The 141,217-nt window shown below is 48.2% G+C and overlaps 3 protein-coding genes across 3 annotated transcripts; 1 reads left to right on the forward strand and 2 right to left on the reverse strand.

The window, feature by feature from the left end:
* Positions 1-10,364: 10,364 nt before the first annotated feature.
* Positions 10,365-47,459, forward strand: ZDHHC9 (zinc finger DHHC-type palmitoyltransferase 9). Its single transcript, XM_051968145.1, has 10 exons — positions 10,365-10,633; positions 12,785-13,096; positions 34,956-35,116; positions 36,862-37,020; positions 39,692-39,829; positions 40,511-40,555; positions 41,452-41,558; positions 42,865-42,968; positions 44,704-44,800; positions 45,906-47,459. Exons 2-10 carry the CDS (start codon positions 12,930-12,932, stop codon positions 46,044-46,046), a joined length of 1,119 nt encoding a protein of 372 aa, XP_051824105.1. The 5' UTR covers positions 10,365-10,633; positions 12,785-12,929; the 3' UTR covers positions 46,047-47,459.
* An 8,921-nt stretch (positions 47,460-56,380) lies between these two features.
* On the reverse strand, positions 56,381-74,770 carry SASH3 (SAM and SH3 domain containing 3). The gene is made up of 8 exons (XM_051968198.1): positions 74,568-74,770; positions 64,574-64,669; positions 62,524-62,670; positions 60,545-60,686; positions 59,940-60,106; positions 59,377-59,589; positions 57,987-58,137; positions 56,381-57,673 (listed from the first exon to the last, which is right to left on the reverse strand). Exons 1-8 carry the CDS (start codon positions 74,622-74,624, stop codon positions 57,462-57,464), a joined length of 1,185 nt encoding a protein of 394 aa, XP_051824158.1. The 5' UTR covers positions 74,625-74,770; the 3' UTR covers positions 56,381-57,461.
* Positions 74,771-85,854: 11,084 nt separating this feature from the next.
* Positions 85,855-129,856, reverse strand: XPNPEP2 (X-prolyl aminopeptidase 2). The gene is made up of 21 exons (XM_051968136.1): positions 129,620-129,856; positions 127,441-127,514; positions 125,474-125,584; positions 123,430-123,493; positions 122,233-122,337; positions 121,674-121,760; positions 116,241-116,387; positions 111,359-111,460; positions 108,558-108,639; positions 106,750-106,945; positions 105,910-105,999; positions 105,393-105,502; positions 103,709-103,786; positions 99,828-99,899; positions 95,858-95,918; positions 91,813-91,882; positions 90,940-91,044; positions 90,160-90,219; positions 87,926-88,002; positions 86,974-87,063; positions 85,855-86,379 (listed from the first exon to the last, which is right to left on the reverse strand). The coding sequence occupies exons 1-21, from the start codon at positions 129,657-129,659 to the stop codon at positions 86,176-86,178; spliced, it is 2,025 nt and encodes a 674-aa protein (XP_051824096.1). The 5' UTR covers positions 129,660-129,856; the 3' UTR covers positions 85,855-86,175.
* Positions 129,857-141,217: the final 11,361 nt, after the last annotated feature.

Here is a 141,217-nt window from a genome sequence, read left to right on the forward strand (position 1 = left end):
CAGAGAAATGGATTTCCCCTTACTTGAATATCTGGTTCATATTCGGAGTCAAACAAATTGCTAGTGTATCCTTCACACTTAATTTTGGAAACACATAAGCTACATTAAAACCGGGCCTATTTAGAGCTCCGTACAGGGTTGCTTTGAGAGACAGATGCTGTAATTTTATGCGGTACATGATGTTCCAGCAGATTTGCCCCACTCTCAAGCAAATTGACCTTAGGTGGTAGCTGTTGGCTTAATTAATTCATTCGTTTGGTTGGCCTTTTACAGCTATGATTGCCGTTCTGGACAGGGCCATTGGGAGATGATTGCTAGTGCTATCTTTGCTTTCCCCAAACTCCATTACCCCAGTAGGCAGGGCATCAGGTATTTGTCCAAAGCCTGATGGGTAGACTAATCCATTTATAACCGAAGAAAAGACAGCAGTAACACTGGCAGGGTGAGAAAGGCCATTCAGAAAACTAAGCAAACAGTGAACAGGCACAGTGATTGAATAAGTAAGTATTTACTCTGCTGCCAAGTGAAGAGGGAGGTGCAGTTTGGTGAAGACCATGGCGTGTTTACATAGGGTGGGATCAGTGGGCATTTGTTCACCCTCCCAATTTAGGAAATGCTTCGTGGAGGGTGGAGCTTCCCAAGACTCTGCCCTGTGTGATTGATGGAAGGGAGACCCTTCCCTAATCCCGTAAAGGCCGCCTAACATGAAGTCTTGTTTTCAAGAAGTGCTGGAGTTGAAGCAGGATGAGTAGAAAAGGGGTATTGAATGGGATTGCTGAGAAAGAAGGGAACCATGGTGGGGAACCAGAGGGGTGGAGTCGGACCCTCTGGGGACCTGGAGCTGCAAGGAATCTTAGAGACCTTAAAATGCCATGAGATTTTTAGTCGTGATCATTTGAAAAAAAAATTAGATAGCTATATTTCAAAATAATTCTAATTCCCTGTGTTTCACTTTATATATTTAAAGACATCATTCTGAGAAGAGATCCTCAGTCTTCGGATCGCCAAGGAGGTACACGACACATAAAAGTGTAAAGAACCTCTGATTTTACTCCCTCCGTAAAGCGGGGCTTCTTAAACTTTTTCTACTCGTGACTCATTTCACCCAAGAACCTTTTACTCGACCCCGAGTAAATGTTTACCCCATTGTAAACATCCCCTCATTTTAGGTAACAGACCCAGAGAAATGACTTGTCCAAGATCACACAGGGAGTAATTAGCAGAGCCCAGATTCAAACCTGGGTCTTCTCCAATTAAGTCAATAAGCATTAAGTGCCTAATATATGCCAGGCATTAAACCCCACACTGGGAATACAAAGAAAGGCAAAAGCAGACATGCAAACAACTAGGTAAGAACAAGCTATATATAGAATAAATCATCTCAAGAGGAAGGCAGCAGAATTCATGGGGATCCAAGAAGATGGGATTTTTGCCGAGACACCGAGGAAGCTGGGAAATGGATGGAGGTGGGAAGGGAGAGAACTCCGGGTGCGGGAGAAAGCCGGTGAAAATGTGGAACAACCGGTATAGCACCGAAGCAGTGGGACGTCAGTACAGGGCAAGGCCAGGAAGGAACAGTCAAGTGGAAATCCCAAGCATTTCTCTTTCAAAGTTCCCCCTATGTCTATTTGTAGAGGTTATCCCACAATTTTGCCGTGCTCTTTCCCCCTCTCACTCCTATCCCCAAAGTTGTAGCAAGCCCCCCCAGGCCTCTCTAGTTTGGAGACTTGGCTTTTTTGTTGCTGGCAATCCTTGGGGCCGACCCTGCTCCCTTCTTTTTTCATTTTTTAGTTTGGTTTTGTGAGGCAATTGGGGTGAAGTGACTTGCCCAGGGTCACACAGCTAGTAAGTTTTAAGCATCTGAGACCAGATTTGAACTCAGGTCCTCCTGACTCTGTGGCCCGTACTCTATCCATTGCACCATCTAGTGCCCACTTTATTTATTTATTTATTTATTTATTTATTTTATTCTGAACTTAAGAAAAAAGCATTTTCATCATGTAGCAGAATAGAAAAAATGATTGCACATGAAATTGCAAATCTCTTGTTTATAACTTGCTATTCTTTTTAAATCGATATTAAAGTTATTATGTAACTTTTTTCTTTCCCCCGCCCACCCGTGCACATGCCCCCTTCTTCCTGCTTCCTACTCTTATCCTGCTCTCCTCCGGAGACCACTGGAATCTTGTATACCTACAATGCAATTCCCCGTGCTTGTCTGTCTGCTCCTAAAAACGGAGATGGGAAACCAATCAGCCCTCCCCCTCCAAGCGAGCCCCTGGCCCATTTTATTGAGCAACCCAGTTTTGGAGACGCTTTGACCCCAATTGAACACCATTTTGACCGTGAGGAGTGTTGGAGAGCTGTCCGGCCTGACCTCTGATCTGAAGACAGGGCCGTTATCAATCCAGTCCTTCTATCACTATGGCTTAGAGGCCATTATACTTGAGATCTGGTGGCCCTGCTCATGACTTGCCCTTTCGCACCTGTCTTTCTACCCCCAGATGTCCCCTGTTAGCTTAAACCTCCCTTTGAGGACGGTTTTTACCTGTATGGTAAAAACAGGCCTTTCCCTGTAGGGAGGCATTAGGGTTGCCGAGATGTAGCACTCAAATTTGGGATTCTGTGAAACTCTGCGAGTTCTGCTGACTGAGTAATCCTCCTTTCCTAGGCCAGGGGTTACTCCTGCCTATTGTTCTGGCTCTTCTTCCTCTTTTTTGGGAAGCAATGAGAATTGTGACTTGCCCAGGGTCACGGAGCTAGTAAGGCTGGATTTGAACTCAGTCTTCCTGATTCCAGGACCAGCCCTGCCATCCCCTTCTCAAGCCCTATCCTCATCTAGGCCAGTTCTGTCCCTCTTCCACCCTGTATGCCCTTCTGAACTTTGTTCTCTTCCCGCCAAATCCCCTCGTGCCCTCTCTCATCTCCTTCACTCTAAAGGGACCTGGATTTCTACTAAGGGCACCACGTCTGTCACGTCATGGAAAACCATTCTTCCCATTCCCTGTGACAACCCAAAAGGAAGGAGTGAGCTCAGGCCGATCTCTCGGCGCCACTTCTAGCCCTTTTGCCTCCACAACAGCCTTGTCCTTGGTTAAGAAACGCTCCTTTGATTTGAACTGAATTACTGAATGATGGAGAATGCAAGAAAACACATTCCGACACAACATAGCAACCCATGTCTTGGAGAAAACCAGATATTGGAGAGGGGAGGGAAACAGATGTGCTGAAGAGTGCCCGCTGGCTGGCTGTGAGAAAGGGGAGCCAGACAGAGAGGAGAGACAGAGAGAGACACACAGAGACAGAGACAGGAGGGAGACAGAGAGAGACACAGAGACACACGAAAGCAGAGAGAGACAGAGACAGAAAGGAGAGGGAGCCAGGGAGAGAGAGAGACAGAGACACTGACAGGAGAGAGAGAGAAAGAGAGAGAGAGAGAGAGAGAGAGGTGGGGAAAGAGACAGAGACAGACAGAAATAGAGACAAAGACAGAGAGAGGAAGAGACAGAAACAGAGAGGGAGAGACACAGACAGAGAGATAGAAAGAGGAGAGAGACTAGAGGCAGAGACAAAGAGAAAGGAGAGACAGAGACACACACAGAGATAGAGAGAGACAGAGACAGAAAGGAGAGACAAAGACAGAGGGAGAACATACACACACAGACAGAAAGGCAAGACAGAGACACACAAAGAGCAAGAGACAGAAAGGAGAGATACAGAGAGAAAGAAGAGAAAAGGAGAGAGAGAAAGTAAAGATAATCCCTTGTTCTTGTGTAGCATTTTACATATTGTTAAAAGTTTCCTTTTTTAAAAATAGATATTTTTGTTTTTTGTTTCAACATCATCTAGTTTTCTTCTATAGCCTTTCTCCTCCCCCTCCCAGAGGCAACCCTTATAACAACAAATTTTTAAAAATAGAAAAAGAGGGAGAAGAAAATATTCAGCAAAATTGATCCGTGTTCTGAACCCCACTCCCCCGCCATCATCTGCAACGTTCCATACTCCTGGATCCACCACCTCTGTAAAGAAATGGGAGGAGGGGCCAGCTATCTTTTCACATTTCTTGTTACCAAATTTGTCTTTTATAATTTGGCAACATTCAGTTTTGATTGTAGGGATGTTTGTTCTTTCCATTTATGGTGTAGTCATCATTAAGTTTATTGTTTTCCTGGCTTTGCTCGATTCATTTTTTTGAAAGAATTTTCAATCAAGAGCTCAAAGGGAAATCTAGCCCAACCTGCTTATTTTAGAGATTAGGGGCCGGGGGCCCCAACAGATGCATGATTTGCTGAAGATCACAGCTTAACTTGAAGAGCTAGGAATCATGGGAGGTTCTTTGAATCCCCACAGGTCACGGATCTATATTTGTGTGTGGCTAAGGGGTGTGCCTTCTGTCGAGTTTGTGTCCGGTGGTATATGGCGTAGGTGACACAGTCTGGGGAAGGCCCCTTGGATGAAGGGAGCCCAGCTGTGACCTGCATGGCAGCCCTAGTGGTCAGTCTCTTAGACTCTTGGTTTCTACCAACTGATCCCTAGAGGTAGTGAGTAACTCGTTGAATGATTCCAGAAGCGAGGAGACGGAACAGAGGCGATAAGATAAACGTCAACTAGTGAGGAGCAGGGCTCCGAGAAACCGGCTCCAGATTCCTCCTCTGTTGCTTGGATTCCCGTGAGGCCGCGATGGCCGGGCTGTAGCGGATTGCTTTTAGAAGAAACGATTCCCTTCATTTGACATCATAGTATAATTTCTGGTGATATTCTGTTACTTCCCTTCTTCCTGGTCACAGCATCAAGGTCTTTCTCAGTCAATCTTACAGTTGTTAAAAAAACAACAACAACAACAACAACCAAACCAAAACCCAGTTCACTTTGAGGAAAAAATACCGGGCCGGTGATCACGCCAGTAATCTGGCACTACTTGAGTGTGGTAGTTTCCTTCTCTCTAAGGCCTCCTCTTGGGCACTGCCCTCAGAACCCCCAAGAAAACCAGTCTCGTGCGACATTCCAGTCGCACCTCATTTTTCAGCTGGGCTCTTTCCAAAACTCCAATCAACTCCCTGAGGGTGAATATTTCTGGAGATGAAGGGGATGAAAGTGTGCCAAAGACTCTGAAATATATGTGTGTGCGCACACATATAATATAGAAATAATTTTATGATTGTGTCAAAGGATGTGATTATGAAGAAGGAAATGCTGCTCCATGCTTGCCAATTTAAATTTTATGTCATTTGAGTTGAGTGCTGGGCACAAATACTGAATGATGGGAATATACTAAGCCCGTGCGGCTGCATACAGAATTTCAGAAGGGAACGTGGTCCAGAGACAGGCAGGTACCAAAAGAAGAGGAGCCTCGCCCTTTTAGTCTAGGACCCCCTGGGTTCTCCTATGGACCAGATTTCTTCCTTAATAGCTTGTCTAAAGATGAGAGACTTTTCTTGAACACTAGGGGAGAGGGGCGAGCATTTTTCCTTTTCCCCTGCTTCTCTATGATCTTAGTGCCATGCCACAGTTCTCTTTTATTGTCCTGACTCACTTTCCCTAATTATCCTGATCCAGTCCTGCCTCGGTTTCCCTAAGTGTTCTGCCTCAGTTTGTGATTGTCTGCTCGGTCCTGCAAAACCTCCCTCCCTCTTTATCAGAATATTTGATAAGGATAAAAGATCTTATGTTTTAGAATATCAGAATGCCTCTCCCCCTCTCCAGTGCCTCCCCCTGATTATGTCATCTCATCTCCGGAAGCTCACCACCCTGTCAGAGTCCCGTTCCGCTCTCAGCACCCTAACTCCGCCCCTGCCTCAGTCTACCCCCTGAGTCCGAGCCATGTGTCTATAGATCATCGAGAACTCACATTGTTTGCCAGATTCTTGGAGACCATAGTCTCATTCAGCCCTGGGACCAAACCATGGATCCATTTGGTCCTAGTACATCTCTCCCTTTTAAAGAAATTATTAAACACTCTCTAATCTCTATCTTGCCTCGGTTTCTCCGGCATTACACTAGGAGCTGAATTTTGTAAGCATCTATCGAGTGCCTACCATTTGCGGAGGATCCAATCGGATTGCTCATGAGGCACGTAGAAAATTTCCCGGGGTAGGGTGAGGGAGCGCAGCTTACATGTAGCCATCATTATTGTTGTAGTTGCTGGTGGTCCTTCATTATCGAAGAGGAGCCATGTGGACAGGAGGGTGATGTCTTGATTTGCAAGTGAATTGGATTTCAGGGAGGCAGGGCTGGGCCATGTCATGGGCCTCCCCCTCTCGCTCTCCTCCAGTTATCGGAGTCCAATGGCAAGACACAGGTCAAGATGCCTGGCAATGGTCCAGGATGCAGGGGGAGACCTTGGCCTTTTAAATTAAGGTCTTTCCCAGGTCTCAATTCGCCTGAGGCAACCATTCAGTAATTAAACGCTAGGTTAGAACTGAGACAAAAGATGGCCTAGTTTGCCTGGAAACAATCTGGGAGGGGAAGACCCTTGGAGTTTCAGGCCAGAACAGAAAACAATTGCTATTTTGCACTTACTCAGAGCCATCAAAACCCAAACAATGGGCAACAGTGGCTTGGGCTGGGACCTATTATTGGCCAATCTGTGAAAGCCAGAGTGATTTGGGTTTAAAGGCGTAGTCAAGTAGCTCTATTTGAATCACAATGGGCTTTTTCAAAGTCTATTTTTTTCCCAGCTATATTTCAAGGAGTGATCAATGAAAAATCAGACAAAAGAATTCATTGTCCCAGGTTTTTGGAAAAAAAGGAATGATAGGAAAAATAAATAGGGAAAACCAATCTAGCCCTCAAATCCCCAAATGCCTTGCAAAGTATAAGGGAATCAAAAATTAGATTCTTTGGACAGAGCACCCACATGGAAGGGTATGGCTGCACATGTGGATAGAACAACAGAAAGGGGAGGAGAAGGAAAAAGAAGAAGGAAAAGGAGAAAGAAGGAGAAGAGGAAGGAGGAGGAGGAGGAGGAGAAGGGGAAATAAGAATAATTATTATAGCAGCACTGGTCAATTCAAAGTGGCCAGTTGGGCCCCGGGGGGAGGGGGCAGCTACTACTACTCAACAACGGTTCATCCTTGGTTCAGTGAATTAGATTTGAGGCAAGGGTTATGCAAAGTCATCAGCTTCACTCTCTCCTCAGAGTCATCAGAGAACAGTGGCAAGATATGAATCTAGATGACTGGCCATGGCCCCATATCTTAGCCACACACAATTATAGATCCGTGACCTGGTGATGTGGTTTAGATTATAGGGACCGTCTGAAGGGACCCCTTCATTTTACAGAGATCCAGAGAAGTTGTGGAGTGTCCGAGGGGTCATCCAGGTAGGAAATAGAAGAGCTGGAATTTTCACCAAGATCCTTGGACCTCCAGTTGAGTGTTTCTCCCCCATCTCCCCCACACCATTGCATTCACCAACTCCAATTTGTTCGACTTGTCTCCAGTTAATGGGTAGCCTTCTTGTTTTCGGAGTTTTTGCTACCACAAAACAAATTCTCCCATGAATATTTTGGTATATGGGAGACCTGTCTGCTAAAAAGATTTCTTTGATCTCCTTGGGGATTCATGTTCAGTAGCAGAACCAAAAGATCAAAGGCTAGCAACTTTTTTCAAAGCCCAGATTATTTTCCCCAAGAGTAAGACCAATTATATAGCTCCATCAGTAGCGTAGTCGTGCTTTTGTCTTCCTGTAGTCCCTCCAACACTGATTACTTTAGTCATTTTGCCAATTTGATTTGCAGGAGATGAAACCTCCAAATGGTTTTATTTCCTATATCTTGTTATTAGAGATTTGAAGCATTTTTAACATGGTTGTTGATAGCATGTCTTTCTTCCTTTGAAAAATTGTCATATTTTTTGATCTCTTATCTATCCACAGGCCAGGGCGTTTCGGGAAGGCTTCTTAAAGGATGTGACTTTTAAGGTGGACTCTAGAAATTTGGAAGAAATTCCTGGTGGGGGGGACTAGGGAGACAAAGGCATTCCGACTGTTGGGAAGGACCTGGGCTGCATGTAATAAGAGAAGCAGGGCTTTTACCTGAGACTTCTGGGTAGAACTGCCCTGGAGAATAGTAGGGTGGGGCCTGAGGGAAATCTGTTCTCCCATCCGGCCAAAGGGCTGTTGTATCTTCCACTAGAAAGTGAGATCTGTCTCCTTAAATAATACTGATCGCAGAAAGGATAAACAGATGATTATACTCTGTAGGAGTTCCAAGAGGCATCAGATGTCAGTCATCTAGCATGTATTCCGCACCTACTATGTGTTAGGCACCGAGCTAAGGGCTGGAGAGAACAAAGAAAGGCCAAAAAACCAGCTCCTGGTCTCTAGTTTTGTGAAGTCTAATGGAGGAGACAATACACAGACAACTACCTAGGCTATGGGCAGGACCAGTTGGGGGTCATCTCAGAAGAAAGGCACCAAGCTTCGAGAGGGCTGGGAAAGGCTTCTGGCAGAAGGTGGGACTTTGGCAGAGACCTTCCTTCAGGAAGCCACGGAGTCCGGGAAGCAGGGATGAAGATGCAAAGCTTTCCAGGCTTGGGGGACAGCCCAGGAAACTCTTGCTTCCTAAATGCCGAGCTTCTCCTTCTATAAAATAGGTCAGACCATCTTTTCACAGGAGACAGAACTATCTCATGAGTTCTTTGTCTTTTGGAAATTTCTGAATGAAAGCTGTCATGAAGGAAGCAGATATAATTATCCTTATATGGCTCTTTGTCATCCCAGCTGAGATGAAAATACTAGAAAGAAGAAAAAGGCAGTGTGGTTCAGCAGTAAGGGCCTTGGGCTTGGAGTCAGAAGCCAGAGAGACCCGAGTTCAAGTAATGACCCTGCCTGGTCTGACTGACCTTAGACAAGACACATCTCTCTTTCAGCCTCACTTTCCTCTAGAATCAAACTGGGGAATTGGACTAGTGGGATTCTAAGTTTTCCTCAAGCTCTATCGGTGAAATAATTCTCACACTTGTATGTGGTCCCCAGAGCAGCATGATAGACTTCCTCAACTTGACCATTTATGAAGTGTCCAGATCTGCTCCCACTGCTTGGGGGTGGGGGTGGGGGTGGGCTACAATCCAATGAGGGAGGAAAAGAAAAAGACATAACTGCGATACACACTATTTCATGGTCAGTAGGTTAGACATCTGCCCGACTGTATCATAGGAACATAGGGCATTCTTTTCACAGTTCCTCACCCCCCTCACCCCCCAAGCGTTGGGAGCACAGGTATTCTAGTTTCCTCATAGTGGGGGTGGGGCCGGGGTGGAAGAACTGGATTTCAGACTGTCTCATCCCTTCTCCTTTGGGGATTTCTTGATGTTCAATGCTTTATACAAGTGGCAGAAGGTGGGGTGCCTTTGAGCATCGTGCTGAAGAATCTTTCCGGCTAAACTTTGATTTTGATTACCTGCCCTTAAGCTTATACCCTCTGAAAAACTTAGCTGGGAGCCTTGGCTTCGGCGGTGGTGATCATGCCCATACTGTACTGTGGACTCTTCCCTTGGGTGTCTTTCGGCAAGCTTTAGCTATATTTAGAGAGGGGGAGGGCAGGTTGGAGAATGGGAAGCAGAGCCCAAGTCCCATCGACACATAGGATCGAAGAAGTAGAACTGGGAAGGACTTGTGAGGTCGTTTAGTCTGATATGTTAAAGACGAGGAAACCGGGCAAATGACTGGATCAAGGTCACACCGGCAGTGATCGGACGAACCGGGATCTTTCCGGGTCCTCTCTGTTCTTTCCACCGCACCACGGCGCTTTCCAAGTCCCTCCATTTTTCAGATACCAAAATTGGCGGATGAGGAGTGACTCGTTTAATGTCATGCAGCCAGTGGGAAGGAGCATGGACGTTAGGGCTGGGACCTCTAACTTCAGATTCGGGGCTGTTTTCTGCTGTTCTCTGGGGGCGCCTCAAGGTTGAGGGAGCCTCGCTTGAGAAAGGGCTCGAGATGATTTCCTTATGTTTTGGAAAGTGAAATTCCTGGGTATCATTTTCCAAACAAGGAGGCCTAGAAGTAGGGAGCAGGGAGGGGTAGAGGCCCAAAGGGGGGGGGGGGGGAGAGCTGGTCTTCAACGCTCCATTCGCTGCTGACCGAGGGGCTTCCGCGTACTTGGTGGTCCCGGTCCCAGCTTGTCCATCGCCAGCGGCCCCCCCACACCGCGTGGGTTCCGTGACAAAGTGGCACTTCACGCCCATTGGCACTAGGACCCGAAGGGCAAACTGGCACTGGGATGGGGAAGGGGGCGGGGGGAGCGAGGAGGGGAGGAGGAGGCGCCGTCGAGTGGCATGCCTATTAACTAATAGGAATCCGGGGCAGGGGGGCGGGGGCGTAGGCGCCCGGAGGGGCCCGGCCAATGGCAGGCGGGCAGCCGCTGGAGCAGCCGGCTGACGTGCGGAGCTTTCCATTCCTCCAGCGGTGGACTGCTGCCGCAGCTGGCCGTGGCTCCCGACGGCAAAGGTCCATCCCCCCCCTCCCCCCCGGCCCCCTCCCGGAGGAGGAGGAGGCGGAGGCGGAGGCGGCGGCAGCCCGGGGCTCGGGGCGGGGCGGAGGAGCCACCACCTATCCCTCTGCCTGCTGCCGAGATCGTTCGCTCCCTTCCGGAGGAGGACGCCACCTTTCCCACCGCAGTCCCGGTCGCCAGGTAAGCAGGGGGTCGCGTCTGCCGTGGCAGCTCCCCGCGGTGCGCCTCCTTTTCGCTCCCCCCCACCCCCCACCCCCGGAGGACCGGCCGGTCGGCCGGCCGGCTTGGGACCCGCCTGTCCCGGATGCTCGGCGGCGGCTCCGCGGAGCCCGGGAGCCGGACTCGATGGGGGGCTGTGGCGGTGGCCGTGGCCGTGACCGTGGCTGTGGCGGCACGTGGCGGTGCGTCCCGGGGCGCGCGGCTGTGTGTGTGTTGTGTGTGTTGTGTGTGTGTGCGTGCGCGCGTGTGTATATATATACGGATGTATATGGGAGTGCGTGTGTCCGCACGCCAGCCGGCTGGCAGGGGGGAGCGGGTGGGGGGTCGGGGGGCCGGGGGAGGGCTGCGCGGGCTTCGTGGTGCGCGCGCGCGCGCAGTTCGGGGGGCGTCCCCTCCTCGCCTCGCCTCGCACTCGAGGGGGCGCTCCGGCGGGTGGGGGTGCTGGGTGCGGGCGGAGGGCGGAGGGCGCTCGCGCCTGAGGCTGCTGGGCCTCGGGGCGGTCGGCCGCTGTCCGCTGTCCATTTCTTATCCGGCTTCGGAGCTTTGTTCTGCTCGACGCCACTGGGCAGCCGCCTGCTTCTCCGTGGTGCCCGGGGCCCCGGGGCCTCCGCCCGGCGGGGCCCGGGACCGCGTAGCCCGCGCGCCCCTCCTGCTCCCCTGGCCCCTCGGGCAGCGTCCCTTCGACCATGGCCTGGAGCTGTGAGCGCCTGCTGGAGCGGGGCCAGCCCCGCGGCGGCAGCGGAGGAGGAGGACGAGGAGGAGGAGGAGGAGGAGGAGGAGGAGGAGGAGGAGGCCGCCTCCTGTGGGTTGTTTCTCCTCGGCAGCCCTCACGCCCGCCCTCCTTCCCTGGCTCCTTCTTTAGCTCCTTCCCCGGTTCCCTCCCCGGCTCCCTCCCTCTCTTCCCAGCATGTGGCGGGGGTGGCGGCGGCGGCTGCGATGCTCCGTACCTCGGAGGAGCGGGGCTGGGGAGGGAGAGGGTGGTGATGGGGGAGGGGGAGGTTCACATCGGGAGCGCGCTTAGGGCCCAGGGAATGGAGATGGGCCACTCCCGACTGTCCCACATAGCACCTTGCCCATTTCGTGGCTGCTGCTGCTGCTGCTGCTGCTGCTGCTGCTGCCATCTTTGCTCCTTCCTACCTCCAAGCCCTCCCCCACCCTCTCTCTCCCACCTTAGTGAGTCAGTGCCCTCTACCTAGTGGTCCCCCATCTTCAGGAATGTGGTTTCATTCAGCTGCCATAAAGGCTGGACGAGCTAGCAAGACTCGTAGTTTCCGGGACCCGGAGAGAGCTCAGCCAGTGTTTGGTTAGGGCAAATCTGGTTTGTGCAAATACATTGTGTGTGCATCATGTGGCCGTGGCCAGAAATTCCTATCCATGCCAGAGGGTGACTTATCCCCTCAAGTGAGTCATGTTTGGTAGTAAATAGAAAGAAGGTGAAAGAACGGGGACTTGGGCCCTTGAAGGACAAACTCTAGGGTTGTTTTCCCCAGGCTTTGGGTAGATGGTTATAAAACCGGATAGTCGGCTGCAGAGAAGCACCTGGGAGGCAGAAAACCCATTACTTTACAACTCGGTTCTTCCTTGCGTGAGTGGGCCAAGTCATTTAACCTCTAGGTCTCCCAGTTTGGTCGTCTGAGATAAAGCTCCCCATTTTCTAGTCTCACTGGGGCGCAGAGGGAGGAGGCAGAAGAAGAATTCCTTCTGAGAGCGAATTTTCCAAAGTGTTTTCACATGGGTTGTCAATTGAGCCTAACTGCTGTGGGGTCGGTACCAGAAGGATCATCCTGGTCTTCATTTTGAAGAGCAGGAAAACAATCCTCAGGGAAGTTGCTGGGAAATTTGGACTGGGGCCCTTTGACTCCAAAGCTAGCTTTCTACTAATTCCATGCTTGTAAGGCACTTCCCTCCCTCCCCCACCCCACCCCACCCCACCTCTCCCCTCCCCTCCCCCAAATGAACTACATAAAACCCTTACCCTTGTGCTATCTCAGCAGATACAGAATAGGGATAAAACACTCCCGTCTCTCCCCCTCACTTGGAAGCGCTGCCTCCCGGAAAAGGATACTCTTATTATCTCATTTTTATGTTTTTTTGTTTCACTTTTTTTCCTAGGGTTGAAAGTCAGATTTTTGATGATGTCTGGCTTGACAGAAGCAGCAGCCACCGGTGCCACCAGAGCTGTGGTTCTGAACCTGGACTTGACCCAAATCCCATTTCTCCTGTGACTGAAGGCAAGCTTAGGAGGTGTATTGCAGCCATGTCTGTGATGGTGGTGAGGAAGAAGGTGACTCGAAAATGGGAGAAGCTCCCAGGCAGGAACACCTTCTGCTGCGATGGACGCGTTATGATGGCCCGGCAGAAGGGAATCTTCTACTTGACCCTCTTCCTCATTCTGGGGACCTGCACGCTGTTCTTTGCTTTTGAGTGAGTTCCCCTTAGGGCAGACTTGCCTAATTCTAACTCAGTGGAGGGGTTTTCTGCTTTCTGGGGGCTTCACCATAGAGAATTGCTATGGATGATTCCCTTGGGTTTTTGGCCCTTGGAGGAGCCATGGCAATGGGGGGAGGGAAAAGAGGGGAGGGTCTTGTTTTCTACTGCCTTTTTTGGTTTAAAAAAAAAATACTAAGATACCAACTCCCTTAGTACCAGATCTGGGTTTACCCTAGCACCTAAGTGAAATGTATCCTTTGACTTGGGCAATTGTTTCTTTGTTAAGCAGTTCATTCCTTGTCCTTTGGTCCCTTTCCCAGATATCTCTTGGCCTCCTGGTGGCATTTTTGCCTCCCCACCCCAAGTTCTAAATCTTCTTTCCTGCTTGTTCCTTTTTCTCTGCCCCTCTACAAAACACCAACCCTTTTCTCCCCCCACCCCACCCCATATCCTTTCTCTATCCTTACCTTTAAGTCCCAATTTAAGTTCCAACCCTCCTCCTCCCCCAAATACTTTCTCTATCCTTACCTTTAAGTAAGTTCCAACTTAAATCCCAATCCTTCTCTCGTTCCTCCCCCCCCCAATACCCTTTCCCTATCCTTCACTTTAAGTCCCAACTTGAGTCCCAATCCTTTTCTTCTTACCTTCCAAAATACCCTTTCCCTATCCTTGGCTTTAAGTAAGTCCCAATCCTCCTCTTCTCCCCCCCAAATACCCTTTCCCTAATCTTGGCTTTAAGTAAGTCCCAATCCTCCTCTTCTCCCCCCCAAATACCCTTTCCCTATCCTTAGCTTTAAGTCCCATATCTTTTAAGTCTCAATTTGCTGTCAAGTTTGAAAAGCTTGCAAGTGTAGACTAAAATGCAGAAAGTCATTAATGGGTGACTGCGGGTTAATGTTATCAGGATGTTTGCACTGGAGTAGAAGAAGCCTTTATTAAGGACCTACTAAGTACCAGGCATTGTGCTAATTGTTTTAATCCTCATAGCAATCTTGGTTGTTAACTTTTCATTTTAACAGGGTAAAAATCCTTAACAGAAGTAATCCATAAGGACCCTTGGCAATCAGGAAGGGAAGATGTTTTTGGGACAGGGAATTTTACTAATTCCTTTTTCCAGAAGCACCCACCTCTTCCATCTATATCTGAGACCATAGAGGAGATTTTCCCCCTCATTTAGGCAATAGTGGGTACTGGACTCCTTCAGCATGGTAGCTTATGTGATATAGCTGGGGCATCATGGACCTGTCTTACTCTTGGTATGACTGCCGAGGCATTTGAGGGCCTACAAGAGCCTTTGGCTGTAGGCGTGATGTCCAGGATGGGAGCCAGCTATGGCCACAGTGATGTTTTGGACTCATTTTTGCAGATAATTAAAACTGGTGTTCTCTTGGGTTCATTTTCTGGGTCTACATCTTCCAAAACTGGTTTCCCTCAGCACATTTGCAGGGACACTCGATGTTTGAGTCTGAGGCTTGTTTTTGTCAGTGCCGAACATGAGCCCGAGGAACAGTATTGGATGAATCGGAGCTCCTTTCTAACTGAACTGGATGGGTGAAATCTTTGAGCCCTTTGTTAAAGGTTCCTTTGCTGCTGCTGCTCGGAGGAACTGTTGAAAGTACTTGGGAAAATAGCCTCTCAGGTAACAAGATTGCAGCCAGCTCCAACTGAGTTTAGTGCAGAAATATATATACTCAAATTTTCTTTTTCTTCATCCCTTGTTGTTGCTTTTTCTGTCTCTGGTTCTGTTTATTCCGTCTCTACCTTGTCTCACTATGTTACGACAGAGTGGAACTCTTCTGGATCCATCGAATTACCAGCTGGTGTGTGTGTGTGTGTGTGTGTGTGTGTGTGTGTACATTTCCTGTATTAAATGTTATGGTTAGAGCCATTTATGGAGGCTGTTTTCAGCCCCTGAATAAGCTGATAGTCCTTAGCCTCTTGAATCTCTGGTTTGATTGGTCAAGAGAACTAGTAACCAGGAGTTCCAGCCCGAGCTTCTCAGCTTGACAGACTTTGGCCTATGTTGCGGAGCACCTTCCTATTTGGTTCCCAAAGGCCTTTGGGCAGGGCTACAGCATATAATTAGCAAAGTTATTCTTTGACTGAGGCGGGTTGAGTAGAGTCCTTTGGTTCATGGAGATGACATTCTTTCCCCACCCCTTATCTCTTGGGATTAGGGCCCAGGTATGAAGATTAGGCTTGTGCAGAAACTCTTCTGAGTTCCAGCTGGCTATGTCAATATTTTTCTTTTGGAGAGGAGGTTAATACCTGAGGGGAAGGAAGTAAACACAGCAGCTGAGAAGGAGAATGGGGAAGTTAGGGTTCCAACAGGCAGAAGTCAAGCCTAGAGCCCTTCCTTAGGCTTTTATGTAGTCTGGGAGGGCAGTGGGGAGAGAAGTGAGGTCTCTTCTCCCCTTGGGTTGGCCACGCTTGTAACCCGTGAGCGGCTTCCACAGGACAGCTTCCGTAGTCGTTTATAAAACTTTCTTCACAACAGTCCTGTGAAGTAGGTAGAATAGAACTTCTCATTTTGTGTATTGGAAAAACAGTCTCAGGAGGGAAATATTGGATCTCCGTTTAGATCATTACTCTCTTACTAGCTGTATGATCTTGGACTTTGGGCAAGGTAGTCTCAGTTCCCTCCCATATAGAATTCAGAGATAGGTGATCTCTGAGATCCCTCCCAGCTCTACGACTCATCTCTGGGCACAGTGGTCAGGAACAGAACCAGGACTTGAATCCAAGATTTCTCACTCTGACTCCTTGTCGACCTCTTTCTTTGGTACCCTTTAATCGCCGATCTTTCATTTTCTGTGTTCTCTATAGAGTTCCTCTCCTGTCCCTGCCCCTTCAGATTCTGATGGCGATGGGGTTTAGAGAACAGACTGTTGCTTCCTTAGCGTGATAGAATTCTAGAACCGGACAGGACACTGCAATAGCCTGGTTTTCCCACCTTCAGGCAGGTGAACATGTTTAAACTATATCAGATAGTTGCCAGTTCTTATCTTCAGATTGTCTGGAAACAGGGACTCGGCATTCTGTGTGATAGTCCGTTTTTACCTCTTGGTTTTATGGAGTCGAAGTTTAACAATAGTCCTCTGTCTTTGGTGGCTGTTGAAGGGTGACTGTAAATGGCTTGAGTGACACTATCCTAGCTGTGTGTCAGTCCAAATGGACAAGACCACCCCACGTGGCTCCTCGGCTTTACCATTCACTGCCACGAAAAGGGGCAGCTTCAAAAGCGGTTCTGGATTTTTCTGAGAACGGATCCTGAAATTTCTGATGGACAGCTTGAATATGTCCTCTGTTCTTTCTGCCTGGAGAACTCTCAGGGTGTGTGGAAGAAAGTCTCCCCAACAGTCTTTTAAATTTAAAGGTGAAAAGCTTAGTAATGTTTAAAAGAAGGGGATTATCAAGTCTATTTGGGGGATGAACTGCTTGTGAATGTGTATTGTGTATACAATTCTAGTTTTGAATCCATAAGAACCTTCTCTTGTTTCTCTCTGCCCAGACTAGATTTGGTGTTAATGTGCTATAAAGAACACATGACCCCAGCCCAGATCTCAAAATCTGAGTTGGAAGGGACTTTACGATACTAATCTATGTCTGAAAAAGAATCTCCCCATGATTTCTTTAATAAGTAATTCAGCCTTCATTGAAAGACCCCAATAAGAGGGAAGATACTACTTCAGCCCAGTTCAACTGGTTGCCTGTGAGCTGTCCAGCTCCTGAGTCATCATACTTAGGTACATTCAACCTTGGGCTGGCCTTGAAGATTGTCTGGTGAGCTCCCTTCTTTTGGAAATGGACCCATAGAGGGAAAGGGACTCTCATTCAAGGTCATCTACTGAGTCAGAACACAAACTGAGTTTTGAACTCGGGTCTTCTAACTCCAAATTCAATGTTCTTCCTATTCCATAATTCCCTTCTCTTAGGAGATCATAGGATGTTAGATCATGAGATGTTAGAGGACTTGGCCAAGATCACGCTGCTGGCATAGCTGAGAATAGAACCCAAATCTGATGCCAATTTCTACTATGTGAATATCTAGTCCTTGGGAAAAGAGCTGTCATGTTGTTGACTTTGAGATTAGACAGTTGGGAAACAAAAAACAAAAAGATTAAAAAATTGGGAACCTGAAAACTCCACAGGCAGTAGAGGCCACATGTCCTCCCTCAAACTGAAGCATTTGGCTGCTGTTAAGCATGGCTTTGCCCATGTGGTGGCAGAACCACACAGCAGCTGACATTGGGCATCGCCCGGATGAAGCACCCTGACCGGCGGTATTATGGGGGGACCTTTGAGCCCCACTAAGCATGTCTCTCAGGAAGTTGGTGAGTTGTAGTCTTAGAAAGCTCTCAGTGCTCAGCTCAGTGTTGACTTGTGTCTCACTGAGGTAGAGTGAGACACACTCCCTTTTTCCAAATCGTCATCCAGCTCCCATCCCGGTTGCCTCATCCAACCCTTTGGGAGCTATCCACTCTGTGGTGAGAACACCTTCCTCTGAGCTTATTTAACTTACGTTGCTGAGGCTTGTTTTGTCAAGGCCATCTTTTAAAGTGAAGGGAATATGTCTATTGGCATTGCTAGTCTCCTACCAAGGAAATCTGGGTCCCTTGAAGCGTTTCTTTTCTTCTTTTTCCTCTTCCTCCTTCATTTCAACCCCTTCCCCCCACTGAGAAGGCAAGTAATATATCAATTATACATATGAAATCATGCAGAACATTTTCACATTAGTTATATTACAAATACAAAAATAAAGTGAGAAAATTAGATTTCAATTTGCAATCACAGTTTATCAGTTCTCCTTCTCGAAGTGGATAGCATTTTTTCATCACAGCCTTTGGAATTGTCTTTGGTCGGGATACTGATTAGAATAGCCAAATCATTCACAGTTAATCATCATTGCAACATTGCCGTTCTTGTGTGCAGTGATCTCCGGCTTCTCCTCCATTCACTTTGCATCAGTCTTGATGCAAGACCTTGCATAGGTCTTGCCATGTTTTTTTTTCAGAACCCTCCCCCCCCCTCATTATTTCTTTTATCACAATAGTCTTCCATCACAATCACGGCAACTTGTTCAGCCATTCCCCAGTCAATGACCATCTCTTGGATTTCCAATTTTTTGCCACCACAAAAAGAGCAGCTGTAAATATTTTTCCTTTTCTTTGGATTTAGTACAGACCTAATAGTGGTATTGCTGGGTCAAAAAGCAGTGCAGTTTTAGAGCCCTTTGGGTATAGTTCCAAATTATTTTACAAATGGTTAGACCAGTTCGCCGCTCCACCAACAGGTCATTAGTGTCCCTGTTTTTCCCTCATCGCCTTAAGCATTTATCATTTCTGATAGGTGTGAGGTGAGTTTAAATTTTCCTTTCTCTAGGCAATAGTGATTTAGAGCTGTGATTTTCCGCCCCCCACTTGAAAACAGCCTGTTTGTTTAGATCTTCTAATAATATATCAGTTGGGGAATGGATCTAATTTTTTGTAAATTTGATTCAGTTTTATATTCAGTATGTATTTCAGAAATGAGGCCTTCATCAGGGAAACTTGCTGTAAAAATTTTTTGATATTATTTCATTGTTTATGGTACCTTTTTAGTATAATGCAGTTTCTCTGGTTATCCTTTTTAATTAGTTTTCTTTTTACTTTTGCTTTGTTTGAGATGATTAATGCTACCCTTGCTTTTTTTTTTTAAACTTTAGCTAAATCCAGCTCTTCATTTTAACACTGTGTGTCCTTCTGTTTCAAGTTTGTCTCTTGTAAACAACATATTGCTAGATTTTTGTTTCTAATCCATTTTGCTATCTGCTTGTTTTATGAGTGAGCTCATCTCATTCACGTTGACAGTTATGATTATTAATTGTATTTTTCCATATTCCATTTTCTTCTGTTTCTTCTTTCTCAAATGATTTTATACTTTCCCTCTTCAAAAATCTATTTTTCTTCTATCCACCTTAATCTATCCTTCCTTTTATCATCATTTCCCTACCCCCTTGTCTTTTCTCTTATCTTTTCCTTTTCTATTTTCCAACTGGGTAATTATATTTCTATACACAACTGAGTGTGTGTGTGTGTGTGTGTGTATTCTTCCCTCTTTGAACCAATTGTGTTGAGCATTCGCCTGACTCCCTCATTTCTCTCTCCATTGTAAAAGCTCTTCCTTGCACACCTCTTTTATAGGAGAAAAAATTTCTCCTTTTTACCTCTTCTCCTTTTCCACCCCTTCATTTTTTGGCCACCATTCCAACATAATCAACTCACATCCATATTCTCTATGTAGACTTTTTCTAACTGCCCTAATAGTGATAAAGTTCTTTGGAGTTACATGTATCATCTTCTCATTATAGGAATGGAAACATTTTAACTTTCTTGAGACCCTTGTGATTACTCTTTCACATTTACCTTTCTGTGCTTCTTTTGAGTCTTATGTTTGTCAGTTTTTCTATTCAATTATGGTCTTTTCATCAGGAATGCTTGAAAGTTCTTTATTTCATTAAATATCCATTTCCCCCCTGAAAGATTATACTCAGCTTTGCTAGATAGGTTATTCTTGGTTTGTAATCTTAGCTCCTTTGACTTCTAGGAATATCATATTCCAACCTCCTTTTAACATGGAAAAACTGCTAAATCTTGTGTGATCTGGCTGTGGCCAGATCTCTACAAAGATCTCTACAATATTTGAATTGTTTCTTTTTGTCTGCTTTGAAGTATTTTCTCTTTGACATGGGAGATCTAGAATTTGGCTGTAGTATTCCTGGGAGTTTTCATTTTGGGATCTCTTTTGGGAGGTGATTGGTGAATTCTTTCAATTTCTGTTTTACCCTCTGGATCTAAGATATTGAGGCAGTTTTCCTTAATTTGATAGACTGTTGAGGCTCTTTTTTTGATCATGACTTTCAATAATTCTTAAATTACCTGCTTGATCTATTTTCCAAGTCTGTTGGTTTTCCAACAGAGATATTTCACATTTTCTTGTTATATTTTCATTCTTTTGGCTTTGTTTTATTGTTTCTTGAAGTCTCGTGGTGTCATTAGCTTTTACTTGCCCAGTTATAATTTTTAAGGAATTCATTTCTTCAGTGAGCTTTTGTGCTTCTTTGTCTATTTTGCCAGTTCTGTTTTTAAGGAGTTGGTTTATTCAATGAACTGTTGTACTACTTTTATTAGCATTAGGTCAATTCTGTTTTTTAAGGTATTTTCTCATTATAGGTTTTTATTTATAAGATATATGCATGGGTAATTTTTCAGCATTGACAGTTGCAAAACCTTTTGTTCCAATTTTTCCCCTCCTTCCCCTCACCCCTTCTCCCAGATGGCAGGTTGACCAATACATGTTAAATACGTTAAAGTATAAATTAAATACAATATAAGTATACATGTCTATACAGCGATTTTGCTGTACAAAAAGAATTGTTTTTTGAAATAGTGTACAATTAGCCTGTGAAGGAAATCAAAAATGCAGGCGGGCAAAAATAGAGGGATTGGGGATTCTATGTAGTGGTTCATAGTCATCTCCCAGATTTCTTTCACTGGGTGTAGCTGGTTCAGTTCATTCCTGCTCTATTGGAACTGATTTGGTTCATCTCATTGTTGAAGAGGGCCACGTCCATCAGAATTGGTCATCATATAGTATTGATGTTGAAATATATAATGATCTCCTGGTCCTGCTCATTTCACTCAGCATCAGTTCCTGTGAGTCTCTCCAGGCCTTTCTGACATCATTTAAGGTATTTTCTTCAGTAATTTTTGTGCCTCTTAGCAAGTCAATTTTCTTTTCATAATTTGCTTACATCATTTTCATTTGTTTTCTCAAGTTTTTCTCTATTATTCTTATCCCTCTCTTTAAGTCTCCTAGGAGTTCTTGTTGGGTTTGTGTCCAACCAGCATTTTTTGAAACTTTATTTGTAGCTGTTTATCTGTTGTTGTCTTTTTCGGAATTTGTCATGGTCTTCTGCTACTCCAGTAGCTTTTTATGGTCAAATTCTTTGTTTGCTCATTTTTCTAGCCGATTTCTTGACTTTAAACTTTATCTTAAAACTGGATTCTGCTCTCCTGGGGGTGGGAGGGACTGTGCTAAGCTTCAGGCTTTCATGCCACTGCTTTCGGAGCTAGTTCTAAGGGTCTGCAAGTTTTTGATGGGGCTTCCAAGATGATGTGATCCTCAGAGAAGTACGGTCACTGTTTTCCTGTTCTGAGCTCTGGTCTTTATTTAGGAAGTCCCTGGTGCCCTGCAGCCATAGGTGGTAGTGCTTCTCTTTGCCACGAAACTACCACCAGTGCCATTAATCTCCTGTGACAGATCCCCAGCATTCCTCTCTGCTCTGCAAGTATGAGCCAGAACTGTATATGGGAAATAGGATTGTCAGTGCCAGCTGTACTCAGTGCCATCAGAGGGTCCCCTGTGATCTCTTTCTGATCATTTGTTTGACCACTTTTACCACTTCTGGGCTGGGAGCTCCTGAAGCTGTTGCTGCAGCCACTGTTGCCGCTGCGTGTGTGGGCTCTGGACAGGCCTCTGTCCCTGTCACAAATAAATTTTCCCTCATTCCTACTTCCTAAAATTTTCTTAGATTGGAAAAATATTTCACCCTGACCTTTTGTTGCCTCTGTTACTCCAAAATTTGACTTCAGAGATTATTTTCAAGCTGTTTGGAAGGGAATGTTCAGCTGAGTTGCCTCTAATCTGTCATCTTGGCTCCACCTCCTCATCTATTCATTTAGGCAGTGGGGAGAAAGCTGGCCTTTGGAATCTATCTGGAAATATTGTTAGTGAAGGAATAATCGTGGGTCTAGCAGGCAGCTGGCACCCCCATGGGCACTGCTAGTTCTCCGTAGGACTGGTTTGATGAGGATGACTTGGAGTAGTCAAGCAGTAATTCATTATTCCTCTGATTAACCTTGACTAACAGTGGTGGTCCGTCACGACAGATGGACACATGCTTATTCGACCAAACTCAGGTTGCCGAGTCCGAGGAGACACAACTGAGCTCTGATATATTTCAAGGAGTTGTGCTTTCCTCTGTATGAGAATTCCGTCACGTACCTCCAATCAGAACCCTTCTCCCTCTGCGTAGATGATCTTCAGTAATTGTTGGGGCCCAAACTGTCCATCAGTCCAGTCCTCTGGGAATGAGTCTCTCTCTCTCTCTCTCTCTCTGCACCTGGGTAGGCCCGTCTCCAGGCAGCAGATACAGCCAGCCTATCCTTTGTCAGTGTAGATCTGGACCCTTTGTAGCTTAAGAGGAACACTCTGAACTTTTTTTTTTTAAAGTAGCATCTTGAAGAGCTCACAGTGAGGGAGCAAGGTGGGGAGGGGGGAGAATACATCAGTGGAGGGGACCTTGAAATAGCTGAACTAACAAGAAGAGAAACCTGAGGTCTCTGAAGGCCACTTGTTCTCACCGAATGCAAGTGGTGACGTGGAAGGACTGAACGGCTTTAGTAGTGATAAAAATAAGTTACTCCAAGATCTCAAACTTGTGGTCTGTTCAAATTTAGGGTTTAGCCGGTCTAAGCTTGTATAATAAAGATATACTAAGGGACAACCTGAAGCCAGCACGTTAGGACCAACTGTCCTTCCCCAATAGTTCTATACCCTGTTAATAGGACTGTCATCTGGATTTTTAAAGTATTTTTAGCTTGTCCTACCTGAGGGGCACATCGGCTCCTAATTCCTATACGCTCTGCCCTGTGTAAAATGCATTTTCCATAATTTTGAGAGTTTCTAACACGATGAGTAAGATGTTGCTTCTAGTCTCCAAAATAAGAAAGAGCTTTCTAACGGTTAAGCTGTACAACAGCTGAGTGGGCTGCCTCAGGAAGGTCTGTGTTCCACCTCCTTCCCGGGAAATACCTCCAGTGTCTAGCTTTTTTAACTTGCGTATAGTAGAAACTTAATAGATGTTTATTTGCTTCAACTGGAAGTATCCAAACAATGGATTTCAGGGATGCTAAAACATCTCGATGATGAGCAAAGCTTCTTAAACTGGGGGTTTGAACCCCCTCTGGGGGGTCTTGTAACTGAACGTGGGGGGCTTGAAAGGATGATTTATTTGGTCATATTAAATGGTCTATTTGTAGATCTATTTTATATAGCCATATCCCTGGGGTGTCAAGTATACATTTCTCTGGTGAAAAGGGCTCTCAAGTGGAAAAAGTTGAAGGTCTGCTTTAGAGGAAGACCTTCCTCAATTGGATGGTGCCTTCTAAGGTTCTTTATGGCTCTTCTTAAGTGCAGAGAGACTTGATTTTTGTGTAAGTCTGTCACAATGAAGAGAAACGCTGGGCTCCCCACCCCCGCCCTTTCCCATCCTGCTAAGATGTTTAACCAATGTGGGGTAGTAGTGGCTGCTTGCATTTCTCACGTGAGGTACTGGGATGATAGTCCAGGGATTTCAAAGATGCCGACGTTCCTAACCGTCTTCGAGAGCGAAGGAAGCCTCTCGTGCCTTTCTGTCCTTGGCAAGGGCCCAGTCAAAGCATTTGGGGCAGAGGGCTGCTTGACTTAGTCAATAGAGAGTTCCTGGAATCTAGAACGTGGCTTGAGGCTACAGTGTGGATCGCCAAGTATGAACTCAGCTTTTTGGTGGATCCAGATGTGCAGGAAGTGACTTAAAAACCTCCATATGCACTGTATTTGTGGGCCTTATGAAACACTGGTCAGCAAGTATTGAAACGGTCTGAAATCGTATCGAACCAACTGCCGGATTCTGTGATTTAGACAGAAATAGAGGACTCTGGATATTAACAGTCAAAAGGACTGATATCGAGTGTATGGAAAAACTCGTAGAAACTTGTTTTTTCCTCCCCATAGTTTTATTTCCAGGGATTTTCTTTTTAAACCCATACTTTAGTTTGGGCGGGAACAATATATATAAATGGAAAAAATAAAGGTCATAGAAGGGAGAGGTAATGGTGGGTCAGAGAATACAGAATCTCAGAGCTGCTAACTGAACAGTAATCCCTTCTACATCATCACTGAGAAGTGGATAACCAACCTCCATTTAAAGATCTGTCAGTGAGGGGAGACTTTGTGCTGTTCTGAGGTGGCCTTTGGCGAGGAAGATTCCTGCCCATATAAATCTAGCAAAGCTGGGGGGGAGGGGGGAGAATTCATTCTTTGGGGTTCTTCAATGCTTCCATTTCTTCCTCCTCAGAGTCTCTGACTTGGCAGTGTGGGGGACCGGTCACTCCCAGATTTCTCAGACTGAAATGGTGGGAAGGAATACTGGGCCTAGGGGTTAGGAGGGCTGTTTTGATCTAAGCTAGTACTAGCTCCTGCACTAATCTGGGACTGAATTTTCTCATCTGTGAAAGGGACCTAATAGTACTTGTACTGCTGACCTCAAACAGGTGTTCTGAGGAAAGTACTTAGTGTTTAAACCTTCAGGGGCCACTGAAATGAGAGATAATGCTTTTAGTAATACAGCTGGAGGGCACCAGCTGATTTCCAGTGTTGGCAAGCCATGGAGGATTTATAAAAACAGCACACCGAGGCAGGCCTTTTAATGCAAAACAGAGGGGATTGGCTTCAGGCGGAAGGGGCCGCAGAACACAGGGAGTACAATGACATCTAGCAGCACATGTCGTCCGGGGACAGAAAGCCACCGGGGAACAGGGGCACTGTCTGTGTGATCATAATGGGGTTCCAGTGAGGAACTGAACTTGCTAGGATGGGGAGTAGAGCTAGCTCCTTAGTGCTCAAAAATTGTCCAAAAGGCAATTGGCCCATATCTCCCTCCAGGGTAGAGCAGACTAGAAATGCAGACAACTTGGGTGAGTGGAAGGAGCCCTTATCTGGGGCTCCCCTTACGTGCGTTTTCCACTACGGCCACGCCGGCCCGCTAGCCGTTTCCTGAGCTGGGCCGTCCATCTGGCATCTCTGTGCCTTTGGCCTGCCTGGCCTGTGTGCCTGGGATTTTCTCCCCACCTTGTCCCTGGAGGGTTTTTCATTTCCTTTTAAGGTTCCATCTAGGTGCTACCTCCTTCTTACAGAAAACTGTTCCCGATCCCCCTGGTTTGGGGTACTTTTCTCCCTTCTGCTGAGAGACAGCATGGCCTAGTCAGTCAGTCAACAGGCATCTATTAAGTAAGCATCTACTGTGTGTCATTCACTCTGGGGAATATAAAGAAAGGAAAAGATAATCCCTGCTCTCACAGAGGTCAGATTACTGGGTGGAGGTGGGGGAGGTAACAACATGCAAATAACCATGCAAAAGCAAGAAATAAACAGAATAATTGGAGATAATCAACAGAGGGAAGATTGGTGGCAGAAGGAGGGATCTTAGCTAGGACCTGAAGGAAGCCCTTGATGGTAGGAGGTAGAGATAGGAGGGAGAGCGTTTTAGGCATGGGGCAGGCGGTGAAAAATACATAAAGAGATGGAATGGCTTGTTGGAGAACCGGGCAGGAGGCCAGTTTTGTTGGATCCCAGCGTACTTGTTGGGGAGAGTAAGGTATAAGAAAACCGGGAAAGGGTAGGAGGGGGCAAGGTAGGAAGGCGTTGGTTACCAAATACAGCATTCTGTGTTGGTTATAGGGAGCCATTGGGGGACACGATCAGATATGTTGGAGCAAGATGGCCGATAGCTGGGCGGAGATTGCGTTGGGGTGGACCCACTTGAGGCAGAGACCAGCTAGCAGTTCAAGCCTGAGGTGATGATGGTCTGTACCAGGCTGGGAGCAGAGAGGAAAAAAGGGCAGATGAGTGAGATATTACAAAGGTGGAATCTTCAGACATGGGCATGGGTACAGATTGGGTATGGGGGCAAGGATTGTCCCTGCATTGTGAGCCCCAGTGCCTAGGAGGATGGGTGTACTATTGACAGTAATGGGAAAGTTAGGAAGCGGGGAGAGTTTGGGGGAAATATGGTGAGGTCAGTTTTGGACATGTTGGACACGGACATGTTTGGACATGTTGAGTTGTGTATAGGGCTAGCTAGTCTGAGATGTACAGAAGGCAAATGGAGAGCTGGAGGTTAGAGAAGTTAGGGATGATTAATTAATGAAGAGAATCTAAAGAATAGAGATGCTCAATTGAATTCATGAGAGCAGAAACACTACAGAGGGAGAGGAAGAGCCAGGATAGAGTCCTGGGAAATACCGCCAAGGCTGTTAGACATGACCTGAATGAAGATCCAGCAAAAAAAGACTTAAGGAGGAGAGGTCAGCCAGGTATTAGAGCAGTGTCATGTGACTGACAGTGTCAGGGGCCGCAGAGAGGTCGAGAAGAACGGAAAGCCTTTAAGTTTGGCAATGGAGAGATTACTCGCAACTCTGGAGAGTGGTCTCTGAATAATGAAGATGACAGGTCTAAGTGGATAGACCCCGAAGCTCTGCTTCTGACCCCTACTGATCACGTGACCCCTCTGGTTCCTCTTGGTTATGGCTGTCAAACTCGAGTAGAAATGGAGACCTCTAAAGCATATAGAGGGATACCTGCAGGCCACAAATTGACTTAATGTTCAAATGTAACAACATTTCTGTTTGATTCTATTATTTTGTTAAATACTTCCCAATTACATTTTAATCTGGTTCCGGAGCACTCATGTCTGACACTTCTGCTCTGGGCAATTCTCTGAGACCATCGATTGAAAAGAAGGTGCTGACCTGCCCTGGTCCAGGCGCTTTTTTTCATCTGGGAGTCGCTTCTCCACAAGGGCTCAGATTTACTCATCTCTGCAAATGTGCTTGTTCCCCAATACCGAACGATCTCTCCCCTTGAGGCGAGTACCTCCGCCATTTTTTCTTTGTGTCTATTGCCCAGCCTAGTGTCTTGCACACCTCAGGACTCGAATATTTGAATGGAGCTGAAATGGGGAGTTGCACCCCAGCTCTGCTGCTTTCCAAGCTAGGTGACCTTGAATGAGTCCTTCCCAGGGAGTGCTGGAATGGCTTCAAACTGCTCACAAGCCCATTGTTAAATTGTCTTGGGTGAGCTTTCACTTCCTTGGCAATCAGCTACAGTCAGATCAGAGTCATTGTTCTGTTGGTGGGCTAGACTTAAGAAAGTGATCAGAAAATGATAATACATTACTAAACTTAAAAGGGTGTTTCGGGCACGGTCCCCTCCTCCCCTCTCACCCACCCAGCCTGTGGTTAAAAATTGACAAGCCCCATTGTCCCTTCCCCTCTGCGGGCCTCAGTTTTCATTTACAGAGCTAATAATACTTGAATTACCCAGAAGTATTGAGAGGAGAAATGCTTTAAATATACAGAAATGGGAACTATTGTTTCGAATAAATCGAGGCTGACGTATCCAGAATAGATTTTTCAGTTCAGTTTAACAAATGTTAAACACCTACTGTTTGCAGAGCAATGTGCAAGGTTGAGAAGTCCACAGTGCAGCTCAAACCCTACTCCCTGCAACATAATTTAGTCCAAACCCTACTCCTTGGTACAATTTAGCTCAAACCCTAGTCCTTGCTACAGTTTATTCAAACCCTACTCCCTTGCTACAATTTAGCTCAAATCCTACTTCCTGCTCTTCAACAAGTTTACTGGCTAATTGGGGGCGGGGTAAACTAACTTTTACAAAGTATTTTGTGGTTTACAAAGTAATAAAGATGAAGGCCAGCCCATGTAAAATGATACAAATAAAGTGCCCTGTGAAGTCTGAGAGGGAGAACATCATTTGTTGATGGTGGGTGGAGGGAAGAGCAGGGAAAGTTCCCTGGAGGAAGTGACATTTGATCTGGGTTTTTAAATCTTGGAAGGTGTGTATGTGTGTGTGTGTGTGTGTGTGTGTGTGTGTGTGTGTGTGTGTTCATGTTCATGTTCATGTTCATTTGTATGCATTGGGTGGGGGGGCTGAGAGGAAAGCCATTCCTGTCATATTGACCGGTATGAACAAAATTTTTTTTATTTTAGTTTATTTCCAAAACATCATATGCAAGGATGATTTTTCAACACTAACCCTTGCAGAGGCTTGTGTTCCAATTTTCCCTCCCTTCCTCCCACCTCCTCCTCCTCTAGATGGCAAGTAATCCAATATATGTTAAACGTGGTAAAATATATGTTAATTTTTTATTATTATAGCTTTTTATTTACAAGACATATGCATGGGTAATTTTTCAGCATTGACCCTTGCAAAACTTTCCATTCCAACTTTTCCCCTCCCTCTCCCCTAGATGGCAGGTAGCCCCGTACATGTTAAATATGTTAAAGTATATATTAAATGCAATAATAAGCATATATATTTATAGAATTCTCTTGCTGCACAAGAAAAATCAGATCAAAAGGGAAAAAATGAGAAAGAAAACAAAAAGCAAACGCAAAACAACAAAAAGGTGAAAATATGCTGTGCTCCACGCTCGGTTCCCACAGTCCTCTCTCTGGGGGCAGATGGCTCTCTTCATCACAAGGTCATTGGAACTGGTCTGAATCATCTATGAGCAAAAGTTTGAAGGGGCTATGAGTAATCTAGTAATAATCTAGTTGGAGTACCCAGAAGGAAACAGTCTGAGCTCTGAATGATAACAAATTGTGGAGGGCTTTGAATGCCAAACAGCTGCTCAGATACTGCCGTGGCATGAGCTTGAGCTGGTGTGACCAGCTCTCTGGACAAGCTGTAAACCAGGCTTTTCAGGAAGGGTTAGCTTGGAGTCTAGTGTAATCCAACTACCTTTTTGTGGAGTTGGAAATTTAGTATCAGAGCAGGAAAATGACTTGTTCAGGTGACACAGAATCAGGTACTAGAGCCGAGATCTGAATTTTGATCTTCTGGTTTCAGGTTCAGTGCTTTTTCCTTTGTGTGGCCATTTTTTTTTTTTTTTGGGTTTTGGTTTTGGTTTTGGTTTTTGATTTTTTTTAAACAGAGGCCTTAGGCCCTTCAGGAGGTCATGACCAGTTTTTTTGACCAGTTGTCAGGAATGTGGTTGTCTGGATTCCCGTTCAAGTGCGGACCGGACCAAATGGCTTCCGAGGTTTCCTTCTAGCTCAGGGGTTCTGTGATTCTCTGACAGAAGGGCTTCATCCGAAGTAGGGCTGAAGAGTCTTAGGAGGGGGCCACATCTGTATTCCTCAACCACACCCAATCATTGGCAAAACAACTGCCCGGCCAGCGGCCTCATCCCCCAAGACAATGGGCCTGTTGTGTGGCTGTTGTTACACGGAATGGATTGTTTTAGCAGGTGCAGGCAATGGCATGAGCTGAAAGTGGGGTGAACCTCGCTCACGTTCTTGCTGCTTCAGCACAAGCCAAAGCCAAGCTAGCTTTTTGTCTGGTCTGTGGGCAGGTGTTGGAATTGGGTTTATTGGAGCTCTGGTCCTCCTAGGCATAGGGGTAGCATCTGTTTCAGTTTTGTTCCTTTGTTGGCCTGTTGTGCTTTCTCTTTTCCTTTTTAATTGAAGTATAGGCTCCCTCCGGTGGCTAATCACATAGCTCTTAATTCCCAAGGGCCACTCTTTGAAGAAGACCTTGAGTTCAGAGGTACCCTGGCAAGGCTGGACATTTCTTGGGCGTTACCCTTCTTGCTTGCATCTGTAGCCCTTCTGACCTTTCCAAAGCAGAAAGAAATTATGGCAAAATATTTTTATTTTCAGGTACATATCATTTGATTCAATAATGGGCCAGAAGATGGTTTGTTTATTGGGTAGCATCAGTACCGAGGAACCATGGCTAGAAGGGAGACCTGGTGGGGGCGTGAGGGCAGACTGGGAGGACAGGGCAGAATGAGAGACCTGGGTCTCAGAGGACAAAGCTTGGGGGAAGGGGACACTGCCAATCTTACCTTCCCAGTGTCTTCTTGGGACTCCTGTTTCCCCCTATTGCTCTATCTCCTCCTCTTCCTCTTTCTTAAAGCTTTTAGTGTCGTATTGTTTTTTTTAAAAAAAAAATACAGTGCAGGAGTCGGATCTGAATTTGAATCTTGATTAGCCTTTGACCCATGTGACTCTGAGCAAATTACCCTCCCTGAGCCCGAGCTTCCTTGTCTCTAAAATGAGGGCATTGAACTAATTGACGTCGAAGGGCTCTTCCTAGCTCCTGGGCTTCCGTGACTAGGGTAGCACTCTGGCTTTTTTTAATTGATAAATTTTGTTTTAACACTGCTAAATATACTTTTGCAAAACACGAGAGGGTTTTAAAACGATGGCTTTTGTCATTGAGCATTTGTCGAAAGGAAGGAAAGCTCTGAGCTTTTAAGCAGTTATTATCAGTGTTGAATTAGTATCATTATTCTGGGATTTGTCTTTTCATATCGTCTCCATTGATATGGTTTTAGTCACCGTATGTGTTTTTGCCTTTGCTTTCCTTCCCTCTCCGGCTCGTCTTCCTAGTCCTCATTCCTCGTGGGCCAGGAACGCTTGCGCTACACCCCCGCGTCACTTTGTTCAGCCGCTTACTGGTTGATTGACACATAGTTTGTTTCCAGTTTTTTCTCTGACGAATGGTGTTGCTATGAATGTTTTTTCTATGGCGGCCTTTTGTTACCGACCTCCTCGCGGCGTACACCCAATAGCGGGTTAAAGGACGTGTACGATTGGCTCTGTTCATTTATAACTTTTCTCCCGCATTTCCAAATTGTTGTCTCAAACAGTTGGGCTAATTAACAGCTTGATCAGAGGTAAATTAGCATATCTGTCTTCCCCAAATCCCTGCAACACTGCTAATTTGATGGGTGTGATGTGATACCTCAGTGTTGTTTTAATGTGCATTTCTCTATTAGTGATCTTGAACAGTTTTTCAGATAGCTGTTGATCATTTTTCTTTTGATAGATGAGGAAGCTTCTTTGGGGATGGTGGTGGGTGGCAAAGCTCATTTGTGAAACTGGTTAACGCGTTTCCTCATTCCCTTGAGTATCTGATAATCAAGAGGTGGTCACAGAAGAAAAATCAGCTTCTATTTGTCTGCCCTTGTGGCAGGTAGCACCAGTGAAGGGAAAAGGAGCTAATCTTCAGCTCAGTTACAGTAACGCATCTGGAGAACTATACGTTTGGAAAGCATTTTAGATACAATCTCACAACAGGCTTGTGAAGACCAGGGGAGTGCCGCTATTCCTGTTTTACAGATTGGTAAACTAAGGCTCAAAGGGAGTGCTCATGGGAGGGGAGGGCAGAGCTGGAACTTTCCTATCTCCTTGGAGTCTTGGATTGTTTTTTACAGGGACCAAGCGCCCGTGAAGGTTGAAGGAAAATCGTGGTAAATCCTCCATTTATTATTTGGTTTGCTTTTTGAGGCATTTGGGGTTAAGTGACTTGCCCAGACTAGTAAGTCTGAGACTGGGTTTGAACTCAGATCCTCCTGACTCCAGGCCCAGCCCTGTGTGTGCCACCTGGCTGCCTTCTTGGATTTACTTCTGGTTATATTTTTGGGACTCATCTTTCAAGAGAAGGAAATAAAGTAGCCTGAAACCAGCCTCTTGGAAAGAAACTGAATGTGAAGCAAAAGACTATTGTTGTTACCTATAGGGGAAATCGTGGAAGACTTCTCAGAGAAGGCGGCATTTGAGTCGGGCTTTTTAAGGGATCGATGACAAATGATGAAGAAGGGGGGGAAACACCTTGCAAGTACAGGAAACGGCCCCAACAGAGGTCGAGAAAGGAGAGCATCGTGGGTGTTGGAGGCTGGGCGGAGGCTGCTTCAGCTCGGAGCATAAAGTGTGTGGCCCAGAGTAATATGAGCTGAGGCAGAAAGGATCTTAACTCCAGGCTGGGGGGGGGGGGGGGAGGGGAGTTGCTCCACAAACAATAGGAATCACTGAATATTTTTTTTAATCGAAGTTTATTTTCAAAACATAGGCAAGGATCATTTTTTCAACCTTGACCCTTGAAAACCTCATGTTCCAATTTTTCTCCCCTTCCCCCCACCCCCTCCCCTAGATGGCATGTAATCCAATTGAATATTTTTTAAAACAGACCCATAACCTGCCCATGTGCCCGCTCCGGCTTTTTTAGGTAGCATAACTCAATCTTTTGTTGACGACTCCAGGTCAGCGTTCTGAGCATCGACAATTATCATACTTGGCTCGAGCACGATGTTGCCCCGGGAGGCTCTCGAGGTATGTAGGGCTCCACTTGCCCCCGGACTGCATCGTCTCGGCCTGCTGGGCTATAACTGGCATTTTCCTCCGCTTTGTCAGGGCAATCTCTGTCCCCCGATGTTACTACTTTAGAGAAAATACCTCCCCCACCCCCTGCCATTGAATCTTCCCTTGTAACAAAGAAAAGCAGTTCAAACAAATCCACCCAACCATGTCTGACAGCATATGCACACAACAACCAAATCTGACGGTGTGTGCACGGCTCTGAATCCGGAGTCCTCTGCCTCCCTCCCGGGAGGAGGGACGCTTCTTTCATTATCTCTCGGAGGGGGGATTCTCCTACGGGTCCCGCTTAAACTGGATGGCCTCCCAGTTCTGAGATTCTCCAGTGGCGGTGTGAGCCGGGAGCAAGGGACAGATGACAGAGGCTGCAGAGGTACAATGGACAGCGCGTGGCTGTTTTGGATGATGGCGAGGGAAGGGCTAAAGCTAAACTGCCTAGTAACCTGCGCAGGCTGACCGTTGCCGATAGGTGTTTGTGCCCTGTGTGGAGGGGGGCCTTAGGGGGTGACTCGAGGGCATAAAGCGGGGGACCATGGCTCGGATCAGAGTGGGAGAGGTGCCGAAATCAAGAGAGGAGCACGATGAGTAGCCGGGGATTCAGATCCAGACTCGTTTTGTTGTGGATGGCCTACAGGATGCATTTGGCTGCCATGAGGATTATGGAGAAATTAGTCTGTTTCCCCTTCTTGAGGATTTTTCTCCATAAGCCTTTCACCTCAAGCTTTTCTTTTTCCTCTCTACATTTTTTGCATTAAGAACTAGAGAATGACGGATTTGTACCTGAAGGAACCTCGGAAGTCCTCATTTTACAGATAAGAAAACTGGGACTCGGGGAAAGTGACCTGCCCAGAATCATCTCCCACGTAGTAACTAGCTGAGATGGGATCTAAAAAACAGGCCCTGGGACTCTGAATCCAAGAGAGCCTCTGTTTTCATGTCACTGCTTTTCAGTCAACAACATTTTTTTTATTTTATAGACACGTGTATAAAAATGGTATATTTTTTATATATCACCTTGATTTATAGAGACTTCTCTTCCCCTACTCCCCTTTGTAACGAGAATTTTAAAAAGAGGAAACAAAGGAAGTGGACAAAACCAACCTTCACATTGATGTTTTTTAAATGTTAAGCAGTTTGTTTGGGTAGCACACAAGTTACTAGAGAACAGAGCTCCAGAACCTTGGTGGAGCCTGGAGAAGCTCAGTGCCATTAGGGATAAGATTAGCAGCAGCACTGAGGCAGTTTTAGAGGAGTCTGCTTAGTGGGGTAGGTCCATCTGCTGCGTGGGAGCCAACATTTTCTAGCAGTAGGACCTTGGGCCAGGCATTGGACTCTGTTCGTCAGTGCCTTTGTCTGGAAAGTGAAGACAGTCCTGAGAGCACCTAGCTCCTGGCGGGGCTGGTGGGGGCGGAGTTGGGAGAGCTTCTGGGAAATCCAGTGCTCTTGTTAGGAACTGAAGCCAAGTCTTTAGCGCACTGGTCTCGGAATCAGCAGGGCTAGGGGTCAGCTTCTATCTCAGACCCGTCTGGGGAAGTCACTTTAACTCTCTGTGCCCTGAAACATCCCTCCATGAAATTCCAGGACTGGCCCAAGGTAATGATAACAATAGTGATGATGATGATGATCTAGAAGGAAGTCTTTGCCCTTGAGCTTGAACTCTAGTTAGGGAGACAGGGCTAAATTCAATGAATCAAATAACTTGCTCAAAGTCCCCTAAGTAGCCGAACTGGGATTTGAATTCAGAGCATCTTTCTCTTCTCCCACTGTTTTTATTACTACCAGTGACTCCTTGTACTAAACTGGCGCTCTCTCTCTCTCTCTCTCTCTCTCTCTCTCTCTGTGTGTGTGTGTGTGTGTGTGTGTGTGTGTGTGTGTGTTTTAGCTGTTTTCTTCAGCTCTGGCCTCCTCTTCCATTAGACTAGTTTCCATTGATTTGTGTTTGTTACCAACCATCAATTTCCCGCTAGCTGGGGCTAATTCCAGGGGAGAAGAGGCCTGGATAAAGCAAAAGCGATGGGTTAGCCCCAAATGTTTTCATTGGCTTTGAAATTCCTGAGTTAGCTCTGATTCTGACACTCCCACACGCTGGCTCGCTGCCTAGCACTGACCGCCACCCAGTTCAACTTCAGTGTCGTACTGCTGGGGCCCAGCCCACCCAGGGAAACCCTGGGGTATTGAGTGGTAAGAACAGCGGACGGGAGATTCCCGAGTTCAGATCTTCGTGTCTGTACTTCTTTGTTGTCTGTGTGGCTTTGGACCAAAATTGCCGCTTTCTCCTCTCTGGACCTCAGTTTCCTCCTCTGTAAAATTGGATCGATAATCCCTGGATGGCCTAGCAACCAGAATTGTTATTGAGAAAGCAGTCTTGGAGACCTTTGGCCAGCTCAAGAAGAGGGGGTGTTGTCATTAGTTGAGTAGGATGATGTCTCACGTAAACCGCTCTCAGATGATGCAGCGTTGATTGTGTGGCCAGAGCCTAGCTATCCTTGAGAATCCATGAACCGAATGCTTATGTGGGGTTAGAAATGGTACCCGAGTCTCAGATGTCGTGCCCAGTTAAGTGGCCTAAGTCATTCGGTGTGTTTTCCTCTTCCTGGTTTTGGAGGTGAAGAGACACGGTCTTCCCACAGCTTTATGGGTAGCTGGCCTCGGGGCCATCTTGAGGCACTTGTGGGAGGCGTCACTCGCGGTGTCCCCAGTCCGCCACCGTCCCGTTCTCTTGGAGCTTCCACTCCGGCCAGGACATCGGGACCAGGGGCGGCCGGTAAGTGAACGTAAGTGAAACGGCTTTGATTTTTTTTCTCCAGGTGCCGCTACTTGGCTGTTCAGCTGTCTCCTGCCATCCCCGTCTTTGCAGCCGTCCTTTTCCTCTTTTCCATGGCTACGCTGCTGCGGACGAGCTTCAGTGACCCCGGTGTGATTCCCCGGGCCCTGCCAGATGAAGCAGCTTTCATTGAAATGGAGATAGGTGAGCTGGGCTGGCCAAGAAGCCCCTGAGGGGGCGTAAGCTGCCAGCAGGACACTTGTCACCGTGCCCTGAATGATTGTGCAAGGATCATAACAGCTAGCATCATCCCTAGCCTTCTCTGTAGTCCATTTTCCTCCCGAGCCATTTCATGCCTATGTACTCATCCCGTCTCTGTGCTATTCCCAGAAGATGGATGTGGGCGGCTGTAGTAAAGCCTCAATCTTCCCCAGATTTGGTGGAACTTGAAATAGGAAAAGAACACGGAGTTGGAGCTAGGAGGCTTGGCTTTCCATCTTAGCGTAGCCACTCATTAGCTCTAACAGCATCGGACAAATCGCTTCCTCTTTCTGGGTCTCAGTTTCCTCCTCTGTAAAATGAGATGTAACAACGCTAGCACTTCCAGCTTCACGGACGTCCTCTGGGAGGGCACCAAAGGAGATGGTGGATGGCGAGCCGGGAGGGCGCCTAAGGAGACAGTGGATGGCAAATATTTTGTCAACCCTAAAGCATCGTGTGGGTTGTTCCTGTCCCTGTCATGGCGTGTGCTGCCATTCTACTGGTGATGACAGCCATTCACATCTCAGTGAAAGTGCACACTGCACTTTCCAAGAAGCTTTCCTCACATCCGCTGGGCATGGCACCGGGTGCCAGGGTTAATGTTGCCATCTTACAGCTGAGGAAGGTCGTGTTATTTGCTGATGCTCGCTGAGCTGATGAGTGGCAAAGCTAGACCCCGAACGCACATACGATGGCTCTGAGACCAGGGCTTTTTCCACTGCACTGTACCATGTCCTACTAACTCTCATTCAACTTAGTGAATCATTTTGATTTTTCAACTCCCCGGCATCAATCTTGTAGTGACTCTCTGGGATTGTCCTTTTCCATCCATTTTGCAGATGGAAAAACTGAGTAGGGTGGCAACAAGACTTGCTCCCTGGTCATAGTGGAATCTGTATCATGGGGACCCTTGAATTGAAATCCCAAGCTCTTATCTGACTTCACTCTGTTTTCCTTATAAAGTATAAGTACAGACAGTTCTCCCTTTATGGAGGTTTGTATTATGCAAACTCGACCTGTCCGCTGGCTCTTGCCCAGGTACCGGCAGCAGTACCACACGGCCCCGTGCCAGGGGTCCCGCACTCCAGGTATTACAGTCGCTACAGCCGGGGGTGGTGGTGGAGAGACCACAGAGCTGCAGCTGGAACAGGGTCGTGAGAAGCCCCACCAGGGAAGAGCCAGAACAGGCTGTATACTTTATGTATACCTCTAAGTCTTAGGTTTCTCTGAACCCTTCCCTTAAATATAGTCTTCCCTCACATTGATGGAACTAATTCAGTCATTTCCCCAGTTGATGAACACCTCCTTACTTTCAGGTTTTTTTTGCTCTCACCGAAAAAGAGTTGCCATAAATGTTTCTATACAGAGAGGACTTTTTCCTTTTTATTTGCTCTCTGGGATGTAAGCTAGGCGTGGTATCACAGGGTGGCAATTATTTTTTAAATCATAGTAGATTAGCATGAATTGTTTCTGAGAATGTTTCGCTGTCCCCTGAGATCACTCGGCACAAATCCAAGGTGTTGAAAACCCAGGTTGAGAAATGCTGATTTGAGGGTTGGGGGACCGTGCCAGAGAAACTCATCTCTCTTTTGAACGGACTTGTCTAGTTCCTGTCGGAAGGGTGTCTAGGACCACCGGGCCTCGTGGGTGTGGGCGACCTACAGTCTGGATCGAATCTTGTCTTTCAGAGGCAACCAACGGCACGGTGCCACAGGGTCAGCGTCCACCCCCTCGAATCAAGAATTTCCAGATCAACAACCAGATCGTGAAACTAAAGTATTGTTATACATGCAAGATCTTCAGGCCCCCCCGGGCCTCCCACTGCAGCATCTGTGACAATTGTGTGGGTAAGCGGCACATTTTGAGGGGTTACCCCGGCCAGCTTGATCCTAGGCGTGGGCGGGAGTGTTTGGGTGCCGAGAAACAGCTCTCGGGAGGATCCATCAGCCTCGCTTTACGTAACGGGGTGACAATTTTAGAGTCTAATTGAGATTTTAGAGAATGTCTAGTCCGGGAGTTCTTAACCTCTCTGTGTTTGGCATGCCGGTGAAGCCTCTGGACTCCTCAGAATGTTTTCAAAAATTAATAATTGAAAAAAATGCTCCATTTCAATTAGAGGTTAATAAAGAAGGGTCAGATTTTCCTCATCCAATTTCACAGAGTCCTTGGGAACTGGTGAGTCTCAGATTATTAATGCCTGGTCTAGTCTAACCTCATTTTAAGGAAACCGAGAAAGCCCAGATTGGGCAAGGGGCTTGGCCAAGGTCCCACGGCTAGCTCGTCGCGGAGCCAGAAATGAAACCCAAATCTCTGGACTCCGAAGCCGGCCTCCTTGCACGCCACAGATACCCTGGTGAACGATGCTCCTGTGGGGTTTCTGGCTCCCCTAGCCGTGGCTGAGAAAGAGTATTGGGTTATGGGAATTCTTATGGAGAGGGGAGAATCTTTTCCTGATTTCCCAATTGTGCCAATCTGTACTTTTCCTTGAACTGAATTTGTTCAGAGAAGCAAGGGGGAAAAGAAAGCAGAAAATCAAATTACCAGTATCAAAAAGGAAAAGCGTGAACTTACCACCAATGAAGAGGAAATTAAATAGATAATTAGGAGCTCTTTTCCCCAATTGGATGCCAGTAATGCTGATAATCTGAGATGGAGGAATATTCACAAAAATAGAGGTTGCCCAGATTAACAGAAGAGGAAATAAATGACTTAAAAGCAGTCCCGTTTTAGAAAAAGAAATTGAACAAGTTATCTGTGAACTCCCCAAAGAAGCCAGGGGGTATGAAAGCCTCTGTCCACTGGAGGGCAGTAATACCAGGCTTTACCAGACTGGCAACCATGCATCGTACATCTGCACCTGAGAAGTCCTGTGCCCGCTGTGCCACGGCGGGCCCCGCAGCAGGTAGTGGCGGCAGTTCCAGGCCTCCCAGTTGGGTCATTGTCTAGAGGCACTTCTGTCAAGTCCCTTTTATTGCCACGTGGCGTCCCTGGGCATATTGTCCTCTTCCTCCCAGGTGTGCACACTAAAGTTAGCTGGGCCAGAGGATCTTACTTGTAGTACATGGGAAAAGTTACATGGATACAAAATCCTAATTCAAAAGTTCTAGGAGGGACATCATTTAACAGGATGGAATCCTTTTTGGCAAAAGAAAGAGCCTTCTTTCCTTCCTTCCCCTGATTTATTTTTTGTATTCGCCTAAACTTTCACGTCAAGTTCAGAGTACACCCGTGATCTCGGCCAGCTCTGAACCTGGCTGTTGTGTTTTCTGAGCCTTAGTTTGTTCATCTATAAAATGAAGATGATATCATTTGCATCATCTACTTTCTGGTGAAGGGGCCAGGAGGGTCAGATAAGATAAGGACATGAGGTGTTTGGTGAAGTACTGGAAATGTAAACTACTTTAATATTACAGGACAGAGCCTGTTCCCTGTGCTGATGATACCCACCCTTCCTTGCCCTAACACAACAGCCTTATGAGATAGGGTGAACAAGGATTTGGGGGATTCAGACGAGGGAAGTGATTGGCCTGTGCCAGCTCTTCAGTAGCAGAGGCGGGCTTAGAACACAGGTGTTCTGGGCCTAAGACCCACGTTCCTTCCCCTGCAGCAAATGCTTTCCAAGTTGCTTGATGTGATTTCTCCTGGACCCCCAAGATCAGAGGAAACTTGGGCAAGCCTCTTGTTCCTCTCTCTGTAAAATGAGTGTGGGAGTAGGTGATCTTGAAGGACCGGTCCAGCTCCAAATCCCCTGGGCTTTCAGGCAGTCGCGCATGTGTGTTTTGCACGCGCATGTGCACATGAACATGTCCATGGAGTATGGTATATTCGAGCACCATAGAAATGGGAGCTGTTTTGTTACAAATTGTTGGTTCTGAGGTCATCCCCATTTACCACTACACACACACACACACACACACACACACACACACACACACACACACTTTCTCGCTCCTATACAATGAGCTGTATTGTAGCCATTTGGTCAGATGAACGATCATTCTCATGGTTACATTTTTAAGAGAATCATTTGAGATCTGCATAACTTGTAGATGCTATTTGGACTCTCCTCCTTTGAGTTTTTCCCTTGTAAGTAGGGATGAGATTATTCACCTTGCTTACCTCCTTGAGCTGTTGTGAGGGTCAATTGACATGACAGTTTTTATAAAAATATAAAAGGGGGTTTTTTTTTGTGTGTTTTTTTTTTTTGTGACTTGACCAGGGTCCCACAGTCAGGAAGTGTTAAATGTCTGAGGCCAGATTTGAATTCAGGTCCCCCTGACTTCAAGGCTGGTGCTCTATCCACTGCACCATCTAGCCACTCCTGAAAGGTTTTCTAAAATTATAAAGAACTTACATGATTGACTGAAATCTTCTTATTAAGTGATGACTTAGACACTGGAGTTTATTCTGTGAAAAGTGTACTCGAATAATGAGACTCTGCTAAGTTTGGGATAAATGTCAAGAAGGGGTGCGGGGGAAAATAGCGTCCTGAATTCCCTTTCCTTCTGCTCTTCCCAGAACGCTTTGACCATCATTGTCCCTGGGTCGGAAATTGCGTCGGCAAGAGGAACTACCGCTACTTCTACCTCTTCATCCTTTCTCTCTCCCTACTCACCATCTATGTCTTCACCTTCAACATAGTCTACGTGGCCCTCAGTGAGTAAAGAATGAGATGAACGTTTGGAATTTCGGGGGATCTGGGACAGAGCGTCACCACGACTGGCTCTCTGAATTGGGTGGAGATGGGAATTGCTGGGAACGCGATGGGCCTTCTCGCTTTATTATTCGCTTTAACTCTTTGTCGAGGCTGACGATGGGGTCAGCCCAGTGTGGGGAAGGCTACTGGAGTAGCTTGGTGTATTAGAAAGAATCATGAGCTTGGAGTTAGAATATCTGGATGGCCTCTTCTGTTCCTTCTCACTTTAGACCTTATGATCAAGTTAAGATTTTTTCACTCTGCGGCCTATTGTTTTTACTCCCTGCATTAGTCTTACTGGCCGTCTGCAGGGAACATTTCTGAGGCCTGTTACGGTTCGGTTTCCATATGTCCCAAGTCTAGTCCTTTACACGTACGTATTACAGCGGTGGGGGCTCAACCTGGGGAGAGAAAAGGAAGATGGAGTGGAGGGTAGATTCTGATTCCGTGGCTGGGCCCAGTGGAAAGCCAAAAAAGCTACAGGAAGAGAAGGGAAACATTGACCCGTCGAGAGGCCAGAATAAAAAAGGGCCTCCACTCGTCAGAGCTGTGTCACCCAAGAAAGAGAAGGGTCCCCAGAAGACAGAGTAGGCTGCTTTTCGTAATCAGAGCACTAACTTTTCTCTACTTCTTTCTCACAGAATCCTTGAAAATCGGCTTCCTGGAGACGTTGAAAGAAACTCCTGGCACATATCCTTGCTTTGAAGAGACTTTCGTTTTGCGTTCCTTCCCACTCGGTTCCCTCTAACTCCTTTTCACTAAATTCCTCAGTCTCAGTCCCTTTTGGGAATCTCCAAGGCCAAATTACACGCCAAGGGTAGAAGTGATTAAAGCCATGAACGTCAGGACCGGGGGAAGCTTTAGGGTCTACATCAACCTCTCTGATTTTCCAGATGGTCAAACTGAGACTTAGAGAAGGGGAGTGATTGGGTCTACATCACATAGCTAAGAGCCATCAAAGCCAGGACTTGACCTTCTGGCTTCTGACCCCAAATTTAATGGCCTTTTCACCGCACTACTGCCTTGGTCTAAAAATGGATTCCAACGGGGACCAGCGACGCTGATCGGTCCAGAGCATAGGAAAGGAACAGGAAGGTCACTGTAGGGAGAGGTGTTTGTTTTGTGCCCACTGGGGAGCCTCGGGGCTTTACCTTATTTCTGTTTTTCTTTCTGATACTTTTTTGAAAATGTAGAGATGAAAGGTAGCAAGATACGATGGAAAGAGCTTTGGATTTGGAGTAAGAAATCTGGGTTTGGTTCCTGGTTTCTTTCATCTACAATTTATTAAGAAATCATTTTGGGAGCAGGTCTCTAACCTTTTTGTCACTAGGCCTTTCTTAATCTACTCCATCCCCTGGCACGGTATCTCAGAAGGCCTGTGTTCAAATCCTGACTCTGTCGCTTCCTTTGTGACTTGGGACAGATCATTTTTGGTCTTTTGTGCCTTAGGTTGGCACGTTTAAAACGAGGGGGAGCTGGGCTGGCTTGGAGGGCCTTTTGAGTTCTCTGGGCTTGGAACGAGATAACCTTTCGTGTCTCCTCCAGCTCGATTCAGTGAGCTTCTGTGTTCCTTAACTTGGGTGCACTGTCCTGGAAGTGCTCATCTGCTTCTTCACTCTCTGGTCTGTGGTGGGCCTGACAGGATTCCATACTTTCCTAGTGGCCCTCAACCAGACAACGAATGAAGATGTGAGTGAAGGCTTCTCAACTTCATTGCGTACTTTTCCATCTGCCTCACGGACTCTTTTCTCTCAGCCCAACAGAAAAGTGGGACTTTCAAGCCCTCCGTATACATAGGCGGGTTCTAGAGAAACCCCAGCCGTGGAGACAGGGAGACCCAGAAACCTTGAACCCTGCCGTACCTGGCATTGTTGACTGTATTTGAAAGTATACGCAGGTTCAAATCGGTGTGACCAGTAACGGTGGGGACCTCTTTTTGATCTGCAGAGTTGACCACAGGGAGACAGAGAAACGGTTCCGGTTCCCCATGAGAGATGATTTGGGCTTGAAAGATCATGGCTGGGGCTGACCTGGGCCCGCCATTCAGATGACCTTATTCAATCCAGCAAACATTTGCTTAAGCCTCTTGTGTGCACAGGGCAATTAAGTCCTTCGGGCTGTCAGCACCAGAAACAGAGAGACCTCAGCAGTTGTAGGCAGTGGGAGGCACAGGCCCAAAAGCAATATGAGGGAGGAAGGGCCTTTCCTTCAAGGGGCTGATAATTCCGATTTGAAGAGAGCACCCCCACGGGAAAAGCCGTGTCTATATACAGAGAAACATGAAGCCGCATAGCTGGAGGGAATTCCCGAAAGGGCAAAGCTAAAGGGCTGCGGCTAAACGGAGAAAGCCGAGTTCCAGAGAAGGGGGATGGGTGGGAATCGGTGGCCACCGGGAAGGAGGAGGGTGTTCCAGCTGCCTTAGGGAGTGTGTGACAGCTTACAGCATAATATAGTTAGGTATCATGTCCCCTCCAAAACCATAAGCCGCTCCATAAAGCTGGGGATGTTGGGTAATCTGATCATCACACACACACGGACAAGTACACACGACACACAGATGCACACATGTTCACACAGACATGGTGCCAGCACCACGTTTAGTACTCCTGCACACAGTAGGTGTTTTAATTAACAGATTGAAAAAAAATTATCTAAACTTTTCTAGGTGTTAGGGGACAGAAAATGTTTGATTATTCAGTTCAGCGAACATTTAGGCACCTACTATGTGCACCACAGTGCTCACTGTCAAGTAGGCACTATCCAAAACAGTGCAAGAAATAAATACTTCAATAGATTTGTCGTATTTATTGCCAAAGCACACCAGGGTGGGTTCGAATCTACTGAAAGGGAGTGGGTGAAGGGTCCGCGGAAAATGAAGATGGAGAGAGTTTAAGAGATGGGACTTCAGGGAGGAGCTCCGCTAGACAGAAGGTCCTCTAGAGACCGGTCTGGATGTCTAGATTTGGCAGAATAAGCCTGTGCCCTTGTCTTGCAGATTAAAGGTTCCTGGACAGGGAAGAACCGAGTACAGAACCCGTACAGTCATGGCAACATCCTAAAGAACTGCTGCGAGGTGCTGTGTGGCCCCTTGCCTCCCAGGTATGAGTGGGGCGGGCGGGAATGGCCTCTATTTTCTACCGGCCTCTTCTGAGGGTGGTCTCCGTCCTAAACCTCGGTCACGTTCTCACTGTGTGAGCCATGCTACGTAGAGTGTAGATCAGCTCCAATTTCTGTAGCACTTTGAGGTTTTCCAAAGCATTCTTCTTGAAATGAGGCTGGGAGGGAGGGAGAGAAGGTACTGTTATCCTAGTGTGCAGCGGGAGAAAGTGAAAATCAGGTGATTGACTTGGTCCAGGTTATACTGCCAAATTGAAGTCTATAAGTGCTGGAGTTTGCAGGCTGGGCAGCCCTGGCCCCCTTTGGTAGGCAGTCTTTTTGTTTTTTTTTTTTTTTTTTTTGCTGAGGCAGTTGGGGTGAAGTGTCTTGCCCCGGGTCACACAGCCAGAAAGTGTCTGAGGTCACATTTGAATTGGGGTCGTCCTGACTTCGGGGCTGGTGCTCTAGCCACTGTGCTAATTAACTGTCCTGGCAGGCAGTCTTATGAAAGCTGTGGGTGAGCTTTTTCAGAACCATGTTTGTAAATTTGAAAAAAAATGCAGAAGATGCCAGAGGGAAAGTAGTTCTATTGAAGTGGAGTTATCCAGATGTACATTTTGGGGCAAGTTCAGCAACTGACCTTGCTTTGGTTGGGGAGAGACGGGGCCACCACTATCGGTGACTCGGTTTCAAATCCAGATTGGCCTGAACTAGACCCTCTGGGTGGAAAGGATCAAAAGATAGAGGCTGAAATGCAAGGGAGGAGAGAGGGAAATGTAAACTTGTCTCCCAAGCAGAGGATAGGCAGCCTAGGAACCTGAGGAAGCACCGAGAAAAGTCAATCTGTCTTTCCACAATGGTGAATGACTCTTGAGCTTCCCGCCCCCACGTGGTGAGATGGGCTGAAACCGGGCCCCTAAGGGAGCTAAGGGCCTGGGGCCACAGACCCATGATGGATATTAGGGGAAAAAGGGATACCCCAAATGGTGACCCTCCTCCTCCGAGCTTGCTGGCAGACAGCAGCCTGAGAGGCATTCGTGGCACAGCAGGCGCTGCAGGTGGTCCTGGCTCTATTGCTTCCCGTATTGCTCTGGGAACTTGGGTAGATTTTTCCTTTCTTGGAGTTTGTTTTTCACCCTTTGTAAAGGGAGGATGTTGGAGTGGATGATCTCTGAGTCAGTGTAAAGGTCTGTCTATGATCTTCTGAGCCCTGGCTACCCCTGAACTGACCCCTGATGCTTGTGTCTAAGACTGGTTCGTGGGCATAAGGACTGTGACGCCGACTGGGTGGGGGGGGCTCTCATTCTGGGGAGCCCCAGATTCACTTAGGAAAATTGGGCTCGACTCCCAATGCTTTTATGTTATCTTAATTTTGTATAAAAAGAGGGGATGGTATAACTGAACGCAGAGGCCATGAAATTATGATTTCTTAGCAGTAAATGCTTAATTTGTATACCTACTTCATATACTTATATACCTGGAGTCACAGAAAGATTTCTTGAGTGAAAAGGGATCTCAAAGGGAAAAAGTTTAAGAAGCCTTGACCTAGGTGACCTCGTCACCCATCAGTGAATGTTTCATCACCTCCTTACCCTACCGTGGGAAATTTTTCAGAGCTTGCCTCAGGAAAGATTTCCAATCATGGGGAAAGAGGGACCTTTAAGGCAAGCTAGGATCTGCTTTTAGCCAAAGGTGGGGGAGGAGAGAGAAGAGTTTCACCCTTGCCTCTCCTCCGCAGTGTGCTGGATCGACGGGGCATATTGCCACTGGAAGAAAGTGGAACTCGACCCTCAAGCACTCAAGAGCCCGGGAGCAGCCCATTTCCACAGAGTCCAGTAAGTGTTCTTCTGTCTTCCCCGTCACATAAAATAGCAGCTCTCATTTCCCAAGCACTTTGAAGGCTTAAGGGGATATTGCAACCCTAGGAGGTGGTTGGTATGAGTTTATAGATCTTTCTGTCAATGGGAGGGAAGAATGAATATCGGAGGTGATGATTCCTTCTGGGTCTTCTCCTTTATGGCTTTATGTTTTTGACACCTGTAGCATCAACATTTATAATCACACAATTGCCTGAAAACCCAAGTATTCTTTTCATTATACAAATGAGGAAACTGAGGTCCAAAGAGAGAGAAAAGAATTCCCAAGTCACATGACACACATCAGAGCTGGAAATTGAACTGTGTCCTGCTGCTTTTTAAGACTTGTTCTCCTTACACTGCCTTTTTTATTGCCTTCTGTGGTACTGCCTTGTAGCTGCCTCGGTGATAGCAGCTCTGGTAGAGGTGAAATGGGTAGAGGACAGACCTGGATTGATTCTCCCCTTCTGATCTGAAGATCAAAAGTTGTCATCGGTAGCCTCCCGAGTTCCTGTCCTGTATGCTGCCTGTTAACTATTTTTGATTGGATGTCAAACTTTTACCATGTCAGAACAACTCATCTTTTCTCCCCAACCCCCCTCCCTTGCAAACTTCCTGATTTCTCTTGAGGACAGGCACCCGGATTTGAAACCTCGGGGTCATACCCCACTTAGCCAAAAAGTTGCCAAGTCTTGCTGGTTCAACTTCCACATCTCCTCTCCATCCCTACCACAGCTGTTCCCACTTAGCTTCTCAGCTGGACTCTTGGCGATGGCTTCCCCATCGCTCTCCTTGCCCCCGTTCTCTCTCTTCTCTAGCAGGTGTGCCAGACACTCAGCACGAGGGCCTGCCTGGGGCTCAGTTTCCTCCTCTGTAAAACGAGAGGCACTTACCCTGGCTTTGGTTTTGCTATAAAGGTTACGATTACAGTAATAACGGAAGAAAATCAAGAAAATAAAATACCGGCCGCGGATGGTCTCTAAGGCGCCGTGACCGTTAGGAAGTCAAGTGCGGTGGATCTAGAGTCGATCCCGATTCTGACTGGGGAGACTTGTCTTTCAGCCTGTTATCTTTTCTCCCTCAGGTGGTCCCCACAGAGCCATTGAGCTCGAATGAGCTGCCCCTGAAAGCCCGTGTTCCCGAGGAGATGCAGTCCAGTGTTCTGACCCAGCAGGGTCCCGAGTCCCCGGAGACTCCCCAGGAGGCCTCTGGAGCCGACAAGTAGCTTCTCTGCGCAGCAGAGAGAGAGAGAGACCTGTGTTTTTCTTTAATGAGAGCGGAGAGTAATTGAGAGGGAGAAGACAACCTTGAGACAGAGGGCAAGTGAGCCATCCCTTTTGCCATTTTAATTTGGTCTCTGTTCACCCAATTCTGGATTGGAATATTCTCTATACGAGCTATTTTTTTCCTGGACTTCAGGAAGCAGCAGAGTGACGTCCATTACATATAGTAGCTTGGAACCTGGGTTTCGAGGCCCAGGGCCTCGGCGTTCCCTTCGGGTCACTTCTCTGGCTCCGCTGAGGGGACGGGAGGGAGAGTTGTTGACGTCCCGTTATTTGTCCCTGGACCAGAGCATCCTCACGGGTTTCTGTCCATTGAATCCCCGAAGGGCCCAACCGGAAGCGATTTGAGCCCGATTTCCGCCCCGAGGAGGAGGAGAGGGATGGATGGGGACGGGGGCCGAGCTGTGACTGGCAGGCTTTTGGTACCATCGGTGCCATGCCAGTTCCTGCCTGTGGGGTGGGATCCTTCTATCCGGACACTTGTATTTATTAATGTAGTTTCCTTCTTCAGTCTCTCTCCCCATTCTCTACCTCTCTAACCCCCTTCTTTTGCAATTAGCTAGAAGTCAGTAGGAATAGTTAGTGAGTTAACAATTTGCAGTTTTCATAGCCCAACTCCCGACTTTGTAATGTCTGTGCCACCCTCAGTAAGAAATTGTGTGATGATGCCAATAGCTCCAGCCCCACCGTTCTCTCTGTCTCTCTCTCGATCTCTGTCTCGCTCTTGATCTCTTTCTCTCTGGCTCTTTCTTCTCCCTTTTCTAATCTCCTTTTCAGACTTTTGCTCCATTTGGGAGCAATAACAGTTAAAAAGTCTGCACTTTGGTGCCTCCTTTTCTGCAAGGGGTTTTCAAGTGTTCAGAAATGCTACCCCTTTTATCCCCCTCCCCAACTTCAAGTTCAGTCCATGAGGCCTCCGGTGGTCTCGAGTGCACAAATGAATAAATTGAGGCACAAAGGAATGGCTTCAGAGCCGACGAGAAGGGGGAACCGGTTAACTCACCGGCCGTGGCCAGTGTTTCCTTCCTTCTCCCTCTTCCCTTAGGGCTAACTCTCATAGCACTTCTGCTGGTCTCTGTAAATGCAGAGGCCCAGGATGATCCCCCAGCCCTACCCCTCCTACCCCCCAGTGGTGGGCTGGGTCCCCCGTCCAGCATTTGGGGGACCGGTTTTCTCCAGCCCTCAGCTGCGCTTCAGGGATAAGGATTTGTGTATCAAATGCAGCTGTGTTTCTGAGAGAGTCTGTGTTCTCCCCTCCCCTTCTAAATGGGGTCCTGTGGAGATGACTTTAATGGGGAGAGGGTTAACCAGGGCTTTTTATCTGTTTGAAGGTGATTAAACTGTGTTGATGCAAACTGCCTGCTTCCTTCCATTTTAAAACTACTTTGGGGTCATGTGTGGTGGGCACGGGTGTTGAGGTGGGACCCAGGAGCTGCTCTCCCTACACTCGCCTCATAGGGCGCCGTCACGTCGGGGAAGAAAACCGGCCCGCGTGCCATGGTTTTAGGTAACCCACGGTCACAATGATGGTGGGCTGCTGGCGGAGCTGTGAGCGAGTTTCCCTTAACCGGGGCCTGAGAAGAAAGGACTGAGAAGAAAGTCTGTAGCGAGCACGAGCTGGCCGGGATGCTGTTGAACGGCTAGGAGTAGAAATTGCTTCATTTCTGAGACTCGGGGGGGAAAAATGGGGTGGGATTGGATTAGATCTCGAAGGTGTCTTACAGCTCTCAGATCCTGTGGCTACATCTCCCAACACATGATCAAGGCCTCTGTGTGCAAGTGGAGGCTCCTAATGACAAGTGCTCTTAACGACCTATTAAAATAGTCCTATCAGGGCCTTCCTTACAGGAAACTGTAAATAGTTCTCAAGAAATAGAAAGCTGCATTTTCTATATTTGAGACTTTGGAGTCTTCTCCCTCTCTCTCCAGCTGGGGAAAGTTAAGACCCGGGGTCTTCCCAAGAGCTTGCCTCCAAGTTCTCCGAACCCAGTCTCTTTTTTGACATTACCGGAAGGCACGGCCTACTGGACGTTAGCCTGTTGCTCACGTTATTCCCTGCCCTGGACTCCGTTCACTAAATCCCATTCCCTTCTTACTGTGAATAAGTGCTTTGGTCATCTCACAAACCTTTGTGAGAGGAAGGGGAAGAGTGGGGAGTTCCCTCGGTCTAATGTCAAAGAAAGAACCTCTTCCCCTATTTGGTTTCTGTTCTTCCATATTGGGCCGTTTCCAGCCCAACCTCCAGCCTCCCCATCAGCCTTTCTCTTCCTTCTTGATTCTTTCATCTGTTTTTGAGCTAGCCCATGCAGACTGCCCACTGGCTGGGATCTCAGGGGACATTGAAAGATTGATCTTTCCCACGGGAATAGGCCTAGAATTGTTTGGGTTTTTCAATAGCTGAGCCCTCTCTTCGGCTCCCTTCTATACACTCCCCCTCTCTACCTCTTCCCCCCCCCCCACTCCCCCCTCGGGCAAGGCAACTCCCAAGTGTCCCACTTCCCCCGACTGGTTGGCAACAGTCCTAAAATCCCACAATATGGAGAGCTGTGGCTATTCTTGATTATTCTCTTCATGTCCAAATGGCCTTGGGATCCTTGATTCTGATCAAGATCACCACTTCTTTTGTTCTCCCGAGCTCTCCCCCCTCCAGCCGGGGCTTGTTGCGGCTGGACTGAATCCCACACCTCCTAATCCCCACCTTTCTATTCCGACCAGATTTCTACTTGTTGCTAAATAAATTTTAAAAGGATTTTCCTTTTAAACGTATGTGCCGATTTAATGTGTATTCTGCACTTTGGTGTGAATTAAGATCCGTGTATTGATTCCTGTTCTACCTCTTGGCAATTCTTACTGAGGCAGTCTTGTTTTGGAAACCAATTAATGAGGCTTGAATTGGTCTGAGAAATTCATCGGTGTGTGTGTGTGTGTTTGTGCTTCTGCCTCATTTCTCTTCTTGTGTGTGGTTTGAGTGACCTCCCCCACCATCTGGGGGCACGGCCCCCTTCCTTTTGGGGTGAAGGGCTCTTTATGGGATTCCCCTTTGTGTCCCCTTGGATTGACTAAAGTGGTAACCTAGCAACTCTCCCACTTTTCCAGGCCTCGAACCTTTGTGAGTCAGTTTGTTCCAGTTTTAAGTGGTTTTGCTCTGCTCAGACCAGGAGAATTAATTTCAGGATGATGCTTTTGAAAACCTGGGCCGGAGTGTCCAACGTTGATGTCGCTTTGCCGTACGAAGGGCTTACACATTTAGCCCTCACGACTCTGGGAAGGAGACTTGTACAGATGAAGAAACTGAGGCTCAGTGAGACACTGATTGAACCAGACTCGCAGCTAGTAAGTGACAGAGCTGCAATTCGAACTCCAGAGCACCCAGATTTTGAGAAGTTCTAAACTAGGAAGAGTACTTAGAAGTGGGATATGTGGGGCAGGAAGGAAAGGACTTTGGTAATCCTGACAGATGGATCTTGAGACTTTAGGACCCTGCATCAAGGGCCGGGGAGAATCACGGTGTCAGTGGGGGAGCCAAGAGCCTTCTGTGCATGGTCTAGAATGCAGAAACAGGGCTTCTTCTGAGTTCCCTCCCCCCCCCCCCCAGAGCCTCACTGCTGGGATGGATGGTACTCACTTTAAAGAAGGGGAAATTGAAATTTGTCCAAAATCACAGATGCTAAGTGGCAGAGCCACGATTCAAACTTGGGCCTTTGCTTTCCAATTCAGGACTTTTTCTAGTACTCTAGACCCTTCTTCCTCCCTCCATCCTCCCCCAGTTGGGAAACCTCATTCTGAGTTTCTGGACTGGCATTTTCTTAGTCCCAAAGGATCCCAGATGGTTAGGAATGAATGGACCCTTAGATATATCATTCAGCCCAACCTTCTCATGAGGAGGAGGGTGAAACCGAGGCTCAGAGAGATGAATGCTTTCCCCAGACCTATCCTTCCCCCACTTACTGGGATACCCAACAAAGTGTGGCAGGAGTGCCGGTTTGGCAATCGCAGAGCTTGGGTTCAGCGCCCAATCCCACCATTCTCCGGGTGATCCTGGACCAGTCCAGTGCTAGATGTATGTCTCCCTCATTTTGCTTCCTCCAGGGATATATATCCCAACCCCATCTAGTTCTGCAGGAGGTCCTTAAGAGTTCTTCCAGCCAACTTGGTGACAAGCAGCCTCTACTTACCTAAGTAGACTGGTCTATCTTTGCTGATAGAACTTTCAAGAACCCAGTGATCACCTCTACTGCTTCAGCCGAGGGAGCCAGTGCAAGGTTCTTGTTTTACAGAAGGGTAAACTGAGGCCCTTATTGAGGCTTCGAAGACAGCAATTCACCTTTGAGCTCTTGATAGCAGAGTAAAGTAGAACTTTCTAGACCCACATTGGCCAGCTCGGGTGCATCGTTTGGAAAGCCTACCATGAGCTGGAAATTCAGTGTCTGAGCCAAGAGATTCTCAACTGGAGACGCATCGGATAGAGCCCTGGGCCTGGAATCGGGAAGGTCTATTTGCCTCATCTGTAAAATGGAAAAAATGACAGCAACTATCTCCCAATATTGCTGTGAGGATCAAATAAGATTTATAAAAATGTTTAGCCCAATGCCTGGCATATAGTAAGCACTACATAAATGCTTATTCCCTTCCCTTCCCACCCCGACTCTCCAAGGAGCTTACAGTTCTTGAGAAGCTGTCTTCATCTTTAAGAGGTGTACCCCCTTTGAATGTGTCTCAACTTGAGTGATAACAGTATGGTTGTATGGTAAATTATGTACCTAGAACGCAGGTGTGTGTAAGTAGATAGGTTCCGTTTTTAATAAATCTAGGCATAATATTGACTCAACCCGTTTTTTACCACAAAGTCACTAAGGTCAAATCTATCTTAGTATCACGAGATCCTGGAGTATCTTGGCTGAGGGGGAATCAATCTCAGGAAGCAAGAGGCCTAAAGAGGGGAAAATACTTGTTGAAGGTTACACAGGTATTAAGTGGAGGCAAGATTTGAACTTAAGATCTCTCTTTCCCCTTCTTTAAAACGAGTTGGCTGTCTGGTGCCCCTCCCAGCTCTAAATTCTCGGGACTTCATTATATCGCTGCAAAAAATCTTGCTAAATTCCCGGCCTTAGGCCCGGAGTGACGGCTGCAGCTTTGCCTACACATAGAAAATCAGGAAGTTGTCGGGTTCCCACAGATTGACCAGCCCTTTTGTGTGGGTCCATTGTCCTGGAGTCCTTCTGATACTATATCTGGTGTGCCCCATCAACTGCTCCCAGTGGGTCACAAAGGCTCTATTGGAAATGTGGCCATTGCCGTTACAGGGCAAGGTGAAATCCGCTCGTCGAGTGGTTTAGAAGTCTGTAATTAGGACTTTCCTGGAGGAGGAGACTTGATCTTGGTGGGTCTGTGGGTGTGTGTATGTGTGGGTGGGTGGTGGGGGCAGTTCCTTCCCATTTGATTGTGTTGTGGCCTGAATAGCCGTCACCGTTGCCCACTGTTGTGTGACTGGGTAAGGTCTTTATCTCCTCCCAGCTGGGAAACCTCATTCTGAATTTCCTGAGTCCGGAATTTTCTTAGTCCCAGAGGACCATAGATTGTTAGCAATGGAAGGACCCTTAGATAGCTTCCAGTCCAAGCTTTTTATGAGGGAGGGAGGAGGAGGAGGAGGAGGAAACTGAGACCCAGAGAGGTCAGAGCCAAGATTCAAACGCATGTCCTTTCCACTACGTTTCCATTGCTGTTGAACTAAGAATAGCTAATGCAGTTCCCTCTTTGAAAGAGCTAAGGCCCTACTATAAGGCAATCTAAACTCGCCCAGAGTCACAGGGCTAAGAACTGTTAGAGGTGGGGTTCAAACCTGATCTGAGACAAAGTTCCCTAGTCCGGCAAGGGAGTGTTTGTGTGGTACTGGTCTAGGCTGACGGCGGCAACCATTTGGTCATTGTGGCCTCTCTCTAAGGTTGGCTGGGGCTGCCCCACAGAAGATTAGGCTGAGAGGATGAATAGTCACCAAGAAACAGAAGACCGGTAAAATGGGGTGCTGCTTCTCCACAGGGCCCCAGGGGAGCTGCCTCAACTTACCAGCTCAGTAATGACTGCTTTGGACTCTTGTTAGAACATTCTATGAAGGCTGTGCAGTTTTACCTTTTTTTTGACCACTGTTAGAATAGTGAAAAGTCTCTAAAACTTCCCTCTGTCCTGGGTGGATCTTGGAGTGGGGGAGGAATGAGGCTAACAAGTGTAAATCCTAGAGCTGGGGATCCTTGGAGATCCTCCAATCTAAATCTGTTGTTTTATGGAGACCAGAGAGAGGAAAGAAAGGTTACTTGCTGAAGGCTACACAGGTGGCAACTAGCAGATTTAGAATTGGGATCTGGGTCCTGGAACGCCCCTTCTCCTGTCATTTCACCACGATGGCTTCAGGCCCTAGTAACTTGAATTTATATAGTATTTTAAAGTTTACATCCCCCCAGGGTAGGGCCTAGTGGGTAATAAGTGAGTACGGTAGCCGGCCTCCAAGAACCATAGGCAGAAGGCTAGCTTTACTGAGATCACTTTCACAGGAATCCATCTCGGAGAAAGTAGGAGCTGGAAGGGACCTTTGAGACCATTTAATCCAACTTCTCCCCACCCTTTTCCACAGAAGGAACCTTAAGGCCCAGGGAAGGGAAGGGACTTGGCAGAAATCATACAATTAGTCAGTGGGATAGGGCTGGGCCTTGAATCCAGCTCCCCTAGGCTTTAAGCACAGAGCTCTCTCCGCTACAACACATTGCCTCAGCCACCTGAGCAGAATTCTGGAGTACCTTTACATTAGTCCCCCAGGACCTACAGAGAGCCGCTTTCCTTTTTTCTTCTTATTTTGCTAATTTTTAAAAAGCTTTGTTTTGAAAATTAATTTTTAGTTCCAAATTCTCTCCCTCCTTCCACTCCCCCTTCTGTCCATTCAAAAGGCAAGAAATACGATACCCATTGTACATATGAAGTCATGCAAAATATATTTCCACATTAGCCATGTTACGGGAAAAAACCCCCCAAGAAAAATAAAGTGGAAAAAAATACTCTTCAATCTTCACCCATCAGTTCTCTGGAGGGGGAATAGCATTTTTCATCATGAGTCTTTTTGAATTATCTTGGATCATTGTATTGATCAGAGGAGGGAAGTCTTTCACAGCTGATTATCTTTACAATATTGCTGTTCCTCTGCATGGTATTCTCTCTCGTTCTGCTCACTTCTCTTTGTATAAGTCTTCCCAGGAAACCATCCCCTTCAATTGATTGCTGTCTTCTCGGTTTCCAATTCTTCGAGCTGCTGTAAGTATTTTGGTACATATGGGCCCTTTTCCTTTTTTTTTCATCTTCTTGAGAGAGAAATCTAGTAGTGACATTGCTGGGTCAAAGGGTATTAATGGTTTTCTAGCCCTTTAGACTTCATTCCGAATTGTTCTCCGGAATGGTTGGACTAATTCACAGCTCCACCAACAGTGCATTAGTGGTGTTTATTTTTCCACGTCCCCTCCAACACGGGTCATTTTCCTTTCCTGTCGCCATCTTCGCCGATCTGATGGGTATAAGGTATCACCCCAAAGTTGTTTTAATTTGCATTCCTCTCATCATTCAGAGCATTTTATCCTGACTATCGATAGCTTTGATTTCTTCTGAAAACTGCTTGTTCATATCCTTTGACCATTTATCAGTTAGAAAATAGCTGTCGTGAGTTCTTGCTCCATTTGCTTGGATCTTTGGGCTTATCCAACCCTAGGTTACTGTGGTCATTTAGTTCTGTGTACTGTGTATCTAATCGATTCCATTGATCAATCCCTCTCTTTCTTACCCAGTACCAGATTGTTTTGATGTACTATTTCTTTGTAGTAGTTGGAGATCTGGCAGTGGAAGCTGCTTTCAAAGAGCTGTTGCATCAGTTGGCTACCCCCAGGGCCTTAGGCTGCTAGTCCTCATGGATTTACATAATAGGGGCTGTGGGCAGACTCTTAGCTCTCAAGCAATTCCCTCTCCTTATTCTTTCTGGACAATCGCTCTGCTTTCCCAAGGTCCACCTTAAAATGTATTGTTACCTGTGAAGTGTCAAGTGAGCCCACTGATTTCGTTTGAATGCTTTTTTATGTCACTCATTTCCAGACATACATTTCTTCTTCCCCCAGTTGAACTCTTCTTTATTCTAGGGGAGTAAAACTGACCATTCTGGTCTTCCCATCTAATGGTATTGCAACATTCTGCATTTGTAGTCCTCCATCTCCCCACCAAGAGGAGTGGACATGTTTATACTGGATTTTTGCACTGCCTTGCCTCATGTTCTTCAACTCTGGAATGGAAGTCACCATCCCCTGTGTATAAAGTGCTTCTTTTCCTTCAAGTCCCATTTAGTTCTGAGTGAGGGAAGCCAGGAAGAGCTTAGGCAAAGTCCTGTCTACTCTCCGCCATCTTGGCTCCCTCAAGTCCCATTTCAGACACCATCTTTCTCATTAGTTCATTCCTGATCCATCTTACCCCCAAATGAAAGCCATCATCACTCCCTAAGGCTTTTTACAGCCTTTTGCCTGGGCCTTTTTTATTGTCCTTAACTCGTTCTCTTCTGTCATAGTCTTGGGTTACCATTGGATCCTAATGTCTTCATTATGTCTTCAGTTACCATTGGATTACAAACTTGACAGCAGGATGTGTGTGATTTTTGTTTCCGTATCCTCAGTACTGTGTACAAGGCAGATCTCGAATGGCCTCAGTATTTAAATGTTGAAGGAAATGGGCCCAAAGGGAAGGGGAATATTCAGGGTCACATGAAGCAAGGATTCCCAATTTGCCTTTTCTTGGCATCTTTAATGGGCTAACTCTTATTCTCCCTTTTCTAGCCATTTTGTGGCGGAGCCCTGGTCATTTGAATAATTTGACCTGGCCACCCTGGGAGAAGGGAGGGGGGATTCCCAGGCCATTACAAAGAATAGAGCACTCTCACTATCCCCTGGACTCAGTGGGAGGCACCAACATGAGTGCCTGTGTGGGGAGAAGCACAAACTGATGAGTCACCATGAGCCTATATGGGGTTAGACAGAGATGAGAGGGAGACATAGAGAAAGGGAGGGAGACAGAGACAGAGAGATTGTGAGATACAAGAAGAAAGTGTATCTCTTGTTTTGTGTGAGATGGAGCTTTGATGTCCATGTATAAAAGAAAGTTTTAAGAATCACAGATCTAAATATATGGGAAAATTTGTATAGGGTCAATGTAACAGAGCTGGTCCCCTGTGAAGGCAATAAGTGCCATCTGCTGGAGAATAAGGAGAAGAACAGAACTTTTGAAGTCATTAGTGGGGCCAGAAAAAAAATGGGAGATCATCTGAGGGGAGAAGAGAAGGCCTTTGGGAAGAAGGACCTCAGGAAGCTGGACTTTGGAAGGCTAAGTAATTCAATGGAAAGAGTACTGGTTCTGGAATCAGAGGACTTAGGTTCAAATCTCCCTCCCCCCTTCCCCTCCCCCCCCCCCAATAATTATTGCTTGTGCAACCTTAAGCAAGTCATGGCAAGTCACTTCCTCTCCCTGCGCCTCAATTTCCTCTTCTGTAAAATGAGGGGGTTGTGATTAGATGGACTTTTAGTTCTCTTCAGCTCCAGGGGCTAATATGAATCTATTAGTAAGGGACAGTAGTGTAGTGATCACTACCTGCTAGAAACTAAGGATTAGTTCAGAAAGGAAAGCTGTAGGGGACAGTGAAAAATGGCAACTGAGAGAGGCCTCATAGGTAAAATTATAGGACCATAGCTTTGGAGCTGTAAGGGACTTTAGAGTATCGAGTACAACCCTCCTCACTTTGTTTTGCAGACAATGAGACCGAGGCAAGAGACCCAAGGGTCCCGGCTAGTAAGTCTCTAAGGTGGAACTTGAGGTCTTAACTGCTTCCAGGTTTAGCAACCTCTCTGTCAACCTCTGCTTCCTGTTATGAAGCTTGTGACTTCTGTGCTTTTAAGGAGAGCTGGGTGGCAACCTTTGGCGGGGGAGGAATATGTTAGATGCTGAAGCTCCCAGGTTACCAAAAAACAAGATGGAGAGATCTAAAGTATACTGGACATTTGGGATGGGGAAGGAATACGGATTTTTGTAGCTTCTTACTTCAGCGGGCACTGGTCAGTGTACTGCAGTACCATTTTGATGGTCATCTCTAGATGAGGGGGAAGTGGGGAAGTGAAAAAAAGGCTTCCAGAGGCAACGTGGAAGACTTTGTAGTTAAGCCGGCAGCCTATATGAATGACGTTTAGCCACAAACTTGAGAACAGACACTGGAAACGGTGAATAGGAAGTTTCTTTTCATGTACTTTATTGCAATCTAAACCTGCCGCATCCCTCCCCCCTCCCTAAGCCAGCTTTTACTAAAATCCCCAGGATTAGGTTGAAGGGTGGATCCAGGGTGACACTGGGAATCTAGGGAGCAGGCTGATGCTGAAGATGCTCCTCTGGAGGCCTCTGTTTGCTTTGAGTGGAATGCTGGTGGTCTGGAGCCTTCCCTCAGTGGAAGCTTTTTCCAGTCCGAACCAGGATGGATTCCTTCCCCCACCTTCCAGCTAGCAAGTTCCGTGCCCCACCTTGCTTGGAGTGTCCCCTGTGGCTTTCTGAATTCCAAACCCCTAGGCTTGCTCTCTGTCCTGAGAGAGTCACCTTTTCCTCCCCTTAACGCCCGGGTTAGAGAGGAGGAGGAAGTTGTCTGGAAGCTCATGTTCTTGTAGGGCAAAGAAAGAAAGGGATAGCAAATTTCTAAGCCTTACAGAAGGGGAGGTTGCAGGGGTTGGGGGAAGGAGCTTCAGCCTTCGGAGGTGGCCAAGAAAGCAGAAAAGAATGGCGGCGGGAGCAACTTGGTGGGCCTTTTCAGCAAGCCAGAGCGCCCGAAACTGCATTTACAGGTAACAGGGAGAAATCCGGGGAGCCCTTTGGGCCGGGAAGGGGCCTCTTGGGCGGGAAGGGGCCTCGGAGAGCAGAGATCGCCTGAGCCGGGGCCTTCTTTGACAGCAAACCGGAAAGGCTTTGCCCCGGGGCAGTGCAGGTTGGTGGCAGAGCCGGCATCGGGACAGAACCCTGACTCCAAATGCCAGCCTCGACTACCCCGCGCGGCTCCCCGAAGGCACTGCGACTGGGGCGGGGGGGGGCAGCTCCCCGCAGAGCGGGCGTCTGCCGTCAGCCGCCGGCCAGCTCCAGGCCGTTCGGGCTGCGCCCGTGTCCTCCTGCTTTCCAGGGGGCCGGTACAAAGGCTGAGAGTCCCTTTCGCACGAGAGTCCCGGGAAGCTAGTCCCAGAGGAGGCGCTCGGGGCCGCGCAGGCGCAGAGGGAGCCCGCGTGCCCCGGGTGGCGTGGGCGGGGCCCCCGGGCGGGCCCTCAAGGCTCCGGCTCCGCCCCCGGCCCCGCCCCCGCCTCCAGAGACAGGGCGCGCAGCTGCTCCTCGGCACTGGCCAGCTCCCCCTCGTCTCGCCCGCTTTCGGAACCCTCGAAGCAGCCCGAATCTCGGGGAATATCAGCCTTGGAGGCCGTCGTGTGCTCCGGCGCCGGCTCCACGTTCGTCTGCGGGCCTTCTTCCGCCTCGCTGCCGGCTGCGGGGGCGGAGGGGGTGGGAGGAAATCTGTGAGGTCCTGGGCCCTTTTCCCCCCACCCACCCCCCTCCCGTTTCTGCTCCGCAGCGCCCGGGACCCAGATCTCTCGGAACAGAGAACCCGAGGGCTGCGACTACAACTGTCAGAGCTCGGAGGGACTGCTTTCCCTCCGAGAACACTGAGTGGCTGAGCTGAAAGAGATCTAGGGACCGAAGCAGTCAGAGCTGAAAGGGAGCTTAGAACCCAACCCAGAAGGGCCCGATCCTAGTGGGGCCCGTGTGTACAAGCCCCGCAGCCTGGATCCCCGACTCACTGTCGTAATCTAACAGCAGCTCTGCTGCCGTGAGCAGCTTGGCCCGGTGCTGGGGATCCACGATATTCAGCTCATTGAGATGGGTTTCCCGAAGCTCTTTGAAGTCTTCCAGGGTCTGGTAGCCATTGAGTAACAAGGTAGATGCGTGTTCCTAGCAGGGACAAATCACAATCTTGCTTTCAGCTTTTCCCCAGCCTGAAACTGGCTCCCTCTCCACACTAGCCCTGTGTGGCCTTCGACAAGCTATGTCCCTTCCAAGAGGACCTCCTCTTGGCCTCCGTTTTCTAGAAGATGCTAGGGGTGGACTAGAACAGTGGCTCTCCAACTGTTGTTCTCCATATCTTTATGCTATTAAAATTTATGGAGGATCTGTCCAAAGAGGATTTATGTGGGTTATATTTATAGTTGCCATATTAGAAATCAAAACTGGGGCAGCTAAATGGCCCAGGAGATAGAGCACTGGCCTTGGAGTCAGGAGGATCTGAGTTGCTGTGTCACCCTCTGCAAGTCACTTAAACTCAAATGCCTCTCAAAAGAAAAACAAACAAAAAAAAACGAATTTGGAATTTATAGACCTTCTGAAAGGGTTTCAGAGACCTCCCCCCCCCACCCCCCCCGTTTCTCTGCTCCATACTTTGAGAACCACTGGACTGGAAGACCTTTGAGCCTCCACTTCTCAATGTAGGACCCTCCCCCATCCAATTGTCCCTTTTCTCTCTTGGGCCAGAGGTTGGTCACCCATTTCCAAGAAATGGCCACTTTACACAGTCGTCGTGTTTCTGAAAACATGTATTCGTTGAATTTTGGCCAATCAAATTGGACCGACGGTGTCGGTGTCCAATATGACGGGCAATTTGTCATGTGAAGAGCCTTGTGGTGAATCCTTTGGTGAATGAAGAGTCCAACTTCCTTAACAGACCTGTGTAGGAGTGGCCCAGGCTGGTGACAGCCCTGGAGACCACGTCATGGGGTGGATCAGAAGGAGGAAATGAGAATGTTGAACCTGGACAATAGCTGACTCAGGGAGGGATACCAGAGCTGTCATCAAGGGTTTGAAGGGCTGGGCAGAGGGGATTAGGTGTCTCCTACCAAAGGACAGGGCTAAGAGTAATGGGCAGAAATGGCTAAGACTCAAATTTAGGAGCGATAGAAGGAAAAACTCCCTGACTTCTAGCGCTGTCCCAAAATAGCCCGGGCTATCTTGGGTGGGAGGGAATTCTTCCCTTCCCTTCAAGCCACTTGTTAGATATGTTGTTTAGATACTGGTTGGAGGAGGTGGCCCTTGAGGTCCCTTCCAATTCTGCTTTCCTTGAGGCTTTTTGAGGAGCAGGTCAAGCTTGTTCCCAGCATCCTTCTTGCCCTCCCCCCCCCCCACTCTTCAATTACTGACCTCCAGGCCAATTCGTTCCAGCAGCTCGTGTAGGGTCTTGGGTTTCGGCCTCTTGCCCTTGCTTGGACGTTGGCGGCCTCTCCGGGCAGGCCCCACGGCCTCCTCGGGCAGCACGTCCACATAGATGAACTTGAAGGAGCCCAGTTTGCCATTAAGCAGCCCAAGCCACGTGCCCACTGGTGGCTTCTCCACAATCTGGATCACATCTCCCTTCTGGGAGGTTAGGGGGAGGGGTGTGTGAAAAGGGACCTGAGCTTGGTCGGTCCACCTGGGGGAGAAGATCTCCCACCCAGGTCCCTCCAAGCTGCAGTTCACAGAGTGAAGGATGCTGCCCATTTTGGTTCCCCTTCATCGTCCCATCTTGTCCCTCACTGGTCTCAGGAATTGTAAGATATGGGTTCTCGACTTGATTCCACTACATATGACATTGGAAAAGCCCCTTTCCCCTCTCAGTGCTTCCGTTTCTTCAGCTGTCCTATCTAGGACTATTCACTTCTGCCCTCCTCCCCCACCCGGACCTCTTTCCCAAGGCTCCCCAGGAGGGTCCATGGGGGTACCCTCACCTGGAGTTTCAGTGAGTCCCTGTCGTAGGGACTGGGAGTGAAGTCGGTGTGGACCCGGGCCCTGCCACAGAAGGGGCCTGTGTACATCGGGGCCATCAGCTCCTCCACCCTCAGGCTGGTCTGCCCGCAGCCCACGGTGCCAGGGCCTGGGCTGCCCAGCTCGCTGCCTGCGGGGGGATGGACAACATGGGGAGAGGGCTTCACCTTTGTCCCTGCCTCGGCCTGGCTCCTAACACAGACTTTTGTTAGGACTGGGAGGGGAGAAGGGCCCTAGAGTGGTTAAATGGAAAATTCCCTTTAGGGGGAGACAAGACCCCCACTTTAAAAGGAGGTCCACATTCATCAAATGCCTTCTTTCTGCCTGATGGGGAGGAAGATGCCAGGGAACTGTAGGGAATCTCCTCCTTCCTGGATGAAGATAGTTGGGAGTAGAAGTGTGACCCCTTTTGCTTTGTGAACCCTCCTTCCCTTAGGAATGACCGTCCTACTTCTCCCACTCGGGGGGAGGAGGGACATATAACACAAAAGAAAGGCCCCCCCCACCCCTCCCTGGCTTTTCTCCCTACCCCATCCCCCTGCCCACTCCCTCATCCCCCGTTACTCACTAGTGGACGTTTGGCGACTGAGGATGGGGTGTCCATCATCATCCTGGTCAGTAAAGGCCAAAGGTATATTATCTGAAGCCAAGCCCTCCAGGAGGCAGTCGGGGGAGGTTGGGGAGGCCGAGCCTTCTTCCAGAGTATCTCCCTGAGGGTGAATCGGGAGATGGCTTTAGAATGGGGAGACTTCAATCTTAAGTTCACTTAGCAGGTTAGGAGTTGGGTGACTCTGGGCCGATCACTCCCCTTCTCTGGGGAGACCGAGAGCCGACATCTCCGTCACACTTTAAGATCGACACAGCACCTGCCTTTCCAAGACCAGGGCAGCAGCTGCACAGGTGCTATTGGAGTCTTAGGCTGCTGCCTTTTCATGGTGTGAAGGTGTAATGCTGCTTAGAATCTAAGCAGGGGTCCTCAAACTTTTTAAATAGGGGCCAATTCACTGTCCCTCAGACTGTTGGAGGGCCGGACTAGAGTAAAAACAAAAACTTTGTTTTGTGGGCCTTTAAATAAAGAAACTTCATAGGCCTGGGGGAGGGGATAAACATCCTCAGCTGCCCCATCAGGCCTGCGGGCCGTAGTTTGAGGACCCCTGGTTAGATAATCATAAAAAAGGACCTCAGAAGTCATGGGGGCTCAAGCCCTCATTCTGCAACCAGGGAAATGGAAGCCTTAAGAAGCTAAAAGATGCGCTGAAGGCTACGTAGAGAGTAGTAAGTAGCAGAGTCAGAATCGGACCCCCGATCCTTGGGCTTCAAATCCCAGGCCCTTTCCATTGAATGGCATTGCCTCCCATTTCATCGGAGCAGACATTTAGAACAAGGAAAAGATCTTCAAGGTCATCCAGTCTGACCCTCTTATTCTACACATGGAGAACTTAGTTTGTGTCTCACCCAGGGTCACACAGCTAGTAAAAGCGCCAGACTTAGGTTTCCCTGCCTCCAAAGTCAGTGCTTTGTCCACGGTAACATAATGTTTCTCTGTTAGTTTAGAGGCAGTATGCCTTTTTTTTTATTATTTATCTATTTTTTATATTGTAATTTAAATTCATTAATACTTATTAATTTAAATTTATTTTAAATTTTAATTTAATTTAAATTTATTTTAAATCTAAATTTAAATTAAATTAATTATTTATATCAATAAAGGGCCATTCTTGGAGTCCAAAATATCTGGATTCAAGTAATACTTCTCACATAAACTAGCTATATGACTCTGGACAAGTCATTTAACTTCTCAGTGTCCCAGGCTACTTCTCTGGTGGAGGAAGGAGTAAGAGATCAAAAAGGAAAAAATGAGAAAAAACAAAAAGCACTGAAAATAAAAAGCGATTATTAGAAAAAAAATCACAGATCAAGATTCTTCTCCGTTCGTTCCTCCCCTCCCTTCCCCAAACCCTCCCCTAATACCTTGAGTGTAATAAAAGCTTTCCTCGCTTAAGGCAGGTAGTACAAAGGTTACCATTCCCATTTCAGAGAGGCAAAAAGGAAGATTACCTGATTAGTGAGTTTTTCCAGTCCTTTGTAGCTCTAAGCTTTGAGGAGTCTTTGTAATTATTAGAGAGGAGCGGGGTCACATCATTAAAGTGACTCCCCTGGCTCACCAGCCCTTGGTCCCCATCCATACGCTTCCTGCCCTGGCTCCCAGGCAAGACCAGCTCCAGAAAGAAGTTTACCATTGACTTGGCTGGCCCTCCATCCCCAAGCTCAGGGTTTAGAGCTGGAAGGGAGCTGGTCCAAGTCCATCATCTTACAGAGGAGGAAACAGACCCGGACGAAGGCAGATGGCTTGTCCAGGTCACACGGATTCTAAAAGACAGAGTTGACCTGACATCCAGTGCTCTTTTCTCCGTGTGTCCTTGGGCAGGCTGGCACTTCATTTGCCTAGGGTGTGGGCCCTCTGCCTGTGCCATGAGCTGGCCCTGCTCTCCCTTTCAGCTCTAAATCTCTTGTCCTCCACCCTCCCTTTTTGGTCTCGGGTCTCACCATCCCCTCTGACAGGGCCTTCACCATCGTCTTGCCCATCTTCCTGTTCATGGTACGGGAAATCACTGCTCTCCATTTCTTTCCCAGCTTCTTTGCACTCTTCCCAGGATCCTCTGTGGTGGGGCCTCCTGTGTCATCCTCTGGGATCTAGGGGAAGAAAAGAAAGCTTTGCAGCCCGGGACCTCCAGAATCCTTTTGAGCCATCTTCCATGGCCAGCTCTGAGTTCCAAATGGGCCCTCTGCTTCCCCCTCCTCCCCCATCTCTGCCATGTGACATTCTATTCCTCCTTCAAGGCTGAGCCCAAGTTCCATCTTGGGAAGGTGAGCCCCCTGGTCACAAGGGATATTTTCCCTTTCCAGAGCCCCCCCAACCCTTGATTTTTTCTTCCCATTGTATTTTCCCATAGTGTATGTCCTCCAGTGCCATGGATCTTGTCCTTTTACTATACCAGAAGGTTCCAGAGAGCATGGCCAGTGTCGGGATTTTTAAAAATCTCTCCCACAGCAAATCCCAGCACATAACAGGTACTCTGTGTGTGTGTGTGTGTGTGTGTGTGTGTGTGTGTGTGTGTAAGGAGCACTAAGTCATTTTTCTGTCCCCTAGAACCTGCTCCTCCTTCTGATATCACCATTTACCCTGTCTCTCCTTCTCAACCTTGGAGATGTCTTTGCCCCTTCCCTCTCTCTGAATTTCCCAGCAGCACCACAGGCTGTCTCCAGTGTCTCTCCAACCTGCTCCCTCTTGATTATTTTCAAGGCTACCTCCCTCACGCTAGCTCATCCACCTGGGTCAGTTTCCTAACACCTTTGCTTTCTCCCTCCTCAAATCAGTTCTTCATATCCATGACAAACTTATTTTCCCTCCTCATATCAGTCCTGCAGTCGTGTTATTCCTCTGTTCAGAAATCTTCAGGGCTCCTTATTACCTGAGACCTTCCCTAATCAGATACTACCCTGCTTTCCCAGACCTTTGACATTATCCACCTCTTTGTACCCTATTCTCCCGCCCAAACCTTGTCTCCAGCCCCGCTCCCAACCTATATCTCAAGTTCTTGTTTTGACTCAGCTTTTTCTAAAGCCTGGAATATCCCTCCTTTCTCTCTTCTTCTGGTGAATTCCAGCTCCCAAAGCCTAGCTTCCGGGTCACATCCTCCAGTCAATGGCAATCTCCCCAGTGAGACTTCAAACAGCTGGCTTGTGGTGGTGTCTCATCTCCTATTGGATTGTGGGTTCCATGAAGGCAGGAACCCTGTCTTATTTAAGCTTCACGTCCTTCCTACTATCCAGTGCCACTAGGCCCTGCATACGTCAGGTGCCTGGTAAATATCTGTTGAAACATGGGGATGGGAAGAAGGGAGAGAGGAGGCTGGTGGGAAGGACTTGGGGAAAGATCAGGTGAGCAAGCTTGGCAGGAAGTAGGGGGGACATAGGCTTATGGGAGCAGAGATGCAGAGCGGGGTGGGGGGAATCTCAGAGACCGTCTAGACATGGGGCATGCCGTGCTCTCCGGGAGGAGTCGGGTTGATTTTGTAAACAAAAAAGACTAGACGGCGTCCAGGATTGAAACTTCTGTTGCTCGTTTAGGAATAGTGCAAGGAGTAAGGCAAAGGCTATTAAAAATAGAACATCTCAAGGGAAGGGATTGTTTGATTTTTCCCTTTGCATTCTGGTGACTGGCACATAAGGAGGTTTTGGCCCTGGGATGTCACTGATAGAGGTAATTTCCAGATGACGACATTTTCTCCGCTATTGTGGGTTGGTGCTTTCCCTTCAACTTATAGTCAGATAATTGTATAAAACACTGAGAAGTTAAGTGACTCGCTCAGAGTCGTCCAGTGAAGTGTCTAAGGCAGAACCGGAACCCGACTTTTTTCGGTTCCCAGGTCAGCTCTGACCTATTCCAGGAACAGAACAAGCGCTTTTAATAAATGCTCGTTGATTATTTGTGCCATGAAATTAGTGGTAGTGGAAAGGACCATGCGCGTGTTAGACCTGGACGGCGATCCTGGGGTCTTGTTCCCTCATCGAGGCCCCTCAGCTCCGTACTCACATTGTCCTCTAGATTAAATTCCTTCTCGCTCACTACGGGAGAGCTGGGCTTCGACTTGGCAAAGTCCTTGAAACTGCTGGATCGCTGTAGCGAGAGCTGGAAGAAACAAGACAGAGAAAGTCAGCACAGCTCCATGGGGCCTAAGAAGGTCACCAGGTCATCTTTGCAGCCCCACAGCTCAGTGTGGCGAGCTGAGCCCTAATGAAGCCCTGGGTCTAATAATCCTGCAGGCCAGAGGGTCCCTCTTCGCCCCCTATTCTGAGGGTATTCCGAGCTCTCAGGCTCAGACTTGAGTTCCCCAACACAGGCCCCAAACTGAGCGCTGCCCTGGCCACAGACTAAGATGAAGAACTGGCTGACCTCAACATTTGGGAAGTCATAAGTGTTGATCCGCTTTAAGGCTTGCAAAATGCTTTACGTATATTATCTCACTGGATCTTCATAACAACCTTGGGAGTTAGGGTGTTGCCTTTGACACATGTTGGTTGTGTGTCCCCAGTCAAATCCCTTAACCTCTCAGAAGTCTAAGCCACGCTCCGGCTGACAGAGAAGGAGCCGTCCCTGCGTCGGTAGAAGGGGTTTCCTCCCGTGGGAGTGCCCTGAATCTCATATCCAATTCATTTGCATGTCGCTGTCATCTTCACGATATCTAATCCCTATCGCTATCCCTTAAACTCCTTCCTAATCTGCCTCCAAAGAGTATTTCCAGGTTTTTCTCATTAAACTCTAAGCTTCTTGCGGGCAGGGATTGTGATTTTGCCTTTCTTTGTATCTCCAGCTCTTAGCACACGACTGGGCACAAATAAGTGTTTGTTGACTGAATACACCTCTCTCTCCCTCATACACTCTATATTCCCAACTAAACTGACTCAGTTGCTGTTCTCTCTATAGGCCATTCATTCTGTTTCCCTTTTCCCAGCTGTTGCCTAGGCTTGGAATCTTCTCCCTCCTGACCTCTGCTTCCTGGAACCCTTAGAATCTCAAGACTCAGCTCAAGTGCTGATTCGTACCCCTCCCCTTCCAAGTACTTTGTGTTTCTCCGTATTCTGTACTTCCTCATCTGTTTACATGTTCTTTCCCTCAAGAGAAAAAATAAGCTCCTCGAGGGCAGGGCCCGTCCCATCATCAGCTTTGCGTCCTGGGCTCATAAACTTGCAGAAAATGTTGGTGGGACTGAATCGAGTCAGCCGAAGAACACCCATGTTACCGGGAAATTGTCACGCTGGCTGCCGTCAACATCAGCGAGGTAACTCTAACTACGGTCAGCGTTAGCCGAGTAACTCGACCTACCGGCAGCTCGACTACCGTCGGCATTAGCTGGGTAATCGTAGCTTTGGCCGGCTAAGTCAGGTCGGGGAAATGTGCTCATTATCCTTCCTAAAGGACAACTGTTACAGACGCGGAACCTACAGGTTTGAAATGCTTATGGTTTCTGGTCATAGAATCCTAGACCAATAGGCCTGGAGGAAGAGACCCAGGGAAAGAAAAAGACTTTCCCAAGAACATTCTGCCATTGAGCAGCAGAGCTGGGATGTGAATCCATGTTCTCTGACTTTAAGCCCAGTATTCTTTTTTTAATTAATTAATTTTATTAAAGCTTTTTATTGACAGAACATAGGCATGGGTAATTTTTCAACATTGACCCTTGCAAAACTTTCTTTTCCAAATCTTTCCCTCCTGGGGCAGCTAGGTGGCGCAGTGGATAGAGCAAAAGGCCTGAAGTCAGGAGGACCTGAGTTCAAAATTGACCTCAGACACTTAACACTTCCTAGCTGTGTGGCCCTGGGCAAGTCACTTAACCCCAATTGCCTCGGCCAAAACAAACCAAAAAAAAAAAAATACAGAATGCAAAGTCAAATGTGAAGCTTCATTTAAAGCATTGATAGACTATATTGCACTAGATCAACAAACACTTAGGTTTTTCCAAACACTTTCCTATTGCATTTCCCAGCACTTACAGAATGAATCGGCTATGAACATATAGAACACCCGCTTCTCTGCTGGTGGCGCTGCAGCAGATGGAGCGCTGGGTTCGAAATGAGGAAAACCTGAGCTCAAATTCAGCCTTAGACACTTAACACTTCCTAGCTGTGTGGCCCTGGGCAAGTCACTTAACCCCAATTGCCTCGGCCAAAACAAACCCAAAAAAAAAAATACAGTATGCAAAGTCACTAACTGAATGATCCTGGGCAAGTCACTCTGCCTCTGTTTGCCTTAATGCATTGAAGAAGGAAATGACAAACTGCTCTGGGATCTTTGCCAAGAAATCTCCACGGCCGGTATTGATGTGCTACGGTCCGGGATTATGAATAATGAGGCTTCTGTGGTCCTGGGTACCGGGGAGACAAAGACCAAAGCGAAACCAGCTCTGCCCTCAAGGAGCTTCTGTGCTCCTGATGGGAAACGACACAGACACTGAGAAGGCAGCACCAAGCATATGGAAAAGAAACTGAAGCTCAGGAGGAAGCTCTAGTGACCTAAGGAGTCTACTAGTAGAGGTGGAGGTGAGAACAGGGGCCCAGAGGGACAGATGTGTATGGAGAGGGGGTGACGTATGTGTGTACGTTGTGTGGAGGAGCATACGGGGTGTGTGTGTGTGTGTGTCTGTGTGTGTGTGTGGAGAAGAGAAGGATGTGCGATCCATCTGCCAAAGCAGGTTCGAACCGGCTTGGGAAAGGCTTCAACGCCAAGATGAGGAGTTTGTATTCTACTCCCTGGTCCAAAGAAAGCCATTGAAGCTTCACCACCGGGGAGTGGCGCGCTCGGACCCATGCTTGGGAGTAGCGCTTTGGCAGCCGTTTGGAGGCCGGATTGCAGAAGGGAGAGGTGGGATTGAGAGTGACCACGCGGGAAGCTGTTGCGGTAGTCCAGGCGAAAGGTGATGATGATCCGAACTGCGGTGGTTGGGGTGTGAGTGGAGAGATGGGGAAAATGTGGAGGTGCAATTGAGAAGACTTGGCAGCCGAGTGCAGAGGGGTGGGGTGGAGAGAGTAAGGAGTTGGGCAGGAGGCTCAGATTTCAAACCTAATTGACTGGAAGAATGGTGGCAGTAAGAGAAGTAGGGAAGTGAGGAGAGGTCTTGGGGAAAGTCTAACGAGTTCTGCTTTGGACATGTTGAGTTTGAAATGCCTGGGTCAACTGGGGGTGGAATGGTTAGAGTACTAGGCCTGAACTCCACCTGAGTCCAAATCTAAGGGGTATATCTGAGAGATGCCGTGGACATAGAAATGACACTCTTTGGCAGCTGGTTGGTCACGAGGAGTCAGGGAAGAGAGTATTCCTTGACTCATCCTCTCTATCCAGTGTTTGACACCTCCTAGTTGTGTGACCCTGGGTTAAGTGACTTACCCCCTACCTGCCCAAGTTTCCTTATTTGCAAAATTGGAGCAATCGCAGTACCTATCTCCTAGAGATGTTGTGAAGATCAAAGAAGAGAATATCTGTAAGGCATTCAGCACAGTGCCTAGCACATAGTAGGTGCTATATCAATGCTTGCTCCTTTCCCCTCCCCCATGGGACACCCGGATGAAGGTGTCTAGCGCATGATTGGGGATACGAGGTTGGGGTTCAGAAGCGAGGCTGGATCTGGGAATCCTCTGCATAGAGCCGAGTGCATTAAATGCATGGGAGCTGATGAGATCACGAACAGAGCGTGAAAGAAGAAGACATGGAGCCTTAGGATCCGTCCCCATGTGGCGGGCCTGACGTGGGTGACGATGAAACAACAAGAACAGAGGAGGAGTGGTCGGACAGGCAGGAAGAAAACCAGGTGAGAACGGCATCCCGCCTAGAGAGGAGAGAATATAGAGGAATAAGGGCTGACCGGAGGTGTCAAAGGTTGCAGAGAGGTCAAGAAGGTCAGGAGGGATGATGACTGAGAATAGGCTAGGGGAAAGAGGGAAAGAAGGGGTGGTCTGGCTGGCTGGAGTCCAGGGAGGAGGGCTCCCTGAGGAAGGCCTGAGCTGCCTGAATGGAAGACTCGCTATTTATAGGTAGAGGGGGCCTATTGTGGTCTCCCCGGCCTCCCTGTCCCCTTTGTGAGCCCTGTCCAGCAGTGCTGAGAACACGCCAAGCAGGCTAGAGAGATGGCAGCGAGCCAGGAGTGGCCTTTGTTGGGCGACTAGTAACCTCACCTCCCGGCTTAGGCCTCTAATCATTTCCCTTCCCTCCACCTCTTCCTGTCATTAATCTGCTGTCTCTTGGGGCTTTGGGGTCCGTGGCAGGATTCAGGGGAGGGGGGACAGAGAGAGACCGGTTCCCAGACTGAGGTACCCGCAACCGAGCGCACCAGTATAAGGTGCCTCACCCTTCCTCCAGAGGAGGTGGGGCTTCACCAGTTTTGTCCCTGTCTCTCCAAGGTTGGGGCATCTCCAGAAAAGAGGCTTAGTCTCTTTCCCTGAACTCTTTCCCAGTCAGGGGCCAGCCTTTACTTCACAGATAGGATCTCATTGGAGCCTCACAACAAGCCTGGTCTTTTATTATTCTCATTTTTCAGATGAGGAAACTGAGGCAGAAAGGTTAAGTGACTTGCCTAGATATGACACAGCTAGTAAGTATGGATGAGAGGATTGGAACTCTGTTCTTAATTCCAGGAGGAGAGAAAAGATCATCAGATGGAGACATTAAGAAACTATGGGTGATAGTAGTATCAGGTAGCTGGTGAGATGGCAACGGGGATTGAAAGGGGCTTTCTGGATTCCCTTCCCCGTTGCCAGTTTGGGTCTGTGAGCGGTGCCGGCGGGCTGCGACTGCCGGCCAGTCTTCCACCCCCATTTAAGAAGTCCCCCTAAAAGATCTCTCCATCATCTTTTCCCCGCTTTCCCTCTCATCCCAAAGCACCGAGTGCTCCCCCTCCGCGCTCAGTGCCTTTTAAATCACGGTCAGTTTCATCAAAGAGGCGGGAGTTCAACCCCCTCATTCAGTAACTGAGGAGGAAACTGAAGTCCAGGAAGGAGAAGGGATCTACATCACAACATTCACAATATTCAAGGTCACAGTGTTAGTAAGCGACACAGCCCGGATGGCCTTCTGGGAGATTGTGCCTCGCTCGGTCCTAACTCTGGATGGATCACCAGCCCCCCCACGCTCCTCCCTGCCAATCTGTGTCCTGTTACTTCTTCAAGACCATCTTCTTTAAATGGTCTAAAATCCTCCTCCTCTAGGAAGCCTCAGCTTTACTTTTGGGTCTCTGTCATCGCCGCCTGCCTCCTCTGCACACGCACGCTTACTTTGTACCATTTTTCTTGATTGTGCTTTTACTGCCTTTTATTGATTGTCATTCTATTATACCTTTTTATTTACAAGATAGATGCATGGGTAATTTTTCAACACTGACCCTTGCAAAACCTTCTGTTCCAAATCCCTCCCTTCCCCCTGCTCCCCTCGCTGGCAGGTAGCCCAATACATGTTAAATATGTTAAGATATATGTTAGATCCAATATACGTATACATATTTATACAGTTATCTTGCTGCACAAGATAAATCGGATCTAGAAGGGGAAAAAACTGAGAAAGGAAACAAAATGCAATTCTGCTGCCTTTTAAATGTTCCTGACTCTCATGGGACCAAAGGATCAAGTGATCAATCGGTGAGCATTTATTAAATACCTAGTGTATGCCTCCAACTTTGTAAACTTCTGAATGTAAAGGAAGAGGAACATTTTTCCCTCCTGGCAAGCCTATGTTCTGATGGAAGAGATAGAGATAGAGATAAGAGAGAGATTTTGATATACACATATATTGTATGCATGATCCATGCATGTACACATGTAGACTCACATACATGTTTACATACATGTGAACACATATACACTGCCTATATACACACACATATATGCATATATAGATCTACATATGTGTATCTATAAAACCAGATCCATCTTTGGAACATGGAGAGTAGATGGAAGGTAACATTAAAGAGAGGGCTGGGGAAGGATGACCACAACAGGCCTTTTGAAGAAGGCAGTTGTTGAGCTAAGTCTCTAAGGAAGCTAGGAATTCTGGGAGATGAAAGGGAAAGAGCATTTCAGGCTTGGAGGACAATGAATGCACGTGTGGGAGAGGTGTGTGCAGAGTGGCAAGGGGCCCAATATGGCGGGAACATGTGGAGGGGAATGATGTGTAAGAAGATCAGACAGTAAGGGAATGAGTTGTAAGGAGATTTTGATGCTAAACAAGAGAATTAATATTTGATCCTAGAGGTAATAGGGAGCCATTTGAGAGTATTGAGTGGGGAGGTGACCTGGTCAGATCAGTACTTTAGGAAGATCACCTTAGCAGCTATGGAAGATGGATCGAGGTGGAGAAACTAATTAAGAAACTCCTGGAATAGTCTAGGCAAGAAGAGATGAGGGCCCGTGAGAATGGAGAGAAAGGACTATGTTCCAGAGATGACGTGGCCATAGAGATGATGCTCTTTGGCCCCTGGTTGGTTATGAGGAGTGGGGGAGAGAGTTTTCCTTGACGTGTCCTCTCTATCCAGTCTTTGATTCTCCTCATTTCTCCTCAAATCATGTTAAAAGCCCCATGCTCACCGCCTCCTTTTTCGGGCGCCTCAGGCTTCTCGATGGCGCCATGTTTGGGGCAGCCTGTGCTCCCAGCTCTTGATGCCATTTTCTCCATGTGCTCTTTCAAAACCGATACCGGTTGCTAGGTTCTCCCTGCAGACACACGGCTCTCTTTGCAGATCCTTATCGGATTTAAGGTCGATGTGATTTAGTGCCACGTGGGTAGAGGGCCAGCTTGGGCATTGGGGAGATCGGTTCTGACACATACTAAGCATGTGGCCAGGAGCAAGCTACCGCATCTCCTCTCGCCCGAGGTCGCCGTCCACGTTCCTAAGCTGATCTTAGGCGCACAGGGAATTCCCCACATTGGTGAAATCGCAAATCGGGACAAATCACCGCCAACAAAACTTTCCAGGAAAGGCCAGGCTCGTCCTCCCAAGTGAGCCCCCCCTTCCATTACCCTTTGGGGGTGGATGGGAGAGAAGTGCTTCTGCTGCCTAAGATCAACACCAGCTCTGAAGGGCCCACGGTCCCATAGGACCGGGGGTGGGTTTGGGTAGGAATTGGGAGCCGCTCTCGGCTTCTGAAGGGCCCTAAGAATGCCTGGGCTTCCCCTGCGGGGTTCCACACCAGCACATGCCCATCTATCATTCTTCATTCTACCCTTGTCCTCACAGGGGAACAGGGGCTCAGAAAAAGGAAGTGATTCACCTAGAGGCCCAGAGGAGGCTGGGGCAGCAGGGGGCTGGAAGTAGGGCCTCCGGCCTTCTGGCCCATCATAACATTTCTTTCTTGGGAGAGCTGTCTGGGTAGGAGTAGAGGAAAGAGGAGTGGAAGTAAAGGATCCTCTGGCCCCAGAGGCCCCAGAAACCAGGGCCCAGTTTGGAAGCGGGCACCAGTCGGTCAACTGGCCTCCAGAACCCTGGAGGCTAAGGGAGGGAGCCAGGTATGAAGAGCCTGCAAGTATGCTACAATGGAGCAAACTCGGGTCTCGGCATCAGAGGACCCAGGCTTGAACAGCAGCTCTGACACAGGCAGTGTGTCATCACGGCCATGTCCCTCTTGCTTCTTTTTCCTCATCAATAAAACGAGACAGTTGTACTAGATGATCTTTAAGGCCCCCTCGATATTGTCATATGAGGACTTGGATGTTCGGTTTCTAGAATTTTTCTCCTTTCTATGATCCCTCTAGTTCTCTGAGCCTCGGTTTTGTCATCTTTAAAACAGGACTATTATACCCCGACCTTCCTGCCAGGCGGGGCGGAGTGAGGATCTGAAGCGCTAAACTAAAGGGCAGACGGCTCTGCCGGTACCGGGGAGGGCCTTGGCTGCCTCCAGTTAGCCGTTTCCCACCCTTTGTCTTCTGGTGGGGGGCCAGGCCCAGGTGTGACTCAAGTAGCCTCAGCTTCTCTCCCCGAGGGAGCGAGCTAGGGGAAGTGGTGGCTTCGGACGGGGAGGCAGCCGATGGCAACTCTACTGGGTCTGGCACCTGGGATGAGAATATAAAGTCCCCCTCACCCCTTGCCATCTGGTGTGGCGGAACCAGAGGAAGAAACGCCATCTGATGACGAGTTTTCAAGTCAGAAAACATCAAGCACCCTTGTTCTGTGGGCCTGAGGACCTTCCCCTAACACACACTCACACAGACACCCGCCCACGCATATACCTACACCCCAAGCAGGATTCACACCCCAGCGACCAGGAGCAGGTGGGCCCGGTCGTCAGCGCAGCCTTTCTAATGCCCCCAGATCCCAACAAGCTTTCAGCGAAGACTCTACTTCTCTTCTAGAATTAGAGGGTCCTGAGAATCAAGTTGTGGAAGCGTGGGGTTGCAGAAAACCGGCAAAGAACACGGACGTGGAAGTTTATAATAGCAAAGAATAAGGTCAGGGAATCCCAGATTCCTATAACAGAATCCTAGGCCTGAACCTTCGATCCTGGAGCTGGGTGACCTCCGGCCAGTCCCTTTCCTCTCTGGGGCCTCAGTTTTCGACTCTGTTAAAGGGGAGAATTGGACTTGATGGCTTCTGAGGCCCCTTCTGATGTTGACCTTCTCTGATCTGAAGTTCTTTCCCCTCTCTAGGCCACAGTTTCTTGGAAAATGAGAGGGTTAGACTTGGATGAGCCCTTCTCACTCTGCCCATTCTGGGACCCCGAATCTCTTCCATTCTCTAGACCTCAGTTTCCGTCTCTGTAAAATGAGGGCATTAGGTTAAATGACCTCTGTGAGCTCTTTTGCCTCTGACGTTTCTGTGGTTCCACAAATAGATCATCTGGTCCAGGCTTCTGATTTTAGGAAGATGAATGTCTAAGCTATTTAAGGCCGGAGCTCATTCTCCTGACCTTCAAAATGCTCCCCTCACTGTATCGCACATACACGTGCACACGCGCACACGTACACACACACACACACACACACACACACACACACACTCACACACACACTCACACTCACACTCCCAAACATCTTTCCCAATTCTCTCTAAATCTCATTTTCCATCCCTCTCAAACTCATATCCATCAACCAATCAACAAGCCTTTATTAAGCACCAACTATTTACCAGCCACCGTGCTAAGCACCCAGGATATAAATAAAGGGAAACCCAGAATCTGTCCTCAAAGCTCTCCTCCTGTAATGGATCCTTACTTAAGCTTCCTGGTACCCAGCATCCCAAGATTCTAACATCTCTGCTCCCCTATGTCTATAGTTTTTTATCCTCCTCCAGAAGTCTTGTCCTAGCTTCACGGAACCTTAAGTTGAGATAGAACTGAGTCAAATGTGCTGAAAACGTGTGTGTGTGTGTGTGTGTGTGTGTGTGTGTGTGTGTGTGTGTCGATGAGAGGGTGCCCTTGGGGAACCATGGTATCCTTAAAGTGGACATCAAGTAGGTGAGCTCAGAAAGGATGGAAGTGGACACTGTTACGAAAGGAATAGAGTCCCAGGAGGAAGAGGTTATGGGAGCACCCAGGCGGTAGAGGCAAAGTCCTAGACACAAAGCCCTAGGATTCAAGGCTAGAAGGCAAAAGGTTTCTTCTAGAGCTCTGAGTCTATTCTAGAATTCAAATATTTGTTTTTCAGGGCTTAAAGTCTCTTCTAGAACACAAGTTCTTTTCTAAGGTTCTAACCATCAATTTTAGGAGTCTGGGCTTCTTTTCTAAGGTTCTGAGCATTTAGACTAGGATTCCAGCATTCTCTTCAAGGATTCTGTGAATTTATCCCAGAATTCTAGGTGTCTTTTCTATGTTCTAGGAGTCAATCTGAGGCTTTGAAGGTTCTCTTCTAGGGTTTTAAGAGCTGGTTCCGAAATGCCAGGCTTTTCTTTTAGGGTTCTATTTGTCTATGCCAGAATTGTAAGATTCTCTTTTGGGATTCTAGTAGGCCTCGGCCACCTGACTTCTTGGCTCTAAACAATGAATATCCTCTGGCCCTTTCTACTCATCTTGGTCATGAGGAGCCTTAGGGAACAAGAGACGGTATCGTTCCTCACCTTCTTCTTCTGGGTGGGCTCCTTCTCACTGGCGTTGGAGGGTTTGCGGCGCAGCATGGTGCCTTGTCCCGACCAAGAGTCTGCCTTTTGTCCGCCGGGTGCTCGGTTTCCACGGTCCTGCCCGGTGGGCACAGCATGGAGTAAGCCCGCCGGCTACTATGGGCTCTGGGTCTCAGACACCCAGCGGGCGGGTGGCAGGCGGGCAGGAAACTCAACCACGTGATCTGCTCTTACAGCAATCGCAGCCCCTGGGGAGGAAGGAAGTCCCGCTTCAGTCTCCAGAGACTCGACTGAAGTTAGCTTTGGGGTTGAATGAGCAGAGCAAAGTCCCAATGCTGCCTGGGCCTCCGGTCTCCAGCCCCCAAGCCTCTGCCTCCTAGCAAATGGGCGGCCCCTCCGGTATCCCGAGGCCTTCCTTCATGGCCCACCATCTGAGGACCAGAAACTAGGAGCACGTCGGGTGCTCTTGGCCATCATCATTGCCTCATGATGTTTCCCACCCTTTGTCTTCTGGTGGGGGGCCAGGCCCGGCTGTGACTCAGAGTTAACTGCTAATTATCTGCAAGTCTGGGGGATCTCCCTTGTCTTAAATCCTGAGGTTGTCTGAATCTTGACCGCCTTTCCTAGGTGGGAGGCCTTCCCTGGGCATCATATATAAAACAAAGTTCCTTTCCAGCTCCAAGATCCCCAGATTCCCTTTCCCCACCACGATGATACCAGGGTCCTTCCCCTGCCAATGTGGGCGCGGGCTCGGGGAAAGGAGGGCAGCATTAACATTAGCATGAGCAGAGATGCATGGCAAAGAGCACCTGGGACCGGGGCCCGGCTCTTGGTTCTGCCGCTTCCTCGCTGTGTGACCTTGGGCCCCAGATTTCCCCTCTCTGAAGGGAATATACCTCCTCTATAAAATAGGAATAGTAGTACTTGTATTGCTTACCCCATAGGCTTGTTGTGTAGTGAGGGCTTTATAGGCCTTAAGGATCTAGAGAGATGAGAGCTCTTATGGTTTATTAGATTGTAAATTCCTTGAGGGCAAGGTTGTGCCTTAACTTACTTGGGTATGTCCCCCACCGCCCAGCACCAGGCCCAGCACCAGTTGATGGTTCAGAACTGTTTCTGGGATTGAAATGAATGGGGCTGGCTCTGGACAGATGCGGAATGGTGGCCACCTACTTAATGTGACGGAAAGGGGGCTAAAAGGTCAGTTTGCGGAAAGAGATGTTCCCCACTGGCCAACTGGCCTACCCACCTCCCTGAAATCCTCTCAGCATGGTTTCCTTTGGAGACTCGAGCATTTGGATGAATGGAGTAGAAAGGAGTAGATGATTGTGGAGCACAGAAGAATATGGGGAGCTTGGGAGGGCAGGTATATGTGAGGGCTCTGGTTCAAAGAACGGGGCCCTGGTTCAAAGAACAGGGCCCTGGCTCAAAAAACAGGACCCTGGCTCAAAGAACAGGGCCCTGGTTCAAAGAACAGGGTCCTGGCTCAAAGAACGGGGCTCTGGCTCAAAGAACGGGCCCCTGGCTCAAAGAATGGGACCCTGGCTCAAAGAACAGGGCCCTGGCTTTGCCATCTTGCCTGGCTTCAGTTCTGTACACTGCATGCGGGATGTGTATGGCTTCCTGTTTGCTCAGCCAAGGCAGCAGCAGCAAAGCTCACAGGGAAACCACAGCGGCTTCAAAGGGGCCAGAGAGGGAGGCTGCAGGGCTGGGGCCCAAACCACCCTGGGAAAGAAGGGGGAGAAACAGAGCCCAGAGCTAGACCTTGAAGAAAGCTTACAGAGTAAGCCCACCTTGGCCCATGCTTGCCCATTCCTCATCGGTGGAAATCCGGCCTCCCTCCCTGATGGGACATTTGTCTCAATTAGTCCCTCTCCTACTTCTTCTCGGGACTTCCTGGTACAGAGCACCCACTTCTGGGCTCTTTTGCCATCTTCTTCCCTCTCACTCCCTAATCAAAGCCCCCTCCATTGCCAATTCTTCTCCCTCCCCAGCCATTTCTAAAACTTCCATCTTTTCCCCCTTTACCCTGCATTCAACAAATGCTGAATAAAATGAACAATTCCCTACATATATGAAGTTGTGACTGGACAGGAAACTGCTAATCTGCATTTGTGTTCAACTGGCTTTTCTGGTTAGTAGGTATATAAGAAATTGAACACGTAGCTTTTAAAGCTGTCCTGCTGCTCTGCAATTCCTTCTGATCTTCCTTCTGTTTCCTTCGAATTTTTTTTGCGGGGTAGAGACCCTGTTCTTAACTTCCCTCTCTTCAACTCTCCTCCTCCCACTAAAAAAGAAAGGGCAAATATACAGTCAGGTGAAACAAGTGTCTACATCGGCCGTGTCCAAAAATATATGTCATATTTCTGTGTCTTGAGTTGATCAGCTCTCTCTCTGTCAAGAACCTCAGCAGTCATTTCCACAGGAGTCTTCTGGAGACGGTGTCCCCACCTTGGTTATCCTACCGCTCAGTGGCTTTTACCAGGAGAATCTCAGGGGAAGGGATCTTTGGCTGATGGAGTTTCCTTGTCTCTCACTGTGTGGGCAGCCATCCCCCCATCAGTGGAAATCTAGCCCTCCCTCCCTGATGGGACATTTGTCCCCACCCTGTCTGCATTTCCTGGTCCAGAGCACTCAGCTCGCTCCTCAAACCACCAGCTGGATACTACTGGTACTTACACAGTCACCCTATAGCTTTGTCGCCCAAGAGCTGCCAAGGCCTAGGCAGAACCCAGGCTTAGCCTAGCGGAAGGGCCAGTGGTCGTTGAAGCCCGGGACACTGCCCTTTAGAGACCAGAAAACTGTCCTTGTACCATATACCCTCCTTCAGAAGGCCCTGTAGTTGCTAGGTCCCCTTCCCAATCAACTTCAGTTGTCTTAATCACTTCTTGTGTTACTGAATATACTTCCTGTATTCTTCAGTGAGAAACGGCATGGCGTAATGGATCAGGAGACAGCTTCATTCGGACCAGCGTCACTTAAGTGGCTCCGTGACACCAGCCAATCAGTGTGTCCCCAGCCAATTTTTAAGGCCGTTCTACGGCCATTTGCATTGATGAGAGAGTTTTTCATCTAGAACTCCTCAAGCAGATCAGACCAGCCAGCTGGTTAATTTGTTTTTTTGAATTTTCACATTACGAATTGTCGGCAAGTTTAAGGCACTTCCGACTCTCTGTGACCCCGTCTGGGGTTTTCTGGGCAAAGATACTGGAGTGGTTTGCCATTTCCTTCTCCGGCTCATTTTACAGATAAGGAAACTAAGGCCAGTAGGGGTTACACAGCTAGTGATCGCCTAAGGTCAAATTTGAAGTCAGGTCAGTCTTCCTGACTCTGGCCAGACCCAGGACTCTGTCCGCTATAGCGCCACCTAGCTGCCCCCTAATCATGGATTACAAAGTTAATTTTAGGGCCCATTTCCTGCTACTGTCCCCAGCTCAGTACTGTGGCTTAGGCCTCTGGTCCCAGGTAGAGGATTCTTAGGGGGAAAAATGACTGGGACGACAGGTATAGGGGATTAGGGAAACAAAATGATCTCTGATGATTGCCCCCCAGATGCAGCCCTTCCTCCACAGACACAAAACGCAAAGATGAAGCAGTTACAGCCCGTCGCTCAGAGGGGAGAGGAGGGAGTCAGCCACAGATAAAAATCTGGTGAGGCTGCCTCAAGAAACCCAAGCTCCTCTGAAGGCACACCTTCTTACCAATTTCACGTCAGGGGAGCAACAGTATAAGGGCTGTGGAACCAGAGAGGGGTAGAGTTTACCTACAGGTGGCCTCATTTGGCCCAACAACGCTTAGAGGGAAGGAGAGACGGGCCGCCACAGCCGGGAGATGATTGAGGCTGGAATCAGGAACCTGCATTCGAGTCTTCCTTTTGCTACTTGCTAGCTGTGGGACCTCGGGCATCACACTGCCCCCCCCCCCCCAAGGCCTCATTTTCTTTCTCTGTAAAATGAGAGGGTTCAACTCAATGACTTCTTTCCAGCTCTAAATCATCCAATAAGCATTTATTAAGTGCTTATTGTGTGTGCCAAGTACCTACTTGGTACAAATACTAAACACAGGAGATACAAAGAAACAGCAAAAATAGCTCCCACTTCGAGGAGTTCACATCCTAATAGAACATAAATTTTAATTCCAATCTATGGGTGTTATTTCCTACTTGACAGATGGGGAAACTGAGGCCCATTGAGGTTGAGAGACTTGTCTGAGGTCCCCTGGGAAGTAGGGGCATTAGGAAGGATTTGAACTCAGGTCCTCTCAGTCCAGAGGCAGAGAGGCCTACCAAGGTAGCAGTTTGTCTGGAGAAGATTGGGGGATGGGAGAAAGGGGACTAGGAAGGTGGCGGTTATTGTGCTGCCACGTGGGAATGCAAAGCATACATGGCCTTCCAGAATGTAATATTTGGCTTTAGGGAGAAGGGCACGGCTTCCAGGAGTAAGCCGGTGCCCTAGGCTCGTCAGAACACATCAGAACCATTGTGCTCTCTTCTGGGACCCACTCTCCGTTAGAGAGAGTCCAGAGAAGGATCAACAAGAGGCTGGAAGAGCCTGGGATCCTGCAAAGGAAGGATCATTGGAAGAAAATGGGTAATATAATAATAATAACATAATTAATATAATATAACATAACAATATAAATAAATAGAATAACACAAATGGGAAAATAAGGGAGAGCAGACCCAGGGGAGATGGGCAAACTGTCTTTAAGCATCTGAAAGCCAGTCACGTGAAAGAGGGATATGTCTCATTTCTGCTTGGCTCCGGAGGGCAGAGCCAGGAAGGATGAGTGGGAACCGAAAAGAGGCAGAGTTAGGCTCACTTTCAGGAAAACCTTGCTAATGCTTAGCCCAGTTCCTGGCACACGGTTGGCACTGTAGCAAAGCGTAGCATAGCATGATGGCCGTTGGCCACACGTGGAGGAAGTAGTGTTGCCATCCGTGGCAGGTTTTTTTTTTAATTAAAGCTTTTTATTTTCAAAACATATGCATAGATAATTTTCAACATTCACCCCTGCAAAACCTTGTGTTCCAATTTTTTTTCCTCCCTCCTCCCCTAGATGGCAAGTGATCCAATATATGTTAAACATGTGCAATTCTTCTATATATATTTACACAATGATTTTGTTGCACAAGAAAATCAGATCAAAAAGAAAGAAAAAATGAAAAAGAAAATAAAATTCAAGTAAACAACAACAAAAAGAGTGAAAAGGCTATGTTGTGAACCACGCTCAGTTCCCACAGGCCTCTCTCTGGGTGCAGATGGCTCTCTCCAACACAAGATTCTTGAAACTGGCCTGAATCATTTTATTGTTGAAAGACTCACGCCCATCAGAATTGATCATTGTATAGTCTTGCTGTTGCCGTGTCCAGTGATCTCCTGGTTCTGCTCACTTCACTCAGCATCAGTTCGTGTAAATCTCTCCAGGCCTCTCTGAAATCCTCCTGCTGATCGTTTCTTATTGAATAATATTCCATCACATTCATATACAATAATAACTTATTCAGCCATCCTCCAGCTGACGGGCATCCCCTCAGTTTCCAGTTTCTGGCCACTACAAAGAGGGCCGCCACAAACATTTTTGTACATGTGGGTCCCTTTCCTTCCTTTATGCTCTCTTTGGGACACAGGCCCAGAAGAGACACTGCTGGGTCAAAGGGTATGTACGTTTTATCACTCTTTGGGCATGGTTCATGGCAGGTTTTGAAGCAGAGGCCAGAGGCCTGAGCACATGGAGGCTTTGGGGCCTCCCTCTTCAGGTACGGGCCTCTCTCCCAGCCCTTATGGGATTCTGGGCCACTTGCACGGAAGCATCACACCTTTTTCTGCTTCTTTTCACCTGCGTTTGCTTCCCCTGAGCCAAGTGAAGGGCAGTCTCTGAGTCTGTCCCCGTGGCCAGGACTTCCTTGGGGCTCAGTCACCCCACCCTAGCCAGCCGAGGGTTCCTGTTTCACACAGAAACAGGGAAGTGAAGAGACCTGGCCCAGCCAGGGGAGCCCCTCCCTCTCCCAGCTGCGCCAGGCCAACCCCTATTAGGGGAAGAAACAGTTGCTGTTACATTTTCTCCATTTCTGACTTGGTTTTTGGCACCAAGTGCCCTGCTCGTGATTTGAGGAAGTGCCTGATGAGTTAATAAAATTCCCGGGGCCCTGCTTGTTGGGGAGGAACGGCCAGCAGCTTTGGGATTTGCTCTGTCCCTCCCTACTCCCCCCTCTGCTGAACCTTCCTTGCCCTCCATCTCGGCCCTGGCAGCAGTGAATGGCGGAACTGGAAGGCACCCTGGATGCCAGTTAGAGTCCAAACTCCAGATTTTACAGATGCAGAAATTAAACTGCCGATTCCCAGAATCTTGAAGTTGGAAGGAACTTCCGAGGCCATCTGGTCCGTCTTGGATCTGAGCAGGGAACTCCTACACTATTCCTGAATCATTTGGCATCTGTAGCGTGGTATCTTGGAGAGACCCCGGATTTGGGGTCGGAGGACTTGGGTTTGAGCCTTGCCACTGTCACTTGTTATATCGGCGTGACTTTAGTCGTTTCAGCTCCAGCCCCCTTCTGTAAAACCAAGTAGTCGAGCCCTCGGGGGTCTCTCGGGTCCCTTCCGGCTCCAGATCTGGAGTCTCTTTGAAGATTTATAACTAGAGGAAGCCAGCCAGCTTGTGAGGCAGCCCATGTCATTTTGGGACAGTCTGAATTATCAGGAAATTCTTTTCCAGATGTGATCCAAACCTGCCTCTCTGATCCTTCCAACCATCGCTCCTCGTTCTGTCCTTTGGGGCCAAGCGGGACAAATCAACTTTCCTTCCCACGTCCCATCATGGCAACCGTGGAGAGAGCCTGTGATTCTGTTGGGGCGGGACTTCCCTCTACCAAGTCTGGAGGTCACCCAGCAATAACTTCCCGCCCCAGAGAGATGTCAGACGCTCTCAGAGGTTCTATGGGTGGCCCGTGGGGACCGAACTGATAAGTGCAGAGAAGGGATGTCAAGCTGGAGCTTTCTGACGCCAGATCTAACAGTCTGTCCCTCCTTGGGCATGCCAGATGCCACAAGGAGACATCCCAGCAAATACGTGTCCGGTCTCTGTGCAGCTGTCCTTCTGTACCACCTCAGGACCATCTGACTTCTCCTGCCCCCTGCCACTATTTAGTAACGACAAGGCTGTGGCAGAATCCCTTTCTTGGAGGTTTTCCGCTCCTCAGAGGCGGGAGTCAGAATGGAAGGCCCCCTCTGTTCTCCAGCTTCATTTACTCATCCGTGTGCTTTTCCCTGGCCTCGGTAGCATGGAAGCCTCCCGGGGTCGGGGATGGCTTGGGTTTATCTGTGCTCTCGGTGCTGAGCATAGAGCCTGACACATAGTAGGCAGTTCTCACATCTTAGCTCACCCTTCCACTGTCAATCTCTCTTTTTCAAGCTAGTCAGAGCTCTGAAACTTTTCTTCTGGGCAGACTCCAACTTGTCGGTGTCTTTCCTGATCTGGGGCCTACAAACCCAGGGGAGGACAGTGGGACAGTTATACCCTCCCTGGTGAGCGTTCCACTTCTGAGATCTCAGCTTTTTCTGGTTTGGGTTGGGGTTGCCGGGTCACGCTGCTGACTCATATAGAGAGCTTACGAACTTCTGAAACCCCGAAGGTCCGTTGCGTAGACCTGCCGTGGGGCCCACTTCCCCTGTTTTGGCCTCCTCGGGCTGGGTTTTCTGAGTCCGTTCTGAGGACCCAAACCAGGCAACCCTCCTGGCTGTGTGACATTGGACAGCCACGTGGCTTCTCCGGCTCCCCCAAGACGGGACTGTTGGTGGATCGCAGAACGTTAGTGTCAGAATCTACCTTGGAGGCCGTTTAGTCCCCTTGGCTCCCATTGAGCCCTCCTAGAGAAGCAGTCCAGAATTGGGGACCAGGTGCACTATGGACAAAAGCCAGCCCTCCTAGGACCCCTCTATCACATCCAGACCCAACCGAGTCTAGCCAGCTGGCAAGTGACAGAGGTGATATTCAAACCCAGCTCCTTCCAGCCAGTGTTCTTCCCACGATCCTGTGTTTTTTCTGTTTGACCTTTCCAGCTTCACTTTAAGACCCCCCCCCAGTTCTAGGGAACCCACTTTCCCCCAGGGGAGTTTGGGACAGTTCTCGTGGGTGGGAGGTTTTTCCTAATCTCAAAACGAAATCTGCCTCCAGACTACTTCTATCTCTTGTAGGTTAAGTTCTAGGAAGTTCTGCCTTCCTGGGCATGGTCTCAAGGCGCTTCTACATCCTGGCTCCTTCTCAAATGCCATTCTGGTTGGTTGGTGTCCGTGCGAATTCTGAAGCCTTGGGTGAGAGGTCCCCAGCCGAGGGCGGCAGGGGGTCTACTAGTTCAAGGGATAGGGGAGGGCCTGATGCCAATGGGGCCAGGATCACAAGTTTTCTTCAGGCTAGCGAACTCAGTTCTGATCCTCGGCACCAGAACGAGCTTCTGATTCCGGCTCAGCACCCACGCGCACACCGATACGCCCACTTGGGTACCTACCACAAAAGCCACGGGCCCCAGTAAGCAGACTCCGAAGGGCTCAGGGCTCTCTTTGTCAGAGCCTTCATCGGTGAGCAGTACAGGATATGGGCACAGGTGTGAACTAGGGGAGAGTAAACCCTCCTAGAAGGGGGAGTTTGGAGGAGAGGAGAAGGTTGGAGGCGGGAGTTTTTCTTCTTTTTCTGAGACTGAGTTCCCCTTCCCAGTTTAGCAGGTGCCTTAGGGAAGGCCTGAACCTGAGTGGTTTCTACTCGAATGAGGATAATCCTGCTGTTCCCAACTAATGAACCAATGGAGAGCTGTGACCCTCCTTTGAAAGGTTTGAATATTTATAGCAGCTCTTTTTGTGGTGGCAAAGCATTGGAAACTGAGGGATGCCCATTGACTGGAGAGAACAAATTGTGGCATATGACTATGATGGAGTTTCATGGGCTATGAGAAATGATGAGCAGGATGCTCTCAGAAAAGCCCGGGAAGACTTCCATGAACTAATGCAAAGTGAAATGAAAGAACAGTCGCTACAACAATGACAACGCGCTCAAGACAAACAACAGGGAAAGACTAGAGCTTTGATCGACCAATGGCGGGCCGCGATTCCGGGGACCTCGTGGTTAAACATGCCGCCTCTCTCCAGAGAGAAGGGCTTCAGACTGCAGATTGAAATCTATCTGGGCTGGCATGGGGGTGGGACATGGCCAAGGTGGGAATTCATTTTGCTTGATTCTCTGTGTTTGAAACAGGAAAAAAGTTGTGAGAATGTTGGTTAGTTTTGCTGAAATGTTTCTCTTTAAAAAAAAATCTTTGTCAGAAGGGATGGTTTAACAAAGTTTGTAAGCTCTCTATATGAGTCAGCAGCGTGACCCGGCAGCCCCAACCCAAACCAGAAAAAGCCAAGATCTCAGAAGTAGAACGATCACCAGGGAGGGTTCTATTTTCTAAGGTCCCTTTTGGCTCTGCCACTTGTGTTTTACACTTCATCCTAGCCCTGAAATTCCATGTTCTGAGGCCTCTCCCAGCTCTGCCATTCTCTTTTCTCAACTCCTTCCAAGTCCCAGCATTCCCTGCTCTAGGGTCTTTCCCATCTCTGGTGTTCTTAGTTCTTTGACTTTTTTTTTTTTTGCTGAAGCTATTGGGGTTAAGTGACTTGATCAGAGTCACCCAGCTAGGAAGTGTTAAGTGTCTGAGGCTAGATTTGAACTCAGGTCCTCCTGACTTCAGGGCTGGGGCTCTACCCACTGCACCACCTAGCTGTCCCAGGTGTTCTTAGTTCTAAGCTACCTTCAGCTCTGCAGTTCTCTGGTCATATTCCCACACATCCTAGAACTCCCCGGCCTCTTCTCTGCTCCATCACCTCCTTTCTCCTCCCCCTCCATGGCTTCCCCCCAGCCTCATTTCCCCTTCACACTCCTCTCCCCAACCTTAAACGGTTCCTGAGTTGCAATTAGCTCGAGGAGAGGCAAAGGTCAGGGCTGGGGAGGGAGCCAGGAGGAGAGCGGGGAAGATGGAGGGAACACACGGCACCTGGGAAAGCTGAAGAGGGCCTGGAGCTGGGGCCAGAAACCCCAGTAGGAGATGAGCACCGCTCTGAGCTGGACCCAAACCATTCTCCTCTCCTTCCCGCCGTGCTGGGAAATGGGGAGGAGCCCTCCAGCGACCAAAGAACTGAGGCAGCCTTCGCTGGAAGCCCAAAAAGTTACAAATCAGCTGAGGAAGAACCAGCTCAGGTCAGAGGAAACCAGTGCGGGCAGCTAGTGGCTATAATAGACTCGTAAATTAGACTCTGGGTCAACCATCTCCCACCAAGTGCCCAAGATTAGATTTTTAGAATCTTGTATTTAGATCCTAAATCCAGAGCTGGAAAGGTCTCCAGAAGCCATCTTGTCCAATCCTCTCTCTCTCTTTTTTTAAAATAATAATAATAATTTTTTTTTTTGCCAAGGCAATTGGGGTTAAGTGCCCAGGGTCACACAGCCAGGAAGTGTTAAGTGTCTGAGTTCAGATTTGAACTCGGGTCCTACTGACTTCAGGGCTGGTGCTCTATCCGCTGCATCACCTAGCTGCCCCCAACCCCCTCATTTTGAGAAAACCTGGGGAGGAGAACTGACCTATCCAAAGTCACATAGGTGAGAAAGTCTCAGAGGCAGCTCGCCTGGCTCCAGAACTAGTGGGTGTCCTATTGTACCACCGTGTGTGCAATAGTAAGGAATCGGAAGGAAAGGGGGTACGCCTTGGCCGAGGACTGTCTGAGGAAACTGTGGTGGACAAACGCCAGGCAATGTGATTGCACCGGAAGAGGTGATAAATGTACGGAATTCAGAGACGCTTGGCGCTCGTCGGAACTGATGCTGAAGCAGGGAGCGAGCAGAACCCAGAAAACAGTCGTCGTGCCGCCCATGATAATGGGAAGGCCAACGACCACGGCGAACTTTGGAAGCCGTCAACGCAGCGGGCTCAGGACCGGTAAGACTCGTGGTGCAACGTGCTTCCCGGCTCTTGGCAGAGAGCCGGCCGACCACTGGCGTGGAACGAATGAGGTAGACTTTGGCACCCGTGGCTAATACGTTGATTTGTTTTGCGTAACTTGTTATGAGGGAGGGTTTGGGGGAGGGGTGACTGTAAAAGCGTAGATTGAGAACCAGGGAGAGATCATTGAGGTCATCTAGTTCAACCTTCAGATTATTTCAAGAAATTGAGACCCACACAGGTTGTGACATACTTAAGGTCTCATAGTAGAGCCAGCATTTGAATCCAAGCCCTTTGACCCCAGACAGAGACCTCTGACTCTTTCATTGAAAAATGAGAGAATATGTTTCTTAAAAATCTTTTTTTTTAAAGTAAACTTTAAAGTAGACTCCTGGCCCAGAGACTCCTGGGAACTGTCTGGATTCCCTTGGGCAGGACATCCCGGCCAGAGACCAGGGGCAGGAAGTCCAGGATGGGAAGGCTTTGGACTTAGTTGGGGAGAGAGAGAGGGGAAACCGGTTTCATTCCGAAAGTTTCTTCCCTGAAGGGTACAAATTTAAGATTTTGAGACAGTGGCCTTGAACTTTCAATGCTGGTCTCAGCCTTGGGCAGTGATGAGGGGAGCCCCGGGAGGTCTCCTCACTATAGGTTCTGGCCCAGGGCCAACACAAGGGTGGCTGCCGCCAGGATGGTCAGCGAGGCAGGAAGGTGGGCCTGACTGCGGCTGTGGCCCAGGGGCTCCGTGTTCTTCAGGAGCCACTGGTACTCTTCCTCCAGGTTCCGTTTCTGTAGCTCGGGACCGATTTTCTCCTGGATTGTCTTATAGTATTGGTTCAGGTACTCGAGCTATCAAGGAAAAGGCAGAGTAGCTCGAGCCAAGGTGTTCAAAGCCAAATGTCATGAGGGGGAGGGGAGGAAGCCTCCACAGGGCCTCTCCCGCTGTCCTCTCAGCTCATAGGCCCGCCATTTAGCCACGTTACTGAGTTATCGAGTGGGGCCCGGAACCATCCTTCTACCCACGTTCAAGCAACCTGGGCATTTTCCCAAAGGCCTCTTTGAGATGATATTTCCCCTTTCCCAACAGGTAAGCCCACAGTGACTTCCGCTGACCATGGTACCCCAGGATCCTGGGCGCTGAGCTAAAGGGAGTGTTGGAGTCCAGCTAATCCAAGTGCCTTTTACAAGAGGCAAATGAGGTCCCAGGAGCAGAAGGGCCTTGCCCGGGGCCGTGCAGATAGTATATGTACATCCCAAGGGGGAACTGAAGCTACTCCCTCTACCTCCCAAACCAGTGCTCTAGAGAAGAGAAGGGGCCCGACTAAGCTCACCTACCAGGCGGACCTTGAACCCAGGTCCAGCCCAGCCCACTGTGACCCTCACTGCCTGCGGGGAGGTCGGTCCTGGACAAGGGGTCCGAGGCCTCCAGGGTGGGGCTTTTACCTGTTCGGGCAGTAGCAGATGAGTATCGATGAGGTTCCGGCTGTAGGGTACCAGGGACACCACCTCGAAGGTCAGGTAGGACGCGCCATACTGGGGGACAGAAGAGAAGGCAGGAGAGTAAGGAGGTGAAAGCCAGAGTTAGGTGAGGGTGAGCAAGGCCTCTGCCCAAAGTGGCCCCAGAACTTGTGTGTGTGTGTGTGTATACATGTTAGGAAATGCCATTAGTTCATGGGCCTTCTGGCCATTTAGTTCCCTACTACCAATTTATAGCAACAGCAAACATGGAAACAACAATATATTAGATTTTATAAAAGGTTTTTCCCGTGAGGTAATGAGTGCAAATTCTCATTATGCCCATTTCACAGATGAAAAGATAGTCTTAGAGAAGGGAAGTGACTTGCCCTCTATTAAGTATCAGAGGAGGGCCTTCTGATGCTCAATCCAATACATTTTCAGAATAACAGGCTGTCATTCGTAGCTCTCCAAATGTCAGTGTCTCCTTACTGCCACCCCCAAAGAGCTGAGGAAGCTCTTTCTTTCTTTCTTTCTTTCTTTCTTTCTTTCTTTCTTTCTTTCTTTCTTTCTTTCTTTCTTTCTTTCTTTCTTTCTTTCTTTCTTTCTTTCTTTCTTTCTTTCTTTCTTTCCTTCTTTCCTTCCTTCCTTCTTTCCTCTTCCTTCCTTCCTTCTTTCCTTCCTTCCTTCTTTCCTTCCTTCCTCTTCCTTCCTTCCTTCCTTCCTTCCTTCCTTCCTTCCTTCCTTCCTTCCTTCCTTCCTTCCTTCCTTCCTTCCTTCCTTCTTTCCTTCCTTCCTCTTCCTTCCTTCCTTCCTTCCTTCCTTCCTTCCTTCCTTCCTTCCTTCCTTCCTTCTTCCTTCCTTCCTTCCTTCCTTCCTTCCTTCTCTCCCCACCCACCCACTTGGCTGTATCCTTGGCACAGCCCCAGTGCTAAGTTACCTTGGTCTGAGCTTCTACCACCAGGGCCACGTCTTCAAGGCGGATCCCAAATGCTCCATCCTGGTAGTAACCGGGTTCTGGAGGCAGAGAAACCAGTGGGATCATGCAAGGTAGTGGGGTTTAGGGGAGAGAGGGAGGGAGAGGCCCAAGATGTTACGGGCTTGGACTGGCCCTCTGGCCCTGAAAATGGCCACCCTAGCATGACAGGCTCCCAGCTTTAGAGATTTTCTTGCTCTTGCCTCCATTAATTTTTTTGAGTGAAGGAAAGATGTATTTTACATTTCTTGCAAGAATGGTTGTCTAGGTGAGCAGACACATCTTTGAAACTCCAAAGGCAGCATTTTACTTCCTATCTTGATTCCTCATCGTTTGGATATTGTAGAAATTATGGGACATGATCTCCACCCTCAGTCCCTCCCCTAAAAGGAGTTTCCATTTTTTTTTTTTTTTTTGCTGAGGCATTTGTGGTCAAGTGACTTGCCCAGGGTCACACAGCCAGGAAGTGTTAAGTGTCTGAGACCAGATTTGAACTCAGGTCCTCCTGATTTCTGGGCTAGTGCTCTAGCCACTGTGTCACCTAGTTGCCCCTAGGAGCTTCCATTCTAAATGGGGGTAGGTAACAGAGGTAGCTAAGGGCAGAGAACAAAAGTTTTTTTTCCAATCTCAGACCACCATCCCATTACAAAAGTTAGTCCCTTGTGGCTCTCTTCAACAGTGAGAGAATCCAAACCAGTTCCAATTGTTCAGTGATGAAGAGAACCAGCTACACCCAGAGAGAGAACTATGGGAAATGAGCGTGGACCACAACATAGTATTTTCCCTTTTTTGTTGTTGTTTGCTTGCATTTAGTTTTCCTTCTCAGGTTTTTTCTTTCTTTCTAGATCCGATTTTTCTTGTGCAGCAACATAACTGTATAACTATACATATATTGGATTTAACATATATTTTATCATATTTAACATATACTGGATTGCCTGCCATTGGGGGGAGGCCATGGGGGGAAAGAGGGGAAAAGTTGGAACAGAAGGTTTTGCAAGGGTCAATGCTGAAAAATTACCCATGCAGATGTTTGGTAAACAAAAAGCTATAATAATAAAATATTAATCGACTGAAAAAAAGTCAGTCCCTGCCCACCAAGATGCTTCCATTATTTTTGTTAATTTCTTTTGAAGCTTTTTAAAAATTTTTTTATATTTCTAAATTTTTGCAGAGGCGATTGGGGTTAAGTGACTTGCCCAGCTAGGAAGTGTTACATACACATACAGCTAGGCCAGATTTGAACTCAGATCTTCCTGACTTCAGGGCTAGTGTTCTATCTACTGCCTGGAGTACTATCTGGCTGCCTGGAGCATTTTATTTTCAAAACATATGTGAGGATAATTTTTCACCATTGAGCCTTGCAAAACCTTGTGTTCCAATTTCCCCCCCTTCTCCCCCCTCAATGGCAAATAATCCAATATATGTTCAATCCTCCATTATTTTTAAAAGAATAAACTGAGACTCAGAGAGGACATTAAGTGACTAGCTTATGTTTAAACCCAGCTCTTCTCTTTCCAAGTCCATTCTCTCTCCTCTATGCTCAGAGGAAAAACTAAGGCCGTACCACTTGAGCTTTGTCCCAAGGCCCAGACTACCTGCCACAATGTAGAAGGGTCCGGGTTTAACCCGGTGCCCGCCCTCAGCAACTAAGAAGTCGGTATGCTAGCCAATTCCCCTCCTTTCGTTGGTCTGTATAGTCAAAGCCATGGTTTTTCCAGTCGGTTTTTCCATGGCTGCGAGAGCTGGACTTCAAACTGAGCGCCACAGAATCGATGCTATAAAATTGTGGTGCCGGAGAAGACTTCTGAGAGTCCCTCGGACAGCAAGGAGGTCAAATCAGTCGATACTTAAAAGAATTAATTGAGGCTATTCATTGGAAGGTCGAATACTGAAACTGAAGCTTAGTGTGCCAGCATGACTGAAACACTACCATCAACCACGGCTCCTGCGGCTAAGAAGCCCTGATAGTAAGAAATTCCCCTCCTACTCAACTGATTTTGTCTTAATTACTCGTATTATTGTCACATAATGAATTACAAAGTTGATTAGAAGGGTGTTTCTTGCTGCTTGCCCCGGGGCCCAACTGGCTCATTATAATTCTGCCTACCACACTTGGGGAAGGCCAATTCTCTGGGCTCTACCCAGCGGAGGAGACTCATCCCATAGGCCATCGTTGGGGGAGCTGGGGGCCATACCTATGGATGTGAACATGCCTTTGGTCATAGCGATGTTATTGGATTGGAATCCCACGGGCCCTGAAGGGGAAGAGAGAATGTTACCAGACTAGCTTTGTGGGCCCAGAGCATCGTGGGAGGGAGGCTCAGCGCTGGGAATGGTGGCTCGCGAGGGCTGGTGATGGAGGGTGGAGGGGGGGGGTTCTCAGTGAAGAGATAGCGGGGGGACGGGGAGAGGAGGGGAACAGAGTGTTAGAAATGATGGCTTAGCGGGAAGATTAGGGGCTTGGTGAGGGCAACAAGGGTTTACTGAAGAAATAAAATCAGTCTAGTCAAAGGGCATGGGGTTCCACGTCAGCCTAGACCACGGGAGTGGCAGCTCAGGGTAAGGAATGGGGTCTCCGTGAAAGGATTGGGGGCCGAGTGAGGCAGATGAAGGCGTCCGGTGGCCTGAGACCTGGGGAGATTTCTCAATAAATCATAGCATTTTGAAGCCGGAAAGTCACTCACTCCCATGCTGCCCTAGACCCCTGGGGATTCCTAGGACAAATGGGGCTGGGAGTGAGCGAGGCGGGCAGATGGGGCCCTGCCTGGTTCCCGGCCAGACTGGGTGGGAGGAAGGTTGGGCCTGTGGTACTGGGGGATGGGTGGGGAACAGCAAACCACAGGTTCATAGTTCTAGAGCAGAAAGGGGCTTTCGTTTTGCAGATGAGGAAAGTGAGTTGCCCAAGATCACACAGCTAGGGAACGCCGATCTCGCACTCAGAGCCCCTCCTCCCAGGGGCCCGCTGGGTCACCTACACTCATGCACGGAGAGGAAGTTGCCAATGCCGTGCCCCGTGCCGTGTCCGTAATTGAGACCAGCTTTCCACAGGGCTCTTCGAGCAAAGGCCTCCACCACTCGCCCTGGAAAAGAAGAAAAAAACAGTGCTGAGTTAGGCATGCCCGGGTGTGACTGCCGGCCCTTTGCTGCCTTGGTCCACCTATGAGCTGGTTTGGACTTATCGGAGAGGAGCAAACTAACGCTGGGGCCGGAAGCACCGAGGATGGCGGTGCCATTGGGGAAAGGGCAAGGGGATGGTGGGCAGTGAAGCCTGGCATTCGAAGGTTGCCCCGGTTAGCTCTTTCTGGGCCTCTTTCCCCTTCATTGACCTTGCTCCGGCAACACTGACTTGTACCTCGGCCCCTCCACCCGCCCCTAGTTTTCTGCTGCCCTCGCTCGGGCTCAGGCCCTCCCTCTTCTCCCAGGCCTCCTACCTCGCCTGACTTCCCAGCTCCCTCCGGGAAGGACTGCTCCCACCCACAGATCGGCTCTCCTTCCTCTGCCTTTCAGAACAATCTAGCACTTATTAAAAAGTGTTATTTTCTATCATTTTCTCATTACTCGTGGGCTCCCAGATCGAGAGCTGGCGGCGGCTTCAGAATCCATCCAGCTCATGGCTCGTTATTTCACAGAGGGGGAGGTCGGGAAGGGGAAGGTCATCCAGGGGACAAGTGACAGAGCCCGGCCTTGAGCCCCGCCAGAGGTTAGAGTTGTTGAATTTGGGGTCCCGGTTTTGGGCCAGGATGGCTTTCAAGTCTTGGGTGATGGAACAGCAGGGTGCCCAGTAGATGGGACATCACAGTCTCTGATCTCAACTGTCCCGAGATCGAATCCGTGTGTCCGAGACCCACCTGATGTGGACGCGGGGAAGACGAGTCTAGACAGGTCTATGTTTCCCATCAGCACCCTGGTGTAGGCTTCCTAGAGGGGATAGGACCCAAAAGCATTCGGGAGATCAGTGGCAGAAGCGGGACAGCGGGCCCTCGGAGTCGGGGGGCCGGCGATAGCAACAAGGTGACAGCACACGCTCGTGGGGAGAGAGGAGACCACCAAAAGTGGGAAGGCTCTTACACATCATTGAGCCCAACCTTCTCATTTAACAGCAGAGGAAACTGAGTCCCAGAGAGAGAAAAGAATCTGCCCAAAGTCATACAGCTAGTGAGTGCCAGATTTTGAGATTTGAATCCAGGTGTCCTGAATTCCAGCCAAATGTTCTCTTCACAATACTGCATACATCCTCCCAGATCTGCCGTTAGCTAAATATGAGAACACGGATGGGCAGTTTAGCCTCTCTGGCCTCAGTTTCCTCATCTGTTAAAACATCCGCACGACCCTAGGTGAGAAACACCAGTTGCTCACGAGAGCAGTAAGAACTCCGTTCTGGGAGTCCAGCGTCCTTGCTCAGCCCAATAACTTGTTCTATGACTGTGAGCCTCAGTTTCCTCATCTGTAAGAGAAGGGAGTCAGACTAATCCCTTTTTTCCTCATTATTAAAGCTTTTTCTTTTCAAAACATATACATGTATGATTTTTCAACATTGACCCTTGCATAGTCTTATGTTTCAGATTTTCCCCTCCTTCTCCCCACCCCCTCCCCTAGCTGGCAAGCCGTCCACTATATGTTATACGTGTTAAAATATGGGTTAAATCTGATATATGTAAACATATTGATCCAATTCTCTTGCTGCACAAGAGAATTCCGATCAAAAAAGGAAAGAAAATGAGTAAGAAAACAAAATGCAAGTGAACAACAAAGAGAGAGAATGTCATGTTGTGATTCCCACTCAGTTCCCACAGTCCTCTCTCTGGGTTAGACTAGATAATCTCTAAAGAAGGGCCCTTGCAGCTAGGGCAGGTCCCTCCCCGTCTCTGGGTCTCAGTTTCCTCATCTGTAAAATGGGGAGATTAGGCTAAGGTTCCCAAGGTCCCTTCCAGCTCTCGAGCCACACCTATACTCCAAGGCACTGTGTCTTCTCCAGATAGAATGGGACCTTGAATGACAGACTGAGAAGTTAGGATGTGCTCTGATAGGCTGCAATTTCAACATCCCTCCACATGTCAGGTCTGATGGAAGGCCGGTGACTCTGGGTCCCTGGAGAACAGGACCGGGTCTGTGTGGTCTTTTTTAGGCATCCCCTAACAGATGTTACCAGAGAGTGCTTTGTGGGAGATGATTTTAAATGTCGGTGATGGCAATGGTTGGGTCTCGCCTCTGCCACCGAGATGCTAACGTCCTCAATCAGGCCTTGACCCAGAGTCAGAGAGTCATCGCCATTTATTCTTGTGATAGGGACTTCCGTAGAAGGCCCCTCTTATATCCCTTTTCTGCACAGCCCAGAAGATCCCAGCTCCTCATCTGGCATTCAGAGCTGGCTCCCCGACACGGATCCAATATGAGCTCCCACGGCTCCCCTACGCGAGGTCCCACGGCTCCCCTACGCGAGGTCCCACGGCTCCCCTACGCGAGCTCCCACGGCTCCCCTACGCGAGCTCCCACGGCTCCCCTACGCGAGCTCCCACGGCTCCCCTACGCGAGGTCCCACGGCTCCCCTACGCGAGGTCCCACGGCTCCCCTACGCGAGCTCCCACGGCTCCCCTACGCGACCTCCCACGGCTCCCCTACGCGACCTCCCACGGCTCCCCTACATGGGCTCCCCTACATGAGCTCCCATGGCTCCCCTATGCAAGCTCCCACAGCCCCCCTACACGACCTCCCACGGCCCCCCTATGCGACCTCCCACGGCTCCCCTATGTGACTTCCCATGGTTCCCCTACACGAGCTCTCACAGCTCCCCTACGCAACCTCCCACGGCTCTCTTACGCGACCTCCCACGGCTCCCCTACGTGAGCTCCCACGGCTCCCCTACGTGACCCCTCTCTTTTCTCCATATGGTTTCCTCATTCTTTTCAGCCCCTGCTAAAGCTTATATCATTCCTGGCCCCTGGAGTCTCTCAGTTCTCTGATCCTTCCATCCCTGACTCACTTACTTTCCAAATTATAAATCATAATTTCCAAATGAGAAAACTCCACTACCTCCAGGAAGCTTTTCGGTAGCCCTACAGTTCACAGGCTGTCCTCTCCATATTCCTCGAGAACGGAAGATTCTGGACCACCCACCCGTGTGGCTGAGCTCGGGCTGTTTTGGTTCAGCTCATCCGGAGCTGGAAGGGACCTCAGAGACCGTTTAGTACGACCTCCGGGAAACTGAGGTCCAGGGAGGGAAAGGACCCGAGGTCATATACCTAGGGAGGCTCAGATGTAGGATTAGAACCCAGCTCCTCTGACTCCAGAAGCACAGTACCTCCTTGTGAAGGATGAAGCAGAATGAATATCCAATGTTGGACAGTAGTGGGGTGAATGTATGTGTGTGGGGTATGATAGGCACACATTGTGGGTGCATATACTACATGTATGTACATGTATGTAATATGTATCCGTGCCTGTATATTACATGTATGTTTATAAGTGAGTGATAGGTACACCATCCATGTATAGGCATATATAAACATGTGATATATACTCATGTATGTATATAAACATGGTGTAGGTATGTATATATGCATATGGATTTGACTGTGATGTATGTATACATGTGTTCATGCATTGTGTGCGTGTATGTATACATGCGGCATATGTTGTATGCACGTGTATGTAGGGTGACCTGAAGCTTTACTTGATTTCCACACTTTGACTAGTCTACGAGCTACCGCCATATGTCTACACTTGACCAGGAGGAGGAAGTGCTTAGGACACAGGGCATGGGTGGGGCGGGGGTGGAATGGCTGGGATCTAAAAGCTTGATCTTAGGTCATCCATTGGGCTCTAGTTGAATCACATGATCGATGGGGTTTCCTCAAGCTCACTTGTTTTATGTAGAGGAGTGCCAGCCAGGGGGATTATGGGTGGTGATCACCCCAGCAGCTGCATAAAGAGTAGACGGCAGCCATTTGAGCAGCCATGTTGGCCACAGTCAGAACGCGGAAGGCTTTCCGTGGTACACCGAGGTGCGATGGGAACCTACTGATTACTCTGGCGACTGTGTGGGAGATGGGACGGAGAGGGGGGCAGAGCCTGAGACCGGTAGCGTGTTATTACGGCGGCCCGGGGAAGGAACGATGAGGGGTTGGACCGGGGGAGCGGGCTGTGTGAGCATGGACGAGGGGACGGATGGAAGAGACGCACAGAGCTTGAACCCACTCGATCTAGAAAAGGATAGGAAGTAGCTTTCCGGCCAAGGTAATTGGAGGGGAGGGCGGTGCCTTGGACAGAAGATGGGAAGTCTGGAAGGTGGACGGGTTTTAGGGAAGAAGGTGCTTTGGACACGCTGCCTTTGAGATGTCAGTATTACGTGACAGAAATGGGAGGAACACCAGGAGTTTGGCTTGCGAAGAAGAGATGGAGAACGTTACACGCCTCCTGATGGACAAGTCATGGCGTCATCAGGCACAAGGACACACACGTTTTAAGACCTGGCCTATATGAGACTCTGGTTTATATGACTGTGTATTTGTTGCAAAGACTTTTTTTTTCCTGAGGCAATTGAAGTTAAGTGACTTGCCCAGGGTCACACAGCTAGGAAGTGTTAAGTGTCTCAGGTCCTCCTGACTTCAGGGCTGGTGGCAAGGACTTTCCCCCAGTGCGTGGGAGGTAGAAAGGAGAGAAAAGTAATGTTGGGTTGAAATATATTCATGAAAAAAAGAAAAGGAGGGGGAAGGAAGAAGGGAGGGAGAGAATGAGGCTAGGATAAAAGGGGTAAGGTCCCAGAGGGGTTGGAATGAGATATAAGGCCCAACTGGAGTTTTCATTCTCCCCGCTCCAGGAGCATCAGGCTCCAAAGCTGGGAGCAGAAAGTCTTTGTAGGGAAAAGGGGCTGAAATGCTCTGATCTGCTTTGTACCTTTTGGAAAGAAGAAGGGATCCCCCAGTGGACTGTCCTGGTGATGTCTGTCGTTCCATCCCTGCAGGAAAAGGAAAAACCCTCTGGTTACATCCCAACCTGAGTTTGATGGCGCTGGGAAGCCATGCAGGGGAAGGAGAGAGGTCTGGTCCTGGACCTCTGTTGCCCGGAGGGGCTTGATCCGCCTCCCTTGGCAAAAAAAGGTGGGGGGGGGGTTGCTAGGTGAGGAGAGAACGGAAAGATCAAGATTAACCATCATAATGTATAACCTTGCATTTGTCCAGAGGCAGAGGCTTGCTTGTTTGATATAATTGATAGGAAGAGGAAATGGGGACTGGATCTGTGATATTCCTGGGTGAAAAAATGACCTTTAGCAATACAGGTTAGCACCTCCGCAATTTACACTCTTTTTTGTTGTTGTTTTGCTGAGGCAGTTGGGGTTAAGTGACTTGCCCAGGGTCACACAACTAGGAAGTATTAAGTATCTGAGGCTGGATTTGAACTCAGGTCCTCCCGACTTTAGGGTTGGTACTTATCTACTATAGCGTCATCTAGCTACCCTCCCCCCTTCTTTGTTGTTTTGGTTTTTGTTTGCAATTTATGCTCTTAAAGATTTGGGAGTAGTTAGATGGCACAGTGGATAAAACACAGGACCTGGGTTCAAATCCGGCCTCAGACACTTAACACTTCTTAGCTGTGTGACCTTGGGCAAGACAATTGGGTTAATCCCAATGGCCTCAAAAAACAAAACAAAACAAATAAAGAATTGGAGTGAGAAGTGCAACGTCTCCCGCAGGGCCAGATAGCCAGGACATGCTCCAGAATCACTGGATGTAAGATGAATTGTAATCTGAATCTTGTTTGAGAATCGATAAAGTCATTGGATGTCAGAGTTGGAAGGCCCTTTGGGAACATAAAGTGTCAGACCTGGAAGGACCTTAGAGATCATTTAGCCCCATATGTTATAATTTTACAGAGGAGGAAACTGAGGCTTGGAAAAATCAAATAACTTGTCCAGGTTACACAGCTGGTAAGTGGAAGAGCTGGATTTCCTGATTTCCAGTCCGCTGGCGTGGACTAACTCGACTTGATTTGTAGCTATAGACAAAGGTCATCGAGACAAATTCCTCAGTTCTGGGAACTCTCCCTGCCTCATTCCTCCCTCGGAGGAGTTTAGGAATCCTGGCTTCCCAGGAATCAGGTCATTGCAGGGCGGGGTGGGGGTGGGGGTGGGGAACTCTCATCCTGACAAAGGCAAGAAGAAGAAGAAAGATGAACGTGAACTAATTCAGCCTCTCCCTGAATTGAGTAAGTCTGAAACTCCAAGCGGCTCCCCCTCACTCATCACTCCCACAGCTTCCCTTCCCTTTTACTAGGATGCTTTCCAAGGTTTCGACACTCATTGATGGATGAACACGGTTGATTCATCTCTCTGGGGCCACATCGTGCTCTGCTTAGGGGCCACCTCCTCCATGGAGCTCACCCCGAGGAGCCCAGCGACCGATGTTCGTTTGCTTCTCACATTTCCTTGAGCTCTCCTTGGCCCCGAACACGCTCGCTCCCCCCTGCCTTCCTTGCTTCAGACTTATTCGGGTAAATGCTGCATCCCTCTTACTTACTCTTCCCTGTCCTCAATCTTTATTTTTTATTCTTTTTTCACCATGTCCTTGGCCAAAACTCAGCAGAAATGAACAGTTCCACGTAAGAGGAACAGAAACAAATCGATTCTATCAATTTCTTATGTATACTTCGGGTTTTGACAATTTCCACGTAGAAAGGACAGGGGAAACTATGGACACTATCCATGGGTTTTTACAACTATGTATTTTAACTCACAGTGGCAACATTTTAACTCACAGTGGCAACATCATGCCCCTTTGAACTTCCTTCTGCTCGCTGTAGTTTGTCAGAATGTTTCTTTGACAATCTTTTCTTTTCTTTTTTTTTTTTGACATCATTACTCCTCAAATCGCCACTATGACTATAACATTTGTAGGTGCTTAGATCTAGAGGCAGAACCTCCTCATTTTACATATCAAGAAACCGAGGCACAGGGAGAGGAAGGTATTTGCCAAAGGTCGTACAAGATAGTAAGTGTCGGAGGTGACATTTGAACCCAGATCCTCCGATTCCACTGGCACAGCGGATCGAGTGCTGGCTCTGCAATCGGGAGGACCTGATTTCAAGTCCTGCCTCACATACCAGCTGTGTGAGTTTGGGCAAGTCACTTTAACCCCATTTGCCTCAGTTTCCTCATCTGGTAAAGGAAATGGCAAACGGCTCCAGTATCTCTTGCCAAGAAAAAGTCAGATACGATTGAATAGTGACTGAGCAGCAACGACCTTTGACTCCAATCATTGCTGCTTCTATATTTACTTATATTCATATAGCTTGCCTTTCTACCCCTAACATAATTTAAGCTCTTTGAGAACAGGGCCTGTTTTGTACTTTGTGTTTCTTTTCCCAGTACCTGGCATATAGTACATGCTTTTTAAATCTTTTTTTTTTTAATACCTGTCCAAACAGTTATTTTGCTGTACATTAAAAATCGGACTTTGAAAGAGTGTACAATTTGGGTGTGAAGGAAATCAGAAAGGCAGGTGGACAAAAATAGAGGGATTGGGAAGTCTACATAGTGGTTCCTAGTCATCTCCCGAGAGTTTTCTCACTGGGTGTGTGTTTTTTAAATCTTGTTAAATCGCTATGACTTCTGCGGCTGTCCATGCCGGCAAACTGTAGCCTGAGGTGGAAGATTTGGATTTGGAATAGATCTAGAATAGAAGATTTGGATTTGGAATAGATCCAAGATCTTTGTCTTGGAAGATTTTCAAAGAAATCCAGCTTTGAAAGCTTTCTAGACTTGGAGGCAGGTAGTTCTGCGTTCAAATTCTTGCTTGGCTACTCACTAGCTATTGTGATCTCGAGGATCTTCGTGGACTATCTGGGAGCCGGGCTGAGAAGGAGGGAAAGTAAGGACTGATGACTCTTTCTAGGTGTCCGCTAGTGTGACAGGGAGAAGAGCTATCATGGGATGATAGTTGGGTCAGTTGAAGGGATTTTTCCTTTTCTTTTCTTTTTAATTTTTAAGACAGAGGGAGATAGGACTACATTTGGAGGCACCAGGGAGGGAGGCTGGACAGAGGACAAGTTTGAAAGATGACACAGAGAGGAGGAAATAGTGATGGGACAGGCTCCTAAAAGGATGTACTACATTAGAACACAGTCATAGAATGGTAGAGCCAGGGGCAGTCTTAAACCAGAGAACGTTAGAGCCAGAAAAGACCCGAGAGACCCTTAAATCTAACCTACTCATTTTACAAATGGGGAAACTGAGATCAGGAAAGGGAGGTGAGTAGCTCCAGGCCATTTTTTCTTTTGGATTCGACCCAGGATTTCATTGATGTAGAGAACTTCCAGTGGGGAAACTCCCTCTATCAGAACTCCCAGTAGGGAGACTCCCTCCACCAATGTATATTGATGAGTGTTCTGCAACTTACAGAGATCGGCTTCAAGTCATACAGTGAATCAGTGGCAAAACCAGGACCAGAACCCAGGACCCTAGCGCCCAGGCCAGGGCTCTTTCCACTATCGTAAGGGTTCTTAATCTTGACCATGACTGAGTTTCATGGGAGGTCCACAGGACTTGGCTGGAGAAAAAACTGCATCTTTATTTCAATATAGTTTGTTTGCTTTGTGGCCCCATGTGTTTTATTTTCTCATTTAAAGACATTATTCTGAGCAAAGGGGTCCACATAATGCCAAAGAGATCGTTGGCCCACAAAAACAGTAAGATGTCCCGTACTACACCCCTTTGCATCTTGGGATATCTGTTTTGTCCCGGATGCTCCCTGAGGGTAGGGAGTGGAGTGCTCGAGTTCTCTTGAGTCCCTTCACGGGTCTGAGGCAGAGGAGAAGGGAAGAAAAGAGTACTCATGTGAGCTAGACAGACCTGAGAAGGGGGCTGACTTACCAGTATTGTCCTCCGGAATCCAGCAGGTACATCTCATTTTGGGACAGGTTGCGGTGGATCTCCTTGGTCGGACTGAAAACAAAGATGGGACCTAGTGAAAGAGCGGTTTGGACCTGTTCCCTCACCCTTCCTTCATGTAGTCCCAGCACCGTGCTATCTATCTAGGGCTGGACTTATGCGTGGAAAGACTACATGGCCACCCATATGATGGGAAGATGGCCAACAGGAATCCCTTGGGTGGAGTCAAGATGGCAGATTAAGGGCAACCATCCAGCAGGACTCTCTCAACACCCTTCTCCAAACCACTTTAAAATGACACCTCAAATCGAATTTTGGAGTGACAGAGCCAAGAGAAGGTCAGGGTGGACATTTTTCTGGCTTAAGAAAATGTAAGAGGTCAAAAGGAGTTGTCTGTGACACTGGCACGGAGGCCCACACATGAGGCGGCAGCAACAGCAGCAGCAACTTTGGGAGCTCTGAGCCCAGACATGATAAGGGGGTCCGACAACTGGTCAGAAAGAGGTTCCAGGGGACCCTTTGCTGGCACTGCGTATAGCTTTTGCAGACTCATATGCAGTTCTGGGTCACTGTTCCAGGGAAGAGAGGAGCTCTGATTATCAGTCATAAGGGAACCGGGGTCCTGATTGCAGTTCCAAAGCAAAGAGGGATGCTTGCACCTGTGTCTGCAGGGGACCGACAGTTTTTCCTGAGTTAAGACTAGAGCACAGACCGACAGAATGGTGGTCATGCTTCTCCCAGATCATACCAGTTTGAAATGACAAAAACTAGCAGATCTCCAGAAATGGCTCTGAAAACAGCAACGTGGAGCTTCCTGCCCACCTGCAGGTGAGTAGAGCCCATTTTTAACATCAATTCAAAATCGAGAAATAGACTGAAAAATTGATCAAACCTCCCCCCAAAAGAACTTGATCATAAAAAAAGCTTCTACAATAGCAAGACCAAAACATAAACTCAGAAAAAGACAATAATGTGAAAATAGCTACAACAGAAACTCAAAGAAAAATGTGAATTAGACCCAAACTTAATAAGAACTCCTGGAAGGGTTAAAGAAAGAGATAAGAATGGTGGAGGAAAAAATTGGGGGAAAAATAAGAGCGATGCAAAAAATTATGAAATGAGAATTAACATGTTGGTAAAAGAGGTGCAAAAAATACCAAATAAAAGAACGCTTTGAAAAACCAAATTGGCCTAATGGTCAAATAGGCACAAAAATCCACTGAAAAATACAACTCTTTAAAAAGCAGAATAGGTCAAATGGAGAAAGAGGCACAAAAATTCCCTGAAGAAAAGAACTCCTTAAAAAGCAAAATTGGTTAAATGGAAAAAGAGGTAAGGCAGTTTTCAGAAGAAGAAACCAAAGATATCTATAGCATATAAAAAGCTCAAAATCACTAATGATTAGAGACAACTTTGAGATATCATCTCACACCTATCGGAGATGACAAAGTCTAGAGTGGATGAGGAGAAAATAGGGACACTAATGTACCGTTGGTGGAATAATGAATTGGTCCAACCATTCTGGGGAAGAATTTGTAACTATACCCAAACTGGACCTACCTCTTGCCCTAGAAATACAGTGATTAGAACTGTATCCCAAAGAGATACAAAACTACTTATGTGCACAAAAATATCTATAGCAGCTCTTTTGATGATGGCAAAGAAGTAGAAATGAAGAGGATGTTCATCAATTGGGGAATGGCTGAACAAGTTGTGGTATATGATTGTGATGGAATACTAGTGCACTATAAGGAATGATGAAGAGAGTGTTTTCCAAAAAAACAAAAAATGACAGGACCTATATGAACTGATGCAAGTGAAGTGAGAAGAACCAGGAAATCATCGTGCACGGGAACAGCAATGTTGTAACGATGAATAACTGTGAAAGACTTGGCGACTCGGATCGGTATGATGATTGAAGACAATTCTAAAGGACTCGTGATGAAAAACACCTTCTACCTCCAGAGAGAAAACTGATGAATTCGGAGTGCAAATTGAAGTGTAATTTGCTCTTTATTTTTATTTTTTGCTTTTTAAACATATGGTTAACGTGGGAATGTTTTGCATGATTTCACATATGTAATTAATATATTTCTTTCCTTTTCGGTGGATGGGGGAGAGGATGGAAGGAGGGAGAGAATTGAGCACTCAAAATATAAGAAAAGAATGTTAAATAAATAAATGATGAATTGAAGTGTGGTCGGGGGCACAGCTTGTCCAAAGTTACGTATCTAGAGTGGGTGTGAGGTCTGGAAAAGAACTTACTGGTAACCTAGTCCAACCTCATCATTTTTTTTTCCCAGCAGGAACGTGACTTGGCCAATGTTAGGCAGGGTCAATAGCAAAACTGGGACTAGAACCCAAGACTTGGAATGCCGCCCCGCTCCAAGATCAAAGGTTGAAGTGGAGGGCTGTGGAGCATATGTGTGTGTGTGTGTGTGTGTGTGTGTGTAAGGATCTCCAGAGATAAATCTGATCTACATCGTCACTTTATTCAGAGCTGACCTGACTGGGGGCAAAGGTCAGGAGGCATCCAAAAACCTCCTCCACAATGGGAAGCTCGTCTGGTGGCAAGAAAGAGATTTGCTTGACACAACTCCAGGCCAGGCCTTGGAGGGTTCGTGGGGAGACTCCAACCAACGCCTCCCTATGGCTCAGCACAAGTCCTGCCAAGTTGCAGTTCCTGGGCTTGGTGACAGACTGTGGGTGGCAGGAACCCCCCCACCCCCTGATCTCTGGACTAGCCTGGCTAAGGGAAGGGAGACTCATCACCAGATTGGCTGAAGGTGTGTGTGTGTGTTTCTGCCCTAATAACTCAGGTAGACCATCTCCCGAGGCTGGCATGAGCTAGGAGATGTCTCTGCAGAGGGAGGATCCCCTTCCTCCACCTTCCCCAACTAGGTCACGGGCACAGGGTTGACGGCAAGGAATTGGGAGTCGGGACCAGCTCAGCCACTTAGCACGGGGCCAGAGATTTAGTGCTGGTGGTTTCTGAGAACAGAAATTCACAACTGGCAGGGCCCTTCCAACAGAATCCAAGCTGGGAGGGACTAGAACAGAGAATCTCAGAATGCAGAGGATTCCTAGAACAGAGAACATAGAGTGCCAGCACTGGGGGCCGGGGAGGGGATTTTAGCATCCAGAATGTTAGAATTTGGAGAGAACTTTAGAGATTAGAACAGAAAATACCAGCTCTGAGAAGGACCTTAAAGATCATGTTATCCATTTCTTATTTTATGGGAAACTGGGGTGGGGGTGGGGTTGTCCAAGGTCACACCAGTAAGAAGCAGCAGAACCAGGTCCTCTGCTTCCCGATTACCGGTTACGTGACTGTGGGCAGAGCACTGACCCACTTTGAGTCACGGTTTCCCAATCTGTGTAATGGAAGCACTAGAGCAGCTCGTGTGTGAGGTCCGGCTTCCAGCTCGAAGATTCTCAGTCGCTGAGATTCCCTGGCTGTGTTTATGTGACGTTACGAGTCATCCGGTCGACCTCGCCAAAGAATTCGGCCCGGCCTCCAGATGTTTGGTCTGGAAGGTGCCAAACATCTGTTTTGCCCACCCCCTTGGATCTGATCTCGTTCGACTAACGGGAAGCTTTTGTGGCCGCTTTCCACGCCCGCGTTCCCACAGGTTATTCAAACGGCATAAACAACAGAAAAAAAAATCGTCCATGGCTTGGGAGCCGTTTCCCATTCCCCCGGCCGCTCTGTGCTGGGCTTCTCACCCAGGTCCAGCCCGAGCTGCCCGGCCTCCCGGCCTCTCCCCACTGAGAGGCTCCTCAAGGTCCTCACAGCCCACGGCGCTCGAGGCCCCCGAATTCTAACCCGTAAATGGGCCTCCCGAGTCATTCCGCCGGCCTACCTGTAGTGGGCCAACGCAGCGTTCAGGCCGCTGGCTGAGATGGTTTCAAAACTGGGTCCTGCTGAGAACGCTTCTTCTCTGGATGGAATAAGAAGAGAATGGGTTTGGGGCTTGCCTGGGAGAGCTGGGGGTAGAGGGGTGCCCGGATCAGGAAGCCCGAGGGGCCATAATGAGGGCTCACGTGAGCTGCTCTCTGGGGCCAGATCATATTTCGAGGACCCTTCCCAAACAGCTCGGAGAGGGAAAAAAGGCCTGGATTTCAAATCAGAAACCTAGAAATCCCAGCTGGCTGCCTACCTGGCTTTGGGCTAATTGTTTAATCATTTCTGAGACTCGGTTTCCCTGCTTAGAAAATCACTACTCCATCTACAAGCAGTCAGTAGATGCCTACTCTGTGCCTACAAAAATAAAACGATCCCTGCCCTCGGGAGGCTTTTTTCCCTCTTGAGGGGGATTGATTAGACGACTTGGTGGAACTTTTCTGCTCCACTGTCCTATGCTCTACACAGCCCTTCCTCCCTTCCATCCTCTCTTCACCCTCCCGAAACAAGCCTTTCCTCACTATCCCCACTGCCGACACCAGAGAGAACGCTCCAAACGGCCTCCTAAGAGGTCGTCCGGCCTCCACTGTCTCTCCACTTCCACCCTTCCTCCTTAGGATGGCCAGCGTGGCTTGTGGTAAATGAAGATCCGATCACGCCATGCCACCCACAGTCTTCAGGGGCTCCCTATTGTCTGCATTCAAGGCCTTCTGTGATCTGACAACACCAGACCTTTCCACGACCTTATCTCATACCATTCCCTTCCATCAAACTGGATTGCTCCCTGGGCTCTCTTTACTCCCCCTTCTTCCATCTCCTAACACACCGTGAGCCTTCCCAGCTCTCGATCCTGGCTCTTTTCTAGTGTCTCCCGCCCGGCTCCAATCCAGTCCCCTACTTGGTACCAACCTCCCGCCTTGGGCTTCGTGCAGCACTTGGTTTGTTCCTCGCTATGCAGCTATGGAGGAGTTATGGAGGCTAGCTGTATAAGGGAGGCATGTAGAGGCTACTTCTAAAGCCCTCCATATGGAGGCTAGCTGTATCAATGTTAAATAACCCTTCTGGACTTGGAGCCTCGAGGGCCGAGTCCAGGTTTAGTCTACACCTGTAGTATCCCCTTCTCTCTCCCTCGCCCTGGGCTCTGTATAGAGATGCCACTTTATTTATTTATTTTTTTGCGGAGGTAGTTGGGGTTAAGTGACTTGCCCAGGGTCACACAGCCAGGAAATGAACTCGGGTCCTCCTGACTTCAGAGCTGGTGCTCTATCCACTGCACCACATAGCTGCCCCCACCTAAATTCTTAAGGCAGGTATTAGCCAAATGAGGGCTCCATCTTTTTCTCCTTCCCAGCCCTCCCCCACTTCCACCTGGTCTCTAGCCTTAGGTGGGCCTGGATCTAGGCAGGTGTGTCCCCACTACAGGAGGCTCATCCCCTGTCCCACCGCCTAGAGGCGATGCTAAATGTGCTGAACAGGCCCAGGTGACCCGGAGCTACGGAAAGGTGGACCACTTCACCACCATTTCCCAAAGCAGCCACCAGGTGTCACTGCGACTCTGGGAAGCCTGGGGACACCTAAGGAACCCGGGCCCAGATGGGGGCAAGTGGAAGGGGATGAGATAGGAAGAAGGGGCGCGGACTTACCCCCTGAACTTGTCCACCTGTTCTGCCCCTGAGAATTCATTCACGCTGCCGCGGGGCACGTTCTTCTCCAGCCACACCAGGTACCTGATGACAGCCACGGCATCCCGCACCTGGAGGGGGAGAGGCTAACCGGCTGCAGGGCTGGGACCACGGCGGGAGGGACCCAGCCACGAGCCCTTGGGCGAGGAAGGGCTTGGGAAACACGGAGGCGCACCCTGAAAACTCAAGTTCCAAACATCTCGGTGGCGAGACCCAAATCGATGGACGGGAGCCAACCGGGAGGCCCGGGGACTATTGGGCTCCGGTTCTGGCTAGAGGCTAGAAAGTCTGGTCTTCCTTTTCTTTTCAGGAACCAAATCTTATTCAGCGTGGGTTGGTTACGTCAACTGAATTTCTTCCAGTGTCCCTCCCTCTCCCCAGGGAGACATCCCTTCGAACAAAGACCTTTCCTTGGTGGATCTCTCCAAGGCATCCACCCAGGGCCTCCCCTCTGTGCGGACCGCACGCTAACACTCACGTGTGCAGCCCTGAGCAGCTTCTGCTCCTTCTCGTTCTTCACCGATTTGGCCACCATCACCGGAGAGTAGGAGTCCTCCACGAGCTTCTCCTGCCCAGGGAACAGAGGGCGGTAAAGAGAGGAAAGGGTCTCGGGCGACACCCCCGAGCCAGTGACACCTTGCCCGGCCAAAGGCAAAGGGTGATCTGGGGACCCCCCCTCCCCTTCTGCACCTTGCCCTCGGCTCAGCGCCTCCCCACGTGCTCCTCCTCCCAGACCCAGGTCAAAAACACTGCCTCCTAGAAACCTTCCCTGATTGACCCCTCAAACTGGGATCACGTCTCTCCTCCACCTCATCCCACTTGGTACCCATCCCCAACCCCGTACATATTCCCAAACCTTTTCACGTATATGTATTTGCTTTCTAGCTCTGTGAATTCCTCAGTAGTAGGGATTTACCTTCCCTTTCTTGCGCCTAATTAATAGAATCAAGGTAGCCAGGTGGCACAGTGGATAGAGCACTGGACCTGGAATCGGGAAGATCTGATTTTAAATTTTCTCTCAGACACGTCCCAGCTGTATGACCCCGGGCAAGTCACTTAAGCTTGGTCTCAAATCTTTATCTGTAAAATACAATCTATGGAACGACCTTAAGGGGCCGATCCAGCGTTACGCAGCGACAAAGGGCCAAAACCCAAATGGAACCCAACTTTGCCTAATTTCAAGCCCAGGGAAATTTCTAGTTGCTTTCCTAATCTGGGGACCTGCTCAAGGCGTGATGGCTTCAGCACCAGGGACAGAGGCAAGGTGAGTTGGAGTAATGGACCTGGGAACTGGACCAAAAGCATCTGGTATCCTCACCTTGGGTATGACCCCATAGAGCCCGTAGGTGGTATATTCAGTGCCAAGCCAGACCCGCACATCGCCCTTGACATACTCCGTGACGTTTTCTTGGATTCGATCGTAGTCTTCAATTTGCACACACATCGGTCCCGTGCAGTCCGAGCTCAGGTACCGTCGGACGTCGTCACCCAGCCGGCTCGCGTTCACAAATAGCCTGCCAGTGATGGGGGTAGAGATCAGGAGGGCTCCGGCTGGGGCTGTTCTCCCTGATCCCGGCTGAGAAAAAGTCCCTCGTGGGGTTGGGCTACGTGGCGACTTGTGACAAGAGGAGGCCAGGTCTGTCTGTCTGACCGGTAGAGTCTGAACCTCACCCAGATTTTCATCCCTTGAGAAGGGAATGCTCTGGTGGGTGGCTCTAGGTTTCCAAGACACGCTTGCTGGGGAGGTAGAGGCAGGAAAAAGTCTGGCGACTGGGCCTTTAGTTCTCCCAGAAATGCACCAGAATCTCAGAATCACCGTCTCGGAATTAGAAGGGACCTGAGAGGAATTGTAATCCAACCTGTATCTGAATGGGAATTCCCACGACACACTTGTCAAACACAGGGGCAGCTCACTGCCTCCAGAGAGCCTATTCCACTTTGAAATAGCACTCTGTTTTGTTGTGGTTTTGTTTGTTTATTTTTTTTATTATCGCTTTTTAATTACAAAACTTATGCGTGGGTAATTTTTCACCATTGATCCTTGCAAAACCTTCTGTTCCAAATTTTCCCCTCCTTCCCCCCACCCCCTCCCCTAGCTGGCAGGTACTTCAATCCATGTTAAATATGTTAAAATATATGTTAAATGCAATAAATATATATATATATATAATATATATATATATATATATATATATACATACATACATACATATTTATCCAGTTATCTCGCTAGCACTCATTGTTAAGAAAGTTTTCCTGACATCAAATCTAGATCCCACCCACCATCCCTCAACAAGCCCATGGAGTGGAGCCAGGGAATGGCAAACACGAGACCACAAGGACTCGGGATCGTTGCCCTAGAGCTGGTAGGGATGTCAGAGGTCATCTGGCCCAACCCCCACATTTTGTAGAAGTAATTGAGGTCCAGCGAGAGCCCAAGGTCATGTAGGAAGTAATGATAGAGCCAAGACTCTGACCTTTGACTCTAGAACTCTTTTCTGTCTTATCAGGGTGGGAATGTGGTATAAAGGAGCCTACTGACTTGGTTCGAATCCTGCTTCAGATGCTTAAGTACATGAACTTAGGCAGGCTACTTAACTTGCTCGGGTCTCGGTTTCCTTTTCTGTCTCATGTCTTCATGGGACATGGTTGGGCCAGACGGCCCCTGAGGTCCCTTCTGTCTCTAGATCTATGGTTCTATTGAGTAGAGGCAGCACGTACAGCCCAAAGAGCATCGACTCTGGAGTCTAGTTCGAAGACCTGAGGTTGACTGTTGCCTTGGACACTTAATACTTGTGTGATCTTTGGCCAGCCGTTTCCCTTCTTTAGGCCTTGCCTATAAATAAGGGCGTCGGACCAGTTGGTCTCTAAGGAATTGTTCAGAGGAATTGCTCGGGGACACTAGGGACACAGCCTTGGATGAATGAGAGAAACAGAACGTTATGCCCTGTGAGCGATGGAAAACACATGGCTCGATGAGATAGTAGAGCCAGGTCAGAGTTAAACAAAGGGGCATCTAGTGGATGGCGTCCCAAGGCACGCCAGTGCTAAAGGTCAAAGCGAGTACAGAGTGGCCATCCTTTAATTCAGGGCAGACCTTGACAAAGAATAGGAAGAAAATGGTACCTGATGGAGGAGTTGGTCAGGAGAGTGTAGGAGTAGAAGAAGGGGTTGTAGGGAATATCATTGCTTCGAAGATTGAAGAGCCCTAGGGGAAAAAAATCGAGAGTGATCTTGTTACATTGTAAAGGTGCCGGCTTTGGTCGTTTCTTAACCCCACTGTTGGCTTTGCTCCCTAAACAATGATCTCTAATTCCTCCATCCCCTTTGTGATATCTGTCTTTACCAACAAGATAAATCATTATTATCGGATAGCTAGGTGACGCTGCGGTGGATAGAGTACCAGGTCTAGAGTCAGAAAAGTCTTTCTGACTCTAGACTTTTCTTTGTGAGTTCAAATATGGTCTCAGACTTTTACTAGCTGTGTGACTCTGGACAAGTCACTTGACCTCGTTTGTCTCAGTTTCCTCATCTGTAAAATGAGCTGGAGAAGGCAATGGCAGACCGCTCTAGTATCTTAGCCAAGAAAATCCCAAATGGACTCACCAAGAGTCTATCGTAACTGAAAAATGACTGAACAGCAACAATTATGATGATGCTGATGAATGTTTTCTAGAGCTAGTATTTTATAGCACTTCAAGGTGGCTCGGGGAATAGAGCGATGGGCCAGGAGTCAGGAACGCCTGAATTCAAATCTGCCCTCAGATACTTTTTAGCTCTAGGATCCTGGGTAGTCGCTTCCCTTTTGTTTGTCTTAATCCACCGGAGAAGGAAACGGCGAATCACCCGGTATCCTCGCCAAGAGAACTCCATGGACAGTATGGTCTACGGAATCACGAGGAGTCAGACATGACCAAATGACTGAATAACGACAAGATTTGCAAAGTGCTTTGCACATATCGTCTCATTTGCACGTAGTGTTTGGACCGGGCGACGTAGAACAAGTAGGACTGAATAGTCTAGAGGAGTTCGGACTAGGTACTATGGGAGGGTGCTAGACTGGGGTAGAGGACAGAATATTCTAGAGGAGGCTTGGATGGATACCTTGACTTTGTGGAATACAGAGAATCTAGGTCGGATGTCAGAGGGCACCAGATTGGATCCTTTAGGTTCCCTAGAGTAGGTATTATAGAATGGACCCAAGGCTGTAGAGGGCATAGATTGGTATCACAGGATGAGGAGTGGTCTTCATCTTATAAAGATTGGGCAATGGAGGAAGGGTTCATGTTGGGTATCCCAGGTATTATTAGACTGGATATTAGAAAATGGGCATAGACTAGAAATCATCGAATGGATAACCATTTTGTGCCTCAATTTCCTCCTCAGTAAAATAAAGTTATTGAACTTCATCACCTCAGAGGTCCCTTTCAGTTCTAGATCTAGGAGCCTTTCTGTACCTCAGTTTCTTCCTCTGACCCTGAGCAAGCTATTGATCCTTCTTGGGACTCAGTTTCCTCATCTGTAAGACAAAGGGAGACCCCAGAGGCCAAAGTCTCTTCTAGCTCTAGACTTTTAAGCTCCGCGGTGGGTCTGTAAAATGAGAAGGCTGCTTCTCTTCCATCTCAACATTTATGGTCCTCCGACTAGACTGTGATCAGGACTAGGACCGGGTGACTGGGTGTCACGATGGCAGGGGAGGGGTCGATTTGGCGTTACCTAATGGGGCCAGAGCGCGTGTTGGAGTAGATTCTCTTGCTGGGGAGTCAGAGAAGGGACTAGGCTATAGAGGAAGGCCAGAGACCAGAGGCTTTTAAAGGAAACGAGCTAGTTTTGCAGACAAAATCTTAATTTTACAAACTGGCAAAGTCTGATCTACGATCTAGCCAGTGGAGAGACTTTTGTTTCCAATCATCCCGTGACTTAGACAGGAAAGGTGTTCGGCTACAGATCTGGGGGGTGGTCATGGCCGCGGCCTGGGAAGTCCTCCTGGTTTCCTTCCTTTGGGGCTTTTTTAGCTCCTCCGTGCCGGGGGACTTCCTGCGAGAATGGCTTCATGGTGCCATAGTCCCCTTCCCCTTCCTAGTCATTCTATCCATGATGACAAATTGAGAAGTCGTTGACATTTAGAGAGAAGCTGTGGCTCTGTGTGTGGGAGGATAGGATATTTTTGGGAAAAGTCAGAGTGGCCCAAGCCAAATGCATTTTGAAAAGGGGAACGGGGCAGGTCAACTGGGCTTTTGCCTCAGTGCATGGGATTTAAAAAAAAAAAACTTCTTATCGACAGAACCCATGCCAGGGTAATTTTTTACAGCATTATCCCTTGCACTCACTTCTGTTCCGACTTTTCCCCTCCCCCAGATGGCAAGCAGTCCTTTACATGTTAAATAGGTTACAGTATATCCTAGATACAGTATATGTGTGCAGAACCGAGCAGTTCTCTTGTTGCACAGGGAAAATGGGATTCAGAAGGTAGAAATACCCCGGGAAGAAAAACAAACATGCAAGCAGTTTCTATTCATTTCCCAGTGTTCTTTCTTTGGGTGGAGCTGCTTCTGTCCACCCTTGATCAATGGAAACTGAATTAGCTCTCTTTATCGAAGAGATCCATTTCCATCAGAATACATCCTCATACAGTATCGTTGTTGAGGTATATAATGATCTCCTGGTTCTGCTCATTTCACTTAGCATCAGTTCAAGTGCATGGGATTTAGAAGGCACTGTCCTCCCTTTGTAGTCTTTTGGTGTGCCCCACTACCTGCCACCCTAAAAGCAGCCACCCCCGGTAGTAATCTTTTGCTGTGTCTTTGTCTCTTCTCACTATGATATGATGTCCCGTGCCCCTTCCTCAACTAAGGGTGCTTTTCAAACTCTTCGCCCCCAGTGTGACGTTCCCCCTGAGTCCCCCTCAGTGTCAGCCCTGTACTTACAAGCGGTCTCATCCAGTGCAGAGAGAAGGACGGCTGTCGGGGCTTTAGCATGCTTTTGCATCTGGTTTCGAATTCCTGTGACTTTATCCTGCCATGTGCTCCCTGAAATCGGAGAATGCGAAGAATACATAAGGGCTCACTGACCCACACCCAGATCTCCCGATTAGGCTTCCAGTACACCGGCTCGATTCTCTACCGAAGATCCATGGACAAGACTCACATAGGGTGACGGGGCAGGGATGAGTGATGGTCTGTCTGTACCACTGGAGGAAGTACCCCCATTGAGATCACTGAAATGTTCAAGTAGAAGCATAGAGCTGCTGATGTCACTCCCCTGCTCAAAAATCTTCCATGGCTCCCTGTTGTCTTCTGAACACATATCAAATAGCCCAGCCTCCAAGGTCTTCCAGAATCTGACCTCAGCCTTTTCCAGATTTGTAATTCCTTCTCTCCAATCTACATAGCAGTCAAACTGGACTCCTCTCTGTCTTCAAAATATGGCCTGTGATCTCCTGACTCTGGTTTTGGGGATGCTGTTCCCTATCCCTGGAATTCTCTCCTTTCCATTCTTCCTCTACTGAATTCCCAACTGGTAAAGCCCTATCCAAATGCCACCTTCTTTTTGAATCCTTCCTGGCCCCCTACACCCCCCATCTTTTATTTATTTTTCCCCCATCTTAAAAAATCTTTTTTTGGCCGAGGCAGTTGGGGTTAAGTGACTTGCCCAGGGTCACACAGCTAGGAAGTGGTAAGTATCTGAGACTGGATTTGAAGTCAGATCCTCCTGACTTCAGGGCCGATGCTCCCCCACACCATCTTTTAGAGAAACTTGGTATCTCCCCAAGAACTAAGACAGGACTTTAAAAATCCTTAATGTTTATTGAATGTCCCGATAACCCAATAACAGCTTTGCAGAGCTCTGTATTAATTGTGACAGTTTTATGTCGGCGATACTGAAGGCCAAATTTTCCCCCTTTAATAACTGGCCCTGCTATACATGCATATTGTCACTAGGTGGTAGTGGAGAGTCGCAGTCATAAAGCACCAAGCATAAAGGTTCCCAATCTCTAGGATTTCTCTAGGCAAATATGAACACCCACACATCCAATAGAATTTGTATTTTTGATCTGGGCTTGGGATTTGAAACAGTAAGTGGATCTCCTGTTATGGAAACTCCCTCCACTGATGCAGAACAGAGTATCAGGCCTGACAGGTTAAGGGACTTGCCCACAGTCACACAGTCAGGGGCGGGACTGACTCCGAAGCCAACAAATCTGTACCTTCTTGGGTTCTGTGGCATATTTATTTATACCCATGTCCTTGTGGTTTATGTTGGTGGAGGGAATTCTCACCCCGGGAATTCTCCACAGCAGATGAAGTAAATCACAGTATTATTCCTGTATTCCCGGGAGTCTATATCTGGGCTGCACCCGTGAGCTCGGTATGCGGGGAGCTCCCTTGTGAGAGAGCTCTCCAGTAGACCGAGACAGTTAGCGCTTTGCGGGGAACGGAGAGCGGGCCTGGAGAAAGGAGAACTGCATTCAAATCTGCCTCTGACACATCCTGGCTGTGTATTTTGGAGCAAGTCCCACTTAACACTTCCTAGCTGTGTGACCCTGGGCAAGTCACTTAACCCCAACTGCCTCGGTAGTTACCCTACCCTGTGGCAGCGTCCCGGATAATTCTCTATGTGATCTGTATTCGCTATTAAAACTATTCAAAAGTGAGACTCAAAACAGAAATGGTTAGAGGAAGTGAATGTAATCAAAATGAATGGCTTAGTATAGTGCCTGTCACATTGTGAGTTCTTAATCAGTATTCCTCACTTTACCTGTCTACCTGTTTCTCTATTCTGTCTGTCTATATATCTGTTCATCTATCTATGCATTCCATTTTTCTATTCTGTCTTTCTACTTTGTCTTTTTCATTTGTCTATCTAGTTATCTATTTTCTATTCTATCCTATTATGTTTCTCTATTCTTACTATTCTATTCATCTATCTATTCTGTCTTTGTATTCTATCTGTCCTGTCTTTCTACTCTCTTTTGTCTATCTAATTGTCTATTTTCCATTCTACCTCTTTCTATTCTGTCTGTTCTATTTATCTATCAATTCTGTATATCTTTCTACTCTATTTTGTCTATTTTCTATTGTATTCTATCTATTCTGTCTTTGTATTTTATTTATCTCTTTTTTCTGTTTTCTATTCTATCCGTGTATTCTGTTTGTCTCTCCTATCTTTCTACTCTATTTTGTCTATCTAGTTATTTTCTATTCTCTCTCTTTCTATTCTGTCTATTCTCTTTCTACTCTATTTTGTCTATCTAGTTATCTACTTTCTATTCTACCCTATCTATTTATTTGTCTATTCTGTCTGTATTCTGTCTATCTTATCTTTCTACTCTATTTTTTCTATCTTGTTATCTATTTTCTATTCTCTCTCTTCTCTCTATTCTGTCAGTTCTATTTCTCTATCTGTTCGATCTATCCTGCCTATCTTTCTGCCCTATTTTGTCTATCTAGTTATCTATTTTCTATTCTACCCTATCTATTCTGTTTATTCTTTTTATTCTATCAATTCGATTTCTCTTTTTGTCCATTTTCTATTGTCTATCCTGTCTATCTTTCTAGTCTATTTTGTCTATCTCGTTATCTATTTTCTATTCTATCTTTCTATTCTGTCAGTTCTATTTCTCTATCTGTTCGATCTATCCTGCCTATCTTTCTGCCCTATTTTGTCTATCTAGTTATCTATTTTCTATTCTACCCTATCTATTCTGTTTTTCTATTCTACTTCACTATCCTGTCTGTCTATTGTATTTATCTATCTCTCTATTGTGTCTCCCTTTGCATTCTGCCCATCTACCCTGCCTATCTTTCTACTGTATTTTGTCTAGCTAGTTATCTCTTTTCTCTTCTTTCTTTCGATTCTGTCTGTTTATATAACTATATATCAAGCTATCTATCCCAGGTAGCTTCCCTATGTATAACTTCCTTTTCTTTTAACCCTGCAGAGGATTCCCTCTTCCTAACTTTGGTTCATCCCCAAGTTAGCTCTATTAGAAAACCCCAAGTGGCCGCCCTACCCTGGGCTTCCTTCTCCCGGAGTTCTTCCCTAAGGCGGCCCCAAAGGCTTCCCCCTCTGTATCCCTCTCCCCTTTGCAGTCGGTTCGCAAGCCCTGACTCCATCCGGCTCAGCCCCCCCCAGGAGGGAGATGAAGGAAGCCCTTGCCCGGCTAGCTCCAGATTCCGCAGACACTGGGGTTCACTTCCGCTTTGTCAGCTGCTGCCTGGCAGGCTTTCTCTGGAAAACTATTTTAAGATGCAGAAAGAAGAAGTTTTCGAGTTGCGGAATCCAATTTCTAACAGATCAAAAGCTGGAAGGTGTGAACTTGTTATATCACACCTGGTATTTTGAAATCTGTCCCCACCCCCTTCTTTGACTCTCACCTACTCAGGAGACTTGTGATATTCCTCACATCCAAGCAGGCCCAAGATTATCCGAGGAGCCTGCTGGGATGGCACTCCCTTGGTGAGTCAGTTAGAGCCCTAGTGCAGGCTGGGACACATTTATAACTGGGAGCCTGGCCCCGTTCCTGCTTAGTGTCATCACTTAGAGGAGTTAAAGGGCATGACATGGTAAAAATTACTCCCATGGGGCCATTTCCCAGTCACAGGCTGACCCCGGAGCCAGGGCCCTAGATGGAGCCCTGACCCTGGTCACCCCAAGCCCAGGCCGAGACTCTTACCTCCACCGGTTTGCCCGGGAAAGGCGGGGGAATTTGGATGATTTGGTGCCAGCCTGTCTCCGTGGCTAGGAGAATAACTCAGAGTAAATACTCACTGTGGGCAACCAGAGCATTGCTCTTTCTTTGCCAGTGACGTGAGACAATTAGGCCACGGGTTTTCTCCCTTAAAAGGATGACTCGGATCACAGAATGGCTCTCAGTGCAGCGGGCACATACCCCCCCCCCCAGGGGCAACACAGGCTGAGATGGGGCTTTGCCCCAGATTCAAACGGCCTTCCGTTTCAGCCTGTGCTGCATGAGACTGGGGAGGTCAGAGTGATCAAAGGAAGATTTCATGAGAGGACAACTGGCTGTGGAGAAAGGGAGCCCTGAGAGGAGAGACTCTGGCTCAGTCAGGACTGGAGCCTGGAAGCCAAACTAAGAGGAGAGAGATAGGAAGACATAACCATGAGCTTGAGCCACACGGACCTAGGACTGGAGGAAGTACCATAAAGACTCTGTAGCTGGCAGAGAAGTCAGCCCTAACCTCTCCCTACAGCCGTGCCCTGTTCAGAAAAATCCTGTGAGTCATAGGGACTGTGTAGGACCTGAAAAGGGAAGCACCACCAGGAACAGAGGAGCGTCTCTCTTGACTCTCTCTGGATTCAGGTATTACTCGATTCTCTGTTCTTTCTTATACAAGTAGCAAGTTTTCTGTTTGGTGTCTTGTTAGCCTGAGTGCTTGTAAGGGAGCTGATGGCCACCTTTCAGGGGGAAACACCAGCTCACTTAAGGGTCACTGGGGGTAAGGGCAAAATAGGGTCAGATGAACCAGAAAGAAATGAGAGAATCTCGAGATGACCCATGCCCTCTGTGGGTGAGAAACAGGGAGCCTCTGACACAAGGATTAACCTTCAGTTCAATAAGCATTTCAACGATTACTCTTTCTGAGCTTCCACTCTCTCCGTGATATTTCCTCAGCTATTTTCACCGTGATTTAATGCCTTTTATAGATGGTATGGCCCTCTTTTAAGAAAGAAGGACAAGGGGCAGCTAGATGGTGCAGCGGATGGAGTCGGGGGAGAGAGAGAGAGAGAGAGAGAGAGAGAGAGAGAGAGAGAGAGAGAGAGAGAGAGAACGAGAACTAAGAATACCTGTGAAATTCTCCTGGAGGTAGTAAATTGGCTGACTGGGAAGAGGAGGCCTCTCCATCCCCCAAACCTGGTCTACAAGATTGTCTCTGATGGGCACCAGGCTTCTGTTGGAACCTTGAAGGTGAAGTTCAAAACTCTTCCATGTGTCTGAGGAGAGAAAGGAGGATGTTATGTCCTGTCTGGTGCCCTTCTTTCCATTCCTTTCCCTGCCCAGGCTCCCTTATGCCTAGAGCTGGACTTAGAGAAAAGAATGAAGCTAGTGAAGAACCATAAAATCATCTTTTACAACAATTAGCTTTATAGGTTAGAAAACAGGTTGACATACATTATCCAGTGGGATCCTCTAGCAACCCCAAGAATCTGGCCATTGGGCATTATTATAGTGTACCCATTTTACAGATGAAGAAATGGGTTTATAGAGGGAATGGAACTGATCCCATGGGGAAGGCCAAAGACAGCACCAGAACTCAGACCCAGGAGTTCCCAAAGGAAAGATATTCTTCTTTCCCTCTCCCCCCTAATTTATCTACCTTGTAAATTCCTATGGCAAACAAGGGGACTAATGGCAGAGACAGAAACTACCCATAGTCGATGGCAGAAGAGGAATCAGATGCTTCTGTAAAGCACTTAATGTTCTCTCTCTCTCTCTATATATATATATATCTCTGAGGTCAGATTTGAACTCAGGTCTTTCTGACTTCAGGGCTGGTGCTATATCTACTGCTCCATCTAGCTGCCCCAGCTAGATCATTCTCACGCAAGATAGATACAGAGATATGGGTAGATAAATAAGGTTAGAGCAATTATTAAGCACTTACTATATTCCAGGCTAAATGCTGAGGGGAAAAATACAAACAAGCAAGATAAGCCCCTTCCTCCATCAAGAAGTTTACATTCTAATGGACAATACAAGATATAAAAGTTTGTGTGGGGGGATAGAGATGGTAAAAAGGGATTCTGAACTTTTTTTCGAAATCAAAGGCCAGGGACCATTCAGCTCCTTCGTTGGCAACTAAGCTTTTTTTTTTTTTTTTTACTGTTTTCCAAAAAATTATATATCTATATAAGTTTTTTTTTTAGCTCAGATCTGTGAACTTTAAGAAAAAATATTCATTATAATTGCATTTTTACCACAACTGGTTAACTTTGTAATTCTATGTATTCTATGTGCTTAAAAACCCCTACTGAGAAGGGATCTATAGGCTTTCCCAGACTGCTAAAGGGATTCAGGAGAGGATTCTGGGAAGATGGCTTTTAGGCAAAAACTTACTTGAGTATCCCAAATTCACTCCTCCCCCCCAAAAAAAAAACAATTTTAAAGTGCTTTAAAGTGAACTTTAGTGTGGCAGAAATAATTAAAAATTGGGGGTAAAGCAGTCAGTCTAAGACAACTTCGGAGAATATTAAGAAAGACCCGATCTTCCAATTGGTGGTTTGGTCTGACTGAAGTAAAGATACACTGAGGGCTGAATCAGCAAACAGTTAAGTCCCGCGGATAGCTGTACGGCTGCCCCCTGGGGAGTGTGAGGGCTGGGCAGCTGATCAGGGGAAGATTTGCGTGTGTTGGGGGAGTTCCTCCACTGACGCTAGACGTGGGGCCCAGGTGACCGACCAGACACAGTCCCAGGCTTTGGCTGTGGCCAAGAGGAGTGAGCATGTGCTGTGAGTGTGGTGGCAGATGGGGCACGGCCCTGCTGGCTGTGGGTGCTCCCGGGAGAGCAGAGTATTTGATTTTGGTTCTGGGTCAGAGGTGGCGAGCTGGTGCTTGCAGCCACTGAGGGACCACAGAGAGTAAGAGCATTGGCAGTGCAGCAGTGCTGGAGACTTTGCTGTGGCTCAGGGATGGAGAAGAGTGCCTGAGGTCACTTAGAGATCAAGGCGTGAGCCCCAGGAGCAGAGGCAGCACCTGCACTTAGAAGAACCAAGAGGTCAAAGGCTCCCAGGTAGAACTAGGAAAACAACAGCCTGAAAAACCTGAAGCCTGAGGCATTATCCCCCACACCCAGGAAGCACAGCTGGACTCTTAACATAGTTAACAGCCAATAAATAAGTCACTAAAAAAAATTAGTAAGCAGAAGAGAAAGAACTTGACTAGGTAGCCATGGATGGCTACTATGGTGATAAAGAAGATCTGGGTTCCAATTCAGGAGAAAACTATGAAATCAAAACAGCCACTTCTATTTCTTTCTTTCTTTCTTTTTTTACTGAGGCAATTGGGGTTAAGTGACTTGCTCAGGGTCACACAACTAAGAAGTGTTAAGTGTCTGAGGTCAGATTTGAACTCAGGTCCTCCTGACTTCAGGGCTTACAAAAGATAGTAATCGGTTCCTTATTTAAGATAACCATCGAATGACTAAAACACCTGGGAGTATATCTGCCAAGACAAAGTAGAAAGTAATTATAAAACACTTTGTGGTAGCGAAGTGTGACGCATAAAAAGTTAGAGAATTCCAATAGACTTGGGATGGAAAATGCTATTGCATCCTGAGCGAGAACTGTGGAGAATGAATGTGGATGGAAGCAGAGGATTTTCACCTTTTTGTTGTTACTGTTTATTTGTTTATTTTTCTCTCTCGTGTTTTCTCTTTTCCCTTCTGATCTGATTTTTCTTGTGCACCATGACAAATATGGAAATACGTTTAGAATTGCATGTTTAGCCCATTTTGGCTAAGGGAGGGAGGAGGGGGTAAGAAGGGGAGAAAAATTGGAACACAAGATCTTGCAAAGATGAATGTTGTAAACTACCTTTGCATGTATTTGGAAAAATTAAAAGCTATTATTTGGAAAATTAAAAGTTTGAAAGAGAGAGTTTCTGGGTAATTTAATCATTTTATTAGTAAGGCTAATATGTTTATTAATAAAAAGAAGTAAGTGACACTTTTGAATGCCAAAGACCCAGCAAGGCGATAGCCTTAGAGTTTATATGACCTTGAAAGAACAGTTGTTCCTGAGGGTGGCAAGTCTGATGGGTTAACAGTTAATGAGATGGGGTAGCTAGGTGGCACAATGGATAGAGCACCAGGCCTGAAATCAGGAGGACCTGAGTTCAAATCTGCTCTCAGACACTTAACACTTCCTAGCTGTGTGATCCTGGGCAAATCACTTAACCCTCAACTGCCTCAGCCAAAAAAAAGAAAAGAAAACCCAACAACAATCAATGAGAGAATGCCCAATGAGGGTCTTGGGGATATGTGACTTGGATCACCCAAATCTTGATCAAAGAGATATCGATTTCTGATTAGATCTTGGCCTGGGCAAACCCTTGAGAAAGATTTCCCATACTGGTTGATTTCTGGATGAGGAAGAGGGAAAAAACCTTAATGAGTTATTAATACCAGAGGGAAACAATCATTTCTCTTAAAAGAACTGGAAATTGAGGGGCCACTCATCAATTGGACAATGGTTTAACGAGTTGCGGTATGTGGTTGTGACGGAATACCACCGTGCCGGAAGAAATAACGAGGTGTTTGGTTTTAGGACAACATGCAAATAATGAAAAGTAAAATGAGCAGAACCAAGGGAACGTTGGAGGTAGTTAATAGCATCATTAATTCCGAGTAGCTGTGAATGACCAAATTATTCTGAGTATTATAAATACGAATCAATTACAAAGGACCTACGAGAGAAGGTACTCTCTACCTCCTGAGAAAGAACTGATAACATAGAAGTCTGCACAACATGAGTCTGTACTTTAGTACCCTTAATACTTGCGATTTTTCAATAAAAACTTAACTCTCTGGCCAACAGAAAGTGGCCACCAATCACTTTAGCCAGTCTGCCTTTTCAAAGTCACACCCAGAGCTTCTAAAAGGAAAGAGTCTACTGTACTCTGCCCACACAACATGGCAGCGGGCATTGTGCCTTCTCACATTATCTACAGAACACCTATTTGTCTAGACATGCTGGGGCTCCCTTAATCTTCTGCTCAAACTCAAACTAACTGTCCTCCTTGTATGGTAGTACCTCTAGTGAAGGTGAGATTCTCTCCAGAAATCAAGATCTAACTGTATCCCAAATAGATTGGTCATAGGAGTGATGAGTTTTGGGAAGGGGGCCATACATCCAACTCACTAAACCCATCTCTTTTTTTTTTTCAAAAAGATGGAAATAAAGAAAACCCCCTCCTTTGCTGTCCTCTATTTGGCTGAAGAGGGAAGGGGGAATTTAGGTAAATTTATGGAGCTAAATATGCAGACCTCCCCATTTTATCTACCTAAAAAGAGATAAAGGGCAATCTCAATATGGGGTTTCCAGTTGACTGAAATGATTTTCTAAGATCAAATCACCTGCAAATGGTCCAATTTGAGGGAGTTCTACACTTGAAAAATTCTCTAAAAACACCAGTGTTGGAAACTGAGGATTCCAAATTGGGAAGGTTACATGGGATTGGGATCCACTTCAGGGATCTGGGACCAGTGCTTCAAATGGCTATCAGAATTTCACGTCAGCCCATCCCTAGCGTCTCTGATTAGCTTCATACATTCCAGCTGGTGGGCGTCACCTACTTGAAAGGCTACATGATGTTAGGATTCCCAGCCTGGAATCAGGAAGAACTGTGTTTTGATACTTCTTAGGATACTTAGTAACTGTAAAAAGTAAAACTTTGAATCTGGTCTCTGACATTTTACTGTCTGTGTAGCCATGGGCCTGTTGTTTAACCTCTCTGAGTACTACTACTACTAGCTAATATTTATATAGCACTTACTATGTGCCAGGCACTGTACTAAGCACTTTATAGTTATTAGTCATCTGTAAAACAGGAATAATAATGGTACCTACCTCATAGGGAAGTTATGAGGCTCAAATGAGGTAATGTATGTAAAATACTTTGGTTTCCTGGGGCTTCCTTAGCACAAGCACCTACTATGTGCCAGACACTGTGCTAGGTGGTGCGGAGTGGAAAGACAAAAGTGAAAAGCCAACTCTGCCCTCAAGGAGCTTATAGTCTAATTGCATAAATAATAAATATATACGATAGTTACACCAAAGGAGGAAGGAGGGTGCTGGTACCCAGAGGACCTCACATCTGGGAATGGACTTTACTAAAGGGCCTTTTTACCTGATAGTAAGGACTGGAAGGTTCTCTTGCATGATGTTGATATAGGCAGGGGAGATAGCTTGGTGGAAGCCTGTAAAGGACATTTTGTTCCCCTGGGACAGATATATTTTGTTTCGTTGCTCCGGTCTTTTTCAATAGTCGACGCAAAAGACGCATTGGAGGACCTGGTGTTCTCCATTGTTTTTCCGGGTAGATCTACGATGGGACGTCTGTGTTCCTCAAGGATCTGAGAGCTTAGAAGCCCCAGCATCCCACCCACTTTGTGAACTGTAACCCAGATCACCCTAGATATTCCCGGTCATTGCTAATTGGGATCTTGTATCTTGGAATGTCCCCTGCTGCCATCACTGCCCGGAGCAAAGCTAAGTACGTACCTATGGAGAAGAGGAAGGGGTCAAAGCCAATTTGGCCTCCAGCTGGAACCTCTGCCAGGATCCATGTTGCCATGGGTAAAGTGCCAACTGTCAAACCCAATGGGAAACAAACACCCTTTAGATAAGCGTGATTGCTATGCAGGCCATCCACCCCCCTCCTTCCTGGACCTCGAGGTCTTTCTAGCCCAGGATTCTGTTATTCAACAAGCCTCTCTTAATGTGTTCTAAGCTCTTGGCGGGTGCTGGATCTGCAAAGGCAAAGTGAGGCAGTCTCTACCCTCAAGCAACTTATACTCTCTTGGGAAAGAGCGAGGAGTGCTAGTTTTCTTGGGGTCGATCCCGAAGTTTAGGGCCTCTTCCAAACACCCCGAGCTTCTTGGAAATAACCTGTAGAGCCTTGCCACCCAAAGGTTCAAAGGTCTCCTGGTTCTCCGCATACCAGTACTGGAACACCCAGTCAGAAGGGACATGTGGATGTCATTCCTTGAGTACATCAGGCCATGGGGGTTTGGCTTGAAAATCTCCGCCTTTGGGGGCCCCTCCCACGTCTTCTCCATACCTTGCTTATGCAGCTCCCAGTTGCAGTCCATCTGCCGTTCAGCCTGAATCCAATAGCGGCTGTCGGTCCACAGAGCTGCCTTCCCCTTGGACACCACTGCATTTCCTGGAGCAGAGGGGAAGGCAAAAATCATGTCTAGAGCTGAAAGGGTCCTCAAAGACCACTGAATCCAACCCATTTATTTTATAGATGGGGAAACTGAGTCCCAGGGAGGGAAAGAGACTTCAAAGACTATCTGGTCTAACCATCTCATTTTTCAGATGAAGAAACTGAGGCTCAAGGTGCCAGGGTTTTCACCAAATGATAACTTAGGATCTTGACAGAAAGCCTCTCTTCTTACTTTGTGGGCAATCATCTGGGAGCGCCAACCTTCTTCCCAAGCCATGGTGGTCCCTCCCTGAGAGTACTCATGGCCCTACCTGGTTTTAACTGCCATTCTATTTACGTCTTTGCCCCTTTCTAGTTTGTGGACGTCATGAGGGCGGGTGACAGGCCCTGCTCGTCTCCATGGACCCATAGCACCCGGCGCATAATACGATTCAGTCCACTAAACACATCACTTCATTGTCTACTGTGTGTAAGGTCCTGCAGTCAGCAGAGTTCATATTAGGAATATTTCACCAGGAACCAAAAGAGCTGGGGAGAGGACAGGGAAGTGGGGACATGGCAGACCAGTGGAATCATGGGTCAGGAGTCCGGGCCTAAGAGAGAGAGGGGTGAAGGACAGGACCTTGGAGGTGGTGGCCGGAGCCTGGCAAGGGAGTTGGGGTCAGACCACACAGAGCAGGCCAGAAGAGGGCCATGAGCTGTGGGGAGGAATTGTAGCCTCTCATCCCATTCCCATGTCTAGCCTCTGGAAAATTTCCTGATGATCCAGGTAAGGACCTGGTGGCCCATGTTAGCCCTGAAGAGGCTTGCATTTCCTCAATGTACCAAGTGAATGATTTATGTTTAAAATAGCATTTAGTACGGGATAATCAGAGCTGCATTATCTGTAGGAGGCAGAATATACAGTGGAATGCACGTGAGCTCTAAAGGCAGAGAATCTCGCTTTAAATCCTATCCCTGATGCTACGTATGACCCCGGACAAGGCCGAGCCAGGGGCGTCAGGGGCTCGAGGGCCTGGACGCTGGCCCGAGACATGTGGCCCACTAGCCAGGAAGGATTCTGGGGGAGGCGAGGATGAAGGCCGTCACCTGCAGAGCCACTGAAGCCGGAGATCCACCAGCGTCTCTCATCGTGTTTGGCAATATACTCACTCTGAAAAAGCAACCGGACACTTTCATGTATTTTCCACCTCCTGAGTCACCCTTTGCTCTCCCTTCTTCTCTACCCAAATCTAGCCTCCCATCACAGCCTCCTCCATGAAGCTTTCCTCGGTGTGGTGCTGCAGAAGGCTTGTTAAGACTAGGTACCAGGAGATCTGAATTCAAGTCTCGGCTCTGATGACTTTTTAGCTGGGTAGTCCTGGGGAGGGTAGTTCATCTGTCTGAGCCTCAGTTTCCACATCTGTAAGATGTCTAATAATCCTCACTATCAACCTGAAGATAGGGACAGTCTCCCTCTCTCATTTCCTGGCCATCACACTGGCTGCCCCTAGGACCTCAGAATACTCTTTCCTTAACCTCTCCAAATTATCTCGTTTCCTTCAGACTTCCCCTCCAATCCCATCTTTTCCAGGAGGCTATTTCTCCCATACCCATCTGACCCTTCCCCTCTCTTTGATGGCCATGAAGTCTTCTCCATTAGAATGGAAGCTCCTTGAGGACAGGGGCTATTTTCTACTTTTCTTTATATCTTCAGTACCCAGCACAGTGTGCAGTATACAGCAAGCACTTAATAAATGCTTGTTGGTTGACCTAGAGCTGAAACTACTCTCAATTCCCCATTTGTCCCCAATTTCCCTGTCTCTATTTGACCTGTCTACCAGTCTGGCAGAGAAAGTCATCATCCTCAGCATCTTCACCCATAAACCCTTGCTGTTTTGCTTTATTAAGCACTGGGAATACAAAGAAAGGCAAAAACACAACGCAAGATCTCAAGGAGGCCACATCTAATGGAAGAGATCACAGCAAGCACCACGGATGGATGCACAAACTGTGGATGGAAGGTAATTTTAGGGAGAGGGACTGGGAAAGGCTTCTTACAGAAGCTGAGACTAGAAGGAAACCAGGGGAACGGAAAAGTAAAAGGGAGGAGTGAGAACATTCAGCCAGAACAAAGGCACAGAGTCAGAGGACGGGACAAGAAGAGCAGCATAGCTAGAAGACTGAAAAGTACGAAGGGGCCGGATGATGGAGAGTTTTTGAATGCAAAACCGGATTATATATTCGATCCTGGAAGTAATAGGGAGCCACTGAAGTTTAGTAAGTAAGGGGGTGATAGGTTCAGACCTGAGCTTTAGGAAGATGACTCAAAGACCCAGGAAAGAATATTTTTGTGACCAAAGGTCTTGGCCGTGTCAGATGGCTCAGCATTAGAAACTGCTAAGATTTTGTCAGTGGAAATGCCATTAGTACAGAGCCCTTACCATCTGCTTTGCTGCTGCACCCGAAATATCAGGGGGCCCTTTCCTTCTCTTTTCTTTCTTTTTTTTTTCCCAGAGGCAATTGGGGTTAAGTGACTTGCCCCAGATCACACAGTTAAGAAGTATTAAGTGTCTGAGAGTAAATTTGAACTCAGATCTTCCTGACTTCAGGGCTGCTGCTCTATCCACTATAGTGCCACCTAGCTGCCCCATTTTCCTTCTCTCTTGCAGCTGAAAATTTCTTTTCTTTTTTTTTTAAACATACGAATTCAGATTTATTATGTAAAAATATTGTTTAGGAAATGTAAAATGAAGTAATAATAATAAAAAACCACTTAAAGCTCGGCTTTTGTACAAGGAAACCTCTCAAAAGCATGCAAAGTGTTCACGGGGACAAGGCTTAACAGTGAAAGACCTCAGGCGGGCAGCAGCTGAAAATGGTGACGAGGGTTCTCTCTCTCTCGTTGGGGCACGGGCTTCTTGAGAACGGGGACGACCCGGCTTTTCTATTTGTACGTCTAGGACTTAACATAGTGCTTTGCACATAGCAAACGCTCAATGAATGCTTCATTCATTCATGAAGGTCTTTCTAGCCTCCTTGGGGTTCAGTCAACAAACCCGTGCCCCCGTGGCCTGCCTTCCATGACCTCCCTCACCCTCTCGAGTCTTCTCTCGGGGACAAACGTTGGACGGGGAGAGGGGCGGCCACTCACCATGTGGGCGTCCGTGTCGGGGATGATGTAGGCATCGAGAAGCTTAGTCGCCATCTGCTGCCGAAGGTTCTTGAGCCGGACCGTGGTGTTGACGGCCGTGACTGGAAGATACTGACACCCCCACCCCCCACGGTCCAGGGAGAGAGATGGAAACAGTGTTTTGGGTGAGCTAGAGCTTGGGCCCTAACATGGATCCATGGGCCTCCAACCTTGGGCTGGGGCGGGGGACGGCTGGCTACAGAAAAAGGCCCTGGGAAGGCCCGAGTATGTCCTCATCCTCCCTGACCTCTGTACAGCCTTTGCTAATGTTGACGGCCCTCTCCTCCCCAACCTCCCTCCCTGGAACCAGTTTGTGCTACTGGCCCCTCATCCTGCCAGCCTGGCCCTCCCTCTCGGCGGCCTTCACCGGGTTATCGGCCATATTATGCCCCCTAATCGAGTCCTCTCCCAGGGCCTTATCCTGGATTATCTATGGAGGGAAAAGAGCCCATACAGATGCTCTTTGGGGGGAGGTGGGAGGAGAGAGTAGTCTGAACATCTGGACACTGGCCCATGGCCCGGATGCCTGGGGTCGGCTTGGGAAAGACTCCATTAATTTTCCAATCTCTATAACGAGAACGCTCCTCCCCTCCCCTCCTCTGCTGACCCTAATCCCCAGACAACTGATGATGTTCAAACAAATGAGTGTTTATCAAGAGCTTTCTCTGTGCCCGCTGCTGCTGGGCACTTAGAAACAGGAGAGGCACTGGGGGGGGGTTGGGCTGGGCGGGGGCCACATGGCAGACCTCAGCCCCAGTCTGGTGCCCGTGGAGCTCCTCGAGACCTTGCAGTCACTGAGGGATTCTTCCCCTTACTCTTCCTCTGCCAGTTTTCATCTCTTTCCTTTCAACTCTAGGCTTCCTTCCATTTTTCTCTCTCCTTCCTTCTTTCCCTATTTTTCTTCTCTCCCAGTCTCCCTCTGTCTTCTTGTCTCTCTTTCCCTCCTATCCTTTAGCTCTTTATCCTTTGCCATCTCTCTCTCTCCTCCTCTTTTCCCCTCCCTCCTTTATCTTCTTCTCTCCCTCCTCCTTCTCCATCTCCTTCCCTTTGTCCCTTCCCCCCTTCCTCCCTCCCTCCTTCCCCAATTGTCTCTCTCTCTTTCTCCTTTCCTTTGTCTCTTTCCCCTTCCCTTCTTTCTTCCCTCCATCTCTCCCTCTCTTTCTCTCCCTCTTCCTCTCCTTCCCCTTGTCCCTTCCCCCTTTCTCTCTCCTTTCTTCCCTCCTTCCCTGCTTCTGTTTCTGTCTCTCTTTGTCTCTGTCTCTTTCTCTCTCTGTCTCTCTCTTTCTCCTTCCCTTTGTCTCTTCCCCTTCCCTTCTTCCTTCCTTTCATCTCTCCCTCTCTTTCTCTCCCTCTTCCTTTCCTTCCCTTCCCCTTGTCCCTTTCCTCCTTTCTCTCTTCCTCCCTCCCTCCTTCCCTGCTTCTGTCTGTCTCTGTCTCTGTCTCTGTCTGTCTGTCTGTCTGTCTCTCTCTCCCCTCTTCCCTTTGTCTCTCCCCCTTCCCTTCTCCCTCCATCTCCCTCTCTTTTTGTCCCTCTTCCTCTCCTTCCTTTGCCCCTTCCCCCTCTCCCCATCTCTCCCCTCTTCCTTCCCCCACCCCATCCCCTTTGTTTTTTTCTCCTCCCCCCATAGCCTCTCCTCGGCTTGAGCTTTGCCAATGGCCCCCGTGGCATCTCCCCCCGCCCCCCGTCCCAGGGTGCCTTTGGAGGTGGGATATTGATGGAGCCAGAGAGTTCTAGGGAGTAATGACTGATTCTCCAGCAGTTAATCAGAAACAGAGCCCCTGAGCCAGGAAACCAGGAGCAAGTCTGGTGGAAAGGGGAGAGCCTGGGAGCTAAGAGAATTCTCTTGGAAAGGGAGGCATTGAGTACAGGGGCCAGCGAAAGCCACGTGGTGAGAGGGGCCCTGCTTTGGGAAGGGGGTCAGCCTCACCGGTGGGGTCACGGAACAGTTTCTCATATCCTCTCCTCCAGATGTTGTTTGCTTTGGGTGGCCTAGGACACAGGCTAGAAAACAGCCAGAGAAACAGTCACTCGCGGCCCCTCGGCCGGGTTTTTCTTGTTTTTTAATCTGGGAATTGTGTGGACGGAGCTGTTCTAGAGCTAGAGTCAGAACATCCGAGTTCAGATTACGGTTCCGACACACTGGCTGTGTGAACTCAGGCAAAGCGCTGCCTTTCTCTGGGGCTGTTTCCTCTGTAAGAGTGGGGAGAGATCCCTGCTGCAGATAATCTCTGATTATATGATCTCTTCCAGATCCAACATCTCTGTTTCTCTTTCTCCCACCCTGAGCTTTTGTCTCTTTCACTCTCAAGAGTGAGATTTACCCAGAAGGCAATGGTGGGGGGAGAGAGCCTGTCCTTTTCAGACTCTGGAGATGGGCTGGACAAGCTGGCCGGCTGTCTCGGGGGGGGGGGAGGTGGGGAAGGGTGTCCCTACTGTGATCAAAGCTCAAGGGAAAGATGAGGCGTATATCACTGGAGAGGTGGAGGTTTCGTTTTTTTAATGAGCAACCTTTTAAACAGGGCAAAGGTTAAAAAACATCCCAGCCCAAGATTTCAAGGTAAGAAGGTCTCCTGATAAAATAACAGGGCAGATCATAAAGATATATTCCCTATCTTAAGGATCTTTAATATCCCTTGAAGCTTCATCATCAACTGGATGATGGGTTGCCCAGACGAGACTGAGTCAGTGCGTGAGTAGGGCGGGCCAGCTGTGAATCCCACCAAAGTGGGTTCCCCACTTTGTGGTTTGGTCCTGTCTGACTCTCTGTGACCCCTTTGGGGGGGGTTTCTTGGCAGAGACACTAGAGTGGTTTCCCATTTCCCTCTCTGGCTCATTTTACAGATGAGGAAACTGAGGCAGGGTGAAATGACTTACCCAGGGTCACACAGCGAGTTAAGTGTCTGAGGCTACATTTGAACTTAGATCTTCCCGACTCCGAGCCTGGTGCCACCTTCGACACCACCTAGCTGTCCTAATTCCCCCAATTCCCTCCTCCCTTTGGGACCTAGCTGTCCCGATTTCCCTCTACTCGAAAGAGTCATCCTGTTAACAGGAGCCTCCCTCCCCCCACAAGAGCCTCAGCCACGAACGCTTTAGAACAGATTCATCTAAGAGAGCGCAAAGTAGGGGCACAGCCAGTGTAAGTTTAAACGGGTGATAACTTGGGGAACCCCCCCTATTGCCCTAGCGCTTCAAGGCTGCCACTCTGGGCGCTAGGCAGCGTGAAGAACCTTCTTTTCCCGGTGATGGACCACCAGCTAGGAACTCATATTGTGGGAGCTTCACTGTGAACGGGCGCCCCAAAGCTCAGGTGGTCCTTTATACAGCCATTCCAAGCGCTCCACGGAGTCAGTAATGCGCCGGTAGCCGCACACTGACAAGATCCGGATCCGCTTATTCCGGGCCCCGGTGCCGGGACGCTGTCCGGGCTAGAGACGGGTGTGAGCGTTCCAGGAAATGGGACGGGCCCAAGAAAAACAGCAACAATAATAAAAACTCAGATTTCTCTAACACCTTTCATTTAGAAAGCACTTTCTCCACCCAACGCCTAGAAGCGAGCTGCCAAGTGCAATTATTTTCATTTTACAGATGAGGAAACTGAGACAAAGAGAAGTAGGATATGGTAGAATCAGATTTCAAGCTCACCTTGGCTACTATTCAGCCCAACCCTCTCATTTTGCAGTGGGGGAAACCTTGGAGAGATTTACTGTCTTAGTAAATATCCAAATTAGGATTTGAACTCGAGTCTCTTGACTAGAAGTTCAGTCTTCTTTCTCTTATACCAAAGCTTCCTGTCTGGGGTGTTAAGTGCCTGTCGGTATGGCTGGCTCAGAAAGGAGGAAAGGTTTCTTCATCATTCTACTTTCCGGACCTCGGTCTCCCCGTTTGTAAAATGAGAGCATTGGGCGAGTTGTCTTCCAAGAGACCAACCAGCTCTAAGATTTCTATGATCAGTTTTCCCCAAGTGGAGCAGTTTTCTCAAGAAAGATGAAGAGTAGAGAAAGGAGTGGAAATAGATAGGGAACCATCGGCCACCCAACTACCAGATCCTTCCCCACTCGGTCTGCTTGCCCCTGAATGGAAGAAAGAGGAAGTCATCCACGTACCACACAGAAGGACGGCCCAGAGGCCAGTCAGGACCATCATGCCTCCGTGGCTGAGGCCGGACCAAGCCGGGCGCGACCCTTCTCCCTGTAGGGCTTCCTCCGGGTCTCCCCAGGTCAGAAGGGCTGGACTGGGTCTGCTGAAAGGAGCGGGGGAGCCTATAGACGGTCCAGTCCTCCCTGGCGCCCCTGCTCCAAGGGCCCTTCTAGATTGCTGGGAGCCTAAACTGACTTTGCTGGCTCCAAGCAAACAGGACCAGGGTATACCGGAGCTAAGGGCAAAGTGCGAAGGTCCCCAAGGGTGGAGAAGCCACAGCTGTCTTGAATCAGCAACCACCCCCCCAACCTCTTTCTGTTTTAGCTTCCAATGGGGCAGGGCCCAGACCTGCTCTGCAAATCAGGCTTTCCCTCTGCCACAGGCTGTTTTCTATCACGCCGGCTGTAGCTTCACGCCGGTCTCCGGATGGACGTGTTTTCTCTTCCCATTGTCCCGCTTGGCTTCTCTCGGACTAACAAAGTCTGGCCTCTCTCCTTCCTGGGGGCCTGGGAAACCACATTAGACCCCTTTGGAAACCTCCCCAAAGTCGGAAGGTTTGGCAGGTCTCTGTCGAGGAACACAAAGCACAGTTCATTTGGAATCAGAGGACCTGGCTTTCAATCTTTGGACCGATTTCTTCCCCTTTCAGAGCCTCGATTTCTTCCTCCATAAAACTAGTTTTAGAAAAAAAAATTCTATTTCTTTACTTGTTCATTTTATTTTTCTAAATACATGCAAAGGTAGATTTTTAAAAAACATTCACCTTTTTGCAAAACTTTGTGTTCCACATTTTTCTCCCTCTCTCCCCTTCTCAAGACAGTAAGCAATCTGATATAGGTTACATATGGGCAACCCTTAAACACATTTCCATTATTTATCATGTTGTGTAAGAAAAATCAGACCGAAAGGGGAAAAAAACATGGGAAAGAAAAGAAACAAACAAAAAGGTGAACATCCTCTGCTTCGATCCATACTCAGTCCCCACAGTCCTCTCTCTGGAAGCCAACGGCTCTCTCCGTCCCAAGTCTATTGGAATTGTCTTGAATCGCCTCATTGCAGAGAAGAGCCAAGTCCATTCCAGTTGATCGTCGTATAATCTTGTTGCCCTGTCGTTCTCTCGGTTCTGCTCACTTCACTCAGTGTCAGTTCGAGCGAGTCTTTCTAGGCTTTTTTGAAATCAGCCTGCTGGTCAAACTGAGGGGTTTGAAATAAATGGTGCTTAAGGTCATTTGCTCCCCCCCAACCCTTCCCATCATGCTCCTTTTCAGGAGGCGGGTACCTGAAATCCCATCATTAATGCTTAATTAAGGTTTGAGATCTTTTAAAGGACCCTGAAAGGGTTGGTGATGTAATAGCAAGTCCTGTTTGCATAGTAAAGGTAAGCCCGGTGGGGGCAATGTTTTTTACTGTGTCCTTGGTGTCTGCTGTTTGACACTCCATCTCCCACCTCTGCACCTTTGCCTTCCTGGGGAAGCACTCGCCTTCTTAATGACTCTTCAAGACTCAAGTCAAGTTGTTCCTCATGCACTATCCTTTCCTGACCTCCCTAGAGAACTGGGAAGCAAGTGTTCCAAGATCCCATGGGTAGTAAGCAGCAGAGCCCAGATTTGAATCCAGATCCCTTGACTCCAAATCCAGTGTTCTTGCCATGATAGTATGGTCTTTAGGGGGAAAGGGCAGCCAGGTGGTGCTGCAGCGGAGAGAAAACCTGGAGGTCCACAGTTAGGAATACTTGAGACACTAGCTGTGTGACCCTGAATCAGTCACTTCACCCTGTTTGCCTCAGTTTTCTCATCCGTAAAATGAGAGGGAGAAGGAAATAGCAAACCACCCTACTATCTCTGCAAGAAAACCCCAGATGGGGTCCCAAAGAGTCAGGCAAGACTAAAAAATGACTGAACAACAATGGCGACAACGGCAAAGATCCTGGGTTCAAATTCCAGTTCTGCCGTGGTAACACGTATGACCTTGGATAAATTGGTTGCCTTCTCTAAGCCTCAGTTTCTTTCTCTATAAAATGAAGGGGCTGGTCTAAATAACTCCTGACACCCTTTCCCGCTCTGAGTTTATGATCTTAGGATCAAGGACCCTTAGGAGGGTCCTTGAAAGCGGCCTCCCCCTCTCCCAGCCCATAATCTCTCTCCCACCTGATGGCCACATTTTACCACTACCAGGGTCCTACTAAATTAGCACATTCATGCTCATTAACGCTTTAGCAGGGCTAAGTTTCCCAGGTTATCTTCGAGTCGGGGCAGAGGAGACGGGAGCCTGGGAGGGCTGTTTGGAGAGGATGGGGCATGGGCTGCTGCCTTGGGGCAGCTTGGCAGGGGAGGCTTAGACAGGAGGCAGCCTGGAATGGGAGTCTGGGAAAAGAGCTGGAGTCAGAGACGATGAGACCCACACGATTTAGCTTCCATCTTGTCGTACCCTTATCTTTCGGGAACTTTTGGACCGTGGGTCTGAGCACCAGGATTATATGAGTTTACAAGGCCACGAGCTGGCCCGGGCGAGCCGGTATGTCTCGTCTGTCGCCGGTGTTGGCCGTCGGTCCCTTACGGTCTGGACTCTGCACTCTGGACGCGCTATTAATTCTGCAAGGCGCCATCCGACCCGGGGCTCTCCGGTATCCTGGCAACGGTCCCCTGATGATGTGGATGGCGGCTGGGTCTGCCTCTCCTCCTCCCCTCCCCTCTCTTCCTATCCCTTATCTTCCCTATCACTATACTCTTAGCTCATTGGTTTCCGGTATGGAGGCCTGGCGGACACCTGGTTTCTGTCAGAGAAAGGACCTGGGCACTGGATACAGCTAAGGGCTAAGTCCCCAGACTTCTCGGGGTTCACTTTGGTCCGGGGCCAAGTTACCTTTTGGGCGAGGGTATTCAGTAGCTCTCCTCTTCTCCCGATTCCTCACAGTTGTAAGGGAGAGCAGGGCCTTGGCTAGCCGGGGTTGGGGGCACAGCTTCTCCCGCTCACCTTATTCCCCAGCTTCCATCCTCCCCTCAGCACTTGAACTCCAATTCGAAACCAGGATGTGATAGAGTTCCAACCTGTGCTATTGGGAAGGGGAGAAGGGGGAGAGAGGATGAGCCAGCTCACCCCCCAAATGTAACCCTGAGCTATAATTTAGGTGTCATCGGTCAGATGGAGATTCATGGGAGGTGGTAGGCCATCCCACCCTGCCCCATACTTTCCTAAGGCCAGTCCCTAATTCGCCAGCACGGCCCATTAGAGGTCAGGAGGTTCTAGCTCGTGGTACCCCAGAAGCTCAGAACAGAAAGGGACAGCGGTGGCCATTTAATCCAGAACTCTGTCCAAGAACCCCTTCTACAACGCGCCCAGCCTTCGTTGGGCCTCCTCCCATCCTGTGAGGCTAAACAGAAGAGGCTGAAACGGACTTCCATAGGAGGAGCCCACCTCTCCTAGAAAACAGCACTCATGCGGCCCCTCTCCGTCCCACACCTGCCCCACAGCCCAGATTCCCCCAGTCCCCTAGGAAGAAAGTTATCTGTTGCAGCCACTTGAACTCATCAAAGGCAGCTAGTTAATCTATTCTTATCTCCTTGCTTATCTTTTGCATAAACTCTCCCTCAGTCACTTTTGCTCTGACCTTTCCAGTGCAAAGGTCAGTCTCAACTTAAAGAGAAAACAAGCCAGAGGAGCGCTGGTTCACTCTGCTTTTTCTCCGCTGTCCATTATCACTGATCCATCCAGCTCTAGCAGTAGGCCCAGTGCTTTAAAAGAGGCAGGAATGGGCACAGTGGGTAGAGCACCAGCCCTGGAGTCAGGAGGATCTGAGTTCAAATGTGGCTTCAGACACTTAACACTTCCTAGATGTGCCCTGGGCAAGTCACTTAACCCCAGTTGCCTCAGCAAAAAGAAAAAAGGAAAGAAAGGAAGGGAGGGAGGGAGGAAGGAAGGAAAAAAAGAAGGAAGGAAGGAAGGAAGAAAGGAAGGAAGGAAGGAAGGAAGGAAGGAAGAAAGGAAGGAAGGAAGGAAGGAAGAAGGAGAAAGAAAGAAAGAAAGAAAGAAAGAAAGAAAGAAAGAAAGAAAGAAAGAAAAAGAAAGAAAGAAAGAAAGAAAGAAAGAAAGAAAGAAAGAGAAAAGGTCTCTTGCTCTGCCTCAGTGAAAAGGTCTCTTGCTCTGCCTCAGTGATTAGGGTTGGGTGGCCACATTTAAGCTAAGAGATCTGGGCTGGAGGATGGACTTTGCTCTTTAACACTACCTTAAGCCCTTCCCCCTCTGGGTCTCACTTTTCTGCAAAATGAGAGGACTGGAGTAGAGGGTCCTCTCTCTTCCGGCTCAGCCAGTCCATGGTTGGCTGATTCTCTGCTTCGATGGGCTCAATAGCCTCTGCCCTGCTCAGCTCCTAGAAGGCAGAGGCCCGGCTCCCAGAGGGCAGAGGGAAGAGGCCCGGCTCCTATAACTCTGTCTCCCCCCCCCCCCTGAGCCTTCACGTTTTCCCTTTCCTCCAAGGTCTAAGGTAAGGTCAGGCACCTAGCAAAGGTACCCAAAGTCCTGCCTTCCTGGTTCCAGAGTCACACAGGGTGCTTCTAGAGCAGCTCAGAAAACTGGCTACCCATTCTGCCCTCTGACTTCAAACTCAACACTCATTCTGCTTTACTGTGTCCTGATGGAAAGGAAGCGTAATCTGACTCCTGAGACTTTAGGAATAGAGAACTTAGAGATGAAAGGCACTTGGCCCAATGCCCACTTTTTAGAGAATGGGAAAGCGAGGTTTAGAAAAAGAAAATGAGTTGCCCAAGATCTCATTACAAACGAGTAGTAGGATTGGAATCCTGGTCCTGATTCTAAAGCCAATGCTCTTTCCGGCACACTCCCATGCCACCCATCCCCTTGAGCTCCCAGGTTGTAAACTAAGGCACTGGTTCTCCCTGGGAGTAACTAAGATATCGTGGAACCCCATGCCAGGCCCCCTGCAGAAGTGCCACCCTAGAGCCCCGGCTTCGTTTCCTGTCGCCAAGGTGATTTTCGGACCGGATCAGGTGGCGATGGCCGATGAATCATTCTGTATTCTCCTATTTATTTTCCTTCACTTCCCCGGCCTTCGAGGGTTGTTTTTTCCCCTCGGTGTTTATTCTGTCTTATTCCACTTGCGTTGATTTCTCCCCCCACCCCGCGTCTGACAGAAAAGGAAAGGAAGTGACGGAATTCCAAAAGCATTCGTCCTTCCCGGAGGAGCTCCGCGCTGCACCTGCCGCGTGGCTGGGCTGAGTCGTCAGCGAGATCTCGTTAAAGGCGAGTCCATTTCGTTCCCAAACAAAATGTCTGAGCCGCCTTCGCAACACCGCCTCCCGTGCTGGTCGGAGAAATGAATGGACGAGTGAACGAACGACCCCATGAATGGGATTGCTTGAAAGGGCTTCGAAGAAAGGATCTGGCCAAACCTCCTCATTTCAGGAATGAGGAAACTGAGACCCAAAGGGGCTGAAGCTCCAATACCACCTTAGGCACTTAGTAGCTCTGTGACCTTGGCCAAGTCACTTAACCCCATTATTTGCCTCAGTTTCTTCATCTGTAAAACAAGAAGGTTCAACTGAATGCCCTCAAGGGCCCCTTCTTTCTTTAAATCTATCACCCGATGATTTACCCAGAATCATATGCTAGTGTGCAAGGATGGATGCGGACTCAGGTCTCTTGACTCTAGATCTCTAGAATACTTTAAGGGCCTCTAGAGTAAGGTCACACAGGTAGGAAAAGGTAGAACCAGTATTCAAACCCAGGACCTCTGACTTCCAATTCAGTTCTCATTCTGCTTTACTGTGCCCTGGTGGGGAGGAAGAAGGGGCTCTCTGGCCTCTGAGAACTTGGGAATAGGGCACTTAGAACTGAAAGGGACCGAGACACTACCTAGCCCAGCTCCCTCTTTTTAGAAAGTAGGAAAAACCCACAACAGAAATGTCCGACACACAGTCCTCACGCTGGCCCACAATGCCGACTGAGCAGGAACCAGATTAAAATGTAATTGAGAAATGTTTGATAAGGGACCTGAAGTCAGGAGGACCTGAGTTCAAATCTGGTCTCAGACACTTAACACTTCCTAGCTGTGTGACTCTGGGCAAGTCATTTAACCCCAATTGCCTCAGCAAAAGAGAAAGACAGACAGAGAGACAGAGACAGAGACAGAGAGGCAGAGAGAGAGAGAGAGAGAGAGAGAGAGACAGAGACAGAGACAGAGACAGAGAGAAATATTTGATAAAACAAAAACAATCAGGGAAAGTTAATTTGAGGTTTTCAAAGTCAGCCAGCAGGGATCTTTCTATATAGTTTAGTAGCCCTCCTCTCTAACATCACTGGTTTATAAGTCTCCCAGCACCCCTTGAGGATGTGTAAAGGTTATTACTCCCATTATATCGATGAGGAACAGCCTCTAGAAGGGGAATTGATTTCCAGGCAGGGAGATATCAGGGCTAAGGCTCCAGGCCAGCTCCTCTGTCTCCCAAGCAGGTCCTTTTTCTACTCTGCCCTGATGTTAGTGAGCAGATGCTCACTCAGCCAAGCGTCTCCTCTGGTACCCTATCTCGAGTAACTAGAAATCCTTTTAAGGCATAGAATGCAGTGTTCCATGAATCCAGTCCCGCTCTCTCCCCACCCCTTTTATTCTGAATTAGGGAGACTGGGGGTGTCTCAGTTGATTTTCTTTTTTACAATCCCCACAATCTCAGCAGGAAGTTGCAGAGGCAGATCAGTCCCTTCCCCATAGAATGAGAACTTTAGCAGCGAGAGGCCTTCTTTGCTCACTATCAACAAAACTTCTGTTTTGACTCGTGTCTCCAGATAGTGGGGATGGGCTCCCACTGAACCATCCCCACCCTCTCATCCTGGTGATTCGGTGAGTCTGGGATTACAGATGAACCCGTGGCTGATACCAGGCTCCTCCGCTGCTGTGTGATTTTGGAGAAGTCACTCTCCTCTTCTGTACAACGATGAAGGTGGATTCGATAGTTTCGAAGGTCCGGTTTGGGCAGCTAAGTGGTGGAGTGAATAGAGTATCAAGTCCGGTCAGGATGATCAGACATTTACTAGCTGTGTGACCCTGAGTAAGTCACTTAACCCTGCTTGCCTCAGTTTCCTCATCTGTAAAATGAACTGGAGAAGGAAATGGCAAACCGCCTTAGTATTTCTGCCAAGAAAACCCCAGATGCCCGAAAGAGTTGGACATGACTCAAATGACTAAATCACAATCAGGAAAGGGTCCAGCTCATTTGTGAAATTCTAGATTTCTATGACCAATCTAGGGACAACAAGATTGAGAGGCCCATCTGGGGTCTGAGATAATGGTACAGTTGGGGGCCTGTGGAGGAAGTATTGGCTCTCTAACCATGGTACCCTGTCCGCATGGGCAGGACCAGGCTCTGTCCGGGGAAGCTAAATACCTCCAAACGCCAAGAATGATACCTCCGGCTTTTTAAGATTTGCAGAATGATTTGTGTCAAGTCGGAGCCTCACGACCACTCTGTGAAGTAGGTGGTGCAGGTTTCATTATCCCTATTGGATAGCTGAAGAAATGGGCTGAGTAAGGAGTGAGTGGAGAACTTACCCACAAGCCAGTGACTCTCAATTTCCTACCCACCGCACCTCCCTGCCCGTCTAGTGTGGTCCAGGGTTATATGCCTGGAAGCTTCACGAGCTCACAAGGACTGTGTCTGGCTAGCTTGGTATCTCCCCCAGAGCCTAGCACGGGGCTCAGGACGCATTTAGACCTTAAGAAATCCTCAGGATTAAGGGGCGTGATAGCCCCTCATAAGTCTAGAATCCGGAGGGATCTCTGAAGTCATTTAGCCCAACTCTCTCATTTTACAGATGAGGAAACTGAGATCCAGGGAGCGGAGGTGATCCAAAGTCGGACAGCTGAAGATCTGAAACAGTATTTGGACTCTGACAAGAGTCAAGGCTCTTTTGACTCTGCCATCCTTCTTGCCATGGTTGTTGCCCAAATGAATGAATGAAGGAGTGGGCTGGCTTTTGACCCTGACTCAGAAGTCCTTTGTCCCACTGCAGAATTTTGTTAAGCTAGAATCTGACTCCTTATGGAGAGCAGACTGGAGGAGGATCTGAGGTCACTGCCTTGACAGAGTCCATCTCCGAAGCCGGGTCCTCGGGACCGTTTGTATACCGCCGCCCCCTTGCCTCCATTATTCCCGGGAGCCCAGGGAATACTGGTCAGCTTTGAGCGCACCTCTCTAAGCAGGGAGGCCTTTAGGTCTAGTCCTAAAGATTCTCGCAACTGTCCCATGGCCCATGAAACTGAGCAGATGCCACACCTTCAGGCTCCCCCCCCCCAACCCATGGGGGCAATGAGTGCGAGAATTCTGGTCCCTATTTTACAGGGAAAGAAACCGGGGCTCAGAAAGGTAAGGACGTTGTCCAAGGTCACGCAGCTCGCCGAGCGGGGACTCGGCCCGGGGTCTCCTGATGTCAAGTTCAATGTTCTTGCCATGATCTCCCCGCCCCTCCTCCACCCCGGGAGGAAATGGAAGGCTCAGGAGCCAGAATAACTCCCCAAGAGGGAGAGAACACAATAAAGACGAGGAAACGCTCCCCGAACAGATGGACTCAACCTTCCAGCTCTGCCGGAGCAAGGAATTTGCTGACTTCTCAGGAATCAGCCTTGGCAGAGGCTCCGCTCTGGACAAAGGGGAAATGAGCTGATGGGGGGGGGTCCGCTGGGGTCGCTGGCAAGTCATTTAGGAAGGGGAGAGGCCAGGGAGGATGGGGGGGGGCGGGAGGCCCAGCCTGCTTCAGCACCGCCAGGTGAAGCAGGCACGCACGCGGGAGACTTGGGGCTTGGGGGGGGGGAGAGATGATGGAATGGAGTCAGGACCTTGGAATGGGGGTGGGGGAGGGGGAAACCAAGCAGCAGCCATCTGGCCGGCAGAAGGCCCCGATACCCTGTTCGGTGTGCGCCGCTCGGGATGGGCTCCGTTTCCAAGCCTCCCTCACCTCCCCGGGACGGCGGGCCGCTTCCCGCAGTCCCGAGGGTGACGTCCCCAGTGGGTGGAGGTTCACGGCCAATTCCGGTTTGGTGGTATGAGCCTCGGCTTCCTCCTCCATGAAATGGGGAGAAAACCACCACCGCTATCTCCGTCCCAAAGTGACTGTATGTGAGGAATGCTTGGTGAAACAAAGTGCTGTGATTTTTTTTAACTTTCTGTGAGCCAGCTGGGGTTACTTGCTCAGGGTCAGACAGCTAGGAAGTGTTGAGAGCCTAAGGCCGGACTTGAACTCAGGGCCCCCTGATTCTAGGGCCAGTCTGTTGTGCCTTTCTTAGAATCATTAAGGGAGGCAGGATGGTATAATGCATATAACACCGGACTTGAACTTCAGTCAAAAGACCTTATGTTTCCCTATCCTACCTGAACAAGTCCTATCCTTCCCTTCTGTGGACCTCAGTTTCCCCCTCTGTAAAAGACTAGGATAGTGTGGGATGACCCTTGAGGGTCTTTCCAGCCTTAGATCTAAGATCCCATGGTGCTAAGTTCCAGGGGCAACCGAGCTAGAGTTCCCATCTATCCCCTCGAAGCTCAAACAAATTCACCGAGTCTGACAGTGAGCTGAGAGTCTGGGGCCATGGGGGATGGGGAATGGAGAAGCTGGGGAAGAAATTGGAAACTATTGTGAGGCTCCATCTGCACCACCTTCCACAACAGACCATCCCATAACCCCCTAAAACATTCCATTTAAAACAGCAGTCCCCTCCCCCTTCCGAGCAGGTCTCCGGCCCCCAGCTGGCTGGCTCTGGTTTGAAGGCACTTAGGAAGGCCCCCCTGGCGGAGTGATGGGCCGCCAGTGGGCCATAGAGAGGAAATACACCCTCCTGGGTGGCAGAAAATCTGGGTTCTAGGTTCTGTTTTCCTATGTGCTATATGATTTCCGGCTAGTTTTCCCCTTCTCTGAGGGTCCTCCCCTCCAGCCCTGATGTCAGAGGGGGCAAGATTCCTGGCTTAACCTCTGCCCTTCCTAGAGTACGTGACCTCCGACCTTCCTAGTTCCCATGCTGCTGTTCTGACTTCAGGGGCCCCCTTAAACACTGCCATTTCTACAGTGGCCAAAGCACTTTTCCCACAACAGCCCCATTAGGCAAATAGTAGAAGCGTCATGGAGATCCCAAGGAAGAAAGGAGGAAATCAAAGGGGACAGAGACAGTGATTTCACCGGCTCGGGGTCAGCGCTGGGATTTCGAGCCAGGTTTTGCAACTCTGGGGCCCCATGCAATTTCTCCACAGCCCTATGGCCTCCTCAGTTTGAGGCCTTCCTTTCCTGCCCCAATGGCCTGTGCTGTCCGGTCAGCGCCGACCCCTTAGCATTCGTTGTCTTTGCCCTCATTCCCTCTGTGGAAAGCTCATTCTTTTCCCCAATTCGCATCTCCTTTCCATCTAAGTTGGAAATCAGCAAGGAGGGCAATAAACTTCCCAGGGTCCTTGGTGTAGAGGCGGGAGGAGCCTTGGAGACCATCTAGGACAGTTCTGATCCCGGGCCCAGGTGAACTTGCTTCCTTTAATATTTCAGCAATCACATTTGCATATAGTTATCCCTTCCACATCTCAGAGGGTTAAGGGCTCGCCCCGCCCCTCCCCCCAGGATCTGGAAAATCTGCATAAAATTTTTAGGCCCTTCCTTTGTATCAGAGAAGAAGCCTGGATTATTCTTGTATTAAAAGATAAAATGTGCTGATATTAAACAATAATATATAAATGTATTTTCTGCATTTCTGCGTTTGAAAATTTCTCCTTTGTCATCTGCTAGGCTTCCACAAAACTCCCCAAATATTCCCATTTAATTTCTTCTGCCAATCCGTGAGATATTGAAACGGAGCTAGGGAAAGTCAAGATGGGGAAGGGATAACTGTAATTGGTTTCCCGTGTCAGCCTGTGAATTTTATTTTATGCCTTTTAAAACCTTATGCTGAGAAGGGCTTCGCCAGACGTTGCCCCAGAGGCCCACGCTCAACAGGGGCCTCGAACCCCTGGTGGAGTCCGGCCCCCTCGTGTTATAGAAGAAGAAACGGGGGCCCAGAAGAGTAGCTATTTGTCTAAGTCACCCAGTGAGTAAGTAGCAGGATTTGAACCCAGGTTCTCTGTACCCAATAATTCCTCCTCTTCCCCAACTATGCTGTGCTGCCTCTGCTGGTGTCACCAAAGGGAGAAGGCTAAAAGGCTTCCCTTCTTTCCTAAGTAATTCTTTAAAATAATAGCGGGCCTTCTGGAGACAACGCCCTCCTTCGTGTTGCCGGACCCAAAAGAAAGAGTAGTTTTAGGTCAAGAAGGGAGAAAATCCTGGATGAGAGAGTTGGGGATGGACAGGATTCTCTTCACGGTATTTAAGCCAGCTCCTCACTGTGCCTATGTGTGTGCAAGCTTCCCTTCCCTGGCACACTGTGAGTCAAGCTTTTACCAGAAAAGGCCTAAATCCATCACAGCTGTCTTATGACTGGCATTGAATGTCAGGGATGCACAGATACTCCATGAGACAAATGCTTTCAGGGACTTTTTGGGCTGCGCTAAAGAGAGAAGCCTCAGTGAGCCGGGCTCTCCTTGGGCCTGGCT

The sequence above is a fragment of the Antechinus flavipes genome, chromosome X (genome assembly GCF_016432865.1).
Source record: "Antechinus flavipes isolate AdamAnt ecotype Samford, QLD, Australia chromosome X, AdamAnt_v2, whole genome shotgun sequence".
Classification (NCBI taxonomy): Eukaryota; Metazoa; Chordata; class Mammalia; order Dasyuromorphia; family Dasyuridae; genus Antechinus; species Antechinus flavipes.

Coding starts and splice junctions, on each gene's coding strand:
- SASH3 (XM_051968198.1), bottom strand. CDS start 74,624: ATGCTGCGCCGCAAACCCTCCAACGCCAGTGAGAAGGAGCCCACCCAG. Junction 62,671..64,573: donor AATTTAATCTAGAGGACAAT/GTGAGTACGGAG, acceptor TTCTTCCCCTAG/ATCCCAGAGGATGACACAGG. Junction 58,138..59,376: donor TGGAACGAATTGGCCTGGAG/GTCAGTAATTGA, acceptor TGTCCCTGCTAG/GAACACGCATCTACCTTGTT.
- XPNPEP2 (XM_051968136.1), bottom strand. CDS start 129,659: ATGATGGTCCTGACTGGCCTCTGGGCCGTCCTTCTGTGTG. Junction 121,761..122,232: donor CTGGGAGCTGCATAAGCAAG/GTATGGAGAAGA, acceptor TGGGTTTGACAG/TTGGCACTTTACCCATGGCA. Junction 105,503..105,909: donor AGCTGCTCAGGGCTGCACAC/GTGAGTGTTAGC, acceptor CTCCCCCTCCAG/GTGCGGGATGCCGTGGCTGT.
- ZDHHC9 (XM_051968145.1), top strand. CDS start 12,930: ATGTCTGTGATGGTGGTGAGGAAGAAGGTGACTCGAAAATGGGAGAAG. Junction 37,021..39,691: donor CATCTGTGACAATTGTGTGG/GTAAGCGGCACA, acceptor TGCTCTTCCCAG/AACGCTTTGACCATCATTGT. Junction 40,556..41,451: donor GACGTTGAAAGAAACTCCTG/GCACATATCCTT, acceptor CTTAACTTGGGT/GCACTGTCCTGGAAGTGCTC.